General features: G+C 35.6%; 2 protein-coding genes across 2 annotated transcripts; one reads left to right on the forward strand and one right to left on the reverse strand.

The window, feature by feature from the left end:
• Positions 1-4,354: 4,354 nt before the first annotated feature.
• Positions 4,355-37,015, forward strand: LOC145685089 (PITH domain-containing protein GA19395). Its single transcript, XM_081757434.1, has 5 exons — positions 4,355-4,636; positions 21,721-21,764; positions 24,506-24,583; positions 32,504-32,608; positions 36,473-37,015. Exons 1-5 carry the CDS (start codon positions 4,454-4,456, stop codon positions 36,681-36,683), a joined length of 621 nt encoding a protein of 206 aa, XP_081613560.1. The 5' UTR covers positions 4,355-4,453; the 3' UTR covers positions 36,684-37,015.
• A 3,228-nt stretch (positions 37,016-40,243) lies between these two features.
• On the reverse strand, positions 40,244-118,691 carry LOC145685084 (uncharacterized). Its single transcript, XM_081757429.1, has 7 exons — positions 118,482-118,691; positions 67,996-68,187; positions 52,074-52,532; positions 50,145-50,354; positions 48,318-48,596; positions 43,920-44,123; positions 40,244-41,476 (listed from the first exon to the last, which is right to left on the reverse strand). The coding sequence occupies exons 1-7, from the start codon at positions 118,642-118,644 to the stop codon at positions 41,043-41,045; spliced, it is 1,941 nt and encodes a 646-aa protein (XP_081613555.1). The 5' UTR covers positions 118,645-118,691; the 3' UTR covers positions 40,244-41,042.
• Between the last annotated feature and the right edge of the window lie 25,488 nt (positions 118,692-144,179).

The following is a 144,179-nucleotide window of genomic DNA, read 5'->3' on the forward strand; positions in this document are numbered from 1 at the left end:
TAGTGCAATATGAAAACGAGTATCATGCAGAGGATGATTAGGGAAAATCCCGTTCTGAACGGGTAACTGGTGAATCCTGCATTCTTCTCTTCGTAACATAGGGTTTTTAAATTGTTAACTATTCCAACGGGCAAACCACAATCACCATATTTAAGACAAAAATTCTTTTGTGTTAAAGTCTATTTGTTTGCTACCAGATAATAGAGGTGTATTTAGAGGGATCTGATCCCTTCTCCGAAACAAACAAGAAAAGAAATCAGATTTTAAAACTTTAGGCGAAATTTATGTACTAAATACATAGAAGTTTGTCGGGAATCGTAATACGGCAAATTTTAGATGCTTTAAAATATCGAATAATACTTTTGATAAAGTGAATATTTTCAAATACCTAGGATCAATATTAACAGACGAAAACGATATTTGCGAAGAAATTAAATGTTGATTAAAAGCAGGGAATTCGTGTTATTATTCAGTTCAAAATCTCTTGTCGTCGCGAATTCTGTCGAGGAATTTGAACCTTAAAATATAAAACGATAATCATGCCTGTTGTTCTGTATGCTTGCGAAACATGGTCGCTTACTATGAGGGAAGAGTATAGACTGAAAGTATTTGAGAACAAGATCCTGAGACGAATATTCGGACCCAAGAGGAACGGGAATGGCGAAAACTTCATAACGAGGAACTACATAATTTATACGGTTTACCATTGTTAGGGTCATCAACTCTAGGAGGCTTAGGTGGGCAGGTTATGTAGCCAGGATGGAAGAAAGTAGGAACACTCTCAAAGTCTTAACTAGAAGAAAGGATTGGCAAAAACCATGGTTTTTATTTAAAAAAACAAAACTTGGTTTAAACCAGTTTTCTTTGGTTTAAATAATTATCTCTGTATTTATATCACATATGGACAGAAATAAGTTTGTTTCGCCTTGGTGTTATTATGCAATAACCGGGTTATGCAGGTATGGTTCACATAAGCTTAAAGCGAAATCCAAACCGCTTCTCGGTTTACATTCGAGAGAAATTGTCCTCCATTTGAACTCGAAGCCGGAACTAATAAACCACAAATGCGATACGTCTGCCGATTCACTCACGAAGGACTCATGATAAAAATGCGTTGTACTGATCTTTACATACTTGTTAATATAATTGCCAAGAGTCATTTCAGAATGACAAAAAGATAAAGAGTTGCAGAAATGATACTATTATACAGAAATACATATGGACAATCTCAAAATTGTGCAAAGTACAGAAGAACTAATTTAGTTCAAGTTAGTTCACTAAGTCTTTTATTAGTCCAAGTTAAAGAAATACAACTTAATTTGCATATCAGTAAGAAAATTGAATGAAGATACGAATTATTTGAGTCCACTTTGGCTCGGACCCATTTATACATAAATAGATACAAAAGATATTTCTGATTTCAATAAATGCCTCTAGTGGGGTTTGTATGATCCCCTCCTCCCAAAGAAAAGTACGGCATTTCGATGTATTTTATCAATACTAACATTATTAAAACGAAACAATATTTAGAATTTTTCTTCGATTGCAATTGCATAATAATAATAAAAACGAGGGATGCAAATAACCAGTCGCCCACTTACCCGGGACGAGTAGTTCTTCGGTGCGGGCGAGTATTTAATATCATACTGAAGGTAAGTAAATGATTTCTATTGTGGGATGTGGGCTAGTAGCTTTTTTCTTGGGCGAGTAAAATTATGTTGCTTATTGCATTCCTGTAATAAACTATGAAAAATCACAAAAGAAACATTCATAAAATGAAAAAAGTTGCTTTTGTAGTATAATCTCTTTGAGTAATGAATATGGGTGATCATCTCCTAGGAATTTTGTAGTCGTAGAAGAAACTGCATTGTCCTGTATGTTGTTCTCTCTATTTGGTTGAAAAGGTTCCTCGTTGCCTATTATAAAGGATTCTTTTATTTTTGGGATGTCCAATTTTTCAGTTTTATTTTTCTTATGTCTATTTTTTAGTCTATTTTCTAAGAGGGTAGAAAATTCGTTATTACCTTGATTGTCCTCCACTTGAGGTTCTGTTTGTACTATTTTATCTTTAGTACTTGTTGTTCCTTTCCTTTTCCTTTCTAAGAATTGTTCCAGTCTTCTTTTACCCCTTTCTTTCTTACTTGGTGATTTATTCTTCCTGATTGTTTGTTTATGAATTTTGTTTCTATCCATAATTGATTTTACTAATAATCCTCTCCCTGGCTACCCTGTAAGATAAACATTCTTCACTATTGGGAGTCTGGCAAATCTTGTGCCGCAGTTTGCACGGAACATACTTTTTTATCTTCTTCATCACATTCATCTCCTTTGTGGCGTAGACTACCACAATACCGGCATCGCTGTTTTTCCTTATTATCGCAGTATTTTGCAACATGCCCGAACTCTTGGCAGATGTATCATTTTGGTACTACCAAAAAGTCCTTAACCTTATGCGACTCGTAGTCGATATATACCTTATCGTTGTTTATTAGGTGTTTCTTTATTAACCCTTTGGGGATCCTGGCTTTTTGGGCTATTTTTTAGACTTTCAGTCAAGCAACTACTGTATCGTCACTATTTATCCTAGGATCATAGTTCATACCTCATTCTCTTCAGAATAGAGCTGGCTTTCAAATGATACCACTTGCGTGCTCATACCATATACCAGAAGCGGGGGAAAAATGTCAAAGTGAAAATTTCGGAGGGAAAATTTTTTTCTCGAACTTTGGCCCCCCTGGACCCCCCTGTGTGATCGTAGCCATCTAAAAAAAATCTGAGAAATAGTACTTAGTATACTGAATGCGTGGACCAAATTTCAAGTTTCTACCTTGAATAGTAAGGGCGGGAGAATTTTTATCAAAAATTCCCACAGTGCCCCAAAGTACCATAAAACACTATGATCTCATGGAAAAAAATTCCTGAGACATCCCTAATTACCCTAGGACTATAATCCGCCAATCATTCTCTTCAGAATAGAACTGTCTTTCAGGCGGTACCATTCATATGTCTCTATCATGTATCTAAGGCGGGAAATTCCTGAAACAAGGGATTTTGGGGGGCAAAATTTCCCTTTTTTCAACTTTTGCCCCTCTGGACCCCCCTGTTTTTACGCAGAAATCGCAAAAAAACTTCTGGTAAATACTACTCGGTGGACTGAATGTTTGTGCAAAATTTCAATCTTCTACGAGAAAAAATAGGCCTGCCAGAGAAAATTTCCCTACTTTGCCCCACTTTTACCCTATACAGAAGTATATTTGGGTAAAAATTCACTGAGACGGCCCTAATTACCCTAGAATAATAATTCGACCGTCGTTCTTTTCAGAATGGAACGGCCTTTCAGACGGCATGACTCACGTGGTCCTATCATGTTTTTTTGGCGGGGAAATGACGAAAAACGGGATTTTTGGGGTAAAAATCCCTATTTTTACCCCTTTGCCCGTCTGGTCCCCCCCCCCCTGTTTTAGCACTGACATCGGAACAAAAAATCTGGTAAATAGTACTCTGTGGACTGAATGTTTGTGCAAAATTTCAATCTTCTACGTTCAAAAATAAGCTCGCCAAAAAATATATATACCGACAATGCCGCAAATTTTTCCCTATATAGAAGTAAATTTTTCAAAAAATCCCTGAGACGTCCCTAATTACCCTATAATAATAATTCGACGGTCATTCTCTTCAGAATAGAACGGCCTTTCAGACGGTATGACTCACGTGGTCCTATCTTGTATGTGAGGCGGAAAAATGACGAGAAACGGGATTTTGGGAGTAAAAAAATCCCTATTTTTACCCCTTTTCCCCTCTGGGTCTCCCCTGTTTTGGCACTGACATCGGAACAAAAAATCTGGTAAATACTACTCGGTGGACTGAATGTTTTTGCAAAATTTCAATCTTCTACGTAGAAAAATAAGCCCGCCAAAAAATATTGAACATAGGTTTAGAAAATGAGAAAATAAATTTTTGTTTTATGACGTCATCACCTCCTATGTCTGGACGCAGGACGGTCTGAAACCATACGTAATGTCTTCTACAAGGCCTCTGGACTTGGAAAACAAAAAAAAAACCCCGGACGTAAAAGCTCAAATAGAAGAGAAATAGCGCAATGTACCATGAAAAGTGCATATGGTACAAATTGTACCATAGGGTCCCCAAAGGGTTAAGGGAGATACTTCTATACTCTACTTCTCACTTGGGTCATTTCTTAATTACTTATCTTACTTTCTGCACTGCACACTTTTGATTATTTGTGTAAATTATCACGAAGTCTTGAACACAACATTTTGCAACGCTGTTTCGTATTTGCAGTTTTGACAGGAAAAAAAAGAAGTAAGTTTGTGAAGAAAGAAGAAACTTAAAAATAAATGCCTATCAAACAGCGTTTGTTGTGTTTTCACTGCTCCTAGCCGCACTTGTAACTTGTTAGTTCTATATTTCCAGATTTTTACATTGTCAGGAAATGTCAGATAGAGGACATAGTTGTGCAGGAGATCATAAACATGATGAAACGCCGGAAATGGGAGTACAGTATAGTTTATTTCAAAAAATTGATAAAGAGAACCTCGAATGCCTTAATGAACGAGTTGAAGGATCTGGAAGGGAGGTATTTAAACCCTGGGAAGAAAGATTAGATTCTTCAAAGGTATATTTATTGAAAATTATAATTTGTAGGTTAGCTTTGCCTCCGATCAAATGTATAATTTAATGATATAAGTTTACAACAATGATCAATCACATTATGGACTTATTTGCTTCGGCTCTTCCGAGCTTAAAATGGGCATTTGTGCCGTATCGCCGGACCACTTTGAAAACTCAAAAAATCACCAAAGGGTATTGCATTCGGTTATATTTTGTTGGATTACATTAAGTTAGGTTAGATTATGTTACATTAGGCGTGCAGTATTTCTTTAATACGGATCCATAGTATAAGTATTAGTAGTAGGAGGAGCTGGAGTAAGAATAGTAATAGTAGTAGTAGGAACGGGTTGGGTTGTGTTCTCGACATGAAATGTGAAAATTAAAGACTTGCCATTTTTTTCTGTACATTTTACAAATTCTGGATCCGTATAGTAAAACAAGTGTACCCCTCCGCGAAATAGCCCGTCCACCTCTACATACAGTGCTGCTAACATCAAAAACAATCAACAAATACAACCACTTTCTTAACTTTTACTCTTCCCTTTACCTCCCTTGTACTCTTTCTTTCTCACAAACTTAAATTCTCAATTGACCCGGTAAATTTCCTAAAATTGGTCCGGCGATACGACACTTAACCCTTAAAATGTAAGTAAAAACACATTCAGAACAAATAATAAACTATGTCTACCTGATGGATAACAATAAGAAATAATACAAAATGCAATATTCTGATCAGTACGGTACTGTATACCTACTTTTGGTGGGCCACCATATATATATATATAAATTTGGTCAATATTTAGCACAAGGGGTCCAGCAATTTCTTTCTTTAAAAAAAGTTCTAAGTTCGATAGATTCTGTCACATTGGGTTAGTTTATGATAGACTTCATTAGTGTAGAGTTCGAAAATTATGCAGGACCTCAACACTAATAAAGTCTAACATAAACTAACCGAGTTGAGTTGAGTTGAGTTGATTTTAACATCCCGTTCAGCAGCGAGGCTATATGAGACGTGGACCTACTGATTAACGTGGAATCGGAACCACATGAGCTCCCGCCGGGAATCGAACCCGGGATTCCCGCGCCAAAGGCGCGTACGCTAACCGCTTAGCCACGGAGGAGCTCCATAAACTAACCGAAACTACCCAGACCTAAGGTAACTAACCCAATGTGAACATAATCTACCGAAGGTGTAACTTTAAAAAAAAAAAAAAAAAATAGCTGGACCCCTTGTGCTAAACACTGTCCCAATTAAGAATCTTTCATGCTCTGAAATTTATAGAAATGTGCGCCTAACAATGAAAACCTCTTTCTTTCTTGGAGTAGTTTCTTTTTCTCCCTTGTGGTCAGTCTTCAACGTGAATAACAATCCCATTTTTTAAATCATTTTGTTTGAACTTCGGGTTAACTTTACAATGCCGCTCCAGCTGGTATACTCACTCAGAAACGATAAGTTATTTTCTATTAATTTTATAAAAATGGGTCAAAACTTCCCTAACCTTCAGCTAACCTGTTCCTACCCCAATCCTACTTATCCCTGTATTCCTCTACTCTATTCTATCCTACTTTACTATACCATTGTAAAGCGGTCGTGCTTATCGATGCGCAACTGGAGCATGTATTGTAAGGTTTACCCTTAAGTTTTAGCAGAAAAACCCGTACTGGTTTACTTTTGGAGCACCACCAGAAAAAAACTGTTGAAAAACTATAATTCTTTCACTAATTTCCTTTTAATTGTCCCCTAAAAGGTTTCCGCTTGGTGATATGAAACTATCTCATTGACATAAATAAAATACAAACGGGTCACCAGAAGTAATTGTTAAAAATTTTCATTTCTTTTAGATTTGCGTATGGGTTCCGGATGTGTAGCATAAAAAGTACAAATCCCAGCGCAAAAAACAAACCAACCTATGCTAGGTGGCTACTATAAGCACCCATGCTATCTAACCGAGTCAGGATACAATATACAGGCGAATCTGGTAGGCCCGTGTGTCAGCGGAGTTGCGTCCTAGGTGAGCAGGGGCGTCACCGACGGTTGGTATACACTTATGCAAAAATAATAACATATGAGTTCCAATGGCACTTGTCATGTTTTCATACTATTAGGCTCCACTTTTATACATAAAATACAGGTTTTACACACTGAACAGAAGTACACCTCGGAGGAAAATAGTATCTAATATGATCGTCTTTCAAGTGCACTCATTTATTTTATCCGTCGTGAAATACTTGTAATGAATTTACACTAGTAATCCTACACATGTAAACCTATCCATCGCCTGCAGAAATTTGTTCCTTATAAATATGTATTTGCTTGGAAAGTATTGAATTTTAGCTGTAAATCTTGCAAAATGTGGTGCGCCAACAGTAAACCAGCGCTGAAAATCCCAACCATGAATGGCCACTATTATTGTGTAGAGTTTGTTGATTGAGAATATGGTCGATATTTATAAATTAAAAACCTAAATTTAAGGGATTGCTGTTCAAGTTTTGGCACGCCACAATTTGCAAAATTTATAGGTAACATTGAATACTCTGCATGGAAAGACATGTTAATGAACTAATTCCTGTAGCCAGCAGAATTAAATAGTAAGTAATATAGCTTTATTTTCTGTTTACAAGCATAGAATTAATATTGTAAAATTCTTACAAATGCTTTACGATGGTGAAAATAAGTGAGTGTATATATATGAAAGATTACTGTACCGGTATGAGATATAACTTTCCGCCGCCAAAATGTTGCTGCACAGTGTACAAGAGCTGTAAAGGAACTCACATTACTGTGAAAGCCCACGTGTCGCAAGTTTACACGTACCCACTATCGATAACGCGCCTGTTCCCTTTAAATGCACCCTGCGCTGCCATATGACTGTTTGTTAGCATTTATGCTTTTCAGTGGCAACCTAGCACAGGTTAATTCGTGTCTTTTTGCGCTGTATTTTTTATGCACATGTCTGCATGTTATATTTATACGCAAATCGTGAAAGTATTGTAATTTTTCACAATTCAATGCCCTCTTTATATTGCATCTATGCTAATTGGAATATATTCATGTCGCCCAGTGTAAATATTTTGAGGTATAATAAGTACAGTGAGAAGGGAATTAATAAAAGGATTATAATTTTTCAACAATTATCTGGAGCAGTGGGAATATTGTAATTATTTGTTGCAAGTTAAACTGTATTGTTTCAATTTAATATTTGAGAATGGATGATTATGATAGTGAATATTATCAGCTGTTTATTGTTAGAACAAATAAAGAATCAGATCTTTTAATTAAGCTTGATTTTAACTTATAATGTACAGAAGATTCATGGCTTGAGTGCAATAACTTGTAGAATAGTTAATTAGTAAGGGAATTGTGTAGTTATGGGGAACATTTTTCTCAAGAATGCTGCCTATTCTGTTAAATAGTATGTAAGCTAGTTTATATATATATATATATGTAACCTGCAGTTATTTGCTCCTTACAAATGTGTGTTTCGATGCCGAGTACTCAATTTTAACTGTAAATTTTCCAAAGTGTGTTGTCTTTAAACTGAACTTGCAATGAAATAATAATAATAATAAAAGCAATATACTTGATAAATTGCTTATTTGTGTTAAGCAAGCGTAGCGAAGCTTTTACCATCCGACTTCATCGGCATTTGTGCATTTAGCCAGTTCCACGATGATTCACATTGAACGTATCCGATTTTAATGAAAAATTGTATATACTTTCTTTTAACTTGCACAAATAATCCTATTGTTTAGAATTGGTATCGATCAAAAATAAAGGAATAAAAATCGATTTCAGTGTTGTATGTTTGGCCATATACATGCAAGATAATTTTCCAATACAAAGTATATAAAATATTTTCGATTACGACAATATACATAGCGTATAATTTCTTTATGGCATTTGTGAATATAACCACAGATTGGAATATATATAGTTCCATGATAATTTCCGTACAGTTTATTCGGTTTTGATTGGAGAGCTTCTGATACAATCACTCAAGAATGAGCGTTGATTTTAGCTCTTTAATGTGAAAATGATGGGCTGGGTTTCTTTCCTCCTCCTCCTTCCCCGAATAAGATATGATCCAGGATATCTTTCGGAAAAGCTGCCAAAGATCAAACCTGTGACACTATTTCTCACAAGCACTTTTCGATAAAATATTAAAATGCTCTTTTTCTTTCTAAAATGATATCATCCGTTTTTAAATATGCGTGTAAGTCTTGTGCTGTAGCTTTTTTTCTTTCTTTCTTTTTTAATGCCAATCCCAGAAATGTTGAATTTGTGACTGTTAATCAGTCCCATGTTCTGAAAAGATTACTAAACAATTGAAAATTTTGCAATACATAAACCAGTTTCTGTTACCACATTCTCACATATTTGTCTCATGAAATCGAAATCTAGTCTTATTTGACATGGTATTTTAAAGAAAGTAACAGAAACAGCTTTCAAAACATATGTGCAAGTTCCAAAACCATATTACTGGTTTCCAAGCATACCACTTCTGTGCGCTCTGGGTAAAACTGAAATTAGCAATTGATTGAACTAAAATTGTGATCAACTGGATCAATAATTTCATTTGATATTGAATGATACCTTGTTGAACCAATAGGAACTGCTACCCACAATCTTTAAAACATCGCGAATCGGAAGTAAACACTGGTGATGATGTTGCTGTTTTGCAGGTGGATATCTATATCCAGCAGCCGGTACATGTACTAGCATAAAGTTCATTCACTGAACTCACAACTGACATCAATAACCTCTGCAAACCACAAGCAGTGAATATCTTTCTTTGTAAGTTTCACATTCTGCAATATAAGTTCGCCCATCACTGTGAGTCCAAACAAGTGTCTTCTGAACTCCTTTCACAGGGGTACTTTGGCTGGACCATTCTTCTATTTTTTGCTGACGAAATTCCTAAACTTCCTTTTTGGCCAGCAGGATGAGAGCTGTTAATCTTCGTCATTTTGAATTGCAGCTGATTTCCGATGGGGTTTTCCTGAATGAGGTTTTCCTTGGTTTTCCCCATTCACACCAGGCAAATGCCAGGGTGGTACCTAACTTATAGGTCCCAGACCGCTTCCTTCCTTCCCTTTCCCCGGATTGTGTACTCGCCGAGGGACATCGTTCCTCAAAACGTGAAGGGCTAAATGGCCTTAGATGCCGAAAGCCCAGAAATCTAAATCCGCCTTGAATTGCAGCTTTATACTTGGGCTGGAAAGATTATGTTTTGTAGCATGATGCTTCAGCAGATCCGCTACACCATCGCAAGGCTTTTCTCGTGACCAACAGCATGTATACTCACTTTATTTGCACAAGCGACTTTCAATGTAAACAGTTTATAACTATATTTAAAGTTCAAAAAAATGCATGGAGTCGTTGCTTTCCTTTTCAATTGTAAATTATAAGATAATTCAATAAATTTAAATCCGAAGTATACAGGAATCCTTTAGCAAGTAGTGTACTCGTAAAAAGAACTTCAAGACACAAGATTCAGAATCGTCTAAACATCTTCAAAAAACAAAAACATTCAGTTTAAAAAACAGAAGTGTCACCAGTATTGTAAGAAATGTATTTGAAACTTATTATGTTAGGGCAAAAAACCTGCTTTTGATTACCGAAAAAGGAAACTGTGACAAGAACTGGGATATGATCAGTACCAACTACAATAATAAAATAAAATTTTAAAACTGTAAATACAACGTACTTTATTTTACATTCTTTAGATCATTACAGATTAAGCGTTGAATATATGTTAATTGGCAATATAAATAATTTGATAACATTGTACATACAGGGGTTTACATCATGTTTGAAGGCATATGTAACGTAAATTGCAGTACTAGATTCCAGAAAATATAGAATTAGGTTTGATATATGTGTTAGTGGACTAGTAAAATTATACTATTGCGGCAATTTGAAATAGAGTCTGATTTTTTCTCAACATGTGGCGTAGCTGTGCAAGTGAGCTGTAGTGCAAACAAAAGAGGAGTTTTCACAAGTAACTGATGCCAAGTGCATTGATCTTGACGGACAGGACGTGTGTGGAAGTAGTGAGTGCAAACATGTGTTGCTAAGCTGCGTCTTGAGTTCAACATGGAAGAAGCAGCGAATATCAAGTTTTGTGCGAGTCTGAGTAAGACTGCTGCGAATGTTGCAACAAGTGTATGGGACCACTTGTTTATCTCGTGCACGTATATTTGCATGGCGGAGAATTCAGGGAGGGACGGAGTCAATTGAAGACGAGGAACATCCGGGTGCACCAAGAACAGTGAGAACACAGAAGTTAATGGAGGAAATGAGGACAATGATCACGGAAGATCGAAATGGAACGCTGCGAATACTTGCTGAGGAGTTGCACGTGTATAAAGAAACTGTGCGGCAAATAATTACCCACGATCTCGACAACAGAAAGGTCTCTGCCCGTTTCGTGCCTCATTCCTCAACAAACGGATAGGGTTGCAAAGAACTAATTGCTACCGCCAGTAGGGACCCTAACTTTCTCTTGAATATCATTACTGCGGATAAGGCATGGGATTTTCAATATGACCCTTCGACAAAATGTCAGAGTGCAGAGTGGAAATCTCCTAACTCTCCACAAGCCAAGAAACTAATTCAATCAAAATCAAGTTTTCGCTCATTGTTTTTTACGATAGGAAAGTCATTGAGCATAAGGAATTTGTGTGTACAAGACAATCAGTTAATGCTTCATTTTACCTTGAGGTATTGAAACGGTTACTACAACGTATCACACGTATAAGGCCCGTGTATAGGAGTGATATTCAGTGTCTTCTGCTCCATAACAATGCCTCAAGTTACATGGCAGTGATTGTGCACGACTTGTTCCAAAAAAGGATCTGTGTGTTGTCTTACCCTCCGTGTTCATCAGATCTAGCCCCATGGAATTATTTTCTATTTCATAAACTCAAATCTGCACTCGAAGAGCAACGACAAGGGTTTTCAATAGAATTCCTCAAAAGAACGTCCAACAATCCTTTTATGTACTAACGGCTAGGGCGCAGAAGGGACGTACTTTGAATGATCCAAGGTAAGAAACTTTCTGTGTTTACACGCACCATTGTTGTTACAAAAATATATATATATATATATATATATATATATATATATATATATATATATATATATACCATGTGAAGACTTACATAGAAGATAGTCTTAAGCCTAATCCCCAACAAAGAGTACGCGCAGGAAGTACTTGAAACATTGGCTAAAAATAAAAACCATATAACAGTCCCTCCAAAACAGTGTTTCTAGTGTTTCATAAGCCTTCATTTAAAACACGGATCCCTGGCAAGCTACAGGTAGATGAATTGACTATACTCAGAGCAAATACTGTAAAATACTTAGGTCTGGTACTGGATGAAAATATGAAATGGGATAAACATATATTAATGTTAACACAGAAGATATCACCAGTTATGGGAGTTCTCAGTCGTTTACGTAATATCGTACCAAATTCAAGTGTTAGAGCAGTATACTATTCACTCATACAATCCCACCTATCTTACTTATCGGTAATCTGGCAGAATGGTAGGCAATCAGATATAAAGAGATTAGCAATTCTCCAAAAGAAAGCAATAAAGTCAATGTATGGATTACCTCCCAGATATTCCAGCAATAGTTTGCACATGACCTCAGGAATATTACCACTAAATTTAATTACAAAAGTTCAAACAAGTATTTTAATCTACAAAATTATAAATTTCCAGACACATATTAATCTCAAGCTTCAAAAAAATAAACGATATTCATGAACACAATACTAGACATAGGAATGCACTACATATAAGAAGAATGAACTCAACTAACTATGGCACAAAGAGTGTCAAATACAGTCTACTCAAAACGTATAATGACCTTCCAGATAAACTTAAAAATTGTTGTAGTGAGTATATATTTAAGAAACAGGGATCAGTTATTACTGGGATCAGTTTATAGCTCATTGTAAATAACTGTCAGCTATATGATATTTCCCTAAATTTGTTGTTAATGTAAATTACATAAATAATCCATAACTATAAAAGTTTCTGTTCATGTATTTCATATATTGTTATTCAAGTTAACATCTTATGCAATATTGTGAATTTCTATTATTGTTCCGTGTTTTTAGTAGTTACCATGTATTTCCTTTTCATATATATATATATATATATATATATATTAGGGATGGCCAATTCCGGAATTTTTACTTTCCGGAATCCGGAAAGTAAAATCGGAAAATTCCGGATTTCGGAAAAATTCCGGAATTCAGAAAAATTCCGGATTTTAGAAAAATCCGGAATTCGGAAAAAATCCGGATTTCGGAAAAATTCCGGAATTCGGAAAAAATCCGGATTTCGGAAAAATTCCGGAATTCAGAAAAATTCCGGAATTCGGAAAAATTATTTTTTCTTTTTGTAATCCTAAGAATTTTGTTCAAATGCAAACGAACAAATTTCCTTTTTGTAATCCTAAGAATGTATGATGCAAGTTAAGCTGAAATTTACATCCTAAAGTATACACTACTCAATCTTCCCATGGTTAATGAGATGTAGTCCAAAAGTACGATGCACTCCTAATATTTAATTTTTGTTTTACTGTGATATTGTCCAGAGGTAATACTTATATCACACTGAGATAAACAACTTGACAGAATGAAGATATCATACGTAGTTTTCCAGAAAATCGTGAGAAACGAATTTTTATGAAGTTAAAATATGCGTCGCTTGTTGCCAGTGTGATGCAATTGATAACTTTTATGCTGAATAGTCTTATTATTATTATTATTATTATTATTATTAATCGTTTGTGTACTGTAAAAGAAAAATATGAACCGTTAAGTAGTAGATTTTATCTGTTGTTTTTTGATATCTTCTAACAGTAATAACAAACTGCTTGTAAATACGCAATGATTATCAAGGACAATGGCATATTAATGTAAGGACTACTCTGCAGACTAGCAATAAACAATAAACAATAACAGATAAACAATAGTTCGAAAAAAAAAGTAACTAACTTGGGCACGTCAGAATGTTCGCGAGAATATAGGGACCCATTGAGACTATACGTGGTGTAATTATTACTCAAAGGGCCGTACAATGGAGGCATTAACGTTAATGTTAATGGTACTAATGAGCACTTACTTGCTCTAACGGTTAACCTCATTTTTGAGATGATTCTTAGAAGTGGGCGTGTTGGCATGCAGTTAGAAGACATATCCATTATTTAAAAAGCACACGTTATCTGTGGAGTGCTAACGATTTGCGTCACTATCGAACACTAACATAGCACTAGCGACGTTTAAAGTCGAAATTCGAGTCTGACATAAGTGGCTTGTCAACTTCACGGACATTATATTTCCCTTGAATGCGAGAATTTTGCGCCCTACCACAAAAATAGGAAAAAATGCGCTCGCAATATATTTGCACTGGGATGTTTGCGCCCTACCGCAAAAAGAGGGGAAAATGCGCCGGCTATATATTTACACTGGGATGTTAGCGCCCTACAATTCAACTTATTTTTGTATTGTGTAAAGTAACTTCCACTCACACTTGAACTAGGCTTGCCTCTCATCGTCTCAGTGAGTTACTCCAGCCGTTATAATATTCCGAACAAATGAAAAAAAATACAATTTTAGTTCACTAAAGGGCAATCCATACAAATACAATTTTTCATTATACTACAAAATTTACAATAAAAGTATAAATGACTGATATATAATTATTTATTAATATAATCAAAGAGTATAATTTAATCTACAAAAGGCTGTTTGGCTCTACCCAGATATCTCTGTTCACAATCCTTGCGAGTTGTTTGGCTTTTTAGGACACAAAATATAGAAAAGAAAATGTAAAGTGAATGTAAAATCAGTCCAGTAATATTATCAAGAAAACTATGTACAGTGTGTTTACTTGCTGGAATTACACTTTAAACACACAATTGCGTTCAGTCGTTCTTTCAGAAAAAATGTTCCGGGGGGCACACTTAGTATTCCGGAGGGGGTCACTGCTGGTACTATTCTATTTATTATTATATTATAGACGTATTATTTTGGTCTCCTCCGAGGGGGCACTTTGAGAGCTCTGGGGAGGCCAGTGTTCCCCCAAAATCATCTCTGGAAGAAGCAGTGATTGCGTTGATCCGTTGTGTTCTTTTGGCTTATATTGAAGTTTATTCTCCCCTTATATAGCCACAATGAAATAAATCACAAATGGCATGGTTGTGGGGGGGGGGGGATTGTTTATGCTGTAATGTCAGCCCTTCCGAGCAAATGCGTAAGCTCGAATAGGTTCTTTTATTTCGCAGGGCTCAAACTTCCCGGTGGAGGTACATTGCAGGCGCAATTTTCCTTGTTCTTGAGGTAGGGCGCAAATTTCCCAGACGCAAAATTCTCGACACCGTTCGAATGACCTCGGAAGACTATATCTTTTTCAATACTTTTTTATAATTTTTTACTCGAGATATCTTCATAGCTTCGTATTAAAATACTTACTAATATATCCTCATTTTATTGTCCTAACCAATCAATATGGGTATGTTGTCAGTAAAATATTTAGATTGATCGAGCCTCTGGTGTGTAACCACAGTATTTCATATCATCCCTCCATTAGAAATATTGGCTAAACGAACCAATATATGTTGCCAATAAAATAGTTTAGAATGTTTGAGCCCCTGGTAAATAACCACAGTATTTCGTGACAGACGCCCCCTTCCTATTACCATATTCTAGCTACGTGCCTGACTCAGCTAATTCTCTACATTCTTTACCAAGCACACATTTTCTAAAGCGGAAAATGCTCTCTAAATACCTAAGCTCATTATTTTCAGCAGATGCACAAATTGGGTAACATTCTATCTACATGAATGTTATATATGTCGATTACTGGAAACCGTTTCTCGCTATCTATTACCATATTTACTATATAATGATTAACGTTAAAACCGGAAATGGTTGATTTGTACCGCTTCCGGTTTGAATATTACATTCATCAGGGAACTCGATTCTTAACTATTGACTCTGTACATCGTGGCCAAAATTGATGGTAATCCATCAGATAGTACTTGAGACTGTTTGTTTCACTGACGGACAGAATGAATATATGGCTATACAGTTTTGATAAACTAAATTCGTTAATGAGTGATGATGAAACAAATATAAGAAAGGGAACCAAGAGTAGGCCTACCACCGGAAAAATTTTCGAACACAAAATTAGCCATCGAAAACCCACATGTCCTGGGTTAGAATACCATAGATGAAAACTCTACCACTGAGTCATCAATCACCCGCTTATTAGTTTTATTAATTATTATATTAATATAAATTAATGAATGCCTGCTTATGTTAATTATTGAACAATTACATTGTATACTTCGTAAAGTCAAAAATTATAAATTTGTATTTACTGTACATACAGTGAGCGCAGAAAGTGTTCGTACACCTATGCTATTGAAACGAGAATGCCTGCGAAAAAGAAACAGAAAATTTAAGAAGTGTAATAACACACACAATATGAATAATGAAAACTAAGCTTTATGAATATATCAATAAAGAACCACGAAGACAAGTTTAATGGTCAGAAAGTAAATAAATTCCGTAGAAAGTGTATAGAGTAGACGCAAAAAGAGATCGTACACCTGACGTACGAATACGAAACAAAGATACCACAACTGGGGTTCACTAGTATTCACCTGATTATACACCTCTGTTTATAGCATGACGAATAACAGAATGAGTTTAGTTGTGAATAGGAGTGAAAAAACTGCACGGTGGGCTGTAAAAATGGGAAGCAACCGAACATAAACAAATGAGGAGACAAGAAAAGTAATTATTAAATTGCATAAGAAGGGTAAATCTTTGAGAAAGATAGCAAACCTTGCAGACAGACCTCGTTCAACAGTACAAACAATAATTGCGATGTATAATGTTTCTATCACTGTGCGAAAAAAAAAAAAAAAAAAAAAAAAATGGAAGACCAAGAGTGTTGAGTGAACAAGATAAACGTTACATTATTAGGGAAAGAAAAAAGGTTCCGAAAAGTAGTGCTGTGCAATTGGCAACGGATCTGGAAACACGCGGTGTTAAAGTATCAGCCAGTACAGTGCGGAATATTTGCAGGGTATCATGGTCGGATAGCCAGGAAAATGTTATGGGTGAACAAGACAAATCGTATAAAGAGACTAAAGTTTGAAAAAGAGTATAAAGATAAGGGATCAGGCTTCTTTCTGGAATAGGGTCATATTTTCGGACGAAAGTAAATTTAATCTTATCGAATCCAATGGGAGGCGTATGGTATGACGCAAGGTGAATACAGAGATGAATCCTCAAAATCTCGTCCCTAAAGTAAGACACGGAGGAGGGTCCGTGCTCGTCTGGGGTTGTATGAGTGCCTCAGGAGTGGGTCGTCTCCACTTTATCGATGGAGTGATGATCCACAAAGTGTATATTAACATATTAAAGGAAAATCTCCATACTAGTGCGCAGAAGATGGTTCTTGAAAACAATTTATTGTTCAGCAAGACAACGACTCCAAACATACAGCGGAAAATACTCGATTGTGGCTACTCTATAATACCTTGAAACAGCTTCGCACACCTCCCCAATCCCCAGACATGAACCCCATAGAACATCTATGGTCTGTTCTGGTGACAAGAATCAGAAGGCACAGCTTCTCTACTAAAGAAGGCCTGAGAAAAGCTATTCAAGAAGAATGGGACATAATCAGTCCCGAAGCTACTAAATAACTAACTAACTCTATGGCCTATGGAACCCGGAGGTTCAATGCCGCGTTCACAAAAGCTCTCCACTGACTTCTATAGTCCCGAAGCTACAGAACTACGAACTACTACAGGTGAAATCAATGCCACGAAGACTACAGACAATCATTAACGCACAGGGTAATCCCACAAAATATTAAATAACGTAATATACTTTATAAGCATTAATTCAATCATAAGTGTACGGTGACTTTTTGCGTTTACAAAAAAGGAATTCTCTCTTTTCTTCTGAGCAAAACAGTGATTGTCTTTGTTTGGCCTTTCTCTTGTATATGGAAATAAAATGTATGAATGTGTAGTCTTAATTCTGGTTATATATATATATTTTCCTCCCGTTCTCATGCTAGCTGTTTTCAATATAAAGTATGCATGGTGTACGAGCACTTTCTGCGCTCACTGAGGTATGTTGACAATAAGCGAATGTTATTAGAATATTTGTTGAGATTTCTTTTGCTTCACTGCCTTTCGCCTGGTTAAAAAGTAGTTTGCAGTGCTTTGGAGCAGCTGCAGATCGGAACGCGATAATGTTTGAGACATACCGGCGACTTTTTTGTGTGTGAAAATAAGACCTTCTCATAAAGCAGTAAATAACTGCAGTAGCAATTGTCTACGTAAGTGATAAAGACATATCCAACTACAAGAAACTAATACAGTATATATATTCATTATTGTGTTTCTCTTTTAACAGCTACTAGCTAGGGATGGCCAATTCCAGAATTTTTACTTTCCGGAATCCGGAGAGTAAAATCGGAAAAATTCCGAATTTTTTCTAAATTCCGGATTTTTTTCCGAATGTCGGAATTTATCTGAATTCCGGAATTTTTCCGAATTCCGGAATTTTTCTGAAATCCGGAATTTTCCTAAAATCCAGATTTTTTCCGAATTCCGGAATTTTTCCGAATTCCGGATTTTTCTGAATTTCGGAATTTTTCCGAAATCCGGAATTTTTCCGAATTCCGGATTTTTTCTGAATTCCGGATTTTTTCCGAATTCCGGATTTTTTCTGAAATCCGGAATTTTACTGAATTCCGGAATTTTTCCGAATTCCGGAAAGTAAATTTTCCGATTCCGGATAACAAAATTTCCGGAATCCGGATTCCGGAAAATTTTGGCCATCCCTAATATATATATATATATATATAATTGTACTTTATTTCCATTATTGTTTCTTTATTTTTTTTCTTTCTTTTGTCTCTTTTAGTCTATGATAAACATATCTTGTCATGTTATATTATTATTGAAGTATGTACGTAGTAGATTGTACTGCCCCTTAATGTGAGCATTAGCTCGTTGGGGCCAAAGGAAAGTGAATAAATAAATAAAATAAAATAAATAAAAAATAAAAGACGAACATTATTCGAGTTAGCTTTAATTATTATTATTATAATGTGTTCTATACATCTCAATAGCCAATTCCGATTTTTTTATAATATATATACTTACTTTAACATCCGTAGCTAGAGAGACGGATGAATAATGAAACTGAATGATCGTAAAGTTAAAATTTTGTACTCTCCCACCGGGAATAAAAGCATTACCTTGCAGAGTAATGTAAATAGTGGTTTGCAAGGTTCACCGTATAACAAGAAACCAAACTTCCGAACGCAGGACAGGGTTTCCCCAAGTGGGTCCAGCCCGAAAAAACCCACGGGGTTTTTTCGGGTTGGACCTACCTGAAAAAAAAAACATCTTAAAACCCACCTGGGTTTTTGACTTTTTTGTTAGTGTATTATTGGTACAACTAAGGTGATCACATTGAAAGTTATTTTTGTCAGATTTTAAACTTTCTTTGGGCGAATTATATGCTTTCATATTAAGATAGACAACAATATTCAACATAAGACCTTTATAAAGCTCTAAATGCACTGAATGAATAAATAAATAAATAAATAAATTAAAAACCTCACCTTGGCTTGAGATAATAGTAGAGCAAATTAATGTGCGGATTATGCTTATAGAAAATACTTTCCGTGAATAGTGTGTTTCCTGACTCGGCGCCGCCGAGGAACGTTATCCCTCATATGTTGACGGGTTTAAGGTCATAGGTGCCGGTACTAACAGTAAATATGTAAATACATTAGTAAAACTATTAATATTATTTCTTACCTTTGATGGTAACAAAAGTATTCAGTAAAATTTGGTTTTCCAACAACAGTTAAGTTCAGTCATTTGTTGCTAGCCTTCAAATAAGCATTCTGTAGAATCAACACTAGCAATAACGTAAAAATTCTTGTCAAAATTAAGAAGCTTAATGCTCGGAGCTCCCAAGACTACGTAACGCTTACTATTTCAAGTGCTGCATTCAAACTTCAGTATTAATGGAAGTTTCGATGTACAGTAAAGCAAGCTGCATTTTCAGGGAAAACTCGTCGTGAAAGAAGTGTTTGGGAAATTCCCGCAATTGAACCCACAAAGCATCGAAAGTGAATACTTCAACAATAAATCTATTTATTTTACGCTGGAGGATATTTTATTTCATTTTAGACGTTTTGAAACATTTACTTTATAAAATATGAATTATACGCCTATCTTTGTTAGTTTTAAATTAATTTTCGGAAAAGAACAGTTTTGCAACAAGTGCTCGGGTAATTCCCGTAATTGAATACACAAAGCATCGAAAGTGAATTTCAACAATAAGACAATTTATTTTACGTTGAAAAATATTTAAGACATTTTGATGAATTATGTCTTTGTTTTAAATTAATATAGCTATTTGGTATTCATATTTGGCGAACGTCACTGAGGCTCCTAGGATGACTCGATCTACATTTGTTAGTTTGTCTGCCTTTACCACACAGTGTTCAACTTTCGGTCTTTTACATTTTCAGGATACAAACCCGAGACATTCTAAATTTTCTGTTTAGATTTTGGCAGCATACCAACGTAAATTTAAAAAATGGCGCGCTTTTTTTAAAAAAAAAATAGCTGATATCCACTGGCGAAAATCCCGGGGGGGAGGATGGGGACATATCCCCTACAATCTTGGAACTGTCCCCCTCAATAATCCGATTGGAAATGTGTCTTTTAGGAAGAAATGTGATGATTTGTGTCCAACTGTCACAAAGGAAAGTGAGATGAAATTGATACCTCCCAGAATAAGCCTCAAATCTGACCGCCTCCCAATGTTGAAGACAACTCTGCTCCCCTACCCATGTTGTCCCGGAGTCCCACACAGGGGATATAAAATATGACGATATTATTATTGCTTTACAACTTTAAAATCAGACTGTGAACATTGAAAACTGTTTACAGGGAATAATCATATTTGGATCATCCCTTGTGAACAGTTTTCAATGTTGCAGGTCGGATTTTAAAGTTATAAAGCAATAATAATGTCGTCATATTTTATGTCCCTTGTGGAGGACGCCGGGACCGACATGGGTAATCCTCCTTAGCATTGTTTTTCGCCTTCATAAATATTTTGTACATCGCATATATATATATATATATATATATATATATACACCGTCTTACCCGTCCCCCCAATGTTGAAGACAAATTTGCGCCGCTGCTGATATCCACGCTACAAAGCGCAATTTTAGGTCTTTCAAGTTGAAATTTGCAAAGTAAAAGCACGAGAGACTAAATTAGCTGTATATATTTTGGCGGCATAAACTTTCAAAATGGCGTCCATTTTTCAAAATAGCGGGTATCCATACTACAAGGTGCAATTTTCGGACTTTTTAAGTTGATATTTTGAGGGTAGAAGCACAGGACATTCTAAATTTGCTGTATAGATTTTTTCGGCGATCCAATATAAAATTTCAAAATGGCGGCAATTTTTTCAAAACAGCAGTGAATAGAAAGTTGCTGCAAGTTGTGACAATGACACTCACGAAATGTAGATTATATTTTAACATTTTTACCCCAAAGAGAGTGAAATATTTCGAAAAAACCCAATTAAACCCGAAAAAACTAATAAAACCTGAAAATACCCGAAAAAACCCACATGGGCCCAGGTGGGCTGGGTTTTTTCAAAAATACCCGGGTTTTTTCAAACCTGACGCAGGAGCTATTTTATTTATTTATTTTTAATTTTTAAAATTATATTGATTGACTGATATGCGTATCTGAATAATCTTCGGAACAACAAATAGCAAGAAACCACTTTGTCATATTTTTAAGATTAGAAATTGTTTTCAAAAGAAATCAAACATATACCTATGTTCGTTCTGTTCCTGTCATAAAATAGAAAGGTTTTACGTGTGTTGCAGCAGTAAGAATATTAATATTTTTTAAGAAAACTTAAATGTACACACTTTTCAGTACATGAAATAAATAATAGTTTGAAAACTGTATTCTTTTCGTTTCAGTTTGTAGAAAGCGATGTGGATGATGAGTTGCTATTTAATATTCCGTGAGTATGATACATATTTTTTTTTCTTTACTCAACATGCTAAATTGACTCTTAAATGAAGAATATTGTGCATGTGTACTTTTTTACTGATTTAATCTATTTATGTTTCCTTTTGTGCTGCTATTATGAAAAATAACTTAATTAACAATACTATCAAAAATAGGTACAATGACGATGGCAGAAGGGACAAGGAGCACTTCATCCTCCAGTGGCTAAGCATGCAACCTCTCCGTTCCAGACATATTGTATTCTGATGTAGGTGAAGAGATATATAACTATGCTTTTCATTAAATAAAAAAGAAAAAAAATTACAGTCCTACCCATTTTATTGACAATAGCCCATTTATAATACTACAATAACAATAAGAGTAACAGTACATTACTCCAAATTTTTAATAATTATGGATAACAATATTCCTTCTTGCTGATGTTCTGTAGAAAATAAAAAGTAGACAAAGGATATTAAAAGTCTTTCAGAGACTTTCTGTCTGATGTTAGTATCTCTGATTACAATATTTACGAAAATAAAGACATATTTTGTTTTATTTCTTTCTTCCCCCCTTTACCCCCTCAATTCCGAAAGCAAAATATACCTTTGAGATCATAAGGAATTAAACCTAGAAAGCCTTTTAATGTTGTTTGACATTACGTTTTATCTACACCAGTCTCTTGTCTGCTTGATGTGACTACTTTACGGTATAAGTATGTATATAAGATAAATCCATTATAATTTCTAAAGTATCTTCACATTTTACTGTAGCGTAGATACAATTTGCTATATTTTGTTAAGATTAATCCTAGGACACTTTAAAGCTAAATTTTAGTTAATCAGCGTAACTAAAGTAAGAAAATTTTATCTTCCACCAGTGATTCAGAGATTAATTTACTGTTTTGGTATTCGCTGATGTCATTTTCAATTACTTTTGTTGCTGCTATATTGGTGGCATGAGTGTGGATTTCTGTCTCCTAGTACAAGCCTTCAGAGAGAAAAGTAAATGAAATATTCATTCTCAAAATTATGTTGACTTGGCCTCTTAAAAATAAATCGGTAAGTGTGAAAATACAGAATCTGTCTCTGTAACGAATTAATTGAACACGTCAAGTCCAACAGTTTTGACAACTGAAGGTATCATTTACTTTTTTCTTTGAAAGCTTCTACTAGAAGGCAGAAACCCACATCCACGCCACCAATTTAGCAGCAAATAGGAGTCATTGAAAAAAGAGATATCAGCGAATATCGGAACAGTTTAAATTAATCTCTAATTCACTGCATGCAAGATAAGATTTCCTTTATTCTGATTATTCAGTATACAGGGTGTCCGAGAAGTCCTTCCCTGATTACAGAAATTGATAACTCAGGCTAGAAATAAGATAGAAATATGGAACTGGTGTTGAATTGTTTACAAACTATAAAAGTTTTGGTCACATCAGTACACTTCCACATGAGCACCCTTTGTAGCACGTAGCACATCTAGGCGATATTCAATTTCCATCCACACATTAACCAACATCACTGGAGGGATCGATGCAACGACTGTGGTTATTCGTTGCTGCAGGGTTTCAAGATCTGGTACACGTGTTCGGTAGACCTCATCCTTGACATAACCCCATAAAAAGATGTCTAATGGGGTTATGTCAGGAGAGCGTGGAGGCCAAGCTGTTGGTCCATCACGACCAATCCATCGCCCAGGAAATGTCCTATCGAGATAGGCACGGACGTCCAAACCCCAATGAGGTGGTGCACCGTCTTGCTGAAAAACGACATCGGGGCGATACTGAAGCAGCTGAGGAACAGCATACAGCTGCAACATATCCAGGTACACTGCAGATGTGATGGTATCCTCAGCGAAGAAGAATGGCCCGATAATTCGATCGTGCAATAACGCGCACCAAACATTCACCTTTGGACTGCCTCTGGTGAACTTCCTGACCTCCCTGGGGGGTTCTGAACCCCAAATGCGTACATTATGGCGATTCATTACTCCACTGACAAAGAATGTCGCTTCGTCGGAAAAGGCAATTCGTCTGAGATAACCATTATCGTTCTCAATACGTGATAGCATTTCGACCGCAAAGTCATATCGACGTGTACCGTCGTCGGGCAACAAGGCCTGAACGAGTTGCACTTTGTAAGCACGAAACAATAAACGTTTGTGTAAAATGTCATGGATAGAGCTTTTTGGCATCTGTAATTCACGTGAGGCCCTGCGCACCGATTTCTTAGGACTTCTCAGAAAAGACTGCCGCACAGCCTCCACCGTGTCTGCTGAGGTTCTTGGTCGACCAGACCTCGGAAGGTCAGCAACCGACCCTGTGTTCTTGAACTTCTCATACCAGGCTTTAATGCTCTTGACATCAGGTGGAGTCCTCCCAAATGTTGTCTGGAACTGTCTCTGCACCGTGGTTGGTGATCGTGTCTCATGGTACCACAGGACACACTGTGCCTTCTCCTGGTTGGTTGGCATGGCTTCTTGGGCTTCTTACTTACGTACTACAAACCTAAAACAAAAAAAAAAAATTGAGACTTGGTAAAACAGAACAAACCTAACACAGAAAAAAACTTTTATAGTTTGTAAACAATTCAACACCAGTTTCATATTTCTATCTTATTTCTAGCCTGAGTTATCAATTTCTGTATTCAGGGAAGGACTTCTCGGACACCCTGTACATCCTATAGCATCTATGAGCAATTGAACAACTTTACAATATTTATTTAATTATTATTTTTCTGTTTTTTCTAGATTCACAGGAAATGTAAAACTGAAAGGCATAATTTTGATAGGCGGAGAAGACGAATCTCATCCTAATAAAATTAGGTTGTAAGTAGGGTTTCTTTTCGATTTAATTAATTTGCTTTCTCATGATTTAATTATTTATGTATATTTTCATGACTGACTTTGTACAACCGAAACTACAACCTACAAAAATTTAAGCGAAAATAGAAATATTCACAACAGCAATTACACATGTAACATTGATGTAGAAAACATAAAATCTATATGACATAGGAAGATATAATTTATAAAAGTGTATGTCAAAAATCAATTATAAAAACGAAAAGTGAAATCTTTTAGTTTTATGCTGTGTAGGCTGAAGCAGACAGATAATTATTGAAAGTGAATGAGTATGATAGAATTGGTAAAGTTAGAATTTTATAGGAAACGGAAGAACCTCAAGGAAAAAGCATAGACACTAAATTGTTCACCACAAATTCACATGGTCCGGGACCTTTCGTACCAGAGGTGAGCTCTCTATCACTGAACTACCGCCCCTTTCCCTCCCCCCCCCAAAAAATAAACTTTTCTCTTTCTCTCCATATAATAATAAACTTTTCTCTTTCCTTATTAGAGCAATTATATACACAGGGTGGATCATTTATCTTGATACGCCCTTATAACTTTTAACCTAATTGACAAAAACTCTCAAATTTTGTGCCACGCAAATATCAGTAGGGGGCCATAGTTTGGCATACTCTGTGATACTACAAAATTAACAATGTTGCCAACCCAACGTAAAGTTGTATTTTTTCAAATAACACTACACCACTTTATCAGATATTTCAAATCTACATTTTAAATGAAAACTTTTAACGTTTCATTTACTATTCAGTGTTGCAAACTAAGGACAATACAGTATCACAAACATCCAAATTTTAGTGACCTCTACAGCAGTAATAATGCAAATGAGACAGACGGGGCAACGTGCATCCAAAGTGCTTTAGTATCTAATACAGCGTCGCCAAACTTACGAAGCTTCTGAGCTACCTGAGTGAGATGATGCTGATAATGGCAGTTGCGCGGGAGGAACAAGCAGTTGTTGTCGTCAGCGCCCCCTGGCGTTAACGTCAGCTCAGTGGAGGAATTAAGGTTAGCCAACCGGAGAGTTAACGCGATCTACCGAAAATGTTCCGGCGAGCTACTAGCAGCTCGCGATCGATAGTTTGGCAATCACTGGTCTAAAACTATGATCATGATATGACGTATTTGAAACGAAGTTATAAGAGAATTAAAATGTTATTTTTTTTTTCGAAAGTCTTTATTTCGAAAAAAACTGCCTAGATAAGTACCTCGTATAATTGCGTAGGTGGTTTTCAATATTTGGGAAGATCACAATGCCGTTTACAGTAATTTGATACCCCAAACCGTTCTGGAGATATAGTAAAAACTATTAAAGTTTGCAACACTGCTTAAAATTATGTAATTGCGAGAACTCGATGTAATTACAGCTATCATAAAGTAATGTTGTAATGTCAAGAAGCAAAGTAAATCAAAAATGTTTTAACAAGTTCCCACAAATACGCCATTTTAAGCAATTTTATTATTTTTCCATATCTCCGGAATAGTTTGGGATATCAAATTGCTGTAAATAATAATTTAATCGTTATGTCTATTGAAAAAGACATTTGATCTGCATGTCTGTGATTCGATGTGATACTTACCTAAATACTTTTTCAAAATAAAGTCCTTTGAAATAAGTCAAATTTTAAATTCATTGTAACTTTAAATTTACAAGGGCGTATCGAGATAAATGGTCCATCTTATATATATATATATATATATATATATATATATATATATATATATATATATATATATATATATATATATATATATATATATATATATATATATATTTAAATGATTATTACTCTATTCAACACTGCTGTTTAAAAGTATAAGGCAGCGTTTCCCAACCGGTGTGCCGTGAATGGGCTGCTGGTGTGCCGCGAGGAAAGCGAAACAAAATTATTAATTCTATGGCAATAAAATTGCAAGACATAAGGAAAAATGTACATTTGTGTTTTACATTACTGTGAACCTCTACTATTAGACCACAATTTTAAGTTTCATACCATGTTACCGTGTACATTTTTAATGTTCAAAAAAGTATTTGTTATCATTGTTATGATCATTATTGCTTGTTTATTGTTGCAGACTATTTCGTCACTTGAAATTTTAAAATATCATTCAATTCTTTCTACAAAGCGAACATGCATACAAATTACCTATATTTGTGTTTTAAAAGTAAAAGAGATTTGTTTCTTCGTTCGTTATTTAGTGACTTCCTTAATGAAACCTTGAATACAGTTTTCGAAAAAGAAAGAGTATTTTTAAAAACCTAAGTCCAATAGTTCATTGCAATTATTTTCTATTTTTAAATTAAAATGAAAAATGAGCATAATGATTTACACGGGGGGGAAACCAGTTATTGACCTTTTTCTCTGTGAGAAGGAGATCAGTTATCACAGAAAAATATACCACGATATTTTATATTCACAAATAATAATATATATGAGTGTGCCGCGACAATTCAAGTTACACACATAGTGTGCCGCAAGTTCAGAAAGGTTGGGAAACGCTGGTATAAGGATTCCAATTTGACATAACTCTAAAGTTAATATTTAAAACTAAATAATTTTAAGAGTTTTTAATATTCTAATAAATAATATTTGACAGTAAAATTAAACTAAATGTTTTAAAAGTATATGTGATAAACGAAGGAAATAACCAAGTTTACACCACGCAAATTCCTCAGTAAGTGCGAATTTTACTGAAATTAAAAGATAAAAGGAAGTTACAACTGGACCGAGAATTGAACTCGTAGTTCCAGCTGATTGTATCGATGTATTATCCACTATGGTATCCAGTCCGCTTTCTGAACAGCCATATTAAAAGTTGAAGGCTGTAAAACCTGATATATTCCTAACCCATGAAATAGGATAGAGTTCTATAATATTAGTTTTATTCAGGTAACCAGTTCTCTAGTTGCGGTACAGATAGTTACCATAATAATGGAAACATCTTAATGAAATGAAAATTAACTGATTAATACAGAGATTGATCATTTTGGCTTGAAGTCTTGCATATATTCGTCCCTGAATTGAGGCATACGTGAACTCGTGATCATGTTCAACGAAATACTGAATCATTCTTCATGCAGTATACCACTGAGTCGCGATGATGAAAGAGGAAGGCTGTGCTGGACTTGCTGCTCTAATATTGACCATATATGTTTAAGTTGGAGGGTTTAGAAGGACAGGTATAAAGTTTTATGTTCCTCAAACAACGCCTGAACAAACCTGTGTTGGCGAAGACTGTATCGTTGTTAAGAAACAACATCTGTACGGGTCATGTTATTAATTCATCCTTTAAGAGCAATGAAATACCATGAAATTTCTCGGAAGGACAGAGCCTACACCATGCTTAACGAAAAAAAAAACTGTGTGTGTTCGCCATACGAGGTGTATTCAACTTATAACACCTTCAGTTTTGTTTCTCAGATAGAAATTTGCTTTTTTTTTTTTTTTTTAATATGCGAGCACTCGTTGTCAATGCGTGACAGATGGCAGCACCGTACGGCACACACAATTGTAGCAGCAGCGGTGAGAGTGATGACTGTTTTTGATACTTATGACATTCGTAAAATGGCGACGTTTCCATTACAAGAACGCCATATAAACATTCATTTTCTCCGTTTGCCTGGTGTGACACCGCTTGAAATTTATCGTCAGTTGAATGAGACATGTGATGATTGTGTCATGGATGTGTCTTATGTGCGTTCGTGGGTACGACAATTCAAAGAAAGCAGAACGTTGTGTGACAACAAACCAAGACAATTGCGGCCTTGCACAAGCTAGTCTGACGACAGTGGTCACGGATCCCACGGAAATGCAACTTTGGAGGCGATGTACTCGACACTTATTCGGTGATCCTCCAAAACAACTTTCTCCACTCGTTCGATCATGTCGTCAGACCGGCTTACGCGAGGCCGAGTTTGTCTTGGTATGTTGTGAGACCGTCATATTGGAGGCTCAGAAAAAAAAAAAAAAAGTTCAAAAGTTTTATTCAGTTCATATTCTTTGGACACTACATTTTTGGTCGACTGTACTTAGACTCTTTCGCCGCGGACTTGCTGACGCCAAACGATAAGATAATTTCTTAAACTACGCAGTTAGAGCAATAGACAGACTGTTTCTATCTGTGAGAACATTTCTCTTCCGACGAAATAAGCGGATTTTTACCTTAAATTACGAACAAATTTGGACTATCCCTAACATCACATCCGCCAATCCGCCAATTAGAAGCGAGCAGCCATCGTAGATTCATCATAGTTAGGGACAGGGGTTTTTCGCAAGTTGCGAAATCGCGAAAGTTTTCCGATAAAACCGAGAGTTGGTTTTTCAACGAACTACATCAAATTGAGTAAGGAAATAGGTATTTTGAAGTCGCGACAAAATGCGATAACTGACATTTTGAGCGAAATATGAAGCAAAACGCGACAAATTGCGAAACTATTAAAATGTCAATTTCAGTTGTTAAAATACAAAAATAAAAAGTACAATTTTACAAGCAACGTTTTCCTTTTGCAATTAGCAACGCTGATTACTATTAACTTCCGTTACAGGTTCATAGCTGGTAGTTGTGGAATGTGGAACCAGGCCCGTAGTCAGCCCAAAAATGTAGAAGGTGGGGCGAAGGTGGTGGTAGAAGTTAGGGGGCCCGATTCAACCATATTATAGTTCATTTGCAAGCCTACCATGAAAGTTTTAAGGGGCGCAGTAAAAATTTAGGAGGGCCGGTCCCGTAGAACCCCGTGGATACGGGCTTGTGTGGAACATTCAGCGTCGTGATAACAAATCAGAAATCCTCTCTTCAATGTTTTCGTGGAATACGTACGCTAAAAGAAAGTTTATAATTTAAAAAAGAGGAGGAAATTTGAAATTTCAGTAACTTGTGCCTGTCTGCAATATGGCTTCCGATAACGAATACTAATTGTGAATTATTATTATTATTATTATTATTATTATTATTATTATTATTATTATTATTATTATCGAAATACAGTTTGGTAATCAATGATAGAAGCGTACAAATTAAAGAAAATGTGGAAACTTGCATCATGCTGCAATTTTCATCAGTTGCAGGCGAGTAAGATACTGCGCTAATGTATTGTATGTATGTTTTTCCCATTTTTGCATTGTTTTTGGTGTATAGCTGATACAATGTTTTGTGATGGCAATCGTGATAATACTGTGCAAGTGTATTTTAAGTTTTTGGACTTGTAAAAGAAGAAAGAAGTAATTTGTTGTTAGTAACTGTATAAAGAATAACTTCATTGTTCTAAGTAATATTATTGTTTATTACTTATATTGGGCCTATATTAGAGCTTTAATTAACTTAGCGACAAAATGAGAAATGTTATATCTCAAAATGCAACAAAATACGAATTTTTTAACTTAAAATGCGAAATGTTTAACTTCAAATTGCGAAAAACTCCTGCCCCTAATCATGGCCGCAACTGGCTCAATTAGTCGCTTCCTGATTCTAGATGTGTATTACACGTCAATCTCTTAGATCATGACTCGCGCATATAACAGCATATTGCCCCGTAGCAGGCTGTGGCAGTAATATGCTGCGTAAGTAGTTACTATTAAAGTGCAATAGTACAGTCTACAGTTATTCTCTGTATAGCCCCGAAATGGCTCTTAAATCAGAAAGTCATTCGTGTCAGTATTGTAGTGCAATGATACAGCGGGAAGTGAATTTAAATCTTGTCTGCAAAATGCAACGCAAAACATGCGATCATTGGAGTACACACTGAAATTAAACATTGGCAACGACGGACTTAATAGTGAGGATTTTGCCGTAAGCAGTGAGCCACGATCAGTGGACATTCCTACATAATAGCGCCGTGGACTTGAGTTTCCCGCAAGAAGAGGATCGGAAGCAGCTACCACAATCCATTTTCTCCCCCAACCAGTGGATAGCAGGGCCAGATTAAAGGAGGAGCTTAGGAGGGCCTTAGCCCCGGGCCTCTCCTCTGATTAAAATCTCAACTGGCTATCTAAAAAGAATCATAAAGATACAATCATTATCATAAAATAAAATATGACCAAAAATATGAAACCTATTTCCTTAACTTTCCTACTGAATTTCATAGAAAAGTATTAGGCGAAGTCAGCAGGGGCCATATATTGTTTCTAGCCCTGGGCCTCCAGATGGGTTAATCCGGTCCTGATGGATAGTGCGATTGTAGCTGCACGAGTGCATACTGTCATTATCCGATATTCGATATAAACCTGTACATTCACATCAGATTATAAATATTTTCCTTGATCAATTTAGAAAGGCCACTATTTGCTAGAAAAAGATAAGTATAGCGCACTAAAGAACAATATCTAATGTCTGAGCTCAGTTCATGAATAAGGAAGGTCGTTTATTATTATATTCTATCATTTTGATGTTATCTGCTTTGTATGTTAATATGAGATATCAATGTGTTCATTTCTAATTTCGAAAGCTCCAATACAGTAATACTCAATTTTATTCATTGTACATGATTTCCATTACAATAGTATATACATGTCCTTGCGTGGTAATTAAGTAACTTATTTTACATATTGTAGTGCGTCTTATAATCAGTTCTTTACATTGGATGTTCACACTTGTCTTGATATACTAGCCGTCAAGGGGGAATATTCAGGGGACTGCTCCTTCATTTGAGGTTGGCTGGAATATTGAGACAGTAAGATAGATAGATAGATAGAGAGATTAATATCGTTTCTTATTCATGCCGTGTTTACTACCCTAAATACATGAAGAATCACAAGTGAGCGGTAGCAGTTGTCACACGACGTTCTCCCTTCTTTGAACTGTCGCACCTATGAACGCACATTAGACACATTCATGACACAATCATCTCATGTCTCACTCAAGTGACGATGAATTTCAAGCGGTGTTACACCATGCAAATGGATAAAACGACGAGTATCGTAAGTATCAAAAACAGTCATCATTCTCACTGCTGCAGCTAGAGTTCTGTGTGCCATTCGGTGTTGCCATCTCTATCACGCATTGACAACAAATGTTAAAATAAACAGCACGTTTCTATCTGCTGTCAGTCCTAAGAAAAAATGGAGGTGTTATAATTTGAATGCACCTCGTACATATTGAAAACAAGGAGAGAAAACAAAAGAAATCTACCGTGGATGTTGAGATTATGCAGATCTAGTCTGGCAACATTATAGCAGATCGTCCCGCATTGTGTGATTGAGTTCTGCACTCAGTTGTGCCACATTAATTGTACTGCATGTTCAATATTGCTAACTCACAAAAATTACATGTTGCAATACGAAGGTGTTTTCTTTATTTTAATAGCTTTCTGTAAATCAGTTTCGTGAAAGAATTTACACTTTCTTTCTGATAAGATATTAGAAAACAAACTACAAAAGTTGATTTTCATAAGTTTACAGTTAGATTAGAAGAAATTGGGCGTGCATTAGGTAATTCTATATTGTACATAATGTTAGTGTCTAATATGTTATGGGGAAAATTTATGAAAGTGGAAAAAAAGAAAGAATGAACTTCTCAGCAAATATATAAAAAATAAATGGTGATTTATTCTAGATTTAAATCTTGAAATCTGAAAATACACAATTCTGTATTTCGATTAATCAATTTTTCAGTAAAATATCTTCATTGTTTACGTAAAGTCTCAAATGCCTAAATAATTAGCAATTTCGTGTTTGATGGGGATTCTGGTCCGGTGCCCGGAGGTTAAAAGAAACTCAAAAGAACAAAAAATTAGTCTTTGTTGGCGTGAAATAAAACTGAAAGGTAAAGAGGTAAAGCTGGAAGAAAGCCTACATTTCCATCGGTCTTTTTTGTTTTCTTTTGTTTAGATTAATCACGAAATCTCTACGTTGATTTTACATTGTGAGCTTAATTTATTTGTTTCAGGTTCAAAAATAGGCCTCATATGACATTTGACGATGCTAGAACGAAAGCTGACCAGGAATTTGAGTTACATCCAGATCCACAGGGATTGTTAGAATATTCAACAAAGTAAGAAAACAATTATTGATGTTCTTTTTTGGGGGAAAGCCACGATTTTACTTTTTAGTCTTTCACAAGGGCATCCAGTAAATATCCGAACTGATTTAATTTCTAAACATCTATGAAAGATGAACTGAAGTTATCTGTACTTTTTATTTTTTTTCAATGTAGTCTCCCACTACAGTAACAAACTGTACTTTCATTTTTACTATAAGGTTTACCTATGCTTTGCAGTGTTTGCAGTTCATTTTACTCTTCTATTTTTTAAATACGCGACATATGAAATAGCACCCGACTCTTTAGCATAAATAAATCTAGGTACTTAATCGCTCAACGCCCTCAATACTGGAGACTTTCTAAGCTGTTTAATATGATGCACTCAGTTCTAAGATAGCTTATTAATCCAAAAATTCTGTACATCTTTTTTCGTTTTATATAGGGTGTCCGAGAAGTCCCGAAACCCTTAGGTTTGATCATCGCAAAGAACAATGCAACTAGGTTTAGTTGTGGTATTGGTAACACTATTTTCATGGCCACAGACAGCACTGTTTGATATTCGTGCGTTCTAGATCACATGGAACATTTCAGTTGTGAGTCATGTTTTTTGTTGAGAGGTTGCAGTTACACAGTTAAGGAACGGTTAGTTGCATGTGTGTGTGGGTGCACGAACGACCACACATAGTGCAAACAAAGACACAGGTACAATGACTGCGTTTAGAGATCGCGTTGGCAAAGACCCACCTCCTAAAACAGCTTTACTTGATTGGGAGAAAAGTGCGTTTGCTTCAGAATGTGTCGCAGATAGGTCACGTAGGGAACGTAAGAAGACGTATGAGGAAGCATGTACTGCTGTCGCTCTGTCAGTTGTAATGTCTCCAACTAAATAGCTTCGCAAAAGAGCAGCTGAACTGAATATACCGTATTCAACAATGCATGAGCATACTAGAAAAAGATTTTCGTATGAAAGCATTAGAACTCCCTCATGAGTATATGGATAGCGTACGCGCCTTTGATGCGGCAGACCCAGGTTCAATTACCGCGGGAGCTTATGTAGTTTGGATTTTACGTTAAACTATAGGTCCACATTTTATATAGTCTCGTTGCTGAAAGAGACGTTAAACTTCAGTTCAACCAACTAACGTAAGCATTCAGACCGATGTGTGTGAATGAATTATCTAATAACGACATGGAACAGCTGTGTCTCACTCACGAGTGTTATTTTTCAGATGAATGTGCGATATATCGAGTTCAAATAGAAGAAATGTGGTTTTCCAATTTAAGAAAAATCCTCATTGTGTAAGAGTTTGAATGAAACCCGCCTCATGTTAACGATATGAGCCGGGATAAAATTACAATACTTTTTAAACTTTTTTTTTTAACGAATGCCGGTATATGAGCATTCTTATTTACACGTATTGCAAACGTGGTTAATACTTAGCTGCAAGAGAAGGAAATAATGAGTCGTGTGTGAGTAATAGCAGGACAGGGCTTCCCCGCAATTTGCTCTTCGGGTCATGACTTCCTTCATGAACAATTCCCAGGCTGTTGAATTGGGCGTGGTTCCCCAACATCTCCATCCCCATTGAAATGGCCCCACGAAACCCAGACCTTACAACACCAAACAACTCACTGTGGGAAATAATGAAGTCATGTCTCTCATCGTCGGTACAAGACAGATGACGAATTCTGCGAAAGTGTGGAGGAAGCCTTTCCAACGATAACTCCTTAGATACTCCGCAACATGTCAAGGACATGGAGACGCATACATCGTGTGTACAGCACGATAGAGCACTTGCAGGTCCACTGGATACATAGTTGGTACAGATGGTGATCAGAAAAATGGAAACACCTGAACGAAATTGCAACTTACCAGATTAATATGGTGTCGGGCCACCTTTCGCCTTCAGAACAGCCTTGATGCAACGTGGGATGGAGGCATAGAGGTCGTAAATGATAGCAAGTGGAATTTTACACCATTCCTCGTGCAGGGCATCGGCCAGTTCTGTGAGAGAGGATGGAGGTAGAAATCGTCGCCGGAGTCGTGTTTCCAAGACGGACCACAGATGTTCAATTATGTTGAGATCTGGGGATTGGGCGGGCCAGAGGAGGTGTTGAACTTCATCCCGATGTTCCTCAAACTACGCTGAAACAACGACAGCTGTGTGAATGGGTGCATTATCATCCTGGAAGATGGCGTTATTATCCGGGAACAACATCCGGACCATAGGATGCAAGTGGTCTCCTAAAATTGCGACATAATCGTTGGCAGTGATTCGACCGCTAAGTGTGACCACAGGACCCAATGAAAACCATGATATGGCGGCCCACAGCATCACCGAGCCGCCTCCGTGTTTCACAGTTGGGCGGAGACACTGCAAATCATAAGCTTCTTTGGGCGTTCTCTACACATAAACACGGCCCGTGGTTGGGAATAGGGTGAAGGATGACTCATCCGACCATATCACACGTTTCTAGTCCTCAACGGTCCAAGTTGCATGGTCGCGGCACCATTTGCGGCGTGCGAAAGCGTTATGGTCCCTGATGAGCGGTTTGGCCCGTGCAACACGACCCCGTAAGTTCATGTTATGTAATTCGCGGCGGACTGTGATTGTCGAAACAGGGTGGGGCAGGTGCTGATTGAGTTCCTCCGTCACTTGCTCCGCAGTGGCACGACGGTTCTGCGTGACAATGCGCTTTAATACCCGGCGTGACCTGTCACTCATGATTTTCTTCCGCCCACTGTTCCGCTTCCCCGATGTGATTTTCCCGTGTGTTGTGTAGGCCGTCATCACCTTCGACACTGTCCCACGCGACACACCTAACACAGTAGCCACTGCCGTCACACTCACTCCACATAACCGCGCACCAACAATTTGCTCTCTTTGAAAATCTGAGAGGTCTCCCATTTTACACTACCTCCGTCTGCTACAGCCACTGGACACTGCTGTTCCACTGGGCCTGACGTAGTATGGAGACCGACCTAACACACCACCACCAACGGTCCGGCGCTGCGAGCACCACGACACCACTGCCAACCTATACATCTGACGTGTTGCCAACTACAGGTGTTTCCATTTTTCTTATCACCATCTGTATATGTAGGTACTCGACTATAATATGTACTAAATAAACAAACTAAAACTATAATGTCATTACTCTCTGTGATATGCAAACTTATGGTATGGGACTTCTCGGACACACTATATTATTGTTTAATTTTTGTTACATACGAGGAGCGTCCAATAAGTTATCTACGTAGACAGGAAAGGAGAGGCGGAACGTAATGACGTCTGACACGTGCGCCAAGGCTACTGTGGGGAACCCCGCTGCGCAATTTGAGGTCAGTGGGAGCAACGCAGTGGCTGTGAGCAGAGTGTTTGTGTTATTCCGCATAGCTGTCCCAAGACTTGTTGGACTTCTTTGAGGAGGAACAGGACAAATTACTTTCTCAACTGGTGGCAGGGGACAAAACATGGATCCACGATTGGGATTCTGAGAACAAGAAAGAGTCCATGCAGTGGAAACACAACGATTTTCCACCCCGAAGAAGTTCCGTACACAGTCTTCCAGTGTTTCTCAGTGGTTTGCAGGCCATGTCAAAGACTATTTCTTATCTGGGATTTATTCGCTGCCCATTAAGTGGCGACGGTGCAAACCTCCATGGTGACTACATCGAAAAACAGTGATGAGCAGGTGAGCTTATCTGCATTCCTTCCTGTCTAAGTAGATAACTTATTGGACTCCCCTCATATTACAGTGAAGGTTAACCTTAAGCTGTATTTGGAATTTTACTAAGTTCCATAAAATGTATTTTAATAGTGATATGCGCACATTTATTTGATAATTTTGGTATCTTTCATATATATTTTTCAGAGTTGTCACTTTTTCATCCGTGTATCATCTTAGTATCCATTTTCCAGCGAGCAGAGGAGGAGACACGACAAAAGTCTACTATATTGGTTTACGAGGTGAATATTCAGAAGGGCATAGGCATGGCGTAACAATATGCACTTACGAAGCTCGACCAAATATATCGGATCACAAAACAAACCTTATGGACAATGTATCTCATGAGATACAATAATGTATTGCAAAAGAACAAAGGGGGAAAAATAACTTATATCCAGTGCAGTGAATGTTCGGGTGTACCAAATGAGGTAAAGGATAATTTGTATAAAATGGTTGAATACTTTTATAAATGGATTATGTGTATATTTATTTTATACATAAAAATGCATTTAATTTCTACTTTCAAAGAGTTGTTATCTAAATGCATTGAATGTAAATCGTGAGATGGTAATAGACTGATATTTACAGCAACAAAAGAGCAATTATTGGTTTTTAAGACTGAAGGAGTATTGGATACGACTGTTGTTGATGGAAACAAGTTGAAACAATAAACATATGACTTATGGATTTTACTTCTTTTATTATAATTACTACTGCTTTTAAATAGCCTCCGTGTTAACAGACTCCTATTTCAACGTATATGTAAACATGACTTAAAAGTTCCATTTGTCTTTTCTTCTCATTCACCAAGTTTTCGGTTTCTTACCCTACTTTCCACCATCCGAAAGTTCAAGGTCGAAATTATGAAAGGTGATGATATCTGTTTTTGAGATCCCAAAGAAATCATTTTGGAACAAGGAAGAAAGAAAGAAATCACGACACATTATTTTGAAAACTTAATTGAAAATAATGCAATATAATAATAATAATAAAAACACGACGTGGAATGTCGGCCAGTGTGGTGCTTTTCCATTGCGATAATGCTCCTACCCACACCTTATAAAGTTAAATGGCTATGAAGCAGATTTTGAATGTGTCCCATATCCACTCTGTTCTCCCAGTAATTACCATTTGTTCCGAATCATAAAGACCTTTGTGGAAGATATTTTGAGAATGACTTGAAAATAATTGATGCTGTACATATTTTGTCAGAGAATCAACTACAATCAATATTTTTCTGAGTTTGAAGCATTTGAAGCCCGTTTAGAAGACTTCAGTATTGCGTAAGACAAGTTAAAACGTGATACGGGTTTCGTATTGCTTACTGGTTCATCTTACGTTAGGGCTGAAGTGACAATCCAATGAGGAGCCTTTTCCAAATATTCCTTACACTCAGAAAAGTGCATACCTTCAAACGGCGTTTCTTGCTCGTCGGTGTCAACTCATGTGGCACCCATGAGTCCAACGTTTTCACCTTATTGATTGCACGGAGCTGCCGAATGACAGTATTCTGGTGCATGCTAGCTCATCTGGAGTGGAACGAACAGTTTTCCGAAGGTCTGCTTCGACCATATTCCTGAGGAGCTCACCCGAACATGATTAGTCGGTGTCCACAGGGATTATTTTCCAGTATTGTGTTACCACATAGAAATTTAACAAACCAACAGCGAATGGTGCGTTCGTTCACCATTTCTGGCCTAAATGCACTGTTAATGTTTCTTGCAGCGTGCTGTGCAGAATGTCAAGGTTTGAATTTGCGAAGAAAAATCACTCGTAATTGTGTATTCTCCATCTTATACTGTCATACGACCCTATTCAACAACACACTGCTTCCTGATTGTCGGCGTACCCTAACCTGTTTGCTGGACGTACAGCTTGTGATGCTAGGCATAAGTGATCTTAGTCCATTCTTGTGTTGTGTTGTTGAGGTGAGCTTCTTACCAGACATCAAAAAAGATATTTCATTCGTACCAACCCAATATCTTTTGTTTTAAAGGAACTTAACCTTGATATTTAACGACTTTCGGATATAATAATAATAACTAACTAACTCTATGATCTATGGAACCCGGAGGTTCAATGCCGCGTTCAAAAAGCTCTCCATTGACATCTATCATTAGCCAACTGGATCCAGTTTCTACTTTGTATCCTATTTGTGCGAGACCCATCTTAATATTGTCCTCTCATCTGTGCCTAGGTCTTCCGAATGGTCGTTTTCCGATTGGTCTTCCAGTTAAGACTGAAAGCGTTCCTACTTTCTTCCATCACGGCTACATGACTTGCCCAACTGAGCCTTCTAGATTTCATGACCCTAACAATGTTTGGTAAACGGTATAAATTATGTAATGCCTTGTTATAAAGTTCCCACCATTTTCTATTCCCGTTCCTCTTGGCTCCGGATATTCGTCTCAGGATCTTGTTCTCAAATACTTTCAGTCTACGTTCTTCCCTTAGAGTAAGCGACCATGTTTCGCAACCATACAGAACAGCAGACATGATTATTGTTTTATATATTTTATAATAACAACTAAGGTATTCAAATACATGAATACGTATTTTCAGATATAGCAACATATACATATATATATATACATACTGATGCGTTTTAAAAATATTTATTTCTGAAAACGCAATTACAAAATTAACCACAATAAATAAATGATACAATTACATTGCAAACATTCAACACACAGAGAAAAAAAAAAACTACGTAATATATATACAGACACTAACAAAACACAAAAGAATACATTAATGTATTGTATTTACTGTAAACACTTCGAGAAAACAGTAAAGTATAACTAAGTTATACGCGTATACTGTGTGTCTTTCATAGAATATTGCTTTCGGGTCTTTATATTTGTTATGCGACTTATGTCCAAAAGTAAAATTTCCATTTTCTTTTAAATGGAATTTTTTTGGTAAACTCATCCATCCATATATAAAATGCCATTTATATTTGTTTTTAACAATGGAGGCACTTCTAGAGAAATAAATTCACAAAATAGTTGACTATATTATCTTTCTTTCTAAAAAAATGTCGCCGTTTCCAGTCTTGTTCTAGATACTAAAAGAAAATGGATCCAATTACTTAATGTAATTACGATTAATAAAAAGATAATACTTGCACATTCTTCCAACGATCTGGATTTTCTTTGGACTGTATTGTTACATATTACCTATAGGAAGAATCAATCATGTTGATTTTACTTCCTGTAACAACATAGGATTGAAATATTCGAACTTGTGTTGAGCATGAACTGATAAAAGCAATCTTGATGTAAAGAAAGAAGATTCGGTTTTGAAGTCCTAACGTTTAAAACAGCAATCTTTGAATTGCTTTGTGACGTAATTGAATCTATCATAACTTATTTTAGGAAGTACAACATCGAGATGTTGCGACTAACATTTTGAAATATTTCAACGAACTTTTGTCTTTTTCCAATCGTATAATAGTTCTTGGCATAATACATTTTACTATATTTAAACTCTGGTGAGGGTCTGTCCCCGTTCAGTTTGTCATATACTCAGCACATCGCCCCTTCCTATTCAAGGTTTGCTCATTTGAGTGACTTCATTATTCTAGTGAGCAAAGATTATTATACAACAATATAGGTATATGCAAAAATATATGTTATTTTAAAGCACGTATATATATAGAAAGAATTATATAAAATGTAGCTTGCCCCAAGCTATATCACATAATGGTACTAAGACCAGCCCACTACAAATTTAGAATCGCACTTAGCATTTTGTCTTATCAAATAGGAAAAGAATTGGTGTACCAGTTTGCTTCAGTTGTTATACATTGAGAGTTACGATGTTTAAGGTATGGTGCAAAGACCAAATTGAAACAAATGTATGATAATAAACTTGTGAGAAAGGTATGGTTTTGTACTGTGTGCAAAATTCTGGTTTTGTATTTTTTTTTCTAATTTTGTAAGATCTAATGGTTAGTCTTAGATAATTGATACACAATAACTCTCTAAACATTTTCCCAGACAACTAAAATAACAGATTGACTGAATTCACATCAACTTTAGTACTCCATTTTTATCTAATAGAACAAAAGAATATTGTGCCATAACAACAAAGTTGGAGTCAAGTTGTGTATATTAACGCAGGTTAAGGTATACATGATTGAAAGAAGGAATTACTATTTTACTTAGATGTTAAAGACACTTCGAACGGTACATAAAGAAAAAAAAATATAATATAAAAGTTTGAATTGGCTGCAAAACTTATCTTTTGAACTTCAGCGACGATCCCAGAAACATCTCTGGAATCACGTAGCGTAATTTCACTGGAAATGATTGAAATGTGATTTTTTTTACAATATGTACAAATTGTACATTAATTTTGGAGACCATACATCGTCTTTATACGTAAGTTCAAAATTCAAGTTTAAGTTTTACTATAAATGTTATTTTTAAAAAAATAATGTTGAGCGTAATTATAGTGAAAGTAGATTTTGTCCTTAATGTAGGGCAATGTAATTTTTTTTTTTTTTCTATTCCAGTATTATCTATAGAGTTTCCAAACTTTACACGTGCTTGTCCTATTATGAAAAGAAATATCAAAATTCACGCATCTTCGACACCGCTTTTATAGTTCGTTTTACACTTTCAGATCTTATTGTCTTATTTGTAAGTCCGCAACTGAATGTCTTTTTAATAATCACAAATTTGTACTTATATAAGCTACATGCAAGTGCTTAGATAGCTTCCGTTGTTTCTTCGCTTACTGTTGTCGCAGATGATGATTGTTCTTCGGTACTCGCCGCGGGCACTTCGGACTCCGAGTCGACACTTGCTACCTCTTCACCAGTTGCCAATTCTTCTGCCGTGACTTCAGGCGATGATTCCGTACTATTTGTACTTTCACCGTCTTCACTAAGCAAGAGATCCGGATCACTACCTTCGCTCTCCACTATCTCGCTGGGAACTCTTTCAATGCTTTCTCCCGTTTCATCATATACATTATCCTGTGGAGTGGTGTTCTCTTCTGGAGCTGCTTCTGTCATCGAGTTCAGAGTATTTGTTAGGTTGTCTGGGACGAAGAGAATCTCGTCAACGAAGTGCAGAATACCCAAATTGTAAATAAAGTGATTACTTTTCAGCACTAGTGCATCATTAACTCGTATTTTGTCTGGAAAATAGAAAATACATAATTATGACTGGAAGTTAAATAATAATAATAATATATTTTTCATGCATCATAAATCATAAATTTGATATGAACACACATTAGGAACTTCAAATTATGTACCAGTTCGCGGTCAAGTGGATAAACACATCTGGTTCGTGTATGCATGATCCAGATTTCGACCCCGCTAGGACCTAAACTTTGAAATATATTCTGAGTAGTTGAAGAAGGACGTTAAAACTCAAAAGAAAAACAAATTAACTAATGTTCCTATTCTTAATCTTTTCAAGTCTTTGTGTTATTAAAAGCTACCACAATGGGACCCAACCGTAAGGCCTAATGCCTTGCGTTTCAGGACAACGTACTAATCGTTATATAGGCATTGTACAAAATAAAATACAAAAATAAGAATTGAGTCACTATTAGTTTCGTAGCTTTTTGAAGTATCAGTGTCTTCGAAGTGTTACGTCTTCCTAAGCAATTCGTTAGATAGGGGAAGCTACAGAGCAGGATGACATACTATTTCTCTATAAGTGCTTCGAAAGCATGATTATTAGTGCTTCGAAAACGATGATTATTTTATACTGTTCTTCAAATTTTCATAGTGTTTGTGTTTCTGTTATTCTAGGATTGTAAATATAATATTAAACTAGATCCTTCTCGATGTTAAGGGGATAGTGTTCCCGCTTTTGGTACAAGATATTTTGATTCAATTTCCAATAGCAGTCATGTGGGTAAATGTCTAGATCTGTCTCGTATAACTTTGAGGTTCAAAAGAGCAAAATTTATGCAAAATAGATCTGTCTTGTATAACTTAGAAGTTCAAAAAAGCAAAATTTCTACAAAATAACACAAAATTGTACCCTGTGTCTTCCTTTAAAAAAAAAATCTGCAAATTTTTCATTTAAAAAAACTTTCAAAAGAAGATTTAAATGCAAGAAATTCATATTATTAAGTTTATATATTATTATTATTATATTAAGTGTGCACGGAATAATGCAACATGGAATTTTAAAAAGTGAAATGTTTTGTCCAGGCATGCTGGGGAAGGTGTAAGAGAACACTGAAATAGTACAGTAATAGTACATTAAATATTAGATGCAGTAAATAATAGAGTAGATTTATAAGTCATGCTGAATTGAAGCGTTCACTTGCAAGTTGCACTCGAAATCAGACCTTTGTCTTTGCTCTGCCTTTCCCTTTGACAATATTTCCCGCTTGGTAATGAAATATTGGGGATTGGTAATGAAATTGCAATATTGTATGTAGCATTACTGTTCTTACAAGTTGTTCCCCCTCCTACCCATTTCGTCTCATTCTACCTTTGAATAACTAAATGCTACTTTTTTTAAGTTTATGCTACGAGGTTAAGAGAGAGCGTGATGATGATAATGAACGAAATAGCGGAATGAAAAAAGTCGAAAGAAAGGGAGAACTCCGAGGAAACCCACGTACACGGCGTCTGTCCACCACTAAACCTACTTGAAGCAAGCTCGGATCGAGCCCAGGATTCCACGCACCAGAGGTGAGCGCTCTACTACTTATCCATCATGGCCCCAAAATTTGACTCATGCAACTAATTTAAGAGTTTGAGTTCCATACCTAAAACTAAGACGATTGACAGCGTATAACAGTGTCTTTTTTTTATTATGATTATTTTATAGAAAACTGGAATATTATATATATTACTTCTGATATATTCATATTGAAATTAATTTCTTGAAAAAATTAGGTTATATATGAAAAGGAAATAATTTCCTTGACTCAAATGTTGATTGTTGATAGAAGACTAGTTTTCAGGTTTTATTGTTATTATTATTTAATCTTTCGCAATAGCTTTTCTTTGGTCTTCAAAAATGCATAGAAAAAAAGTTACTCTGTTATTCATAAATCCGTAAGTACACGAAAAATTTAAGCTTATCACAAACAAAAAGATGCTTGTGACATTTAAAAATACAAATCTAGCCACACAATCTTGGACTAGCAAAAAGGATTAATAAATTTAAAGGAAATCAATGTAATATCAGCAATAGGTATTCCCGAACATTCACATCCTACTCACAGCCGCAGATGTATTTCATTCATGATCTATACCAGCATTTGACATTAATGCAAACGAGTGACTCAATTAATCTCTAATAAAATGATCGAAGGTTCGATTCTATGCTGTCGTTTTATGCTACTTCAATATTATTTCCCCAATTTTTCATTATCATTCACTTATGCTTATCGTCAATTCCATTTAACCGTGAAAAGTTAAACTACAGCATAAGTTATATTTCTTTTATTATTAAAGCATATTGTTCATGAGAAGTATCATAGCAATCACTATTATTATTTGCGCTTAGTGAGATCCTGAGAAGTCAAAAAAAGGAATTTATGCACCCACCATAAAGGTATTTTAGTTAATACATATTTTATTTTTATATTTCATTTAGATACTCACCATCTTCTCGTCTAATGGTAATAGTTTTGTTTCCAAGTGTTTCTAACTGCGTTCCATGTACCAAGTCCTTGTCATAGTATCTTCCTTTGACGAAATGGTTTAATAAGATATCTAAAGATTTTCCGCTTTTTACAAGTTCTTTCAATGATTTGTCCAACGAAATACGTTCAAAAGCTTCATTCATAGGAACAAAAAAGGTGTAACCTGCAAGCAGAAAATATAAAATGTTATTTTTATATTTAGTGACACTATTTTTTCTTTTATTTATGTTTTAACACTTTCGATCCTAAAGCCCGAGTCAGACTCATTTTGTTTGTTTATTTCAAAACGCCGGAGCCCGAGTCCAATTCGTTTTCTTACGAATTGTAAGAAACTTATTATGGGTTATGTAATAATTTCCTGTGTAACTTATTATGGGTTCTGGTCGGTCGTCGGCCGTATGAAATACTTGCTGAGACTCAGTTCTTGAAGAAATACTATTCACCTGACATACAGCGAAGAGTAAACGAACTCTTGTTGCAGGTTGATTGTTGTGATCAACTTTCTGGCACAAGGTCCATCTAGAAAGTAATTTTCCCACGCGTCCCATAGCTAGGAAACCGTATGTGGCGCGCAGCGACTGCATTGACGTGAAAGAGTAACGTCCTAGCTTGCCGCATGCTCCAGCAGAACTTTCCTAGTGCTCTCAGAAGCGTCGTGGCAATGGTTGAAGATGGAAGTGGTTTCCTATTCCAGCTCTCGCCGCGTGTGAAGTGCGAGCAGTTGTAAAGTTTTTGAATGCACAGGGCATAGCGCCGATTCAAAACCATCGTCAGTTGTGCCAGGTCTGTAGACCCAACGTCATGAGCAAGCAGATGGTGTGTTTCTGGTGTAGACAATTTGCAGCAGGACACTAAAATGTGTATGATGAAGAGCGCAGTGGGAGGTCAATTGTTCGGGAAAGCATCATGCAGAATCGTCGCTTCTCAATGACTGAACTCAGCGGTCAGTTCCCGCAGATTTCCCGCTCCTTATTACACATCATTGTCACTGCTCGCATTTCACACGCAGTGATAGTATTATTTTTCTATTGTAAATTTTTTTTCGTTTGTTCAAAAAGTACATATTTCAAACAGCAGTGTAGCGAACTACTACTTCTTACATCACCAAATTTATATTCATAATAAAATCTAAAGTCCAAAATCTTGTTTGCAAGGGTTTTAGTGCGTTCATTATTATTCAGCAATGTGTAATATTTTTTTCAAAAATGCCTAAAAACCCTAGGACACTGGAATAAACAAGGTCAGATCAGCCCAGGATCGAAAATGTTAATACATTGTTAAATACAGAAGAAAGAAGTGAAGCGAGTAAATGATAGTTTACAATATATTTTCAATAGAATTCTAATCAAGGTGATGGGATACGTGTAAAAACAGTACCAACGTGGCTTTTACATCAGTAATGCTGATAATGAACTATGATTTAAACCAGTTGTTCCCAACTGGTGTGTCGCGATATATTGGTATGTCATGTAGTTTCATAGGGTATGCCATGAAATCTTAAAATTTAAAAATCCTGAAACATTTAATAACTAATTCAAATCACATTTGAAACAGACTACTAGTCAGTGCCTCTAGCGGCAGCAACAATGGTCAACAATATATAAAATTACTACTTTATTGTCTTACATAACTATAATTTGTATTATTATTGATAAAAAAAATCAGTATGTGTGTGTGTGTCGCTCAGTAAAGTGGGGACTCAGTAAAGTGTGTCGTTACCCAGAAGAGGCTGGAACTACTAGTTTAAAGAACCTTGTAAGTTAAAATGGAATATAAATGTACTAGAATATCAGAACTTAAAGAGCTACTATTTACAAGATATATGCTGTAACGTTAATTGAAGTTACGGACGATTGTTGAAGGGATCTGAAACTTAAGAACAAGAAATATTTAGTAATAGATATTTGAAGTCAAGATTCACACAAGATAGGGGATAAATTCTTTCATTTGGATAATTTTTCATATGTAAAAGCTTATAAAGATGTTTCACATTGTTGTTGTAAAACGTATGGATGGTGCCTCTAATTAAATACAGAATTATCCTTGAATTTATCTTTCGTATATTTCTGCAGAAGACATTTATATACCTTATATACCTAATATACAATGTATATCTTATATATGCCTTTGTACATCTTTAAAAAAATATATCGAACCTACCCGAGATTTGTTTTTATTTTTGTGAAGGAATAAGGGGGAAAAGAGAAACTTAAAGGAAAACCTATATGAATTCGCGTGGGATGAATTCAAGCAGGTTTTCCGTTTAATTTTGGTTTGATTTCTTTTTATTCCTTATACCTTTAGATACCCGAAGGTGAATCCTGTATTTTTCTTTGTTTCTTCCAGAAATACTAGTGGTAATTGGGGAGTTATTCTATATTTTTTGTTTCACACTGTTTATTTTGATGTAAGGAGTTTACTTTAAGGAAAAAATATGGAATATCATCAGCAATAGAAAAGGTAAGTGTAGTAAATGTGTTGCGAAAAATTTAAATTTATTGCACAGTCGCCAGCAAATGTAGATATCCACGAAGTTACCCCTCATCTCATAAACTTTCATAGAGGACAACTAGAACATATTTCTATAATTTAAGTGGGCATGGTTTTCGTGAAGTTAACCCTTAAAATATCAAGGGTAGTCAACTTCTTTTCTTTTCTTTCCTTTTCTTTTTAAGTTTCCAGAAATCTTCAGATATTTTATATTGTTCGTTCCAATGTAGTGTTCACTTTGATTATTTTTCTATTATAATATCATCAACTATATTTTTTTTTAACATAGGATGCAGTATGATTTGATCCCCTTTGGTAACGGATATAACCCATCTTTGTTTTTGACAAAATTTCTTCTATTTTTTCTTGTGTATCAAAACAACCACATTTTTTTCTAAAAAAAAAATGCATTTTTCTTTTATACAATCACAAAAGTTTACACATACATTTTGTAGTGTTAGTTATATTATTGGTTTCCTACTATCTTGAATGATGTATTATAGTAGTGGGAATTTCACAGCTTTTGAACTCGGATGTGTTCACAATTTGGCTAAACTTTTGAGTAGTGGACTGTGTTAGCGTCTCGTGCTTATGTGGTAGTATATCTGCAATGTCCAGAAATAGTAGCAAAGAAGTGCAGAATATCCTCTTGGAAAGCGATATTGATGATACGAGTAACGTTGAGAAAGATGTCAAAACTATTTCATATCAGCAAATCGAAGATGTTAATTAAGATGATGATAGTCTCATAAATATTAAATCCAGTAATGAATTTCATTGTAATAGTGAACGTAAATGTGTACCTACACCGCCGTGACAACACTAAGATCACTTTATAACATTACACATGTCCCTGTTTTAATAATATAAGCTTTGTCACATATGTAATTATTTACGATAAATTTAAAGTAGAACTATTTCAAAGGTTTCTGTTACTTTAGTCAGGCCAATAAATATAGAATAAAAATACTTGAAAACAGCGTGAGCAAACTTTATTCTCTCCCCATGGTAATTCACGTAGCAGATACGGGTCTAGTAATTCTAGGGGTAAAGCAAACCGCCTTACGCAAAAAAATGTTAAAAAAAAAAAAAAAACTACTTTTGGCGACGACTGCGCTTGTGTGACAGAAACACTGTTCATTATACTTTTAGATATATCAAGTATCATTTACATAATACATCTAGAAACTATACACGGATTAGGCTACTTTCTACTTTAAAAATTTGTCTTTAACTATTCCTAAAGCAAATGTGCCTTGTAAATATTTGGTACAAGTAATTATATGATATTAACTTTCTAAGTAAAGTTTACTGGAACGCGTCAACAGTTGCCGATCTACCTTAGTGCATATTATTTTATTACTATATAATTATCATTATATAGTATGATTAATACGGAAACATTGCATCATATCCAGGATACGCACATGTTTGGATATGATTGCAAAAATGTTACTTCGAAAAAATGAAATGAAATGAAATCTTTAAGTTTTACGTCCCACGGTTATGCCGGTTAGGCTAAAGGAGACAGTGATAATGAGAGATGATTGAAATGGTGGAATGAAGAAAGTGGGAGGAAACGGGAGAACCCCGAGAAAACCCACGAGCACGGTGTTTGTCCACCACAAGGTCCACACGGCGCGAGCTGGGATCGAACCAGGGACCCCAAGCACCGGAGGTGAACGCTCTACCACTGAGCCACCGCGCCCCCATGTTACTTCGAAAACTGTTATCGAAGAGGAACTAAGCTGATTGTTGTCATCAAATAGATGAGTTGTTGTCATTATAATCAATAGTCTTCCCTATTTGTTTAACTGTCAGAATCACATCTGTTTTGATATCAGTATCTTAAAATTCTATTACATACCTCCCCAATTAATGTATGGAGCTAAATCCGTTGCATTCATGAGATGAGCAATATATGAGAATTCTGGTTTTCCTTCTAAGTCCCAGTAGGTATGGGATAAGAATTGCGACTGGAACCATGGGTATGATAACAAAGGCGCTGTTTCTTTATCCTTGTGTAATTGATTCAGGCGATGCACAATCTTGTGTGTTACGAACAACACTTGGTTGACGAACATAATGTTTCCATGCACTACAGATGTGTCACCTTTGATTATGGAAACTCCATTAATAGTCAATGCTGCAAGAGAATTCATACAATTAAGTAATGTAATTTAAAAAGTGGTAATATCTACGAGGAATAGTTGATAATATATTGTTTAGTTATTAGTAGCAAAAGTTAGAAATTGGTTCAAGATGTTAACACTTTCAAATGATATTGATATGACAGCAGTAACTATCAAGAATATTTAATACTCAGAAAACTCAGATAGTTGATATTGGCATCATCGGTTTTATTTAAATTTTACGTCTTATTTTTTACTTTAGTTATTTCAATGTTTCGTCAATTATTTAATGCTAGATTACGTAACATGATCAAAATGAGTAAAAATATTAAAATTAAAATATATATATATATATAGAGGAAAGTAAATCAAGTATATCTACTCACATATGTCTTCTTATTTTCTAGACATTTATCTGCTGTTTTTACCGAATTAATCCTGCACAGAAATGTATGTTCAACTATATAAATATTATACTATATAACAAACAGATTTTGTACATACATACATATATTCGTATATACAAGGTGTCTCAAAAGTCCCCTGACATAGGTTAACTCTGTTATTAGAGTTACAAGAAATTGTAAAAGGAGAAATTGTCTCCAAATATGATGTTTTCAATCTAAAGTGAAGGAATTTTTTTAAACCGGAGGAGTCGTTTGGTTTGTACACTCTTTATGCGCCCAATGTTAAATGAAAATGCAACTTCTCATTTACCGGACCCACAGCATAAGTGAATGAAGTTACTGTTTGAAATGGGGGCTGGCCATCGACACATTAGCATAAAAGACAATTACTTCATTCACTTATGTTGTGGGTCCAGGTAAATGGCAACGTTGCATTTTCATTTAATATTGGATACATAAAGAGTGTACAGCCCAAATGGCTCGTCCGATTTACTAAATTCGTTCACTTTAGATTGAAAACATCATATCTGGAAGCGGTTTCTCCTCTTACATTTTGTTGTACCTCTGATAATAACACCTATGTCAGAGGATTTTTGAGACACCCTGTGTAACAGGCTGATATAGTGAAATCAAAACTATCTGATATCAACTTAATTTTGCGCTATTAAGTTCAGGAACTGCGTGAGCTTTATAAGGTGCTGTATTACAGCAGCTGATTACCACGCGCTTATCTGTACGAAACACTTCCACAATGGCCATACAACAGACGACAAACCTTCCTTCCTACGGGAAAGATAACCATAAAGGTCCCTAATCTCGCACCATATGACTTCTATTTATCAAGATTTTCCTTTTCTTCACTTTCTGATGAATTATATGACATGAAACAACCCATCACAAGAGCTGTGGTAAGCGTAGATGTAAGTAAGTTACACCAGCTTGAGGACAAATTAGACTTTGGTCTTGACGTATGTCATGTGACAGAGAAAAAAAACTGAATGTTTATAATTTCTCAAAACTAAATTTGAAGATTTATTTTGTAATGCAGTGTAAAGTGATCCCTGATAACATAAATAGTTTTTGATTGTAAGAAGTTCAACCTGTCTATTAAATAATAACCTATGTTCTTACACACAAATAAAACATTTTACTTACGTTTCAATCCAAAAATAACTTCCCTGCCACCAACTGTCTTTGCTCGTTGACCATTTTTAATTGCGTCTTGTTTGATGTTTCCACGCACGAAATGATTGATTACTACGCTGTTTGCAAACTCCTCAACATCAAAAGGATAGAAACCCCAATCTATTGGATGCCACCTTTGAAATGCGTCGTCAGTGGGCACGAAGACGGTATACTCTTCACCTAAAAGATCAGAGTAAAGCAGAATAATTTTTGCTTTATATTACAGCACAATTAAATATATACTTTATGCAAATCTAGCAAGTTAAGAAAAATAGATTTCAAAAGATAATTTATTACATCCAATAGGACAATAAAGTTTTGATAAAAAATATCGAAAAACGTGTTCTTAAATTATACAGAAAGTTGCTGACTATGCGAGAAAATGAATGTTTAAAGCAACCTAACTCGAAGGCAATGCGAAATGGAAAATGATGTTCGAAAAATTATATCCACACTATCTTATGTTTATGCCTCTGAGCTATGCGAAAACTGAACAACAAATTTTAGAAACGAAAGCTGCATCACTCTTCAAAAATCTTTCAGATACTCTGCCTTACCTTTTAATATTTGTTGAGCGTAAAGCATGACTATACCAGACTGATAATTAGATACCAAGTTGTTCATAATTTTTCAGGCATCTTTATCTAGGTTCCATAGTTGTCAAGCTAGGATGCCTTAAACATTTACGAGTATTTTCCCACACTTTGTTTAGCTTAGAGTTCTAAAAGGACGGATTTTTAGAATCCTTGTTATTAGAATCTTTTATTCAATTGGTACAATAAATTTCCTTCAGAGTTTACCCTTATAATTTGGAACTATTCGTATGTGTCTCAAATGGACATTCTGAACTGCATTAATGTCAAAATGTGCAATTTTGAGATTTTCGATTTGCAATGGCTTAGAAGTTTGCTATAATGAAATTTAAAAATGTGTGCAGTGAACGTATCCTATTAGTCATTAGTATTATATGTAACTCTATCTACTCTTATGACAAGTAATTACGTAAATTTAATTAAGTTAGTGAGAAGGGAGTCTTAATTCATGAAGATGTAAGACGATGTTAACACTTTAAAAGTCTAATCTGATACCTTTTGAAGAAGATCGCTGATCAGTGATTGAGATTATTGGATGAAAGAATCTGTATGAACACGTCAAAATGGTATGTGGTAAGTAGTATGTAATACACTAGTCAAAGTAGTTTGTAATACACTATATCTTAAACATAAATTTATTTATAGAATGAATACCACATTTTTGGACATTTTGTAGATTGCCGAGAGGATGGCACATTAAATGTTTAGGGTAATGTATTATACTGTATGGACTAGAATCGTTAACGTTACCAAAAAGCTATGACAAATGCTTAGAGGCCTTCGGAATGTAGATGTGGAGAAGAATTGAGACTGGGCTGGGAGGACTGACGATAATGAAGAGATGTTGAAAATAACAGGGTAGAAAACATATTTAAGGATAAGTAAAAAAGAAAACCAAATAGGGCATTGTTTGAGAAGGAACTGTATTCTGAGGGACAAAGTAGAAGGTAGGGTGGAAGAAAACAAGAGAAGGGAAGAAAGAAAGCATCCTTAATGTACGGTACAAAAAAAAAAAAAAAAAAAAAAAACTTATGTCAAAACGAAGTTAACTCAGGACCATGGTACATGAAAACTTTTCAATTAGCGATAAGTCACCTCGAGTTAAAACAGAATATACATGATGAATTATAATGATGGAGATAGACAGTGGGGCTTGCTATTTATTAGTTCAAGGTAGTTCTGAATTGCCTCTAAATTAGATGTACCCCTTGACTTCTGCCCTAGTGGCATCTAGCTACATATGTAGTCTGGAATCAGCAAGAAAACTCAGACAAGACAATAAAGTAAAGTAATAAACTTAACCTACCTTCTTTTAAATATTCCGACACATTGGATTTAGATAGATATCTGTTAAAGTTATTGACACCGCTACGCAGCAAATTAAGAACATCGCGCACATTTTCTAAGAAGGTGGAATTTTCATTATGTCCCAGAACACCTGACTCGTTGGTTTCGTTATGAGGAATATGCGCTAATGGTAGTACAGGATCTGCTCCGGTAATGATAGTAAGATTTTCTACATCGTCTGATAAGTGGAGGTCTTCATCTTCGCTGTCCTCCTCGTTCTCAGCTACTGAAAGTTCTGCAGGTGCATTCTGAAGTCGCGAACTCTCTTCTGGTAGTGAGAGTATCAGCGGAGGTGCGGGTGCGGGTGACTCTTCCAAGACGTCAGGGAATAAGTAGTTGTCTAACACAGCAAGAACACCATGTTCTGTGACATTCACTCCAGGCGTGAGAACCTTGGCCTCATTAGCAAAAATGGTATCTGAAAAGTTAAAATGAAAAGAAAATATTTTTTATTTATTGCGAGAAACAATCAGACTCATCTTTAGAACTATACTATATTCTAACCTCTGGGTAAATTCTAGAGCTGCCCTCTTAGATTAAAGCTAACAAGAATAGCAATTCTGAGTTTCTTTCTTCTTAGGCTGGATCTGGTTTCTTTCTAACGCTATAAACTTTCAGGGCAATTTAACTTTATAATATAGAACTTGTATAACTAGGCAGAAATTGAAGTGATACAGTAAATAATCATATCACTCCGGCTTTGATTTCTTAGGTTGAAAACACTCTGTCAATGAAAAATGTAAGATTCAAGGACTCACACACTACCACTGTTATATTTTGATCATTGTTAAAACATGAACGAAATTCTAGACGACATACCGTCTCTACTATTTTCTCGCAATAGATTCGCCTTGGTTTTAATTTTAGAAACTATAATAATAATAATAATAATAATAATAATAATCAGGGTTGGCAAAAACCATGGTTTTTATTTAAAAAAACCAAAAAAACCGGTTTTTATGGTTTAAACCAGGTTTTTTTTTTGGTTTAAACCAGGTTTATTTGGTTTAAATAATTTGCTCTTTGTATTCATATCATATATGGACAGAAATAAGTTTGTTTCGCCTTGATGTTATTATGTAACAGCCGGGTTATGCTGGAAGGGGTCACATAAAAACTGCTTCTCGAGTTACATCCGAGAGAAATTGTCCTCCATTTGAACTCGGAACCAGGACTAATTGGCCACAAATGCGATACGTCTGCCGACTCACTCACGAAGAAATCCTGATAAAAATACGTTGTACTGACCTTACATGCTTCTTAATATAACTGTCAAGAGTTATTTCAGGACAAAAAGATGAACAGTTGCACAAGTGAAACCATTATACAGAATTACATATGGACAATTTCAAAGTACTACAGAAGAACTAATTTAGTTCAAGTTAGTTAACAACGACTTTTATTGGTCCAAATTAAAGAAATACAACGACTTAATTTGCATATCAGTTAGAAAAGTGACTAAAGATACGAATTATTTGAGTCCACTTTGGCTCAGACTCATTTATACATAAATAGATACCAAAGATACTTCTCATTTCACTAAATGCCTCTCGTGGGGTCTGTACGACCCCCCACACACACACACACAAAGTACGATGTATTTTATCAATAGTAAACATTGAAACAAAACAATATTTAGAATTTTTCTTTGATTGCAATTACACAACAATAATAATAGCTACAAAAAATCACAAAACGAACATTTATAAACTTATATAAAAAAGTTGCTTTTGTAGTATAATCTTTTTGAGTAATGAATGGGGAATTTAGGTCTGAATATAATACGAATAATGTACGGGAGTGAAAACTGATAACTCACAAATGTGTGTTCATCAAGATTTTACAAACACTTACACTTTTACGAACATTTTTCGTTTTTTGGTTTAAACCAGTTGGTTTTTTTGAAAAAACCAGCTGGTTGAAACCTTGGTTTGAACCATGGTTTAAACCAGCCAACCCTGATAATAATAATAATAATAATAATAATAATAATAATAATAATAATAATAATAATAATAATAATAATAATAATAATAATAATAATAATAATAACTGTCTTTAGTGTTCGAAGTGGTGAAACATAAAGAAACACTTTCAGTAAAATAGCTGCACAAACCATGATTGTGCTTCCCTACGATAATTTTTTAACCATTTTTCCCTCACTCAATTTAAACATTAAGCGTATTAAAATGATCTTATTTCACTATAAGTGTGAGTAAATTTAGTTTCTTCAATATTTCAGCTCGAAATTTGATGATGAATCTTCTAGGGAAAAAGTAGGCAATAAAGATTTTGAAACTCCACTGAAATAAATGTTGAAATTCAGACGAAACACTGTTCGATGAAATTGGTGATTTGACATTCACTTAAATATTGTAAACGAATTACGTGTATTGTGGTCAAGTGTTGTATAAATTAAGTTTTAGACCTACGTATAAGCTGTAATTTGCCTGTCTTTGGATAAAATGAAGTGCCAATTCAAATTTTTGAGGATTTTGGATGGTGATAATTGTGTATTGTTGGTTGTTTATTATGTATTGTATTTCACAATATCATCTTCCAGTAAGTTTTTCTTATATCCGCGCTCTTTTGGCCTAAATATCTGTACGATTAATAATCTGATAACAAACCATTCTGAAAATGTTTGATATACCTACGTTTTGTTTTTCTTTTTACTTTTACACACTGGTCTTTCTTATCGAAGAATACGCCGAGACAGTATGGATGTGCAAGGCAGTCCTACAGTGACGTGGCGTGACACTTTGACGATTGTTACCGGTTGCTGATACTACAAGTAACTCTTGTTTCTCAATAACAGAAAATCTAGTACTCACTTTTTCTTTCAGAGTATCAACCATTTCAAACTATAGGCATTGGCAAAGTGGTCAAATCCCACTTCATTTACTCTTGACCTTTTTGAACAATGTGACTCTTCAGGTTCTTTCATTTTTTTTTACTAAATATTATTGAAACTGTCTCTCAATGATCTTAGGTATTATTCAAACTCATTTGTTTTCTTTCTGCAGTAACCTACACCATGAACTTTCTTTTATAAGATATTGAACAAGATTTCTTATCTTGATGCTATAACAGAAAACAGTTAAAGTAAAAAGTAAAAAATTGAATCAAAACTTTGAAATGTTTGATAGAATTTTGCTACACAAACTCTGGTTTGAGAATCCTTTTCGTCGGTTTTATCCGTCATGGATTTAGACTCCTAACAGTTCATCTTTAAAGACATACAGCACATCATTTACCCTACTTCTATAGTTACATACCTTGTGTTTGAGACTGTTGGGATACTTTTGTTGACTAAATAATCCAGAGCATTTGTTCTTTTTGAAGACTTCCAGGAAGAAGAAGCAAGTCCCAACACAATTAAAAAAAAAAAAAAAAACTTATACCCTTTTTCAGTAGAGTAACTTGAAGCTTCAGTGCCCCCGCAACCTAGTTATGCGCCCCTAGTTTCGATATATTTTGCGACCCTGGAGCTCGTGCGCCCCCTCCGCCACAAGGGTTGCGGGGGTGCTATTTACGCCTGTGCCCTTTTGTATAATCAACGAACTTTTCTAAAGCTAAATTAAGTCTATGGGCATAAGAATGAAAATATAATTAACAAGAGGTTGCAGTTCCCTGCCTCACCAACCATAACTGGAGTTTCATCGTATGTTTGAGCAACAAGTTTTCCGTATTGAAAATTAGTCAGACAGTCAAACTGCGGCACGATGAAGACGATTGCACAGTTCTTTTTCAACACATCAAACTGCATCAAAGTGCAAATTCAACTAGTAGGCTAGCGGCTACAGTTGGAAATTTGTTGCATCGAAAGTTTTCTATACTAAATTAAAAACAAAAAAAAAAAAAAATAAATAAATAAAATAAAATAAAAAAAATAAATTCAACTTAATTAGCATAAATCCTAAATAATAATAATTACTCGAATTGGAAGGAGCGCGGGCAACATCTCTGCTTCGCTTTATTATTACTATTCCCCCTTGCTCTTGAAACAGTTCCCATATAGCACAATGTGTTTCATCCATAGGCATTTCTATATATTTAATGACACTTCAGGGACTGACAATATCTTTGCTCCTTCAGGCATGAGATAACCATCTAAATTTATATATATCGTTTAAACAGAAATAAAATCTCATTAAAAAAAAAATAATGCCCATAAGCTCAAATTAACATTCAATGAGAAACTTTATTTTGAACCAAAGTAAACCTATATTAAATTTTTGTTAGAATATCCTATGGAATATATTCTTCTTGTTCACTGTTGCTGTATTATTCAAATTTAAACATAACGTATTAACATACAAAAGTCGTGTAATAATGATAGATTAACATATAAATAATGCACTGGAACACCAGTCTCACAGTAGCACGTGTTAAATGCTATTAGTATGAAAAATCTGCTACTTATATTTGTCCGAAATCGTATGCTGTTAAGACAGTGAAATAACCTTATGAATACTGAAATTACAGCCAAGTTTCTATCCTTAGAATGGGGAAGCAAACGAAACAGTATAGTAGAGTTACCGCCCGCTCGATCCTCTACAGCGAGAGGAGAACGAATAGACTCCTAAGCGGGCGGTGAGTAGAATATACATGTTGATGATATTCTAGATTCTCCTTGTTTTGACAGGGAACGTTCCTATTTTTTCCTGTTCCACGCAGCCGAACGGTAACATAAGGGCTATTCCGAAAGTCCAAACACGAGCTTCTGGCTGGCACGCTAAAAGGTGCTTCTGGAGTGAACGAACGCTATCGGGGTTCGCGTTACCTCTGAAATCTGCGGTATCAACAACAGTATGCTCCTATTTGGTGTTGGCATGTTGCATTCGTTCACAATGTAAATGAAGCATAGGCAATCCAAACTAAAAAAAAAAAAAAAAAAAAAAAAAAAAAAGAAAAAAAAAGAAAAATGTAAACATCTTCCCATGTCGATAATGAAATTTGAAGACATATGAAAACAACGAAAAACTGTAATATTTTTACCGTTACCGCCGGTAACAGCGGTAATATGCACTACACGTCCCTGCAGTCCTATGAATTTCTGTATCGAATTGGTTATTTATTCTGTGGACACAAAAATGGTTCTATTATTAACTTTCCTAAGGTCATACCAATCATAAAAGCTACTATACCGATGTATCCCCTTCATCAGAATGTACAGTGGTGTCATTAAGGCTTGTTAAAAGTGTCTCTTCACCTCTAGATTCAGTACTTGCGAAAAAATAATAATAATAATAATAATAATAATAATAATAATAATTCTCTAGTACTATTTTTGAAACTCAATATACAAAAATATCAATATAAAGAAGGTACCTGGCTTAATGCTAGTCAACTTGCTAATGCGGATCATATGATAGAAACGGTTGTTAAATGATTTGAATGACACAAAAGTGAATACAGGAAACAATTTGTAAATGATATAATGAGCTTTATATCGGAGTAACAAAACGCAATTTAAAATAACCTGGAACAATGAACACATTAGGGAATAATAACACGGCCACACATACACACACAAAATGAAAGTTCTATGCCCTGGAGAATACGCGACAAAACGTACTAGCGACAAAACGTACCACCGACAAAACGTACCACTTACCCTGAGGGATGCTTGGGAAGGATTTTCTAAAAACACTTTAAATAATGACAAGCGACAAAACGTACCACTTGCCTGGAGGGCTACTTGCGAAGAGTCTTCCAATCAGCCATCAAATAATGACAGGCGACAAAACGTACCACTTGATAGGACAGCATATAAGTATATATATATTGGCCAAAATAAGGTTAAAAGTTGAACAGATTGGTGGTGAGAAAAGTACCGATGCAAGACCAAGACTACGACTAAGGCTAAGACTAAGACCATACCTGCAAGATTCTCGCCAGACCAAGACCAGCAAGAATCTTGCATATGCAATATTTGAATATTTGCTGATTTCCATCACACTTTATCCAGGCTTTGGACCAGGGACGGATAGGTATTATTAGAGGGGCGCGGGCGCCTTCTCCCACAAGGCATCTCAATGTCACAAATCAAGTTGCACAGTTTTCTTTCTACAGTAAGTCAATAGTATTAACAATTGACAATTAAAACCTGATATTCTTTCATCAGTATATTACTCTGAATTGTTCAAAATATTATATGAAGTTCAAGGAGAACGTATACTATATTACAAAATTAGCAGATGTTTTAGTGTACTAGTTTTTGATGCTACTGTATCTATCACTTTTGCATTCGAAATATTTTTTAATAAATCTTTTTCAATAGACATCAACATAAATGTTTTCAAATGTTTCTGAGACATGGTACTCGTTATTAGCCTATTTTTAATGTATTTCAGTTTATTTCAGTTTTGAAAAATTTCTTTCACATGTTACCTGAGTTACGGGCAAAGTCAATAAAAATTTGTATGCTGGAAACCTGGATAAATATTACTGGAAAATTTACAATTCTGCAAAATTAAAAAACAGCACATTGGACAATTTTGCAACACGTTTTGCATTCGCTTTCCTTGTAAAGAAATGTATTTTCTCCTAATTCTGAATCACTTGCACCATCAGCACAGTCATTTTTTCTCGGTTGTGCTCGTCATCAAGACTGACTTTCAAGAATATCCACGTCCTTCAAAAGTCCAAGAGAATACCTTTATAGTATCCTTGGAAACTTCTTTACTGAAGTTTTTCAGAAAATATGTAAGTTTATCGAAAGGCACGTCTGGAAGTTCTGTTATTTGGTTGAAGTGTCTAGGGTCCAAATAATCCATAAAGTACATTGCTTCTTGAATCTTGAAGAAATACTCGAAACTACCATGTCCAATATTGTGTTGAATGCGTCGATGCAGTACCTGGTCATTGGATAGAAGCAGCTTCATCTTCATATTCACAGGAAAATCTTTGTCCATCTCTGAAGGCGAATTGTCGACAGGTCAATAGAAAAAAAATGTCACGTTCTAAGTCTTCAAATTTGTTATTGGCCCATTCTGCAAAGCTTAATGAGTTCTTAACGGATTCAAAATCATCTCTCTACTCTTTCACTTGGAACAGAGTAGTCTGCACCATCCGATAGGACTACACTAGCAGCACCCTCTATTTGGAGATAATTTGACAGAGAGGTCGTCACTTGAAATATCTTAAGGAACATTTGTGCTGTCCGAATTGTTTTGAACTTGAGAAGATCTTTTATATATCCTTTCGCTTTACACCTAGCTTTAGGTTTGATATTTTCTGTAGAAGCAATTTTCTTAATTATTATGGTCAACTCTATATATAAAGCACTTTCTGGGTTCGAAAAATGACCAAACTTTTTCTGATAAACAGTGTGTTTTCTACCATCTTGTTTCCGCAATAACTGTAAGACGCCTTTGTTAACATTTGATCTTCCAAATGTCCATTCGCTGATAAGACTCACGCATAAAGATCGCACAGTCATTCAGCAGAACAATGACACAGAATCAATGCATTTTTTTTTTTTTTGTCAGATCACATATGACATGATTGAGTATATGAGCGTAACACCACACGTGTAACTGAGTTTCTTAGTGGTTTAGCGGTTAGCGTATGCGCCTTTGTCGTGGGAGACCTGGGTTCGATTCCTGGCGGGAGCTCATGTGCTTCGGATTTCCCGTAAATCAGTATGTCCTGTCTCATATAGCCAGGCTGCTAAAAGGGGCCGTTAAACTCAAAATCAACTAAATCACACGTGTAACTGATCATAGGTGAATTGAAAAAATCCGAATATTGTCCTTGCATGTTACTTGAGCCATCGGTTGAATTTCCAATACACTTCTTAATATCAAGGTTCAACTTCTGCAGAATTTCCAGCAGTAAACCGCAAGGACACTGGCCTGTGGTAGATATGCATTTTACAATGACAACAATACTTTAACAACCATTTTAACAACATACCGTAAAACAACAGAACACTGGCCTGAAACTACTATATCTTGAGCAGTGTCTAATAGAACAGAAAATATTGAAGCTTGAGAGACTTCTTTCGAAATATATTCTCTGATAAGTGTGTTGATAGCATTCAAAACATAATTCACCGTGTTTAGTAAAAGTTATGCGACCACTATCCTGCTTACTTCCTCGTATGTGACTCTTCTCGGTGATCTCATCTAAATTACTTTTAAGCGGAAGATCAAATTTGCTTAAGAAAGGAATAATATCCAAAAAGTTTCCAAGATCTATAGCTGTGTCTTTCAGTTTATAGGCGGTTACATTTCCTCTGTAAATGAGCCCTCTTTTACCAATGAATTTCTGCACTTTGACAACTCGATACATTACCTGTCTGTTCTTCTCAACCTTATACTGCCGTTGTTTTACCTGTTCATGAGGAAGTAGTTTCTGAACATTATGTTCTCTTTTGTTAGATATGTAAGCACCCACATTAGTCTAATGTATTTTGGAAGACTCGTGTTCTCTTACTCGATGATAAACGTGTATAATGTTACGTTTAAGAGAAGTTTGTTCGATCTGGAGAATAATCTGTGAACACACTGGAAAAAAAAATGCTTGAAGTGGTACGTTTTGTCGCGGATTAAATATCCGAAATGTTTTAATTAGTCCAAGACAGGTTGTAATTTATGTAAGTGGTACGTTTTGTCGTGGAATAAATATCAGAAATGCTTTAATTAATCCATGACAGGTTGTCATTTGTGACAGGTCGTCAAAAGTGGTACGTTTTGTCGCGAAAATTCAAGTGGTACGTTTTGTCGCTGGTACGTTTTGTCGCTGGTACGTTTTGTCGGGACACCTGCCCTGGACTCCAGTGTATGAATTCGATGACACACAGAATCCAAACTTCGAAACCCCAGGACTATAAAGCATTTGAGGGTCACAAATCTGGACAGATCACGATTCTAACTCTTCAGAAATTAATCGGAACGGGAACTTTTTAAAATAAAATTTCGTTGAAACAAAAGAAAATCCAAATTAAGTTCTGACCAAGTTGAACATAATAAAGAACCATTGTTGAATAACTAGAATTTGTACCATTAAAATTAGTTGTTTTTCCCGGGCTGCAATTATTCAAGGACTTAGCTATATGCTACGTTACGTTGATTTAAAGCGATGGCGCAGGTACCGATATTATTAACATTGTAACGCGCGATAACAGGTAGCGACATCTATTAGCGTGACGCACTGAGACGTTTGTCATTCATAAATAGGATAAACACAGTGATTGGAAGCGCTGAATATCTAATGGCAATTTCTTGAACAGAGCTTAATGGGATTTTAACAATTTTTTAGTGCAATATTATAAACTGATTGTATACGAGAGCACTTCCAATTTTATTTGAGTCAGCATATATAGATTTATAAAAGTATTTTTTTTTTTGAAAGAATTATGTTTTACTATTTTTTAGTACGACTTGCTTTATTTTTAAAGGAAAACATCTTTATTTTCTTTTATTTTCTACTTTTTAGTCATATTTAAACACATCTTGTATTGCTGAACAATTTTGTTTTCTTTCCATCATACTTGTCGAGACTCGGTGTCTTTTGACATTATAGTCCAGTGGTTCTCAAACCCCCCTCCCCCGAAGGTGTGTCGCGAAATTAAGAATTCTAAAACCATGAAGAATTTGATAATAATTCGTTAAAATCGAGACAGACTATATCAGCCAACACTTCCAGCGGCAACAATAATGCTCAGTGCTACATAGAGTCATTATAAAAACTAATTGGTTTCAATCTTATAATAGATATTATTATTATTATTTATAATAAAAATAACAAACAAATTTGTCGCGATGTCCTGGACATACAGTAAAGTGTGGCAGTTAAAAAAGGTTGAGAACCACTGTTATAGTCTACCTGAGAAAGATATTTAAAAATTACACAAAAAGTTTGTGTGTATGGGGGGGGGGGATAAAATGAATAGATGGAACTAAGACTAAAAAAGCATTAGGCACTCTAAGTGGTTTGCTGTAATCCATTATAATCAATTGTCCCAATGCTCTTATAATCTTAGACCGTTTCTTCATTTTACCCGCAAAACAATCTCGTTTTTCGTTTTCACATTCAATCAGTTCTTGAACTTTATCGTACATCCACAACCCGAAACGTAATTTACAGATATCCTGAATGTTATACTGTACATACCTACTTCATAGGATTTCTGGTTGCATAACAAAATAGGATGTATTGTTAATAAGAGCAATAGTAATAACTTCAAAATATAGAAATACAAACGGTAAAAGTAACAGTGAAGCATTATACATTCTGTCAAGAAAGTACAGGAAATTGGTCAATAAAACACAAAATATGCATTATTCATCCGAATTTATTGTATCACCTTTGAAAGTAGGCCCCTTCCGAAATAATACATTTACGCCAATGAATAATCCAATCATCAAAGCATTTTTGAAACGCATTTTTCGAAATCGACTTCAGTATTCGCCGCGAATTCTCTTTGATGTCTTCTATCGACTGAAAACGAGTGGTACCTCGAAGTAGTAATTTGAGTTTTGAAAAAAAAAAAAAAAAAGGAAAAGCCAGGTCAGGGGAATACGGTGCTTGTTCGATAAGATTTGTTGAGTTTTTGGCCAGAAATTCGTTCACAATGATAGCCTTGTAAGATAGTGCATTATCGTGGTTCAAAATACATGAGTTTCCTTTCCACAAATCTGGTCATTTTCGACGAATTTGCGCTCTCAAACGCCGAATTACGCTTAGATAATATTCTTTATTTATTGTCCCACATTCTGGCAAGAATTCCGAGTGCACAACACTGCGATAATCGTAAAAAACTGTAAACATTACCTTTACTTTTGATCAACTTTGGCGTGCTTTTTTTCGGTTTTGGCTCAGTTGGAAGGCGCCATTCCGAAGCTTGTTGAATAGTTTGTATATCAAACTCGTACACCCATGTCTCATCACCAATTACAATACGTTTTATGAATGTGGGGTCGGAATGGACTCGTTCTAGCACGTCTTCAACAACCCTTACGCGAATGAGTTTTTGCAGAAAATTCAGATCTTTCGGCACTAGTCGAGCGACAATACCCAAACAAAGGGTTGTTATATGCCCAAACAAATGTGTAAAATGGTACGAATTGATTAGTGAGACACACGCACATTTCAGCGGCTATCTCTCTTAGACTTAAACGACGTCACCATTTCCTTTACTTTAGCGATGTTAAGTTCAGTTGAAGACGTTGATGGTCGACCAGAGCGAGGAAAATCTTCCACCACCTCTCGACCGCTTTTGAATGTACTGTACCACACATACGCACGTGTTTTTTTGATAAAGTTGATTCACCGTAAGCCTTATGTAACATTTTCAGCGCTTCGGTACACGTAATTCCATTTTCAATGCAAAATTTCAGACGGATTTTTTGTTCAGTAGTTTTATCCATTGTAAAAATCGCCCACACACATACTTGCGATGAACTGACAAATGAAGCACTGTAAACAAACTGACTGACGGATGGTGCTCAAACTCCGCGTGAGCATAGAGGGCATTTGCGCTAAAGTTGCGACAAGAATTTCGACGCTTCCTTTAATTGGGCTTTGTATATATACAATTCTCGGCACTTTCTTGACAGAATGTATTGTCACCGGACTTATTGTCGCTGTGCAAAATTTCATCATTGTATGACGTCGTGAAATGAGTTCAACTAAGGTTGCAAGATTTGAGAACAAAGTTGAATCATTGTGAGTCAAAGAAAAGCATGTAAAAAATATAAAGATTTACTTGTAAAGACAGTACAAATTTCGGAACGGGCTTATCAAGCATCAAAAGCACGCAACAAGGTACATTTTGGCATTCCTGCAATATCAATTTAACTGCTCGAACGAATGGAATATTTTGTTTCTCAATAACAGTGATCAATAGAGACCGGATGTTAGGCAAAATGCCTATTCTTTAATATTAAAGATATGATCAAAAATGACATTTTAAAGCTTATATGGGGGGTTATAGTTTCGATTTAAGCCAATTTTATTTTGCCTATTTTGCCTATTTCGACCTTTACTGCCTAAATAATTGTTTTAGTGCCTAATATTGCCTATTCAATGCATTTTCTTCAAAATAAGCCTTCATTGGGAAAATATATAATTTATGTAACATAATACACACATATTTACTTATATTATGTGTTTGTAAACACAAGCTAGTGGTACGTTACAATATATATACAGGATGAACTTCAAAGATGTTCACATACTTCGGGAGGTGATTCGTGACATGAAAAGAAGATTAAAGTCCTCTTGAATTCCACAAATCATCATCTGAAGTATGTGCGCACCTTTATGTCCCGTTCCAATTGTCGGGATTCGATTTCGATTCCAATTTGGCACCCCTGTCACTCGAACACGACGCAGAATTCGACAACATGCAACAGCACTTTTTGTCTTCTTTTCATGTCACGAATCACCTCCCGAAGTATGTGCACATCTTTCAGATTCACCCAGTATGTGAAATGCATAACATACCTCGTTTTTGCATATACAGTAAAAGAAGATATTATTTAACAAACAAGTATGTTTCTATATTCTTTGAACATTATCCATGACTTGGTATTTTAATGGTATTGAGTATTTATCTTCATTATTTCGAGTTACATTTTAGTGCCTATTTTACTGCCTATTTTTTAAATTTTAAGTGCCTATTTGCCTGCCTATTTTCCAGGTTTTTAGTGCCTAAACATCCGGTCTCTAGTGATCAATTTTAGAATATATATATATATATATAAAGAGAGAGAGAGGAAAGTAATGAGACTGGCCACCACACGGTGCTCCAGTCGTCAACAGCGCGTGCGCCACGAGCGAAATTGGTGGTAAGGGTCTTAGCTAACTGCTAACCGACGCCACCCGGAACAGTCGCTTGCGAGCTCTAGACAGTAAGGGTCACTTATCATGCAAACCGTGTTTAGAAAAGACGTCGACATTTTTGGAAGTTCAAAATGCAGCGTTCGCTTGAACAACGATACGCCACTAAATTTTGCTTTAAGCTTGGAAAACCCGTTTCAAAGATGTTCACCATGATTAAGGAGACCTACTAGGACAAGCTTTGTCAAGGGCGAAGATTTTCTGTTGGCATGGAGACTTCAAGAACAGACGGAGTCAACGTGGAGGACGACGAACGCTCTGGACGCCCTTCGACGAGTCGTGTGGACGAAAATGTAGTCAAAATGAAATAACTCTTGGACCAAGACCGTTGTTCGAGTGTGAGATTGATAGCCGAAGATACCCAAACCAGTGACATACGAAATTGTTAGTGAAATTTAAACTGCGCTAGATTTGTGTGAAGTTGGTGCCAAAAGTGCTGATGACTGACAAAAGAAAAAAACGTGTTGACATTTCCCGTCAAATATTGGAGGAAGTGGAGAGTGAACCGGACTTTTTATACAATACAACAGGCGAAGAAATATGGGTGTTCCCATACGATCCTGAAAGCAAGCGTTAAAATTCGGAATGACATACCAAGAAGTTTCCGCGCTCTAAAACTTCAAGGATGCAAATCCATGATCAAGATCAAGATGATCATGATCTCATTGTCTTCTTTCAGAGGAAAGGGGCGGTACACAGAATTTCTACCTCAAGGGGACACTGTGAAGTCGGCTTACTACGTGAAACTCCTCAAACGTCTTCAAGACAGAGTCAATCGGGTCCAATCGGAGATTGCCAAACACTGGAAGCTCCATCATAATAATGCGCCAAGTCACATCGCATTCGTTGTGACGTCATTACTGGATAGAATCGGCTTTGCCACGTTGCTGCAGTTACCGTACAGTGCCAACATAAGCTCAGTGGACCGTTTTCTATTCTCTAAGCTCAAAAGAAGTTTAAATAGGAGCCATCCAAACAGGTGTTCTGAGGGGGTGTCGGAAGTTGACTTCCAGGAGTCGTACGCTGCGTGGGAATAGCGCTGACAGATAGCTAAGGACAGTACTTCGAAGAATTTTAACAAGTTATACCAATCGTACCAATAAATTTTATTACAGGACCGTGTCATTACTTTTCGGACAAATCATATATATATCACATGTATATATATATCATAATATTGAGTGCTATGAAAATAAAACACGTATGAGGATCTTTTGTCTCTTATATAGAAAGAATTCCCTGAGCGAAGCCAAATCAGTGTCACCTTTCATCGTAGTCTCTTGTAACTTTTCCAAATGGACCTCAAGTACTTCAATCTCAGCAAAAAAGAAAAAAAAAACTTTCGAGTGGTCCTTCAACTATAGCACTCACAAGTTCTATCACTATCAAGATATTTTCCACGCAAGCCTTTCTTCATGATCAGAACAAATGGTAATCAGTAGGGGCTAGATTCAGAGAATAAAGTGGCTGTGAGGAAGTTCAAAATCATGTTGAATTGGGTCCAACGCAACTTTGGAGATGTAACCGAGAACATTATTGCAATGGAAGAATACTTTGCTAACCAACTTTTTCCGTTTTTCTCTTCGATAATGTACATACTTCTTTCAGTGAGTTTCCAAAATAATTTGTCTTTTCTTGTTGGAGAAATCAATGAAAATGGTTCTTCAACATCCCCCAAAACAGATGTCATTATCTTGCCATTTAATGATTCGGTCTTGAACATTCTTGGTAGTAAAGAGTGAAAATTTTCTGCTGTCCTTTGAAGTTACTAATCCGGTTCAGAATGGCACACCTATGTCTCATCATAGTCACGAATCTACTTAAACCAAGTTCTTCTTGCCATCCGTTATCACAAGAGGATATTCTGACTAGTACACAGTGTTTCCGCCCATATCAAGTACCATATTTTAGACTTAAGAGGTTTTTCTTTTTGTAGCTATGAATTACGAGATGAACATTGCCTGTTCACTCGACATGTCTCTACTGTATAATGTACACTTACGTAATAATTTCTGTAATAATCATAGTTGCAGCTAAGTTCATCACCATATTATCTTTAATACATAGGAATAGAAACGTGGTTCTCATTTAAATTAACTGAGTCATAAGAGGGACAAGTATCTGCATTACATTAGCGTGAGTGTCTTTTGATGTTAAGAATTTTTGAAGCCAATATTTTATCCTTTCACAGATTTTTAAAAAATCCGTCTAATTGATGACACTTCTTACCGATCATCCAACATAAGTGAAACAGAAATAATTCAAATTATGTGACGACTCATGCGCGCCGACTACGTGGGTGCCCCGGGGCTCCGGCACCCACACAAATAATATTGTGGGTGCGGCGCACTCACAAGATTTTTAGTGTGGACCCGGGTTTGAACCCGTTTCTCTTGCGTTTAAGTCATCCGTGTTACCGACTGAGCTCGGGCAGTCCTAATTTATCCTTATAGTACTGGTATATTTTACTCTAACACAGCACAGCCCTTTCATAAAAGTCCCGACAGTGTTCATAAAAGATTTTAGCTAAAAATAATCAAATATCGAGACTTCTCTAAAAATGTATAGGCTGACACTTCCGTCATTGATATGCACCCACATAAATTTTGGAAAGTCGGCGCCGTTGTGACAACTAACATAGGCCTATGTTCTTCTAATACTCGCCATGAAAAATTACAGATATCTACGCCAACTAGAAGCATCTAGAAGTAGGGAGGGAGGGAGAAGGCTGATCTATCTTCGTAAATTTACGACTGAATACATGAAATAACGTTTATGAATCCACCTAGATTTCAGCCAAAGATTTTTTTTAGAAATAAGGACACGTTATTTTTTAACCATATTGTACCTTGCAACACCATTACATTTTGACCAAAATAACTCCAAGACATTGTAAAAGTACTTTTTTTTTTTTTTTTTTTTTTTTAAAGATATGATTTTATTCATGGGAGGAGTCAAAAAGTACATAGGATATTGTGTAAGGTCTGAGTAGGAGTAACACTGTATTTCATACGAACAAAACTTACCGTTATCTTTATAAATGGTGACAGTTTTCCCACCCATTGTGGTAAAGTTGTATCCGTCGGGAACTTCATTAAGATTCACCTTTTGTCCTAACACAATGTGGTCTAATACCAGGTTCCTAACCACAGATGGCTGCACCAACACTCGTGATGGAAGTGTGTTGTTCCTTGGCGCCAGGATTGTATAATCTTCACCTGTGTTAGAAGAAGAAGCCAGAGTTGTCATATTCGTCCATATAACAAGTAATTTCTGCTAACTAATATATGTATATTGCCTACAATAGACTCAGGTAACTTAAAAAGAATGGTTGATTTGGAATTTTCACCGAGGCTATACGAGACGTGGGATTACAACCATGTGAGTTCATACCAGGAATTGAACCAGGTGCATACATTAATCATATAACGATGAGAGGGCTCTACTTACAAAAAGGAACTCAGAATAATTCATGTCAACAAATCTGGGCTACTCTTGACACAAACTCAAAATCAAAAGGAGCTAAGGTAAATCGAAATTCAGCTTCATTAGAATTTAACTCATAGCTGCAAAATAAATGTTCTGCAATCAGAAATACAGTTTATTTATTTGGTAGGAATAAAATGATTTCGAGAATATAAACAAACACTGCATGCAAATAAAACATATAAAGGGAAGAGACTTTTCCCTGGAACTTAATCATTATTAAGGGATAGCAATTCACAAATTTACTATTATCTTAAAAGGAAGAAAAAATCAGTTAAGGCATCCCAAACAACATTTCTAATACCCAATCTTTCATGTAACTAATATTTCCCAGGTTGAAAATAAATAAAATGTTGCTGATACATTCAAGTTTTCGCAAACCAGCAACTCAACGTCAGAAGTGTGACTTCCTTCGTTCTTATTATTGTTGGTCCAGTAGTTTATAAAAAATAAATTCTGGCTGCTGTTTCTCTCCACTTTAAATAGAAATTGTGATTCAACAGGAAGGTTACAAGTCACAGGAAAGGTATAAGTCATCAAATCAATCAAACGAAGTAGAATTGGAGATGAGTGGAGGAAACATTCGAACCCATATGCAAACTATACAAAAAAAAAAAAAAAAAAAAAAACTAAAGAAATTGATCTTCAGATTTTCCTTACTAATCATTTAATGATAACTACAGTAAAGTATAATGCTAAATTTTAAACACAGAAGTAAAACGGAGCTAAGTTACTTTTACTATTAACGTAGTGACAAATAATGCGCTGGATAGATAGGACCTAATCATAAGGAAAGTAATTTTTATCATTAGAGCAAAGAATTCACCCTATTTGCATTACTCAATGTCTCATTGGTATCAAGTCATAATATTCTCCATTTGCGCCTACAGTAAAAGGTACTTACAGAGAACGACAATAGAACGAAATATAATTCTTTCTTGCGAAACACTTCAAACAATTGATAATGTTTCATTTTATATTGGGACAAAGTATTGAAAGTAGCTTGGACTAATTGGAAACAACACATACTTTAGCGAAATAGCTAGGGATGCGCACGAGACGAGTCGAGACAGGATTTTCCTAACAAAATTCGAGTCGAGACACGGCTCTTCCAATAGAAAAATATACATTTTTCGAGTCGAGACATCACTTTTACATCACATTTTCGAGACGAGACAGCCACAAATCTTGTCTCGTGCGCATCCCTAGAAGTAGCTGTACTAGATGCGTTTACCAAGGCCGTGGAATTGACACTGAACTCTGTGCCCCGCATGTTACTTTACTTCCGTGAGTAGATTGCAGATCTAGATGGAAGTTTTGTATCTTAATATTGTGTTAAAGGTTAAAACAATATTCTGTGTTAATTGTTTCTTTTGGTAGTTAAACCACCAACATTATGACTAATTTATGGAGCTCTTACTTCAATATTACGAGTGCTTTCATTCACTTATGCAACCCTTTAAGTAAAGTAGAAATATTATGTTACTTTGAAATACATTTTCATGTATTCTAAATTTAATGTTTATATTGTTATGATTAAATAAAATATTTCAAGGACAGTTATGAGAAGCGGGTAACAAGACAGTTAACTTTTTTTCTATTAAAATATCATTACTTATTATTTTTAAACTAAAAAAAATGTTTTCCAATACGCATAGAATGAATAATATATCATTCTTGAAATTACGAGGGATATCCCCAAACTTTAATTCTGCTTTAATTTTCTTAAATTCAATTACATACATTCGTCTGTATTATATCGTTGTTTGCTGTTTAACCGAATGCACTTTTTCTCGTGTAAAACACGATTTTTCAGGCCATCTGCAAAGAACTTTATTATTATTATTACTATTACTATTACTATTATTATTATTATTATTATTATTATTATTATTATTATTATTATTATTATTATTATTATTATTATTATTATTATTATTATTATTATATTCTGAAAACGCACACAACGCAGAGCTTCTTTCAGTTTTGGAAAGAGTTTATAGGCATTGCGACTTAGATCAGGCGAATAACGTGGATATGGAATGTTGGTAAGGCAAAATTATTTGTTCAAATACGTTTATGATTCTATAGTCTTGTTCATATTGGGCAATGAATGTTACCAATTGAAAAGATGACTAAAAAAAAAAAAGATGAAAATGTTGTGATTTACTAATGAATTATTATTGTTTGTCGTATTACAATGTTTTGTAGTAAAATTCGTGTGTTACGGTTGATCTTTAATTGCATTTATGTAGAATCAGAATAGATTATGACAACTAGTGTGCATTTATCGAGATTATCTATTGCATGCGTAGCAATAACTTAGTATTTCATAAGAGTACAAATGTTCACCTTGACTAACTGGATTATAGCATGTGGATAATTTGTTTTGACTTGGAACCCTTTATAGTTTACACAAAACATATTGACATTCTAGTGGAACACTTACACTTTAGCTCTTCAGCATAAGAGTAATTTCCAGCGCGGTTCTTTTAACACTTCTTTCTTTCGAAGAGTTGTATGTCCTTTCTTGCTCTTTTACTGTGCAGAAATTGTCAGTTATGAAGCTTTTCAGGTTGCTCTTTGACAAGTATTTATCCTAATACAGTGGATCGGACAACAAGTTAGAAGTAATTTTGCGTTGATTGTGGTTTCCTTGGATAGTTAATTCACCGAGATTATCTCATCATAATCCCAGAATACCATCATTGCGTTACTAACAGAAGAAATAGAACGTGATTTTCGCGAAATGGAGTTTCTTCTTCCGTCATATATGTTGCTGACTCCCAAATAATCGTGAAGAAGCTCATGAATCTGCCGCGTACTAATGTTCATACTCGGACTAACACCGCAAACACTTTGTCGTCTGTTTTTCTGCAATAGATTTTCCGCAGGAAATGTTAATATCCTTGAAAACTGTGTCGGGTGTCCACTATGAGATCATCTTCTAGTGATGTTCTTCCACCTTCAAACATGACAAACTAACTAACTCTATGGCCTATGCAACCCAGAGGTTCAATGCCGCGTTCACAAAAGCTCTCCACTGACTTCTATCCGTAGCCAAGTGGATCCAGTTTCTACTTTGTACTACTATTTCTGCGAGATTCATTTTAATAGTATCCACCCGTCTGCGAATAGATCTTCCTAATGGACGTTTTGCGATTGGATGTCCAGTAAAAACTTTGAAAGTGTTTTTACTTTCTTCCATTTCAGCTACATCAGTGTGCGAAGTGAAAAAAAAAAAAAACAACAACAGAGGCGGTATGTTTTATTACGATTTTGACTCAACATACCGGCTATCTAAATGTTGAAATACAATGAGAGTATGTTGCCTAAAACGTTACATTTTTATTTACATAATGACTGAAAATCACTGAAAAGCTCTTTAATTACGGGGAAGGGGGCATGGAAAGACTTTGATCCCTCGCCAATAACTTTCTGAAAAAAATTTAAAATAATCCCTTATGTTGTATTATAGAGAATTATACACGAAAATGCTCAAAAACAAATGTTTATATTAACAATTTCCTGCGGGAAATTTGCCGGATGCCCCACTCGACTGAAGGTAATGCAAACTCCCGGAAGAATCGTCCCCACAGAAGGCAACCTCTAAATCCGCTCATGCTAAAAACGACATTTATATGAATTAAGATAAGAAGACACACACACATATTAAATATACGAAAGAAACAATTCAATATGGCACATCAAAATATAAACTAGATGAACTTCTTTGAAGACACCCCATTTTAAAAACAAAAGGTAGGAAAAAGATAACAAAAATGTCGGTGTTGTCAACTAAGAAATTATTTCTACATAAGAAATAAAATATTTTACATGAAGCTATTCGTCAAATACTGTATATAAAAATGGATTTATTAAAAGAATTTAGCATCTACTCTCCAGTGACGGTATGTGTTGATCACTAAAAAAACCAGAGGCGGTATGCCTTCATCACTGAAAAACCAGAGGCGGTATGGCATACCACCACATACTGTCTCACTTCGACCAGTGAGCTACATGACCTACCTAACTGAGCCTCCTAGACTTGACGATCCTAACAATGTTTGATAAACGGTATAAATTATGCAGTTCCTCGTTGAACATCACAGAAGCCTTGGAACAGGACTGATAACTTGGCTCGACTTCAAACATGACAATGCAACGATAAATCGTGCTCTTCGATTTCAGATACTCATAATCGTTATCAATTTCAGATGTTAAAACAACCTCTTTTCTCAAAAGGAAATAATAGATTTTTGAGAATAAACCGTGTACTTCATATTTTCAAAATTAGCACTTAAAACATATCCGGCTTTACTTTTTCGGCCAATTCCTCAATTGATCTCAGGAAGACAGTGTATCTGTTTTCTATATTGCAGCTTACTTGCAACATGTGTAAGATTATGATGGTTTCCGGATGAAGGTTTGAAGTATACAGTATGCTTCTAAAACCCGAAAGCAATGGGAGTTCACAGACTTTCTTATACATTCTAACGTCAAATTCTCTTCAACATGAGGTCCTGACTAGCCCTGCAATGATTGCATTTCCACAGGTGATATGGATCTCGAATTTTCTCAGCATACTTGCTCTTAAAAATCCTCTATATAACATAAGTTTATGAGGTTGAAGTCAGGAGACCGTGGTGACCATATCAGGCATCAAGGTCTTCTTTCAACTTAGCGTTTGGGAATATTGTTATCATCCAGTGAGGTTCGATTTCTGTATATAATGACGTCCCACCATTGTTTCCAATTTTAGTGTCACTCTATGATACGTTCGTTAGCGGTTAGATTGCATTAAAAAAAAAAAAAAAAGAACAAAAATTATGTGTCTTGGCAATGCACTGGTAGAATCAATCACAGGAAAATAGGAGGAGAGCCCAAAAGGACAATCTATTTTAGTAGAAACTAAACAAAAGGTAGACAAAAATGCTACTAAAGATGACTCCTCAGATACGTACTATACCTGTGAAGCCCATAATTTTTACTTCCTTACGCGCCATGAGATTGAATAGGTTGCTACTAAGATAGCATAGAGCAACTACGCTAACACAAAAATTAACTGTAGTAGAATTCCTTCACAAATTTCTAAAGTTATACATTATTAAGTCTTTTTTTCTTCAGCAGTAAACTAATATCGTTAGGCAATACATAAAAGTATCTAATTAGAAATATGGTTAAAGAGAAACACTGTCATTTCATTTATTTATTTTTTTATTAAGTTTCCTTGTGGAAGTCAATGAACCATGGCGGTGAGTGAGCAATTCCTACTCATAATCTTTCCACGAAGCTAGCGAACACAGCTACCGTTAGACAGACTGGAGGCTAACACACTTCCGCAGTAAGAGAACAAATATTAGGCTAAGAAAAAGACAATCCTTTTACCTTTAATTATTACCGTAATCAATTTGTGCATAATATTCTTGTGATATTATTTAACAAGGGAAAAAAGATAATATTACTCCACATCATGTGTTCACTTTCTAAGTGTATCAAATAACTAAAGCCCGTTAGTGATAATTAAATATTACATCTAGTTTCACGCCAAACATCATGGTTATACCTAAGGTAAAAGTAAAGGAAAATTAATACAAGTAAACAATGATGGAATAATTCGTGAAATGAGAAAATGGAAAAAATCTGATCACGTACCTTAACACTTTCATGACTTAGGATCGAACCAGGAAGCTTTCGACATCGAGGCGAACGCTCTACTCTGAACCACCATGACCATCTCTCTAATGAAAGTCTAATTTTGTTCGTTTGCTTACAGTTTAAAGTTCTTTTGCCCACCGAAGCTATACAAGATATGGATTTCCGGTTGAATGTGAAATAAAAACATGTAGTCTCCCAGCAACAAGGGCGTCGATCCTAGGGGCCCCCAAAGCTCATGTGGACCCACCTATTGTATATATGAATATACAACATTTGGCATAATTTGAATGCAATTTGTCTTCCCTTGCCCAGCAAGCATCAAAATTAGCATCACATTCGAATTTGGTAAAGTATACTGGCATAAGTAACGATTCGATTTTTTTTTTTTTAACTGGGAACCTACACACAAAATTTTCCCTTCTAAACAAATATTTTCTCCAAATAGGGAAGATTTTGCATGCAGAAAATTTATTGAAGAATGAATTTTTTCACTCGATGTTTTCTGTGGCTGTTTTGCAGAGAAAGAGAGAGACTTTCAAAAGAACGCCGTGGCTGTCACAAAGTATTAACAGAAAATTGTAAGCAGGTATAATACCTACATTTAAATTTGAATTTTGTTAAATGAATCATACATGAACCGCTTACTGCAGAAAGCAAACATGTCCAACAGTTTACTTTTTTTTTTTTTTTTTTTTTTTTTTTTTTTACGATAATGGTTTGTAATAGGTCACTGCATCGTTTAGCACCGAAATGACACTTGTCCGCTCAATAACAATGGGTATCGCGACGCCTTCAATTTTCATGTTATGGTGGACATATCGTAAAGATAGTTTTCTTAAGTTTTTTTGCGTCTTCTGCAAACATTACGAAATGTGGACACGTTTGCTTTCTGCAGTAAGTGGTTCACATACACAAAGAAATAAATGTCAGAAAAAGCCTGAAGAAGTCATTAATTCTTATAATTATTTTATTTTTATCAATTTAATGTCACTTTTTTTTATCAAATTAAGAATACAAAATGTTTTGATAATTGCAAATATATAATGCTGTGACATAATTCAATCACATATGGAGTAATTAATATAAATGGAAACGTGTTGGAAGTACGTGTTACTCGAATTTCCCTTAAATTGTAAGTCTGCGTCTTTAACAATATTCGTCCTGAAAACAGACATTACATTGCAAATGAAAGGGAAAAAATTAAATTATTATTATTATAACTATGAGGTTTAAGCAGAAGTGAAACTGATACGAATGTTAAGAATTACTAAGGGATACAAATAAATGGAGATCGCCCTGCTGTAAGATAGTTAGTTAGCCGTTGTTGATTACGGGAAATATCCTCCCAGCATCTCACAGTGGGGAACTTTTTAAGAAAATTGTTTACCAAATTTCGCAAGCATTATTTATAAAGAAAAAGAAATTTTACATTTCACATGACCTCAATTGTAGGTAGAATAGGTAGAATCAGCAGCCGGCTTCGTTTCGTCGTTTTTGAAGAAAATTAACAAAGCATCAAAGTGTATGAGAATGTAACACAAACATACAAAAAAAATTGGGAGACCACAAGTCTATAATTGTTGTACCACTTAACGTAAATGAAGTTTTAATCTGAGATTCACTAGTTAAGTAGTTTATGATTATACCCTGTTTATTACTAGTTGATGTATGAAATACTATGGTTACAGTTCTGAAATGGAGAAAACATATATAAATTTGTGTGTAACAATTTACTATTAGAAATCCTTTTACTTTTCCTGTATGTGAAGATTATTATTTCCATAAATTTTGTTCTATCTTTTTTAAAATTTTGTCATATTTGAACTTGAAATTAGCATAGTTACAATGTTAACTATTTTTGCAAAACTTTCAAAGAGAAGTTATTTATGATTTTGTTGAGTATTTTATGTACACGAGTAATAAAAGTGACTAAGTTGGGTTCGACGCTGTTTTTATGAAACATCATGTTTTGCATACCGATTGAAATGTATATGTGACATAAAGGACGAATGTGAAGCAACTTGCTTTACATTTGGATACTCCTAATTCGGTGGATCAATATAGGCATATATATATATATATCGTTTATTATTTGCGCACTATATCACACGCATTGCAACGGATATGCAAAAGAAAAATAATTTTTTAAGCAAATATAGCATAAGCGGAAGTAATCAAGAATGACCTTTATGCTGTTTGATTTTTTTCTCACATCTGTGATTTTCTTCCAAATATACATACAATACTGAATGAAGTATAAGACCGTATTTTATAAACACATTTACTAAACAAAGAAAAACACATTTGGGCATAAAAATAGAAACAAAACTACTTTAAGATGAATAAAGCCGGAAGGTACTGAATTCATTAAAAAAAAAAAAAACTCTCGTTACCTATTACTGGTTTTCACTATAGCGATCAGTGCTAAAAATCTTAAACAGTAAATTTCCGCCACTTCCGGTTTGAAACAAAGGTGAAAGTTATTCTTGGGACGCCGAATCTATATAATAATAATAATAATAATAATAATAATAATAATAATAATAATAATAATAATAATAATAATAATAATAATAATAATAGTAATAATAATAATAATAATAATAATTCTCACTAACTCTTACAGCTTTTGCCCTATGAAGATAAACAATGACACCTGAAGTAGTAGTAGTAGTAGTAGTAGTAGTAGTAAATTTCTACCACTTTCGGTTTTAGTAACGAAATACGGGTGGTGATGGTATCTTTTCGTGAAACGCGGAATCAATTTCACGAAATCGATTGTCACTATCTATCACTGTTTTTGTTCTTTGGCGATCAACGTTTAAACCGGATTTACTACTTCTGATTTCAATAACAGCTAAGGAAGGAGATGGAACCTATTATTGGAACGATGAATCGATATCCCAAAGATCCGATTCTCGTTATCTTACCAGCTTTGCTCTGATAACCTGTCGAAAGACAGCCGTAGCCGCTCTATAAGATTACTCAAGATTACTGATACTCATGCATAGTTTAGAAGTCTAAAACTAATCTAATAAATGATAATACTGACTTTTTGTGCTCTGTAACCATTAACTTTGTATTTTTTTTAAAAAAAAATCATGAATACAAATACCATTGTATAATATATATATATATATATATATATATATATATATATATATATATATATATATATATATATATATATATATATATATATATATATATATATATATATATATATATATATATATATATATATATATATATAAAATTGACATAAAGGGAAAGAAATTCAACTTGTGATTCATATAGTTTTCTCTGACTTGACACTTGTGGTTTCCTGTTCATTATTTGCGGAAGTTCAAAATAATCTTGGGTTTAAAAATGCTGGAATACCTATAAGGAAAAATCCTGAAGCAAATGCGTCATTGACATTTTGGGAGGATGCGATAAGCAAATCAGTAACATTTAAAAAAAATGTATGAAAAGCGTTGAATTTATTTGCTAATTTCTAAGGAGTTCGGTTTACCAAAACTCCTTTATATTACCCTGTTTGTCCGTCTGTCCGTGGGACAAAAAAATCTCAAGAACTTCTTGATGGATCACCATCAATTTTGGCCAGGACGTACAGGGTCAAAATTCAGGAATCGAGTTCGTTGTTGGAGGTGATACTCAAACCGGAAGTGGCTGAAATGAACCATTTCCCGTTTTAACGTTGATGACTATGAAACAAAAACTGTAATAGCAAGAAGCGGTTTTCTGCAGTCGGTTGACCATCCCATGAACACAATTCATCTTCATTCTTAACCCTCTACTAAAACCAGAAATGATAGAAATCTGCTTCTACTTCCGGTTTCAATATTAATTGAGAAAATATCACGCTATACAAACCAAACTACTTTACGTGATATACACGTGACCTGTTATTTGTTTTAAAGCACTTTTAAGGATGAAACATGGCGAGGGCTTATCGGAGTCCAAAACTATTGAGAAAGTTGGAAAGTAGTAGACAATGTTTTTGTGGAACACATTTTAGAAAAACTTACTGGCTGATTCATCGTCTTTGGGCAAATAGATTCCTTGCAAGTTGTATTATGTGTGTAACATATGCTTTGCTGTAGACTAGTGATGGGCAAATGGCGACTCCTGGGCCGGGACTGGCCTTGTGGATTTTCTAATAGAGTTTTCGATTGTTATTGTTATTATTATTATTATTATTATTATTATTATTAAGTTGCAACTTGAATCTGCGCAAGAAGCTTCCATCGGTACAGTTGAATAACGTGTCTGTTGTTTACATTGAACTATTGATCCATTTGTTTCTCCTCTCCACCCCCATCCAAAAAAAACTTAACAGATTTGAGAAATATTTGTGTGTATGCAGTGTCGAGCCGCAGAAAATCATCGCTCGGGGCGAGAGTATATGACGGCGCCTCCGTACATATGAGTAAGGTCCACAGACCAGCCGCGAAGCGTAATAAGATTCTCCTTGATTTTGAGCACTTTTAATACTTTTTTCTTTTCATTTTATATATATGCGCACATGAATTTTGTGCCCCCTTACTTCGGCACCCGGGACCGTCGCCCCGCGTTGTCCCTTCCCCCTACACGGCACAGCAGTATGTATATGGGACATGTTAAGTTGAAACTTATTCCATACTCCTTCTCCCTTTTAAGATGATTGCAGCCGGCGATGCCTGAGCCCTTATAAAGTATGATGGATGATCATTCATCCATTAGAAATAATTATCGATGTTTAAAAAATCCATTAGAAAGAATTACCGTATTAGAGAAGGAACGTCTATTTTTTCTTTTGTTCTTTTTTTTCTGTTTGTTAATCAACGGTTAATCTCATAATATGTCTACTGCTTTACTAATTGGCCGTGAAAGCAGGGGAGGAGAGAACGAGCTTCTTATTTTGTACAAAATCGTTAGTTGGAAGAAAAATTACTCGCAGAAATGAACTTGACACCAAGATTCTGCTTTTATACGCAACCGTTTCTTTGTGAATCACAGCTTAATCCAATGTCTTTATACGTATGAGCTAAAGTGTAATGCTGTCGTTAAAACGCATGAAAAAGATACAATGCTGTGATTTTTGAAAAGAAATAAAAGACGTGTCATTTATTACAGTGCCATAAATCTGCTCTGTACCGTATCTGCGCAATAGTATCAGCAGAAGCGGTAATCCACATGCTGTATCATTTGTTGAATTATCACTAGCTTCACTTTACTGATGCCTTTACAGCCTTCATTTTGATTTCTATCTGAATGATATAGTCTCACGCACCAGCAGGCACGCAACCAAGGGGGCTAGGGGGCCATCCCCTCCTAAATTTTCATTGCCCCCTCCCAGACCAGAATGCGTCATTATGTGTTATACAAAAATAAAATTTAGATATAAGTATGTAAAAGTCGTTTATTTTAAAATCACTTTAATCTCTTTAAGGAAATATGACACGAAAAATGTAAACAGGTAGAAACGAATGATAAACGTCTTTTCAGCATTTTTTTAAAATACAAATTTCTTAGTAATCACTCAATGATACCGTACCACAAAAATTTTATAATATCTTTTAAAAAAATATGTTTTTTGTTGAAGTTTGATAGTCAACAAAAAATAATGCTGACACTATCTGGACACATCGATGTTTAAGAAGTGCCCATCTGTGAACAATCTGATTTATATCAAGTCTATTTACAACATACTTTTGGGTTCATAGTATCATAAGGGAGTTTAGTCAATTGTCCATCATTGTAGTACTTTGCAATTTTTAATTTGCTTTAATTTTGATGAACGCTCTTTCATTAGATATAACTGATACTGAGGCTATAAAAGCACGGTGACAAATGCTGTTTGCCACTTTTAGTACACTTATAATATTTTGAGATTTACTCATTACGGGTACATTTTATGATACTTCAGTCACGCACTGATCGTTGAGTATTTCCAACTCAGAGAGAGCTGCAAAAGTATCACACTTCCCTTCGTGGGTGTACTGAAAATTGAGGAAAAAAAGTTTGAGAATTTCTATATACTTCCTCAAATTTTTCTTGCATAAGGTAAGTAGCGTATGTAACACTCCTATATTCCTTTAGACAAAAACATTCCAGCGTATGATGAAGTTTCTATTGTCATTCAGAGATTTAGGCGCACACGACGATGATGATGATTGAAGACGATTTCAACATCAACACCCGAAGAGTACATGTACTTAATAAATTTTAGTATTTCTTTCTCTGGTGCAAAAGAAAAGCTTGCACCAGACAATGTTTTTCAGTACTTTTATGTTACGATAAACGTATTCTACGCCACAAATTAATAAGCGTTTATATATCTTGTGAAAAGTAATTTTTAATAGTGAAGAAGAAAACATTCACTTGCCGAATCGGCTCTATAATAGTGATTCCGCAGTCTTAGTTTTAATTGCTATGCTAGAGATGCATTCTACATATATGACGAACACAAACAAATTTTCTGATTCGGGTTTAACTATCAAATATAATTTATTTTATGGTCCTCTGGTTTAATATTAAATCCCGACAAACATGTGGACTTGCCAAACTGTTTCATACTGTATATTAATAAAATGAAGTGGTTCATAAAATATTATGCAACTCCTAACAAACTTTATGCAATACATAACACCTCTATACGGTTGTGCCGAAACGATAACTTAAATTATTCTTTGATTAATACTAACTTGATTCTGATTAAATGTAGAAACCAAGGTTCAATTGCATCCATTTTCCAAAATTTTTTCAATGTGAAATCCTTCAGAAACCTGAATTTGCTAAATGAATTTTGAGTGGGGATTTTACACCAACCCACACACACACGCCTTGAGGTTCACCCCTGTATATGTCTGCATTTGTTATCTTTATAAATGTAAGAGATATGCATACTCGATTATGCTCGATCTGCCATGACTCAACGCTCTTTTCAATGGAAACAAGCAAAAAAAAAAAAAAAAAAAAATCCATGGGAGATGAATCTGAGGTTGTACTCGAGTAATAATTAAGCAAACGATGCAAGTGTTGCTTTTTAAAACGGAAAGTAGGTTAGAAATATATTGTTTAGTCTCCTATTTCTTCTAAGCCTTTTTCCCAGTTAGCTGGGGTCGGCTTTTCAGATGTTCCACCTGTTTCTATCTTGTGTCATATCTCCTGTGACGCCACAAAGAACAATTTTAAAGAGTTTTCTTAGGCCTGTAGCTTTATTATAACAGAAATACTTGATGTATTACAACTTACTCTGCTGAAGTCACAACCTACTCCACTATAGGGTAAGTTGTGACAAAACACGTTTGTATTGTTTCTGTATTCTGTAATGTAAATTAATTTTAAAATAATCATATAGATAACTAAATGTGTAAAGATGTTGTTAAGATTTAAAAAAAAATTAATGAAAACATAAGTTTACAAAAAAAAAAATATTTTATTGATTCTATCACAACCAATCCCAGTCTCATCTACGCCGCCGAACATTCCTCCGTGGCCGTAACTTGCATGACTGCACAAGATAGCCCTACATACAGTAATATAGTAAAGAACCATAAGGATTGAATTCTTATCTTCTTCTCTCATGCATCATGGAGAGGAAAACAAACAGTCAAAAGTTTACGAACATCATTTTTCAGAGGACAGGTAGAAATCTGTAGTAACTCTAACCGAGACCTTTGCCTGACAAAAAGGGCCATCTTCTATCGTTCCCGTGATTCCAGAGGTCTTTCTGACTGGCTACATGAATGTGAGGAAATTTTCCATGTTGCTTTGTGGTTGTTACTAGTTACTGCTATGATAGCAAACGTACTCTACGCAGAGTGAAATAAAGGCTGAAACCGATGCAACTTATCAGACGACCATTTTGGAGCAACTATACTGCCATGATATTTCATTCTGTATGACTGCGAGAAATCTTACGCTTGCAATACACTATACGTTAGATCCTAAGAAATCTCTTACGGTTTTTCCTAGAATCAAAATCTCAACATGTATGGCATCAGATCTCATTTCATTTCTTATATTCTGAACGATACTGAGATTGCTTTTGTTTTAAAGCATGATCTATTTCGGAAAGAAAATTCGTAAGATTTCGATTTAAGCGACATCAGGTGAGAGAAAGTGAAAACAAATTTGTGGATATGAAAGAGAAGTTTAATCATCTTCGGCGATCGTATGTGGGTGAAAGAGCAAAAATACTCGACATAAAGAGTAGTGCAGGGACTGATGAGAGGTATCTTATGTCATCTATCTATCTATCTATCTATCTATCTATCTATCTATATATATATATATATATATATATATATATATATATATATATATATATATAATTACCGCAATGCATTATGGATCAACATCTTGCAACGTCATTCGGTCAAACAGGAAAAATCTTCATGTGTATGGCACAAAAGCGTAGGATTTCCTACGAGATATTTTGTAACATTTTTCGTAAGATAAATCCTGAGACATTTCCTAGGATTTATCTCCTAGTGTATAGCCAGCCCTACTTTCATCACCCAGGACAAAGCGTCCAGTCATACGCTGAAGTCAACGGTAACGTACATGGAGCGAACGACAATTCATATGGTCCTTTTTATAGACAACCCTCTGAAATTCCTTGATTCATCTCCTGTATGAGCTTTTGTATGTTCCCGCTGAAACGAGCTTTGAGTCGTCGATAGCTCTGCACCCTCGACAGTCTTTGGAGGAATGTAACAGGGTTGGTTATACTGTGCTATGCTTCAACATGATCTCCTTCAGTGGACACAGAAATGCAGGGCAAATGTTTCGTTACTTTACAGAACCTCTCCAATATTCAGCTGTACCCTGAACATCACACTACAAGGTAGTAATTTTTGTTATAAATTAGGAATTACAATTAAATAATAAACAAATATAGCAAATTGCGTATTATATTGGCAGTATATTTTTCTTCTAATTAAAAAAAAAACTAGGAAAATCCCACCTAACCTTGAGAAGAAGAATCATTCCCACCTCCAATGTCATTAGCAACCATTATGACGTTTAAGGATTCATCCAACACGCAACAGGAAAAATGAATAACTGAATTAAAAGGAGGTGGAGTGGGAGATAGCGGAACCTGTTTACCGAATATTTCTCTCACTAATAAATTCCCAAGAAACAATAGTGGGAGGATTTTATGATTTATATCTTCTTATTTCCGGTGGTCTGAAGAGGGAATATTTGATATTTTGAGTAGATTTCCAAAAGTTGAGTTGTGTAATACTAAAATGTCTGGAGTGTATTCCTGATGGGAGTAGTCTTAAATATGTTTGCGAGCCACGTGTAGAAGTGTAAGAGAATTCTGAGAAAGGCTTATTTTTGGTGTGCAGAGTCCTTAGTTCGATCCCAATTCTCGCCAAGTAGGTTTAATAATGGACAAACACGGCGTGCATTTTTTTCTCGGGGTTCTCCCATTTCCTCCCATTCTCTTCATTCCATCATTTCGTTTATTGTCATCAATACGGTACTGTCTCTCTGATCATTAAGGTGAGACATTAAACCAAACAAAAAAATCATTAAAATATTTTCCATTTTCTTAGTTTGTTGATAGCCTATTCGTTCTTGAAATTTCACATTTTGGGATGCAAGGTGAGTGCCCAAGTGCCAACCTCACTTCTTCGCAGTGCACTCTGAATGCTTCGTTCATTGTAATGCAGGGTAATGAGGCTCTGGCGACTGGTAACACCAGGATAAACATGTTATAATGAGGAGGGGTGGGATGAAATTTCTTTGGTGGGTTCGTTTTGTTTATTTCAGTCTATGTTAGTGCAATTGTGTTGATCGTGACGGGGACAATGGCTTCGATGCTCACGTCCCCATTAAATAATAATAATAATAATAATAATAATAATAATAATAATAATAATAATAATAATAATAATAATAATAATAATAATAATAATAATAAATTTAATATCTTGTAGATCTGAACATTAGTCAGAGAAATTTTGCGTTTCCGCATACATCTATATTTAATCTTTTCAACGGTATACAAAACACTCCATTCCGAAGATAATCCTCAGTGATGACTTGATCTCCTGCTCGTGACTCAGAAATGAAGCTCGTCCCATTACGATTTTTTCTTCGCATAGCATGTTCTGTTTATTTCCTTAATATTGTAGCCTAAAACAGAACTGAACATGATTGATTGTGGTACTTTTGTTATCCTTTCATAACTGGGTAAGCTTTCAAGTAAAAATCAGCTATTGAGCGATGCCGGCAAACATACTATATTAAACCTACATATAAATGCCCGTCTATATGGAGCGTGATTAGATAACAATAACAATAATAAAAAAAACACGGGGCCACAGCAGATATGATGCCCTACGGAAACGGAAGTTTGTAAGCTAGATTGACGATATAATAGTCCTTCTCTTTTGCTTTGTTTCCACCGAAAACATTGGCATGAAATTTTGAATATATGTATCCTATAGCTTCAATGGATCTTACGCGTATATCTACCTAATGTAGTATATATCTTATCAAAACAGATTAAAAAAAAAAAATAGCTTCTATATTGCAAAGCAAAACTGGATTAGTCATAATGTTAGTCACACTATTCCCATTTTTCGATTGAAGGGGAGACATTGGTTCACACAGCGCTCTCGTATGGTGTGAAGGGTCTTTGGTTCGATCTCAGGCCAAACGAGTTTATAGTACATAATGTCGTGTCCGTAGGTTTTGTTGATGTTCTTCCGTTTCCCCCCATAACCTCACTCCACTATTTTTTTTTCATAATCATCTCTTTCATTAATCATCCGTATCCTTTAGCCTAAACGATATAAGCGAGCAATGTTAAAGATTTAATTTTCTATTCAAAAATTGAATTGTGAAATCGAGCATTCATTTTGATAGAACGACGAGTAAATTAGTGTTTTATGTTATCTTTTTCTTTCGATTTACCTTTTTATTTAACATTCCATTTTTTTTTTACAGCAAATTTGAAAATAATTTAATGAAGTTTTGCATCATCGAATCGGCCTTCACCAGGCGAGCACCCAGAATATTTTGTTGGGAGGAGTTCAGTACTAAATTTATGTAGTATTGAACCGTTGTTATTCTTCACTCGAGTAAACAATAACTAATTGTTAAGTACTGCTACCTATATTTATTAAGAAAGTGTAAAAATTATCGAAATTTGAGGAAGATCCAGACCCAGTAAACCCATGCTATAGGTACGCCCCTGGTTATTACAGTGCGAACGCCCGCAAAGCATGCCATGTGATTGTTTTCTGTGGTTGATGTATAAGATATTTTCACTACCTATGAGCTTATTTGATTCGAAGCATAGAATTGTTGCTCCTCATGCCATACATCATGCTAGAGACGCTGAGCAGTATAAGAATAATTCAATTGTATCAGTGACGTAACTAGGGGGGAAAGCGGGGCTTGGTGCCCCGTGCGCCGGGTTGAGGAATCGCAAAACTGGGCAAATATTTATTTTCACTATAAAGCAAGGAAAGCAGTTCTAGCAAACTAAAGATCATAAAAAAAAAAAAAAAAAAAACCTCAGAAACTTGACAAGACAACAACGACTCACCAATCTTAGGATCATATCCATAGATCATAAGTTAGCTTCAAAGCTATCTTTTGAGGACATTATAAAAGCCTTTACACCCAAAAGAACCGGCAAATTTTAATTCCAGCTTTTTGTGTTTTCAGTTAACTTACATCGATTTAAGAATTTGCAAAATGTCCGAGTATAATACTCGAGACAACAACTTTACAGTTTGTCATAATTAAATATTCTATTCTAAAGCAACAGACTGTTGATTCATTATACACATATGCACATCCCGATATAATTCCAAAAACATTGTGATTTGCAGTTATTATATTAAGACTATAAGAATACGTTGCACGCTACTCTCAGATTATTTGGTAATCAAATACTAATTAGTTTAGTGTTTTATCTTGTATTATAAATTAAATTGTGTACTGCAATTTTGAAATCAAGCTTTACCACTTGAAGAAAAAATGGAATAGGAGAATTACTGTGTGATGCCAATAGTACCGTAAGTGAAGTCAAGGAGTATTTTGGATTGGTTGGTCAGGGGGGAGGGGAGATAAGGCGACAGCTAGCCTAGTTGCGTCGCTGCATTGTATATATATTAAATAAAAGCTCTGTAGCATGTGCATCAAGTGTTATAAAAGAATTTACTCTTCAATCTCATATGTTGATAACTGAGGTAAGAGAAATTACATAATTATAAAGCCCTGATATGTATAATCATAATTCCTGTGGACGGTGAAGAGTAGTACTGTACGCAAAAGAGGGTTTCTGGGTTTTAAATCCACCTTCTTCAACAAGATATTGTGTAAAAATAAACATATACCATATTACAAAAGTGTTGTTTACAAGAATACCGCGTGTGATTAATCGGGTGGATGTTATTTTGACAGAGCATGTTAACTAATACCTGAATGCAAATCTTATTTTATCATTTTGGTTCTACGTTTACCTTTACTTACATATTGAAAGAATCTTAAAAGATCATTTGCAAACACTGAATACTGAAAGAAAGTTTTGATCAATTGTTTGTTCTGTGCAAATAATACAATTGTCAGACCACAAATACTTTGAGAAATCATGCAAATCAATGACGTCATTAAGCAAAGGCATTTTCCGATTTTTTGGGGCCATCATGAATTGGTTCTGGTACTACTTCCAATAAAAGAGAAACCTGCCATACATTTGGTGTGTGATGGGCAGAGAAAGATGATAAGTAAGTAAAAGTAAGAGAAGAACTAGTACTGTGGTAGCAAAAGTGTCCGAAGGCGAGCATTGTGTGGCTAGCGTGGAAGTGGGGCAGCAGCACGAAACAGGTGGTGGGTTGAGTTTGTGTGCCGCTTTCTGTGGTGTTTAAGCGTTTGAAGAAGTAGTCAAGGACGCTCGGGAAAAAGTGCGTCACTCGCTTCGAAAGTGAGCAACACTTTCGTCCGACCTCAAACACTCTTTTCTCTTTCTTTTGTTTAGAGACTTTTGTTTTCTTTCTGCAATTTGTGTGAGAAAGATTATTTGATGCTGATAAAACATAGCAAAGCCCAGAGTTCATTATTAAAAACGAAAGAGGAAAAAAACACCCTCATATTAGGGTTGCCAACTATGGAAAATAAAATTACCGTCACCCCTTCAAAATTCCCTATGATACAGAACTATTAAGTGTGAAGTATCTCTGTCTGGACCCATCCATGGAAAGCAAATGTACTATAGTGGACAAAAGTGCAATAGCACATGTATTCTGCATATCCTTAATGCATTCACTAATAAGCTTAATAGATACATTGTGCTAAAAATTAGAAACTGGGGTGGTATAGATCATTTTATTGTATTTACCAGTAACTGCCACGTCTTTAAAATTATCGAAACAGATAAACAAAAGTATATTAATTTGTGACCATTTTGGATTTTAAAAAATGAAATTTACTCTTTAAACTTATATTTCAACTACAGGAAATAGCTTTCAAGAATTCAATTTTCACTCTCAATAAATGTATAGGCCTAAAATTCCTTAAAGTAAATTCCAAATTTTCCCCTGACATAGTTCCTCTCATCTGTTTTAAACTATCTAAACAGTTTATCAGTGTCTCACGAAGTTAATATGTTCAGTTAATTGGCGAAACTGTCACATATTTATTATTTTATAATAAACGATACTTTTAACAAAAGAGACACTGACCAAAGCTTAAAACCCACTTTATTTTAAATTATAATTTGTAACTGTTTCGGATATCTAGCATATCCTTCTTCAGACACTATCGAAAATAATAATACAAGAATTTAAACTTTTTCATAATAATAACTAGATATATATGACGGTTAAATAATTTAAACTTTGTCATAACAATATATATATATATATATATATGTATGTCTGTATTTTCATTTATTTTCGATAGTGTCTGAAGAAGGATATGCTAGATATCCGAAACAGTTACAAATTATAATTTAAAATAAAGTGGGTTTTAAGCTTTGGTCAGTGTCTCTTTTGTTAAAATAATCAATCCAAAGCTATGAATAGTCTTACAAACGATACTTTACTCAGCAATTTGTATTTTAGTGTAAGTTATTCATTATAGCAAAGCTAGTATGAATCAGTTAGTTATCTAAACAGATGAACAAAGTATATTAATTGTTGATAGATGGTGAAAGGTGATAGTTTTGGGTTAACAGAATGAAAATTACTTTTTAAATTTATACTTCGAACTAGATACAGATTTCAAAATACCGGTTATAAAAGGCTGGTAAAAGAGTTTGTACTGGTCATCGGCTTTAATCAAAATAACAGCAATATTTCCGACAAGGACGGTGAAATACCGGTCAGTTGGCAACCCTACCTTGTATAACCATCCTATGTTCTGTGAGACACTAAGGAAATCTTGAGTTTCAACCTTTCAAGCGTTTGACTTGAAAAGATATTCAATTGAATTATCTGCGAATTCAAACGAAAAATGTTATGAAAGCTCCTCGTACCTAAATAGTATACAGGGACAGCCCTAGGCAATTTGCTGCCCCGTGCAACAGCATCATTTGTCGCCGCCCCTATGCTACCCCATCATGAACAACGAAGAGGAGGGAAACAACACTCGCTCTTAGAAAGGCCTAAATACTACAAATATAATTTCATTGTATCTTTTTTAAATAATAATCTATTATGTTAGTGAAAGATAAAACAAGCACACTTGCAGAGGAACGATTGTAATCCTTTTTATAGAATTCAATATCGAGCTTCAATCTCAATATATCAATTTGCAATTCTAGTGCAACTAGCTTTGTTATCTTGATTTCTTAATTTTCCTTCTACACCTGTTTAATTAAAAAAAAAATAAAAAAAAACTGCTTCGACCTTCAATGATAAGGAACGTTTTGTGACTGACAAAGACAAGACCAGTTTTCATATCAAAACTGTGAAACTAACAAAATGGAATGGTATTCGTTACTTTTCGAGAATTGAGTTCTTGTATTTAAGAACAATCAAGCAATTCATTTAGGATTTATTTGAACATTTGCTTTAGCAGTGTCCAAATTTGCTTTAGCAGTGGTACTTAAACTAATGCGACCTAAACATGATTTATGAATATAGTATCCAAATAGAAGGTCAGCTTAAAATGAAATGAAATCTTTGAGTTTTTCGTCCCACGGTTAGGCTAAAGGAGACGGTGATGATGAGTAATGAATGAAATGGTGGAATGAAGAAAGTGGGAGGAAACAGGAGAACCCCGAGAAAACCCACGTAAACGGTGTTTGTCCACCAGAAGGTCAGCTTAGTAAATGTAACTACCATCATCATGAAGTCTGTTTCCAACTACTAATATTTATTTTAAATTATATAGTTGTGACAGATTTTGTCGCCCCGTGCAAATGCACGTGTTGCACATATGGTAGAGCCGGCTCTGATGGTATAGCACTGTCAGTAAACTCAAGTTTAGTTTTAATTCCAATCACAGAAACAAGTAAGTCTGGAATTACACTGTAAAGTAGATCTTCTGAATGACCCTTCCTTAATAGAATTTCTGCAAGATAATTTATTTATCTTCGGAGTCTAAAAAAAACACACGTGGATTTTTTTAAAGGCTCTTCGCTAAGCCCACCCTTCTTTTTTAATTTTAGTGAATACCTTAATACAGATCATCTAAAATTTAGTGAATAACTTAGTGCAGATCATCTAAAATTTAGTGAATAACTTAGTGCAGATTATCTAAAATTTAGAAAATAGCCAGATAGTATCAACAGAATGCTATTACACGAATTAAAAATTATTTCAAGACTTTTCTTCAATTTATACAAATTTTGGTACTTAAAAATTATGGTGTGCACCCAAATTTTTGGTCTATAAGAAAAGGTTTGGGAATCGTTATTTAATAGCATTTTGCAAATACTGTCTGGCTCACTTTCATATTATTATTATTATTATTATTATTATTATTATTATTATTATTATTATTATTATTATTATTATTACTATTATTATTATTATTATTATTATTATTATTATTATTATTATTATTATTATTATTATTATTATTATTATTATTGCTGTTCTTCTTGAAGTTATTCACTAAAATTTAAAAAAAAAAGTTGAGGTGAGCTGAGGTTTCACATGGAATCCGAACCCACTCTACCTATTTCTATTCCCATGGCATTTGAAATACGAAATTTAGTTGAGGATAAAGCCAAATTCATGATATTTTGGCTACGAATATATTGATACAGGATAAATGTGCTTCATAATGCAGAATTGTAAGGTTACTCTGTGAATACCGTCTAAAAGCATCTGAAAAGTGAATGCGTGTTATGCAATCCAACAGTACACGGAAGAAATGCGTGATTACCTACATGTAAGTAGCAATTCAAATTTGAATTTTAATGAAACTAAATTAGTTTTTGAATCACCATTCCTCAACAAACAATCAGACCATCATTATCTATAAGTTTTGTCATTAACATTCATAATTAATAAGATTAATTGTTCGATTGAGTTTAACGTCCCGCTTTGCACCGAGGCTATAAGACGTGGACCTACTGATTAACGTGGAATCCGAACCACATGAGCTTCCGTCGTGAATCGAACCCGGGTCTCCCACTTAACGGTGCGCATTATTATTAATAAGAGGCATTATTCGTTGTTTTTCAGTTCTCGAGTTATAAGCAATAAAAAACGCAAACCGAATGCATATGAAGTTTGTTTCTCTGAGGTAACTTTCAAAGGTTGACTTAATTATAAATAAGTACCAAAATCAGTGTTATAGCGTTACAAGAGACAATTCCCCTTTCCTATGCGTCTTCTTTTCAAAGTGTGTCAAGCACATTCTGCGATTCGAGCTGGATCTCCGCATGGTCTCCAGACGGAGACCTTTAGTTGGATCTTCAGCTTCGAGAGATGATGAAGTCTGAGGAGCCAAATCTAGCGAGTAGGGTAGGTGTGGAAGTGAGATCATCTTGTTTCTGGTGAGAAACTCACGTGTGAGGAGAGCACGGTGATAAGGTGCATCGTCGTCGTGTAACAGTCAGTTTTTCGCGCGCCACAAATCCGGTTGCAGTTGCCGAATGCCCTCCCTCAGACACCTTAAAACCTGGCAACAGAACTCGCCATTGAAGGTCTGGACCAATTCGTGATGCGAAATACCACGAATGTCGAAAAAGACTATGAGCATGCACTTGGTCGAGCTGTGGATCTGCCTCGTTTTTTTTTTTTTTTTTTTTTTTTTTTTAAATCATGGAGATGATGGGCTCTTTCACTGTGAAGACCGATGCTTTGTCTCAGGGTCGCACACATACACCCAAGTTTCGTCACCAGTAATGATCTTGACATGAAGGATGGATCATCAAAAGGCTAAGGGAGTTGTTGGCAGATTTCGACGCGATGTTCCTTCTGCTCCTAGGTCAGCAACCTGGAAACCAACTTGACAACAACACGGCGCATGTTTAAATCACACGTGAGGATTTAGCTGCACTGTTCTGTATGACACACCGACAATGGCAGCAATGTTGTGGATTGCTCTCCGACGATCCTCATTCACAAGCTGTCGAATAGTTTCAACATTTTCGGATGTTGTGCTCATTGAAGGTTATGTTGATCTCTCGTCTCGAAGAGTGCCACTCAAAACATCTCAAACAACTCATTACAGCATCGCCGTACACTTGCCGAATCATGTCAAGCGTCTTTATGGCGGATTTGCTTAGTTTCGCACAGAATTTCACGTTCACGAACATGAGACGAGGATCGAGACAACACGACAAATTTCCCGTCTCGTGGGAAACACTACCCAGAATGATGTGAGTCAGTTGGAAAATTAATTAAATTGATAGAGATTTCTGAAATGCAATTAGGATACGCTGTAAAATGTTTTGTACAAAGACGAGACATATAAATCAATTGTTTCTTGATGAGCTAAACAAAATGACTTGCTTGACGCTAAATCCTCATGCGTAATTCTCGAGAATATTGTCAAAAAAATGAGCTTCTATGCACTTAAAATCTATCGCTTGCGACCAACAATACATAGGCTTCAAAGCTCTCCACGGTGATACTGGTAGGTGAAACACACCTCTCCAAACTTTTCTTTGTGATACCAGCAAGAAGAAAATATGCACTACGGTTAAAGAGATGTAATTATCTAAAATATTCTCATTACCTCTTAAAATTTAATGATAAAATATCTTTCAACTAATCTTTTGATAGTCAATCGTGTGAATTTCTTGTAAATTCAGGTTTTGGAAATTAGAAATAAAGGCAATGGAAACTGATTACACATGAAAAAGTTAAATAAAAGTCATTTGGCCGGTAATAGCTCGCGTCGGTTCTAAAAGCACACGATCGAGAGTAATATTTTGTTTAAAAGAACGAAGCATTACATTTAATTGACTAATTCATATTCCAAAGATATTTATTGAAAAAGAAACAGAGAAAGAGAAACTGAATTACATTATTAGATTATTAATCAGTATTGCACTTGGTAGTGCAACTTGAATGCTATCTTGAAACTTTTTCTTACTACGGACAAACTCACATCAATAACCTTTCACTTTTATGATGTATATCATGTAAGTACCGCAACGTTCTTATCACATAAGATACATATTACAGCATTAAATTCCTGTGTCATTAACATTCTCTGCTTGAATTGTTTAAATAATAAGTTTCTTCGTTTTTCTATATTCTGTTAGCAATTTCAATATTTTTAATACTGTATACAGTGATTAATTTAATGGGTACCTGGCAACAGTAAAATTACTATGTATTCAAATAATTAACATTAGAAAGACAATATTATGTAAGGGTTTGGATACTTTATAACAGTACCATACTTTTTAATTATTCTCCAATTATTACCACATCTATTTTACATTAAATACCGTGTGAAATAATCTATTGCAAGAACAACATGTACTATAAAAGTTTCATATTGTTAATTGATGAATTTATTGTCTCAATGTGAATGAACTATCTTCTCTGCTTTGGAATTCTACTGTTACACTAAGAGGGATAAATACGTATTTATATATTGAGGGGACGGGTGCTTTCGATCATATTTTTATTGTGTAATTAATTTTCAAATGCCCAAGCATAATTTATTCATGGGGAAAATGTTTCTTTTCTGCTAATGGTTTCAGAATGCTAATGCTAATGCTAATGGAACATGCTTGAAGATAGTGTTGGAGAACTTGATCTATAGTAATTGTAGAAAGAAAAATAAACTGCAGCACAAACGAGAGAAAAAAAAATCGATCATTCTTCTTTAGAAAATAAACAAAGGGTAATAGTATATATGAGAACCCACTGATCTGCATTTCTTCTGTGTTCTATTACAACTTCTACATGAAATATAAATTTTCTACGTAGTGCAATAGTAAGAAGTATCCATGTGCACAAGACATGCGATATGCGTTAAATTCCCCCCCCCCCCACACACACATAGTCATAGATAAAGTACAAGGGCACTACACATGCAGATATAAAGTACAAGTACGTTCTTTTTTATTTTCGTATCAGTCGATAAGTAAATAAAAGTCGCTTTGTTACCCCCTTTGTAAGTTCGTACATACTCAATGAATAATCCCTAAAAGTATGAACGTCCTGCTCCTTCGGGAACTGATGCAGCTTCATGTATACTATATCCAAACAAATTTCCTATTTCATTTCAATTTAACAGAAAATAAAATAAGTGCTACAAGTCTTTATTCCCACAAAATTGAATAAATTCCAGATAACGTATATTCTCTCATTATTAGAACAAGGGTGTATGTATGAACCTAAAGCATGTAAATCCATCTAAATTTTGAATTCTATTTCGTTCCATTAAAAAAAAAATGTATTATCCTCGCAAGTTAAACCTACTTCAATTAAAATTTGGCTGGCCTCAGTGAATAACCAAATACGAGTGTCACCATCAAAGATATTCTTCCATTATTGGCAGGTCATGTGTCACGAACTAAAAACTTCCATGCACCACAATTTTCAGCTAACTTCTTAATCTAAATATAATGTTCATTAAATATGGTCTTTTTGCCTATTCGCTCTTTTCCTGCCACTATACCTTCTAGGATATCCTCATGACACAGTTCCTTTTCAAGGTCGATGGCTCAGTGGTAGACCTCTCACCTCTAGTACGTGGGATTTCTGTGGTTCGATCCTGCCCCGCGCCAAATGGGCTTTGTGTTGGACAAACACCGTGTGCGTGAGTTTTCTCGGGGTACTACCGTTTCCTCCCACTTTCTTCATTCTGCCATTATCATCGTCTCCGTCGGTGCATAATCATGGGACGTTAAACTTAAAAAATTCTTATCAGCGAATGTCCCAACCAGTTTTTTTTCGTTTTAATTGCATTGTTTTTCCTTCCCCTACTATCGTAATTCATTTCTTTTTAGTTTGATCAAAGAATTTTGTCCATTCTTCTCCACACCCACATTTCGAAAGATTCCATTATTCTTTAATCACTATCTGTACAATAACCAGTTATACTGTAAAAAAAATCTGGAAAATTAATGAAGATTACTGAAAACATGCTTTCTTCCTATTGTTATATTACACTAGCATCCCGCTTCGCTGGGTTAAATTAAAAATAGTAGGGTCTAATATGTTTCGTTAGTCAGCCACTTTTTTTTATTATTACTAATGTGCTCTCTGATATCGGTCATTTTTATATTTCTTCCCCTCCTCTTCCCCATGTTGCGTGGCTGAATTTGGATTTAAACGGCATCAGAAGTGTCACTGTTCTTCTCAGCGACCCCGAAAACTATGGATTCGACACTAATATCGGTCATTTTCGATCATTTTATATATCTCCTTCCTCCCCTTTCCCAAATTGCGGGACTGAATTTCGATTTAAACTGGATCGAAAATGTAACTTTCATCTCAGTGACCCCGAAAACTATGGATTCGATAATCTACTAATATTGGTCATTTTTGATCATTTTTATGAATCTCCCGCCTCCCCCTCCCCCAAGTTGCGGGGTTTAATTTAAACAGCATCGGAAGTGTCACTGTTCATCTCAGCGACCCCGAAAAGTTGAGATTCGACACTAATATCGATCATTTTCGATCATTTTATGTATCTCTCCCTTCATCAAGTTCTGAGGCTGAATTTGGATTTAAATGGCATCGGATGTGTCACTGTTCACCTTAGCGACCCCGAAAACTATGGATTCGATACTAAAATGGGTAATTTTCGATCATTATTATATATCTCTTTCCTCTCCCTTCCCCAAATTGCACCGTCAAAGTGATATGATGAAAAAAACCATCCCAGGTTCGAACATCATCTATGCTGAACATTTGATCGAGATCGATCAGGTGGTTCAAGAGTAATGAAGTTACAAAGAGGGTCAGTTTCATTTAAAATATACCCCCACTGTTCCAGTAATTGTGGTTTTGGCTCTCAAAAAAAAAAAAAAAAAAAAAAGGTTGTGAAAGTACGAATTCATATAACATAAAGTACTGTATATACATATATATATATATATATATATATATATATATATATATATATATATATATATATATATATATATATATATATATATATATATATATATATATATATTTACAGTATCCATATTTTACCAGTATCTCTTCTTTTGGTTATTACCTTAATCTAGGTAACCAATAATTACTGTAGGTTTGTAATAGCAATAATTAGTGCCAGTTTGCAAAAGGTAATAACTTTTTTGTCTTAAGATATTTTATAATAACAATGAAACAATTTGTAATTTTGATTATTCAGAATTTGTTAACAATATAAGAAAATTCTCAAGTAACTTCTTCAAAATAGTTTTACATTTAGGATTGTCTTGTAATCGGCTAAATACGGTAAAATTAATTTTGTGAAAAATTTCGCTTTGAACGCTTACATAATTTCAGCATATATCTACTTTATTCGAACATTTGCGCCGATCTTGGTAAGACAAGGGGCTTGGACCCCTTAAAGTTATATAGAAATCGGTGCTGCTGTATTCGAATAATAATAATAATAATATAAAAAAAAAACAGTGAGAGTTATCGAATTTTAACATTACGAGAAATGAATGTATGTATACAAGGATACACTTTATCTATTATCTAAGAATTAATTCCGACAATAAATTTCTTTGGATGCAACGAAACGTAAATAACATTGTTCATAATTTCATGAAAAACGTACATAGCATATAGATTTTACTTTAAAACTTCCTGTTTATTTTTTTATTTTGTTTTGTTTTTTTCTAAGTAAAAATGACTCTCACATTTTTTCTTTCTCTTACTATACCATCAATTGGTCAGAGAATATATATAGTGGTCCGTACTATACGATACTCACAGGAACACGAAGATGTTCTTTTGTTAGAAAAAAAAATCATGGGAAGTTCTCACAATATATTATTTACAAGTGCCCGCCGGACACAAGTTAAAAAACCTGTTTCCCTTTTATGTCTTCACGCGAACATACATGCAAGGAAGAAGAAAAAGAAAAGTAATTTTTTAAGCACAAAAAAAAAAAAAAAAACAAGACAACATCTTCCATTTCCCTGTCATCTCAAGGTATTTATTCCTGCCAACTCATGTTTCCAAGTTGTATTGTCTATTTTTACACATATTTTGACAGAGCACACAACTCAAGTCTACGTTTCAAAGAGGTATATATGTTTCGTTGTTGGGTAAGTCATTTCAAGAAGTTATACTTTGTGTGAGTTTCGTGGAAGCTATGTATAAGCTTACAGCAATCATGTGGTTTTCTGAATAAAATGTCACACGACCGGATGTAGCAAAACAGGAAAAAAAAAAAAAATGCCAAGAAAGCTTACGTCAAAACAAAACAATGCTGTATTGAAAAATATTTTTGACTCTACTTGATGTCTAATGTTTAATGAAGGAAGCATTAATGTGAAATGGAGATTTCAAGATTGACGGCAGATCATTAACAAAATTAAGTGTGCAGATGATACGGTTATTATATCTAGAACCGAAGAAGGACTACAGGAGGTGATTGACAAAATAGTTGACATTGGGAAGCTATATGGAATGGAAATAAACATCGAAAAATCGAAAGTCATGAGAATATCCCATGGAAACGCTCCCTTACTATACGGGTCAGAGTACAACAAAGAAAACTTGAAGAGGTCAATCATTTGCAGTATCTGGAAGTATCTTGACTAAAGACGTTTACTGTATCAAAGAGATCAGGTCAATAGCCAGATAAAGGATAACCAGAAAAAGCATTCAACAACAGAAGATTACTATTAACTAACAGACTTAATATTGGACTATGGAAGTTGGTCAAGTGCTATATATGGAATATTGGACTATACGGTTCAGAGACTTGGATATTACGGAAGTTAGAGAAGAAATATTTAGAAAGCTTCTAAATGTGGAATTGGCAGAAGATAGAGAAGATAAAATGGACAGAGAGAAAGCGTAATAAACGAAGATGTTTTGAAATGGAAAGGAGAGAAGAGGACACTTTTCGCAGCATCCTTCGTAGGAAGCCCAATTGGATAGGACACATCTTACGAATACAGCCATAGAAGGAAAGATGGAAGGAAAACGAGGAATAGGAAAAGTACAACCGATCGATGACTTGAAAAATAGAAAATATTGGAAGATAAAAGAGGAAAGTGGAGATCGAGAAACGGGAGAAACATTTCAAAGCCTAAAGCTTAAAATAAAAAATAATAATAATTAAAAAAAAAAAAAAAACATTAGTTCCAGGACCTGCCCAAAGGCAAGATAGTTAATAATAATAATAATTCAATTGTTTTTTCGAGGAAACATGTCAAGTGGCCCTTTACATTTGAGTTCGAGACTATTATTATTCGCTTTGATTTTTGAGTTTAGCATCCCTTCTACCAGCAAGGCTATATGAGACATGGATCCACAGCTTAACGTGAAATCCGAAATATATGAGCTCCCGCCGGGAATCGAATCCGAGTCTCCCACGCCAAAGGCGCGTACGATAACAGCTTAGCCAGGAGAGAAGTCACTATTATTATTATTATTATTATTATTATTATTATTATTATTATTATTATTATTATTATTATTATTATTATTATTATTACTATTACTATTACTGAGTGAAATTAAATTGCTAGCTTTACGTGCTACAGTTATTCCTTTAGGCTTAAAGATCATAAGTGTCATTATAAGAATAGAGAAAACGAATGACAAAAGTTATTTTCGTTTGACAAAATGCATTTTGAGAATAACGATAGTGTGGCTGAACGTACAACAGTGGTATGGCTGAAACGTACAGAAAAGTACATTCTTTTCTAATTTACTGAAAACTTTACTCAAATTGTCCTTCCATTCTGAAGTTCTTTACGAAACTAAGCTCATCAAACGGAAAGAACTTTTTTCGCTGACTGTACATAAATGCATGCTAGGAATGAATGGCGGCGTATACCAGAGTATATGGCGTATGCCACCTAAGATTTTTATAGACCAGCGTACATTCGCCTTGAATTTAAAGAGAAAAGAACATACGATATATTATTGTAAATGTTCTAGTGTATACTTACCAAAAAGTCTAGCATTACATGACTGATGCATACATATAAGTTACCAGTCACGTATGCACCAAATTCCAGTTCCATTACACAGAATTGTAGTTTAACAATGTTATGATTGACAATTAACAATATAATTTTACAGTATTGAAGCGCATTATTGTCGTGTGCGGTAAAAACTCTCATAAACTGCAGCTGCTAATGGCAACCAGACTTGTTATGTTTTAACACTAAACTTGAAAGAAATCTACACTTAATATAACAGTGTATATTTCTTCTTATATCTTCCGCTAAATAATATTCATTACAATCTCGCTTTAATTTTAATCTGTCGCGGAATTTCTGAAAGAGTTATGGTGTGAACGAGGTAGTCATTGAGGCTGTTTAATAATTAAAAAGAAAGAAGGAAAAGAAGGGAACGATTACTTTCGATTTCATTATCCTTTCGCAAATAAACTAAGAATTCCATGTTTATTCCTTCCCATACCTTTCAGAACCCGTAAATGTCTATTTATTTATTACACTATTTAACCTTGGTTTTTAAGGCTAATTCAGTGAAAATCGAGTCCTAGGTCGACTTTTACACGTCTTGTAATAAGAGGATTCCCATCAACGTTATTCCCGCCTTCTTTTTTGTCATTTAATTGCTGTTTACGAAGGTTCACAGAAATCTATCTCAAGGACTTTGTAAGTAATTTCATAAACCACTTTCTTATATTATTCACATTATGACGCTCATTGCTGTCATGTACAGGTATACGCATGTGTGAATCATTTACTTAGTACACGAAATACCTTCAGTGGAAAGTTTCTTCTCTGAAATTATTCCGAACAAGGTGGCTCAGTGGTAGAGCGTTCACCTTTAAGGCGAAAGGGTTCGTTTGATTTCAGACAATGTAGTTTCATAGTAACCATAATTGATTTGTGTTTGTGATACTTCTTGCTTAGGGTACAGAGCGCTGAACTAAAGATTTAATTTGATTTATATTTTAGCCGCGGCTATATAGGACGAGACCTACAATTTAAAGTGGAGTATAATGAATCATTGTTGTGCATTCGATGCTCTCCCATTGGGGATTCAACTCGATACCTCGTGCACCAAAGCAGTAACGTAACTAAGGGGGCAAACCGGGCTATGCCCAGGACGCTGGATTGGTGGGCGTAAAACTGGACACGTAATTATTTTCACTATAAGGCAAGGAAAAGAGTTTTAGCAAGCTAAAGATCATAAAAGTTAACTCAGAAACTTAACACGACAATGACTCACCAACCTTAGGATCATATCCATAGAGCATAAGTTAGCTTCAAAGCTCTCTTTTGACGACACTGTATAAACATTTGTAGTCAAACCAGCCCGCAAAGTTAAATTTTAGTTCCAGATTTTTGTGTTTTCATTTAACTTACATCAATTTAATAGACTTGCAAAATATCCGAATATAATACTTGAGTCAACAGCTCGACTGTTTGTCATAGTTAAATATTCTATTCTAAAGCAACAGACTGTTGTTTAATTCTACACATATGCATATCCTGATATAATTCCAAAAACATTGTGATTTGCAGTCATTATGATAAGAATATGTCAAGCATCCTACTCTCAGATTATTTGGCAATCAAAAATAATTAGTTTGGCGTTTTATCTTGTACTAAAAATTAAATTATGTACTGCAATTTTGAAATCAAGCTTTACTACCTGAAGAAAAAAATGGAATAGGAGAATTACTATATGATGCCAATATCAGGTGTAGTCGAAGAGCGTTTTGGTTTAGTTGGTCGGGGGGGGCGCTAAGGCGAGTTCTTGCCCCGGGCGCCAAGCCTAGTTGTGTCGCTGCACCAAAGTTAGATTACGAAGGAAAGACTTCATTTCATATTCTAGAAAAACAGGCACAGAACTCGATTTCGGCAAATGATTACTGATTACTTTGTACCTCTTGAGCAAAATATTATGTAACAAGAATTTTAGGAATGATCAAAATATGGATCAAAAGATTGCGATCTCGGCCAAGAATTCTATGAATTATCAAAAAAAAAAATGCATCTAAAGATTGCGATCTCGGCCAAGAATTAGTTTTTGGATCCGGGGCCACAAAATTTTTGAACAAGTTTGGGTTTGGCTACACCATATGTAGTTCTCCAGATTTCCCAGGCCTACAAGAAAATGTTTGATTGAAATATATTGGATCTTTCGATGGATTTTTGGATCAGGGCCACAAAATTTTTGAATGGCCTCTAAATCGACTTTTCGTATTTTCTACGCAAAAAGCACATCATACTGAGTTAAGTGATACTTTGGGTTTGACTACAGTGTATGTAGTTCTCCAGATATGAGGCTCACAAAAAATTTTAATTGAGATATATTGGATCTTGGATCAGGGACCAAACAATTTTTGAACAGCCCCTAAATCGAGTATTCGTTTTAAAAAAATAATAAGCACATCACACTAATATAAGTGATAGTTTCGGTTTGGTTACACTGTATATACAGAGTGACTGAAAAGTAGGTATACAGTCCCGTGCTGATCAACTCATTGCTTTTTATATCATTTCTTATTGTTAGCCATCAGATACACTTAGTTACTTTATTATTTGTTCTTACATATATTTTAAGCTTAGAACAGCCGAAGCAAATAAACCAATAAACTAGAATTTTATACTTCATCAATGGAGGGGTGTATACTTACTTTAGGGCCACCCTGTAGTTCTCCATATAAGGTGTACAAGAAACTTTTTGATTGAAATATATTGGATCTTTCGATCCAAAAATAAACATTGACGAACTTCTGCGTAGGCTACTGCTTTAGTAAAAGTTTTGAGAGTGTGTATCGCACTAAATTATTTGGCATTAGTATACATACTGCTGTCCATAGTATTGAAGGTTTCAAACTTTCCTTTTTCGCTGTGCCAAAGACGAAAGTACGAAAGGAAGGAAGGAAAACCCCAATTGCTGTTTAAGAAGGCAGAACATGTATTCTAACGGGTCGGCCAACAACTGGCAATGAATTTGTAAGTAGACTGCTGTTAAAGAGTACCAGAAAGAGAAAGTGAATAAGAATAGGAAAAAGGAAAAACTAACAGCGCCGTGTTGCACTTGAACTATTTTATTGTGGAATAAGTGCAGCAAAACGGAACAATATTGCTCCCACAGACAATAAAAATGACTATTAAATATTCAGGGAATTTGAGTTCGACGCCCTTGTAACTCTCGTCTATAAAAAATTGACGGAAAAGAAATTATGACAAGTGTACATACTTCGCTTCGGACCTTTTAATAATTGTTTGTAATCTAAGTTTGGTAGCGATATTTTGAAACCACTATATCACTATTAGAAAAAAGATACTAAAACTAGAAACCTTTTCACACTTACATTTACTTACATAGTAATCACATTCGCATTTCAAGTATAGACAAACGGTTAAAAAAAAAAAAAAAAAAAAAAGGCGAATGGAAGATCACAGAACAAAAGAAGCATGGGATACAACAATGCATACAACTCTATAATAAGCTACCCTTATCTGATTTGTGTTTGTGACGACACGATGGCTTAGTGGTAGAGCGCTCCTCTCTGGTGAAAGGGGTCCCAGGTTCAATCCCAGACCATGTAAGTTTGTGGACAACACCGCGTCCATGGGTTTTCTCGGGCTCTATCGCTTTCTCCAACATTCTCATTCTACCAAATCTTTCATTAATCATCCGCCTCCTTTAGCCTAATTGTGGAAAGTTACACTACAAATTTGATTTGATTTGTGTTTGTGTCTAAATGGGCTATGGGAAGCACAGCAGGTGAACGGGATATGAAGTGTAAAATTGTTGCAAAATGAAATGAAATCTTTGAGTTTTACGTCCCACGGTTATGCCGGTTAGGATAAAGGAGATGGTGATTATGAATAATGAATGAAATGGTGGAATGTAGAAAGTGGGAGAACCCCGAGAAAACCCACGCACACGGTGTTTGTCCACCACAAGGTTCACTGGGCGGGGGCTGGGATCGAACCCGGGACCCCAAGCACCAGAGGTGAACGCTCTACCACTGAGCCACCGCACCCCCTACCGTCGCTATTAAGTTCGACATCCAAATTAAATTAAGCTAAAACCTGTATGGATTTAGAAAAGACGCAGATTGAATGAAGTCCGAATAAGACTATTGTGATCGTTTGTATTTTGATATTCGTAGGTTAGAACCAAGTTATATGAAACGTGAAACACCAGGTACTCCCACAAGGCATTGAGCTTGGGTCTCCTGTACCCAAGCCTACACTTAGCTAAGAAGATATGGCTATTATATGAGTAGTCTTTGCTTATTCGTAAATTAGATTGCTCACTAAAGGAAATTCAAGAGAAGATTAACTCCGAGTTTCAGAAGCTTACACTTCGTGATGCCAACTTCCAAATTGCACCGATGTGTTAAATAAATAAAGCTATTTGCATCTACTTGTCAATGTGTTAGTTTGCATTCATATTGCTTACGGATATATTTCTGTTGTCAAATGACTGATTCGTCCGTCCTTTAGTTCGAGGTAATGCGCATGCTCAAAGCAATAATTAACTTCTGTTTAAAACACGTATTGAATTCTTAAACAAAGTTCGTTGAATAAGCAGTGCTCTTAACATTCGCATATTACATTTAGCAGTGAAAATACGTTACATAAGCACTTGGTATTTTTTTCTTATTGTTGACTCACAAGTTTATTATTATTATTTACTGTTTCATGCTATATATTTCATCAGCAACATTTGTTTAACTTACTTTTTTGTTTTGTTTTTATAACAAGATGTTGCATATTAGGCTGAATGGCTTATATTTAAGCTATAAACTATTTAAGTAGTTTGTTAGTATGTTGTTTTCAACTACTTAATATGGCCTTAAGCTGCGTGCATTCCTTTTTTTTTAATTTGTTGCTTACGAGATAATATACTCCCCCTTGTAAACACACCGAGACGTGAATTTTCATAATTGAGATTGACACTTTGTGCACATGGCAACCATATTTCAAGATCCAAAAGCAGGAGAGAGAGGGAGCGATATAGAGACCTGCATGGGCCAGACTCGGCCCGCGGGCCGGGTTTTAGGCGGGCCGACTGTTATTTCTTTGGACCGGGTCGGGCTTGGGCGGGCCGACACTAATTTCTCTTCAGGTCGGGCCGGGCTGGTGCCGATTAATTGCAATTCTTTAATAATTATTGACTTTCGTTAAACGATAATTAGAATAAAGACAAACGTTGAAGACGTGTGTCCGTGAAAAATGTTACAAAATAAAACTTTTAAAATTTATCGGGACCGGGCCGGGCTTAGGCCAAAAATTAAAAAAAAAAACTTATCTGGCCGGGCCGGGCTCGGGCCGCAAATCTAAAAAAAAATTTCGGCCCGGGCTCATTCGGGCTGGATTGGGCTCGGGCCGAAGAATTCGGCCCGTGCAGGTCTCTAGACACTCACAGTCAGCAGAAAAGAGGAATTAAATGCTATTTTGAACGTTTTTCAAAGAAATATATGAGAACTATTGTCTCCTGTCTTGTGTTCCATGATGGACACGTACGTACACTGAATGCTGTGTGAATTAAAATTCGAACGTATGAAAGACAGGGAGGCGACAAAGACGTTTACTACGCGTAGTGTTAGTGAGTATCACTAATGATAGTAAAATAATTTTCTACAATCGATGGGAGAATTTCATTTTTATCTTTTGCCAACAAAAGTTTGAAATAAATTATAAGATAGTCTTCTCGATTCTTTTTCCTTTCTTTTTTCTTCTTTTGGTGGAGAATGTCTTTTGAAGATAGAGACCTAAAATTAGTAGAAATTGAACTCAATGTCTCGAATTCAACGGAAAAGGAAATTGTGAAATGAAACTACACGGAGAACAATTGAATGAAGTGAAAGACTTTAAATGTTTAAGCTTATCTGTTGTCAAGAATGGTGATTTGGACGTTGAAATAACACACAGAATGCAAGAAGGATGGCGAAATTGAAAGAACGTGCGGAGTTCTGTGTGACCACAAAATCACGATAGAGAATAAATGAATGATTTATGAAACAGTGGCAAGGCCAGGATTGAAAAGGGCAGATAAAAAAAAAATGAATGTTACCGAAATGAAAATGGTATAACAAGAGGAGACAGAGTGGGGAATGAGACAGCAAGGAGAATAACCAAGGTTAAAAATATCTAAGAAGATCCAAGAAAGAAGACTATAATAGTATGGATATCTAATGAGAAGAATAAACGAAAAAAATGAAATGAAATCTTTAAGTTTAACGTTAACGAGTTATGCCAGTTAGGCTAAAGGAGACGGTGACGATGAGAAATGAGTGAAATGAAGAAAGTGGGAGAACCCCGAGAAAACCCACGAGCACGGTGTTTGTCTAACACAAAGTCCACATGGCGCGAGTTGGGATCGAACCAGGGACCCCAAGTACCGGAGGTGAACACTCTACCACTGAGCCACTGCAGCCCTAAGAACAAACGAATTTGTGGTCATAAGAATGATGGCATTGGAAGTGAATGGGAAGAGAGGTTGAAGAAGACCAAAGAAGAAAACGGATAGATATACGAGGAAGGATCAGAAACTAAGGTTACAAGGTTATATTCCTGGAGTTTCGTATGTTATAAAGGAACGAAGAGTGTGCGGTAATTGTAATACATGAAGTTAGCAACTTCGTAGAGTTTCAGCCACCCGCCACCTACAGCGCTAGTTGTAGGTAAACATAAACGACAACTCGTTTGGAAAACTGGTCTCGCAAAGAACTCCGCTCAGTTATTCGATTTCTGTGGGCGAAACCTGTAGACCTAACTTCGGCTGAAATTCACCGGTAGCTGGTAGAGGTTTACGAAGAGACTGTAATGTCTCGTGAGCATATCGCAGAATGGTGTCGAAAGTTTGCAGCTGGTAGAGAAAACCATGGACGAAGAGCGTAGTTGAACTAGTTTCACTGGGATATCATCGACCACCTTCCCTACATCCCAGACCTCACTCTACGTGACTTTCACCTGTTCCCGCAGTTGAAGGAGCACCTAGGAGGCCCTCGCTTCGCTCAGACTAGGAGGTGAAAAACTTCGTGACAACGTGGCTGTACACGCAAGGACAGAATTTTTTACCAGGAGGGAATCTTCAAATTCATCTCACGATGCGTCAAGTGCCTCGAAAGATATGGAGACCATGTTAAACAAAATAACCTAATGTATGTACTATCTGTTGGCTGTATTGGTTGCATGAAATATTAGATTACAGATTAGTAGCCTTACTTTTTGATCATCCCTAGTAGTTAAGAATGGTTTCAGAAAGAAATGTCTAACAGGAGAGAATTCCAGAACAGTGCTTTATAGAGGAAGCTAATCAGAAACGCCAACTCCACATAAGTGGGAAAAGACGAAAAGTAAGAAGAAAGTGGAAGAGTCCTGGATCTTCTTCTTTGTTAAGGTGTTTGGTTTATCAAAAACTCTTTTATGCCACTGTATTTATGTATCTCTCCACGTGTCCGTCCGACACAAAATCTCAAGAACTAATTGAATCGCAATCAATTTTCGTTAAGGTATACAGAGACACAAGTTAGAAACCGCGTCCGTTAATGGAAGTGATCCATCCACCTCAAGTGGTAGAAATCGAGCAATGCCAGTTTTAATGTTAATCAATATAAAACAAAAAACGATCATAAGTAACGAAAAGCGGTGTCCTCCAATCGATTGAGCGTTCCAAGAATAAATTTTATGTCCATCCTTCACTTTCTACTAAGACCGGAAAGGACAGAAATCTACTACAATTTGCGGTTTCAATATTGAACTACATAGAGCACAAACGATAAGAGATAGTGAGAAGCGGCTTTTTTGGAATCGATTTTGCGTTCTAAGAATAGGCATCATTTTCTCTCCTATCTTCTTATTCAAACATGAAATGGCAAAAATCAATCAGTTCCGGTTTTCACGTTGATCGTTTTAGAGTTAAAACGTTAAAAAGACAACGAGAAAAGATCTTCTGGAATCAATGAAATTTTTCAAAAATATATTCCATATCCGCTCTAATCATTCTACTAAAACCAGAAGTAGTAGAAACCGACTTCCGGTTTCAATATTATATGAGAAAATATCATGGCAGTAGTAAATCTTAGACATAATAAAAGTCGATTGCATGACAACACTTAAGTTTTTGAGTGAGGAATAAAGGGTGAGGACAGGAACGTACCCAGAAACTGGGTCCTGGGGGGTCTAGACTCCCCCCATGGAAATCCTGGCTTTTCTGTAAATTTAGTGTAATTTTAGTGGTGATTTTATAAATTTTAATATAGTTTATCCTCATATTGAATTTTGACTATTTCTAAATAGCTTCGGATTCCTTCGTACGTGTCTGGGTGAGGGTAAAGGCATTGTTGAGAAGAGACGGACGGCAGTGTGCAATTTGAATTTGTACTGTCTCGCCCCTCATCTCCCCTAGAATACATCAGTTTTTGCGTAGGGAGTGATAAGCAGGGCGAAATGCAGAGAATTGTTGATGGGCAGATGGCGGCCGGGGAACTTGCATTCATGAGCCGTTAAAAATATTCAATCTTCACGTTGTGTACATTCTAATGAATCAAACTTTTTCACGTAGTGTACACTGTGAAACTGCTAATTTTTAAAATGTGCTCTTACTATATTGTAACCAATATAGGATGTAGGATTGCTTAGCGGTAGAAATCTAATCTCTGATGCGAAAGGTTCCTGGTTCAATATGGTTCAAGCTATATGTGATGGACAATATGTGGTATTTCAAGAGTATTCATTAATCATCAGCTTCGTTATACAGTACAGATTCTTTCATCACCGTTCACCTGCATATCATTTATTCCTTTAGCTACCCGGAGTAAAACAAATAAATATTGAACTAAAGATTCTCTTTTTTTAAGTGGTACTGAAATAAATTATTGAACATTATTTCTTTTTATTAATAATAAGCTTTTTTTTTAAAAGGAAAAATATTACTTTTATAGACAACACTTAGAGCAAAAACTTAGAAAAAAAATAACAAACCGTTTATAGATTGTCAATGTGAAATGGTGATTTCAGGCCAGTATATCCCAGAGAGCAGAGAATGAAACACGAGAAACAAAGAATATGGAACATATGAAGAATGTATTTTTAAAAAAGCCGGAAAAATCAATTTTGAACATAGGAAGGAATTTTTCTTGGACCATTCATAAAACCATCTTGGCCGTATGTCTATTGAACAACACTGAAAATGCCCCTCGATAGTCCTTAGTGTAAATATGTTAAAGGCAATTCAAAATTCACTCTATGTTATCATTTCAGCATTCATGAACGCCCATTTTCTTTCAACTTATGATCCTACTAATGATTGCTAAGGACATGTTACGTTGATATGAGATTAAGATTTGAACTTTTATATTCTTGAACTTGACGATGTTTACAACTTTTGTGTACAAAAAAAAGCCATATTTCGATGGCAGATTAGAGCTCTATTCATTTAGCTACAAGCTACAGAAGTGAATAATACATTGGGAAATGAAATTGTTAAAATCTCGATATTTTCTTCTCTTTCCTTCTTTTTAAAATCAGTCCTTTTCTTATATAAAGCAAGAACACATTAACCTGTGAATAACGTTAATATGCAACCTTCTAAACATTTATGAGTTACGTGATGCATAAGCATCTAGGCGACTGCAGTCAAGCTAATTCGCAACAGTTCACAGGCTAATAGATGTCACTAGCTGCACTGTCTTCTACCTGGCACCAAGAGATGTCGCTAGTTTGAAGGCAATTTGCAGATAAGAAAAAGACTTGAGGGAACAAATAGTATCTTTAATATGTACTTAGGTCACTACTGTCAGCTATAAATTTTCCAATTATAAATTCAATTCTTCTAACGTCATTATTCAATTTCATTATTGTATCCAAGACACTTTTGGCACTATAGTGTGTCCCGCGTAGTGTAGTGCTAACGTTTTCTCTTTTGATGCGAGCAGCCCCGGGTTTGATTCCTGCTGGAGACACTCAGTCGGAGAAGTGTAAAAGCTATTTCAGACAAACCATCATGAATGTCATTCGCACTAGGCAAATGCAGTGATGGTAGCTCACAAAATGGTCCCAGATCGCTACCTTCCCTCAATATTCCTTTCTTCCTTTCAAATTCCCGGGTAGTGTGATCACCAAAGGACGTCATGCCTCATATATGACGGGCTAAGTTCTCATAGATGCGAAAGCCCACGAATCTAACCCCTAACATAACGTTTGGCACTACAAAATCTCCAAACATTTGCTTTTTATTTGTTGAATGTAACGCCTGTGTCTACTTGCAGTTTAACATGAAACCCAAAAACTACGTAAATATAGTACACCATACTAAAATCCATGTCTCCCACAACAAAAGTTTAGTGTTATCCATTTATACACTCTCAAGATAATTTATATAAAGAGAGAGAGAGTTGCCAACTAAGCGGTATTTTACCGGCTGACCGGTATTTTTGTCAGGCTCAACTATATATTTCAACAATACAATTATTCTTAACCTCTTTTGAGGATTATGAACAGGTGCCAGTAATTTTATTTTCTAGAGTTGGCAACCCTAAAGACATATCTTCCTAACAATACACAACTGCAAACTATATCACCATCTCTCTGTCACTTGTTATTTATCTAGATGGAAGACACAGTGACTCAGTGGTAGAGAGCTTACCTCTGGTGCGTGGGGTCCTGGTTCAATCCCCGACCAAGTAAGTTTGTGGTGAACAACATTGTGTCCGTGGATTTTTCTCGGGTACTTCATGTTTCCTCCCACTTTCTCATTCCACCAATTTTTCCATCATCATTCACTTGCCTTAATCATCGTTCCTCTTAGCCTAACGGGAGTAATCATGGGACGTTAAACTGAAAGATTTCACTTTGTTTATTTAGATATATTGTCAAAGAGGAAGTGAGAGAGAGAAAGGAAGAAAGAAAGAGAAAAATAAAATATATTTTGTTAAGATTTAAATTCCACGCTTTCCAACCGTAATATAATTAACTACAGATATAATAATCTCCAACACATTTTATTTAAGAGTATAACTTTACAATGATAATGTCCAAAAACAATTCTCCCAAGCAATTCTCCATCTTGTAACTAATAAACAATAATATCAATTCAAGATGATCACAGACTCGAACTCTATTATCACCTTTTTCAATATTATTATCAGCTGGTACAGATCCATATCCAAGTTAACCATATTCTTTATATTTACTTTCCAGCACTTTTGAAGATTCAAGTGAACAAATTATTATCTTGATTACAAGATTTTATGTTTCAACACATACATATACCAATGCATTTCCAATTTGTGACACTTCACCAAGAGCTTACGTAAAGCTCTTCGCTAAACTTATCCCCTTTTAAAGACAATGAAGATCATAAAAATCTAGGAAGTGAGCCGAATATTATCTGCAAAATACAGCAACATGAACAAATAATTAAATTTTTACCCTTTCTTATAGTGCAAAAATGTGGGTGCACAATTATGGCGTCATAAACTGCGTACCCAATGATCTATAAGAAGAGATTTCGAAGTAATTATTAGATTTTTTAAATATAATTTTCTAGATACTACCTGTCTCACTTTGTAAATTTCTGATATTCTCCATCGTCTTTTAAGTTAGTCGCTAGAATTCAGAAAAGTGTAGGTGAGCTTAGGGAAGAACTTAACGGAATTGATAAGCCTAACCTATAAAGTAATCGCGAGGACTCGTGAAGCTTGACCTAAATTAACCAACTTCACCACCCAATAGAACACGAGGGTGTGTCCCGGTAGTCAACCCCATCCATGAAATTTTGCCACTCATGCAAAATTTTGCCGTTTCTCATGCTATACGGAAAATATCTTCTGAGGGAACAGTGTTGTCGGACTGCCGCTAAGTTTCGTTTTGTTGTTATTGTTATGGTTCTTATTTTATATTTTACTATTATTATTGTTGTTACCATTTAATTCGAATATAAATCTAAAAATCAAATTGAGCAAATATTGCGAATATTGATGTACTTGCATGAGGAACTTAACATTTCCTTGAATATATTATCTTCCTGCTGAAACCAACAGATATTCTAGACCAGTGGTGTCCAATTATAATGAGCCCGGGGGCCATAACGGTCTTTACTCGCAGCGTTTACAAGGGCTGGGATAGTCATTCCTGTTGTTGTGAGCCGCATGAGATGTAAAAGAGAAGAATCTCCAAGGCAGGTTCTGAAGCGATTCTTCCCAATTTTCATGGTGGAAAATGCACTTTCACACAAATAAGTATTAGCAAACACTGACACTCTTTTCCGACCAAACCCCAAGATTTAGGGAAAGATGTTGCCGTGGTTTCCCGCGCCTTTTTTTAATATATAGAATCGCTAAATAGATGCCTTATTTCGAAAGAAGAGTGAAAACATTAAAAGAATGAATAAATATAAATGCAAATAGTATCAGTAATAACAATAGTAAATCGTGAGAGTTTGTGGGCCATAGAAAAAGTTTTGGCGGGCCGCCATTTGGACATAACTGTTCTAGACAGTGAAATCGATTTTTAAAAAAGAAAAATCATTAAAAATCTGTTTTTGAAATACGAAATTTCTAAAAAAGAATGAAAAGGATAATTTGATGTAAACAAACAAACAAAACTAAATATTTTTGACACAATCAAAGCTTTGTTGGTACACTTTCATTTTTATCCACAGTGAATATGGCACACACACAGAGACAAAGTGTGAATGTAAAACATTGTGCTCAGAATTATTGGTGCAAAGTGTACTGGTTGTTCTCCTGGAAATGTAAACTGAAGACTGCACTGGGTTAGTAAACATTTTAATGAAGTTCGCTTTCAAATTGAATCACATGGTCACGAATTGTATGCGTTTCCAGACTTCTTTCACTTGCTCATATCTCATCATGTAATTACACTCCTACTCTTAATATCCGTGCTAGGAGAGAGGTACAAGTGCCTATGGGTAATCTGGAAACCTCTTGATGTTAAGTTGTTTATTATGTACTTATATTAACGAAGGGAAAAAATCTTTTTCCCGACTTATGGCCTTACATTTTTTTAAAAGAAAAACTTTGATGAATACAATACCCAAACGGAATATGGCGTTGTTGCAAAAATTAGAGTGTGACTCCCATATACAGTATGTATACAATATTTCCTTCCACAAATTATTTGAGTTCGTGGAACATCCCACATCTATATCGATGCCAAGCACACAACACCTACCTACCTACATAATGAGATTACTCATTCGCAACCAAAAAGGAATGCGTTACTTATTTGCATTTAGACTGGAAACAAAAGGTAAAGAGACACTGTTGTGTTGGGAAATTTCATTTCTCCTTGTATCGCCATTAAACGCATGGCAAAGCATTCAACCGGAAAAGTGTTCGAGTACTCAGGTAATGTCAGACGTGCCAAAAATGTTATTGACCTTTTACCATTACGTAATATTCTTTTTCAGTATTGCCACCGCTATCACTGCTTGTTCTATCTCATATTGTTTATAATGTGTTCACATAAATAAAATATTTTGCATGAATGACATAACGAATGTTATCTGTGAAAGTATTAATAATCTTCAACATCTATAATGAAAAAAGTGTAAATAATGTTGCGATGTGTATTTTTTATTTAGTTGCATACACATTTATTCCATTGAAAGGAAAAGTACGAAGAAAGCTCACCAGGAAAATGATCGTCTACAAACTGAGTAGTCGTGGAATCGAAGACCATGTCCAGTTATAGTAGTTTTCTAATAAGCACATTGAGCAAACATTTAGGCAGGCCCGTATTCACGGGGGGCTAGAGTGGGCCGCCCATCCCCCCTAAATTTTCACTGGCCCCCTAAAATTTTCACGGTAGGCTTACAAAGGAACTATAATAGGATGATGAACTATAATATGGTTGGGTCGGGCCCTCCCTAACTTCTACCGCCCCCCTACATTTTTGGCCTTCATTTAGGTAGCTTCAATATATATGAACGAAGTAAACATTAGGAACAGCAAATACGTTGGTCATAAGAGATTCGGAAGAAGCATACACCTATTGTTTCCCACTGTTCTATTAGATTTTGTTCAATTTATTGTTCTACTAATTTTGTTCAACGCATTTCGAATATTTTGACAGAATGACGAATAGTACCTCGCTGAATTTCGTTATCTTTTCCGTCATCCTAAATTTGACTTCCCTTCTCTGTTATACTATGTTTGTATATTGGTTAGCACCGAAGCAAAACGCCTGAAATGCAGTGGCGATTCTAGCGCGGGGCCAGGGGGCCTAGGCCCCCAGTTTTTTGATTGACAAAAATAATTTAAGCTATTATTTATATATTTTTGAAAGTGTATAATAAATCATAATATAACTATTATAGTTTGGGATTTGGCTGCCCGCAGATTTTACCTCCTAGAACTGCCACTGCTGAAATGACAGCTAGATGAGGAAATAATATAATTTTTGTCTTGCTTTCCGAAACTGTTTTGCTGTATTTTAGTTATGTTTACCAGGATTTATCTTATTTACACTGAGGGGAAAAATGTGGGTGGCATACTAAAAAGGTACATTATATGCGTAATTCCTGTAGTTTTTGGACAACGTACAACAGACGTATAACTGAAAACGCATGTTTTATAATACTTTCCGTATAAGTGTTCCATCTATACGTACCTTCCCTATGAAACAATATAGGCGGTCAAGATCACACATACAAATGGATGTATATAACATATAGCTGACGAAGGTAACATGCATATATGTATGCAATATAAGGAAGACTGTTAGATATCAGACATCCTGCAACGGCATGATGTAACATCTAAGGACAGCGCCTATGTAGAATATGGATAACGCATGCTCCTTACTGATTTCTGTAGTAAGCAAGAGGATTCCGTATATTTGTACAATATACCACTGTCCAGAGAATGGATTTTTCTCAGTGTACTTATTTAGCAATCGTCCAACTACAGATTGTGGGTAATTAGTCTGCAGAAATTAACAACAATGGAAAAGAATGTGGAAGAAAATCGACCAAGGTCTATGTTTAAAGGTACCGTCTCATTATTCGCCTGCTAGAATAAGGAAAAAAAACCTGGAAAACTTGTCAGGATGGACGACCACTGGATTCAAACCCGGAACCTCCCGATTGCAAAGCAAGAGCGTTAACCAGTATCTTACGCCCGCTTAGTAATCTTATTTAAACTCACTGTTATTGTCCCAACAAAAAATATGTACAATTTCTTAATACAGCTTGGAAATGTAGAACTCAACCCTGAATCCATAATGGTACGAACTTGTATTTTGAAACATTTCCACTTCCTTTTAAAGGAATGCCTCCCTATCAATGCGTTCTTGGAAAGTTCACCCACACTATTTCTTTCCTACCACCATCAATTCCTTCCTTCTTCACAGTTACCGGACAATAAATTGAATGTTAGTAATTGGTGACATATGTAGTAGTGATCACGCCCTCTCAATTTTTCTATCAATTATTATCAGATTTGAGCGTGGCTACTATACATAGTCCATGTCTTATAAATTGATTAAAAATTACACAGCAAGCTGAAGGTGACAATACAGTATATTTAAACCTGTTATCAATCTCGTTTTTAAATGTCTCTTTCCATTGGTGATCTTTGTAATTGCTACAGAATCCCAAAATAGCGCGGTTCGGAATATCACGGATTTGGATGTAAAGCGGGTGAAAGAATGTCCCCCAATAAAAAATAATCGTAGTTTTTATTTATTATTATTATTTTTTTTTTTTTACCTTAGAAAATTGTGTAATAATAGTAAAATCTGCAAAGATCGCGGTTCCGTGATGCAATTTTAATGTTAGACAATATTTTATATTACTGTATATTGTAATTTACTAGTGCAGATGTTTATCCTCCTCCATTCCCCAGGCTCGATTTTTACTACGGTCATATTTCTATATATCGCAGTAAGGTTACAACGCGGGGATAAAGCATGTTCCCAGCAACAGGGGTGGATTAAACCATCTGTAGGCCCGGGGCTAGAAAAAAAATATGTGGCCCCTGCTGAGTTCACCCAATACATTTCTGTGAAAGTACAGTAGGAAAGCCAAGGGAATATGTTTCATATTTTTGGTCATATTTTATTTTATGATGATGATTGTATCTTCATGATTCTTTTTCGATAGCCAGTTAAGATTTTGATCAGAATGGAGAACCCTGTCCATCTGGAGACCTGGGGCTATAGCCCACCTAAGCCCCTCCCTTAATCCGGCCCTGGCCAGCAACAGAGTTACGATGGGCTTCTACTGTAGTTCAGATTATATCTCCCTTGTGCACCAACGATGTTTAAACGAGCGTTCACTCAAACACGTTCAACGTCAAACTTTCAAGTTTAAACGTGGTTCCAGGACTTTTGTTGCACCATTGAAAGTCGAAGTTCAGTACATCTCGTGTACGTAGAATTTTCCCGTGGTTCTCCCGTTTCCTCCCACATTATCGTTCCACCAATTATTTCATATTCATTCCCCTTCATTACTCATCCGTCTCCTTTAGTCTAAAGGGTACAACCATGGGAGGTAACATTAGAAATTTCACTTCACAACGAAACATAATCTGTATTCACTCTCTGATGGTAATAAGTTGAAAAATAGTGTAGCTATTGTTTCCTTTGATCCTAACTTTCTCCGACAGCAATTTTTGCGAACGGAAAGATAAAATTCATGTTGACTAACGGGGAGATAAGGGTCTCATTGCCGAAAACAAGAGGGCAAACTTGCTTATCTGTTTGGAAAAGCAAATCTCCCTTCGCGTTAGGCTTTTTCTGTTGTCTTATGTCATTCACTGAAACAGTTATACTGTACAATTCAGTACTTGTGCATTTAGAAGAGCCAATCACAAAACTAGATTTAAGTGCATATGAACTATAGAGAAGAAACATTGGTTAAAATTCAATTTGGGAGCAATGAATGGTAAGTCAATGACTTTTCCACATGTTCTACCCTATTATACTTAATACGGTTTAAGTGACAGAACAGACCAAGATTGAACTTCGCCCCTTCTAAATACAGACCAATTGAATGTCTTAGCCAGTTGGTTAGAAGAAAGAAAGTTAACGAGAAATGAACAGTGATCTGGAAACATTTCATATTTTGTTTCACAGCACTCGTAGGATTTAATAAGCTTAAGTTTGAGAAGTTCTTAACTTTTATCCTACAAGTTAATAATAATAATAATAATAATAATAATAATAATAATAATAATAATAATAATAATAATAATAATAATAATAATAATAATAATAATAATAATAATAGAAAATGTAGCGACGTAACTAATAATTGATTATTTAAATCAGATGTTACAAATATTTGGAAACAAGATCCTGAGACGAATATTCGGCCCAAGAGGAACGGGAACGGGAATGGCGGAAACATCATAATTAGGAACTGCATAATTTATACCGTTTACCAAACATTGTTAGGGTCATCAAGTCTAGAAGGCTCAAGTGGGCAGGTCATGTAGATAGAATGGAAGATAGTAGGAACGCTTTCAAAGTTTTAACTGGAAATTCAATCGGAAAACGACTATTAGGAAGACCTAAGCGCAGATGGGAGGATAATACTAAGATGGATCTCGCAGAAATAGGAATACAAAATAGAAACTGGGTCCAGTTGGCTAAGGATAGAAGTTAATGGAAAACTTTTTGTGAACGCGGCATTGAACCTTCGGGTTCCACAGGCCATAGAGTTAGTTAGTTAATTAGTTGCAAGTATATCGCTATACTTAGCAAAATCATAAATAATAATGTTGATAACTTAAATGTTTTTCATACATACTTAAATAATTAAAATTCTTTGCATGGTTTGTTTATTTTATTTTGTTTATTTAGAAACAGGATATGCAATTTTGTTACGACTATGTCTGATTCCTTAGGACAAGACAAACAACAATAAATACCATCTGATACCTTTTTACATATACGGTAAATAAATAACCTTTTTCAGTAGATAAAAAACTACCAAATCTTATTGGCAGCGACGGACATACTTTTCAGCGCCATAAAACTTCGTTTTTTTTATTGTTTTTCTCGAAAACTACGCATGAGGATACATTCGTCAATATCAATCCATTCAGCTCAACGAGATCTATAGATTGATACAAGTCTTACCTTTCGAGATTTCTGTTTATCTTCGAATTTATTGAGCTTTCTAAGCTGTAATTATCATTTGCGTATAACAGCCACATACAATTGCAACAAGAAAGCACGAATTTCCAAATACTGTCCTTGTACGTAAATTGTAGTTAAGCAATCATTATATGACAGGTATGTCATGAGTTTACTATAAAGTTTCAAAAATATATAGCTAAGTAAATAGCTTCAATTATTTTTGTCACTCAAACAACTGGGGGAGGAGGGAGCTAAGTCCCTCGGCCCCGAGCTAGATCCACCTCTAGGTATTTTTTTTAAGCTCGTGATAAACCTACGATGCAAATGTTATTACACATAATAAAATATATTAAAACATGATCGAATACATAACAACTGCTTAACTGCAACTTACGTACAAGAACAATATTTGGAAATTCGTGCTTCTTGTTGCAATTGTACGTGGCTGTTGTACGCAAATGGTAATTACAGCTTAGAAAACTCAATAAATTCAACGATAAAAAGAAGTGTCCAAAGATTGAGACCTGTACCAATCGGTAAATCGGATCAAGCTAAATAAATTGGTATCCTCATGTGTAGTTTCGAGAAAATCAACAAAAAATCGTTTTTTTTTTTTTTTGTATAATTGAATGTAATTTTTATGGTTCTGAAAAATATGTCCTTCGTTACCAATAAGAATTGGTAGTTTTTATTCTGCTAAAAAAGATTATCTATGTAAAAAAAAAAAAAAAAGTTTCAATCGTATTTACTGTCGTTTGTCTTGTCATAACAGCCTCAGACATAGTCCTAACAAAATGACACATTCTGTTTGTAAATAAACAATATGGAATAAACAAAACATGGAAAGAATTTTAATAATTTAAGTATGCATAAAAACACACTAACATTTAAGTTAAGATTTTTATTTGTGACTGTTAAATATAGCGATATACTTGTAACTAATTAACTAACTAATTCTGTGGCCTGTGGAACCTGGAGGCTCAATGCCGCGTTCATAAAAGCTCTCCATTGACTTCTGGTTTTAGCTAATTGGGTTATCATCTTAATATTATCCTCCCATCTGCGCCTAGGTCTTCCTAATGGTCTTTTTCCGGTTGGATTTCCAGTTAAAACTTTGAAAGCGTTCTTCCATGACCTGCCCACCTAAGCCTCCTAGATTTGATGACCCTAACAATGTTTGGTGAACGGTATAAATTATGTAGTTCCTCGTTATGAAGTTTCCGCCATTCCCCATTCCCGTTCCTCTTGAGTCCTATCATAGTCTGGGTTCTGGTTGTACCCCAGTTTTTACCTTCTGATAATTGGGAGAGTACAGTGGAAGAAGAAAATCAATTTAAACGATGATCGTAACTTTTGCTTTGAAAACTTCTTAATTTCTGTCATGATCGAAATAGACAGTGACACCCAATCCTAAAGACATACCAAGAAGTTAACAAGATCTTCTGACTTCCCTTACATTATCCACACCGACTGCTACTATAAAAGTCCAATAAAATCAAAAGTATATATTCTGAAAAAAAAAAAAAAAAAAAAAAAACATGTATAGTATCCCTTTCTTTTCTCCGGCGTTTTTGCAAACGTCTACCATATTCCTTATCATTTAGCATTAATTACAGAACTCGTATAAAATTTGGCAACTTTATGAACCTTGCTTATATGAAGAATAATTTGCAGAGACTTTCTTCTAATAGTACTTGATGCCAACGTTCAATCTAAATCACTATTATTAATGTGTAATCTTATTCTTACCTGACGTTTTAACTTCGTCATTATGAAAAACAAGCCACAACGAAAAAAACTGGTCGACGCCAAGTTTTTCCGTAAGCTCTCCTCGAATGCCTGTGGTATCCGGAAATTGTCTGTCCTGCACAGAGGACGCAATGATTGCCGCAAACACTAGCACTAACAACATCTTTTGTCTGCTTCTCCTCACAGCGGTTCACGACGCACTGAAGAAAACTCTCCTGTTCAACGGGAGGACTGAAGAACTTGTCGCCAGTGTTGCAAGCTATCATACTAATAAAGTACACTTGTAATCATAATAGCTTAAGCGAAAACATTTCTGCCACAACAACGCCGTTAAATCCTTTAGCATTTCGGGAGATCAAATCTATCTGCTAAGTCTATGGAAGGGGCGTACCCACGGGGGGTCCACGGGTCCGGAGCCGAATGTAACAAAAAAACTTTCTAAGTCAACATTCATTTGTACACTTTATCAATAAAATTACACTTGTTTAACAGGGAAATGATTGATGTAGCATGAAAATTTGATCTTACACTTCATCTATACTCTTTCTCTTATAGAAACAATCTAGTTCTATCATTTTTCTTTCTCAAAATATAGATGGAAGTATTTTACAATTATTTATCGTCTTTTCGGGTGCAGAATAATATCTGTTCAATACTACATAGACAAAGTGGCTTGTAGTAATGGACCTCCCCCTCCCCAGGTCAAAGTTTGGACCCGTCTCAACAAAAATTTCTGCGGTGGGCGCCTGGTCTATGGATTAAAAGTAGCTGGAAGCTTCAATACTGAAGATTTAAAAAAGTTTTTTTTTTAAAAAAAAACATCTTGAATCGCATCTTGTGTCAAGCCATTCAAAATATTGAGTTTCTTTGGAATGAAAGCCATTTTAACAGCATTTTTTCTTTAATAACTAATTATAACTTTTAAATACTTTTAAGTTTAACTCTTTTATCAGTATTAAAGTTTGATGAAACATAGCAGGTCTAATGTTTATCATAGAATCCGAATCTTTTAACCTACTCCCGCTCTGAATCGAATCCGGTCTTACGTATTAACAAAAGACAACGGTAGCCATTTAGTCGCAAAGAATTCCTTAAGAAGCAATTCGATTCATTCATTCATTGACTGAGATTGCTTCAAGTTTCATACAAGTCAGAGGTGTGATCCAGTATTTACGTAGGTTCCAATCACGCTGAAACTTGAATCTAGTGCTGACTACACAGATCATCAGATCATCACTTCTCATAAAAAAAAAAGATATTCCCCACCAAACTAACTTGCCTTCAGGAGAGTTGGATTACAGGATGACGCCACAAGTTCAGATTTAATAAGGAAGTATGTTTGATATTAATCTGTTGATAGTACAAATATAATGATTATTTTTAGCTGCAATTGATATCGTGAACGGGATATTTCTCAGTAACCAAGCAGAAGGACATTTGCAGTCAAGTTACCCTGAGTATTATGAAATTCATCTTTCAAGATATGGCTGCTGCCTGCTGTAACGTTGCTAAGTTCGCTGCGCTTCATTAATCACATTAAAGCATCAGAATTTGTAAAACTACATCCTTCCTCTTTTATACAGGGTATTTCAAAACAACACCGACAACGTTTGGGAGCTGATTCCTGTCACCAAGATAAGACAAAAAGTATAGACCAACCTGGGTGCACAAATGCTTCCTTTCGGAGTTATAGGCTGCCGAAAACATGAAAAAGTGAACTTTAAAAGCCCATAGCTCCAAAAGTATGGGACCTACCCCGTAGTTCGGTCAACACTTCACTTAGGAACTAGTATGTGCCCTATCCAAATATCCAAGTTTCAGAATCCTGCGGTACTTCCGCAACAGTTTTTATAAAGGTAGTTGGTGAGTTTTTCCAATTAAATGCCCGTAACCAAACTCCCTCTATAAAAATTGTTACGTGAGTACTTTAGGATTCTGAAACATTTATTTTCGGGAAGGGCACATATTAGTTCCTAAGTTAAATCTTGACCCGACTACGGTACGTCTCATAATTTTGGCACTATGGACCTTTAAAGTTCATTTTTTCATGTTTTCGGCAGCCCATAACTCCGAAAGGAAGCATTTGTGCGTCCATGTTGGTTTATACTTTTTGTCTTATCTTGGTGTCAAGAATCACCTCCCAAACGTTGTCGGTGTTGTTTTTAAATACGTTGTATTTAGCCTCCTTTAGCAACAAAGGTTTCAGTGTTCAAGGCCAGTTTTGGTTTGATCTTTCGGTTTATAAAAGGATTCGGATTTTAAATATTTGCATATGTCTGATAAAACTAGGATTTTCTGCCTGGAGTACGCTTTTCGATACAACCGGGTATACAGAGCTTTACTGTGTATAAGGAAAACCCTTGGTTTTGTATCTGAGCTGAATAATATAGCTAAATCTTAATATAAAGAAATTTTATTATTATTATCATCATTATTGATTGGTGGCTGGACTAGAGTTTACAGCATGGTGCCGTGGCTATAGAAGTAGGCTTGCCATACGTCCCGATTTTGAGGAGTCGTCCCGGCCGGTTTCGTGTTTAGTCCCGGTCAGACAGAGAAATTCTTTTAGTTTCTAGTCTCATAATTATTTAACAACTTCTAACGCTTTTTCCATTGAGAAGTTAAATGGAAGAGTGAACAGTGAGAGGACTAATGTTCTGTAAAATGAACTTGGCAATAACTTGCAATGAATTCTTTGATAAAATAAAGAACACTAAGTGTTTTTGAGAAAGGTCTACTCAAGTGAAAAGTATAAACCTAAATAATGTGTAATAGTGCTTTCTTTCTTCCTCGTTTTGCGAATGTTAAACTAGTTAGTTGTAAATTTTTTTCTTGCTAAAAATGGTTTATATATACAGGATGGTAGGAAACTCCACCGACAAAATTCGGGAGGTGATTCCCGACACCGAAACAAGAAAAAAGTCCTTTTGCACTTTTCTCTAGGACACATAGTTTCGGAGCTACATGATGCCGAAAACGGGGCAAAATACACTTTGGAGCGCTATATCACCTCTATTTCGAAGGATAGAGGCAAGGCGGCATGGTCACCTCAAAGGAACGAAACCTGCTCTATTCAAAGATTGGTATGTCGCAATCGTGAAATCAGTGCACAAGGGATTCCCCAAAGGAGCGTAGGGACTCCCGGATATACTGTCAAGTAAAGATACGTCAAAATAAACGTGAATGGATAGGTTTCCCACCTGGTAACCATAATTAGTTGTACCATGCTGAGATTTCAAACAGAGACGAAATGGTGGACACATCATAAACGCTATGTGTGGTTGCATAAGTTTCTTCACCACAGCGAAAATTAAACTACCGCCAATTTTATAGTTTTTCTGTAATATGTTCAAAATAAATACAAATATTGAGAAAGCAAAAACATAGTGCGCTAGATATTATGATTCTGCATGTGATGCCGTCATCACAACTCACTTATCTGCTTTCCATTTGCAACTGCCGAAAGATTTAGCATTTTTTGCGGGTTGTGTAAATAGCGGCACACCCAAAGAAGATAGGTGAGTTGTGATAACCTTATCACATGCAGAATATTATCTAGTGCAGTATGTTTTTGTTTTTCCAATAATGTTATTTGTTTTCAAGATATTATAAAAAAATTAGCGGGAGTTTCATTTCGCTGTGGTGAAGATCCATAACCACCAGGTACTGATGGTAACTAACAATGCAGTAGTATTAATTATTCCAGCCAGGGATACTATGTTATTTTCATGATATAAGCCGGGGATAAGCTTTTACATGAGGGTGATTTCGAGCACCCTCGTTTATTCGAACACTGCTGACAGCAAAACATTGACTATTTTCGGGAACATTGCACGGTCACAGAGGACCATAGCTACCATAAACGGCTAAACCACACTACATACGTACTTCGTTGATTTGCCTCGAGAGGACCCCCAAGTTGCCAGTCCAGGTCATTCCGATGCACAAGGAGTTAGCACTGAAGAAACACTGAGTGCACAACCAACAAACAAGACATCACCATTGAGCGGACCTACCTTGTCTGTCAAAGTCATCCGTGAAGTTGAAGTGGGCAACTACTACGTTGAGTGTTGTGAATCACGTTCATAGTGTAGTGTGTTGTGACAATGGCCCATTACACCAATCAGGAACAGACCGAGATGATTTTTGTGTATGGAGAAGCACATGGAAATGGTAGGCAGGCAGCCTGATTATACAACGATCGATATCCCAACAGACGCTAACCGCATCATACAACATTTGCAACGCTGTTTCGTCGTTTGTGTGAGACCGGAACGTTTCACCCTGCCATGTATGACACGGGAAGACCACGTGAGGAACGCACTGTGCATGCTGAAGAACGTATTTTACGACATGTGCTAGATGACCCGAGTGTAAGTTCCAGGGAGCTTGTCCGTCAGCATAATGTCAGTCATGAGAGGATGTTGTCGATCCTTCATGCCAACAATTTTTACCCCTATCATTTGCAACGGGTACAGGTTCTATCGCCAGGGGATTTTCCTCCCAGGCTGGACTTTTGTAATCAGGTTCTCCATTTGGTGGCAACAACTGTCGGTTTTCTCTTCTCCATTTTGTTCACAGATGAAGCCCAATTTGGAAGGGATGGTATCCAGAATTTTCATAATAGTCATCTGTGGTCTGTGGATAATCCACATGAAATGGTACAGGCCCGCCACCAGCACCAGTTTCGTATCAACGTTTGATCAGGGATTCTGGGTGACCATCTCATTGGACCAGTTGTTCTTCCACAACGACTCACTGGGCCTATCTATTTGAACTTCTTGCGCGAGATACTTCCTACACTTCTGGAGGATGTGCCGTTGGTCTTACGACAACGTATGTGGTATATGCACGATGGTGCCCCGGCGCATTTCTGTCGCCCCGTGCGTGATTATTTGAACACTGTTTTCCCGGGCAAGTGGATCGACCGTGGCGGTCCTATGTCATGGCCTGCCCGGTCGCTGGATTTAAACCCTCTGGATTTCTTCTCAAAACTGTTGTTTATGCTACTCCGGTACCTGATATCCAAACGTTGGAAAAATGCGTCCGAGCCGCTTGTAACGCTTTGCGGGAAGAACCAGACACGTTTCGACGTGTACGCCGGTCTGTGCGACGAGTCTGAATGCCTGTGTTCAGAGTGGTGGACGTAATTTCGAGCATCTTCTTTAGTGTTGCCACAGGTAAGACTTCTGAAACCTTTAGTGTCATTCTTTGTGATACTTATTCATCACGGACACCAGTACGAGCTGTAGTGTATCATCCTTGAAAATACAGTCCATGTTTGCCTGCACGCATGCTTACTTTTGTCCATGTCTTCCATGCCTCAGTTGCCTACTCGGTAGGGCCTACAGCGATTCTCGGCCCTTCAATGTCTGCGTACTCTGCTTGTTGTGGAACCGCTGCACCAACACCCATGTGCGGCGGTGTTCCTTTGAATTGGTCCCCGACGCTGCAATGGGGAATCCCCACCTTTCCAGCTCTCACCCCACAGTTCGTACGTAAGCCATACGTAACACGTCTTAGTACATACGTCTGTTTCACTTTTCACTGCCCCTACCATGTCTGCTTTGCAGAATCCCCTTTTTCCTGTATGGACTCCCATTCCGCAGTTCCATCTGTTCCATTCAGTTTGCACTATTAGTTCCCTTGAGTATGATTTTCTTTCTCATTTTGTGGACCGACGACACTATCTCAATTCGTTCGGGAGATATTCTACTTTACCCACGGTGTGTGGGCGATTTTTTGCTCGGTTCCTGCTGGAACACGCCGCCTCTTTCGACTTCTGTTCATGACTTGTTTCCTTGTTTCCAGTTGTGGAGTCACCTCCCGAAGTGTATTCACCCACACTTTATAACCACAACTTCATTGTTGGTCACCATCAGTACCTGGTGGTTATTCAACCACACATACCTAATATGACGCGTCCATCAATTTGTCTCTGAGATCTCGACATGGTTACAACTAATTGTGGTTACTAGGTGGGAAACCTATCTATTCACGCCTATTTTGACGTATCTTTATCTGACAGTTTATCCGGGAGTCCCTACGCTCCTTTGGGAAATCCCTTGTGCACTGATTTCACGATTGCGACATACCAATCTTTGAATAGAGCAGGTTTCGTTCCTTTGAGGTGACCATGTCGCCTTGCCTCTATCATTCAAAATAGAGGAAATATATGTCGCCCTAAACTGTATTTCGCCCCATTTACGGCATCATGTAGCTCCAAAACTATGTGTCCTAGAGAAAAGTGCAAAAGGACTTTTTTTTCTTGTTTCGGTGTCTTATAGAGAGACATCGAACTGCTTGAGAAATTTGATTACTAAACAGCAAATTTTGAGATTAAAACACCTCAAAATTATTTTTGTATTATTATTATTATTATTATTATTATTATTATTATTATTATTATTATTATTATTATTATTATTATTATTATTATTATTATTACAGGAAAGGTAATTGACAACTGCTGAAACTCAGCCTAAGTTTTAGAAAGCATGAAATTACAAGTTTTAATAAACAATTATATCATGTAAGGGTTACATTTTATTTCAACCGAGAGAAAGGTAACATATTAATCGACGTTAGAACTGAATTTAGTTTCAGAATCTATAAAGTGACTTCTATAAGAGCTCATGTTTGTATTTACTTTCTCTTAACCTAACTAGTTTGATATCTTATTTCTTGTTCTTATTTCTTCTACTGTAGGGTATTTCAATAGTAACATTGAATTGAATAGTAACATTGTACGGCTTAATGTTGTACTTTTTGCTTTTAACTGTTCTCAGTACATTTATTATTATCCCATTTTCTACAGCACTTTCTGCATGTATGATACAAAAAAGGAAAATAACACGTTTGAAGCATTTTTTTTTTCTAGAACGCTACTTACAGTATACGATTTCATAACTGCTGTACTGTAGTACCATTTGATGTGCTTCCGCATATTCCCATAGAAATTATAAATAAATCGTTGTTCATAGTTCAAGGAATCATGCGTTTTTTCCTCCACTTTGGAGGAAAACGCTTCTAGACGAGAAAAAAGTCATTAGAACTATAATAATAATAATAATAAATATGTACGTCAGTCACTATGCCATTTACTACGGAGAATGTGAGATTGGTTGGCGTGTTCCAACTACATGTTATTTATGTTTTCAGTAACGAATAAAATTCTTAGACAATAATATCGTACACATATAAATAAGAGAAACTAAAATTAACTAAATTTAATATATGGTTTCTTGTACTTCGACTTCTTTTATTCATACTTTCTGATATTTTGTAAAGGTTTTACTTGATTCAAGTTGAGAGTTTCCGAAGTACATGAAAAATTCAGGGTCATTACTAGTGGTACGAGTAGTGGGTCTTACTCGGCGCGGAGGGGCTCCAATCAGTGACATTAAAAAATTCGAACAATAAATTCTATTAATATGAGAATCTCTGAACAACATAATTATTCAAATAAATGTTCGAAGAATGAATTTAAATAAATACAGAATTACTCACGTAACGAACGTAATCTAATATATAAGACTGAAAGTGACTATGTTTGTGGCTCCATAACTCTTGAATCCACCATACCGATCTCGATCAAATTTTCAGCAGAAATGAGGTTCGGGCCTAGGAACTTTTTCATCATTTCACTTTTACGGTAGAACTTAGAGGAGGGGATGGGGAGGGGCAGATATATAAAAATTCATAAAACTTAATAACTCTTGAACCACTCGACCGATCTCGATCAAATTTTTAACATAGAATTGGTTCGGCCCTGGAATGGATTTTAGCATTTCACTTTGACGGTGCAACTCAGAGGAGGGGAATATTTAAAAATGATCGAAAATGACCGATATTAGTGTCGAATCCATAGTTTTCTGGTCCCTGAGATGGACAGTAACACTTCTGATGCCGTTTAGATCCAAATTCAGCCCCCATTGCCCTTTATGTCCAAAATGAAACCTATTCTTCCCGTGCGAAGAACGGGCAATCTGCTAATTACAAATAATATACTGTTAGGATTAAGTGTGTAGAGACACGTACGCAGTATGTATGTCTCTATGAGAAGTAAATATGTTTGTCACTAAAGAAGAAATTGTATCCATTGTCAAAACAATAGATACAATCTGCTATTTATTAGTAGATATTTTTTTACATACGCTTACAGTATATAAGTAAACAATTAAAGAATTCCAGGAGATTCAAAAGTATGAAGTGCTGAAGTTGGCAACGAATGACATACTTATTATAGTTATTAACGCCATAAACATTACCTTTTATCTCGACTTTCTCGAAAACTACGCATCAAAATTTACTCTCAAAGCAGGAGCACATCCATGTGGAGGTTCATCGGGTCCCGTCCCCCCTCCAAAAAAAAAACTTCGTAAGTCGACATAAAGTTGTACAATTCTTAATAAAACTATATTTGTTTAGCAGAGAAATGATTGATGTAGAATAAAGATTTTGATTTTGTATCTACTCTTTGTTTCCTTGTAAAAAAAAATCTAGTTCTATATTTTTTCTAAGAATATTGATGGTACAGTATTTAATACTTACTTATCGTTTTTTTGGGGGGGGTGTACAATATCTCCAGTTCAATATTGCATTACGTAGTGTCTTGTAGTATGGACACTCTCCAAAATTTTGAACCCTCCCAAGAAAAAATTCTGGGTGCGCGCCTGTCTGAAAGCAAGCCAGTTAGTTCAGCTGTTAAACTACAACTGAAGTTTAAGAGCTAATCATAATTTTGGGCTATATCTCATTAACATAATGTGTACTGTTCTATTGCTTTGATGAGGGTATACTTCATTATCAATTTCATCTTAATAGGTAGCATGGTTATCGTACAACATAAATTTTTAGGCTTCCAAAAAAGTTTTTCTTGATTTGCTCAAAAACTACGCATGAGGAATTACACATACCCATATCACTATGTTCACCTCAATTAGATCTATCGATTTGTATAGATCCTATGCCTGATTTTTATTTTTTTTTCCTTTTGAAACACTAACAATATTGAAGGTTTTAAATGCGAGCAATTTTTCAATCTGGATCCCATGTTAAGCTGTAGGTCCTCTCGTATACCTTTGCTGCTGAAAATGAAGCTAAACTCGAATCCATCCATTCATCCCTTAGTTGTTATCCAATTTACTTCCCAATTTAAAGATGCTTGCTTCGAGGAATTACCATTTAGGTGTTTCGAGACCCAATTTTTATGAAATAAAAGATGTTATCCTAAGGGTATACCACACATTTATCTTCAGAGCTGCATGCGTAGCCCCGTACGTCATTTGATTTATCTACCAAACTATTCAAGACGCCAAATGCCAGATAACTAGGCTTTTTTTTTTGTCTATTGCAAAAATATGCAACCAAATTGCAACATCTGTATTGTGGGTTGCATATATCTGTGGGATAATGTTAAAATATTGCATCCATTAGTGCAAAGTCAGGGCATTTTTTTTTTTTTTTTTTTAACGGCATCCGCATCTTTAATCTTTCTGTACTCCAGTTGCTATTCATTGTTCTACCTACGTACACATTTGAAACTTTAGATGTCCGTAGAGTGACGTTCTTTCTGTACATACGTGCAGATAAAAACGAATAAACCATCAAGCTCAAAATTTCTCAGATGACTTAGAGCAGGGCCTGGATTTTGATAACCTAAAAACCTTTGAAAAATGACACTAAAAATTCTGAAAAATGATCTAAAATTTGTACACAACTCAGTATGCTTATTGAAAATATTATATATACAGTATTTTCATTACATACACTTACTTCATGGATCACAATATGTTTGGGAGGAATTCACAAATATCAGAGTATTATACAAAAAATAATTCTTACCCCTTATTCTGCATTACAGTAGATGACAGTGATTATTCACAGGTTCTCAAAGAAACAGGAATTTCCATCGTCGGCAAACATATTTCTGTACACAGAAAAAAAAAACCCTTTCCACATCTACGGATACGATAGGGGTTGTACTTGAAACGCACTACATCACGGTTTAAGTTTCCCCTCGATGCCTGGCATGCTAAAGTCTTCCCTTCTAAATACCCGATTAATGAAATACAACACTTCACACACTGAGTTCTTTTTTAATCAAAAAGACGTTTCATTTTGTCTGATATAAATATGCCAATATCACTAGAATATTCTTTAAAACACCTTCAGTTGTTCTAACCATATCGATTATCGTATTGAAAGGCACAGCTTTCTTTTGAAAATCCCACCTCGTGCCAAGTGAGCTTTGTAATGGACAAACACCGTGTGCTTGGGTTTTCTCAGGGTTCTCCCGTTTCCTCCCACTTTATTCATTCTAACATTTTACTCATTTCTCATCATGAGCTTCTCCTTTAGCCTAGCAAGCATAACTTAAAACTTAAAGATTTCATTCCATTTTTCATTTTCTTTTGAAAAAGTGTAATAGTTGCCAATAAGCATTCGAAATGTGCCTTGATGTATGCTAGTCTTCCCGCCATTTTGCTATCGGAAATCAGTTCTCGGATGCTTTGTATTGCCGTTTTCTGCTTCAAAGGAGTCTATTATTTATTTCACCGCACGAAAGTTGTTACAGTAGTACACACAGGCATTGATCCACATACTCCAGCGCATAATGGTAGGCTGTAATGGAAGAGGTATGTCTGGAGCCTGAAATTTGAAAAGTTGGCTGTATGACGGAGCCACAACAAGTACTACCTTCTTTGTGACCGGCAGAAATTTAGAATTTGGCGTCGTAGAATTTGGTTCTAACTTCTTACGCCACTCTATGGAAACCGTGAGTTAGACAAGTGGCAGGTACGAGTATCATCTACTAGTAAAATGCTTTAACTGCACTGGGAGTTTTGACAATGTCAGGCGTTGTATCAGTCACAAAGAGTAGTACATCATCATACTTTACCCCTTCAGGCCACAGGAGTGTTATCGATCTACCGAAGAGAAGACATATTCCTGAATAGTTCCACTTACATATATGTCGCGTTTAAAACTTCAGTTGTGAGCAAGAGTATTTCATCAGGGTTAGCTACTTCAAACGTACCCACTATTACATTAACAACGTCACGACCTTCCATATCACTGGTATCATCAATGGAGACAAAAATCTTATTTCCGGAAACTCGTTCTCTTATTCCTTTTATTGTGTTCTCATAACGAGGTAAGTATTTCTTTCTTAGTGTAGACTCATCTGAATAATTTCCCAGAAACTCTCTTAATTTCAAATTGTTCACTTTCCAGCTAGAGATGTTCGCGAAAAAGAAAGCTTCAGACAAATCTCCACAAAATATTGAGTTTTTGTCAGTGAATGTGGATGTTTTTTGTATAAGTAAAAGCTGGAAGTTTTTCTTTCACTAATGTTCTCGATAACATTCACATATATGTCGCGTCCAATACGTTGTTGAACAGTAAATCTTTTAATGGTTTCTGGTAGATGTATGATTATGAGAGTATATTGTCATGTAGAGCCATTCATGACAAGTCAGAAACTCAAAATTTATCTTTGACTTCTGACTATTTGCGAGGGCCAAAACGTATACGGCGTAACGTTGGTTGCCTATCTTGCAGGCAACCGTTCAGAGTTCCTTCTTTGGTTTTCCTCATTTCTTGCACATCAGTAGGCATAATTATTATTTTTTCAATGGTATTCATAAAGTGGGTCACTCTCTACTCCCTTGTGCTGGCTTAGTGTCCCCTTGTTCAGATTATTCGCCTTTAATATATTCACTTCTACTTTATTTGTGCTTTGACAAGGGCAACGAGGCAGCTTCTAGTGTTGTACGGCTTTCTATTCAAGCGAAGTAAATTCATTTGCTTCAGAAACAATAAATTAAAATAATTTGTGAGTAATAGCATTTCGCACCACTTCGGTCCTTGTACTTAAGAAATACTGGGATTTGTAATGTTACACGTACAGTGGACCAGTTATCTACATTACATCTTGCCCTCTTGTCACTTTTCACTTGTCACAAAATAAAATAAAATTTTAATGCGTTAAGTCGAGAAGCGGCTGTTTTTTTTTTTCAGTAATTACAGAATGCATAATATTTTCCGAGTTCATTTGTTAACTTAAAATTAAGGTCTCCAAACATTTCGTTTACTTTTCGTGACATGTTTAATTATAAATTTCAATTTTCAAGTCACAAGTCATAGCTTAGGCAACCATTATAGTTTACGTTGTTGTCTACATGTCTAAGCCGAAAATAGTCTACCTATTGTGTACATGTAAACATATACTATCTATTTTTACGCGTAGAAAGTAGATTTGCTCTCTAAGTTGTTACACTACCAAATATACGAAGGGGAGGGAAAGAGTTCTTTTTGAGGATCAGACATTTGTATTTCTGTAACCTCCTACGTTAACGTTTGCCCTCCACTTAAGTTGGTCTGGGTACACCACTGTAAAGGGGAAAGTATGTAACCCTGCGTTTCCTTTTTAGACACAATCTCAGCATTTGTTTCACAAACCAAGAAAAACCTGACTAAAGATGTCAGTCCCGTGTTCAGGATATAAACACTGGACCTTTCGGATATCAAGCTAATGATTTAATATCAATAAACTGCAGTTCGATTACTTTGATATGACCAGGTTTGATTTTGTCTTTGACATCACTCAACACGCAACCTACCCATCTCCATGGTCCAATGGCTCGAGTACCTAACTTCGGATTTGCAATGAGGACTGCGGCGGAACGTGGGTTCGAACTCGACAACCTACCTAACTGAAATTTTCCAGGGTTTCTCAGGTTTACCAGGCAAATGCCCTGGATGGTACCATAGCAAAGGCCCTGGACGACTGCTTCTATATCCCGGCCTGAGCAATAGATCCCTAAAGGCCATATTTTTTTTTTCTACCAAAGGTATCCATTGTTTGCCTATCTTTTTCATTATCTACTTGATAAAATCGAAATAATGTGCTTGAATTAGCAGTTAAAAATCTAATAGAAATCTAAATTTTATATCCCCTATTTTAAAAATACATATTTTTTTTACTTCATATATGAAATGGGTGTTAGATATATAAACATACTTTCTCTTTCTTCTTGAAAAAATAGTTTTCCAGTGCATTTCCTGTTCTCTTCATAATCTCGAAAACTATGGCAAACAGTCCTAAAGAATCGCACTCGAAAGTATATTCACTCTCTGATAACCAGAGTAGAGATGTGTTACACCGGAATAATTTATTTTTCATCACTCGTTGAAAAGGAGAGAAACCGAGGGTTACAGCTTGTCTTGTTCAACATTCCAGTGATTACCTTCTGTTTATTTTCAGGAATCAAGAAGACGCACATTTAAAAAAAAAAAAAATCTATCTTTAGCTGACTCTTCGAAGACAAACTGAACGAAGAAAAATCCAGGTGATGGGAGCGGCAGATGTCAAATCTTCAATTATATATACTATGTTTGTGACTTAATAACTCTTCGATCACCCGACCAATCGACTCGATCAAACTTGCCACAAAGATGACGTTCGGAACTGGAAGTGATGTTATTTCAGTTTGACGGTACAACATAGGAGAGAGGGAGGAGGGTAGATATAAATATAAACAAAACTTATAACTCTTGAATCACGAGACCGATCTCAATCAAATTTGCCACTTAAATGAGGGTGCAGGCCTGGAATAGATTTTATTTTACTTCGACAGTGCAACTTAGGGGAGGAAGAGGAGGAGAGGGAACGAAAATGACCGATATTAGTGTAGAATCCATAGTTTTCGCGATCGCTGAGATGAACAGTGATACTTCCTATGCCCTTTACATCCAAATTGAGCCCCGCAACTTAGGGAAGGAGGAATGTGTAAAATGGTCCAAAATGACAGATATTACTGTCGAATTCGTAGATATCGGGGTCGCTAAGACGAATAGTGACACTTCCGATGCCGTTTAAATAAAAATTCAGCCCTTTATGTCCAAAATGAAACGTATTCTCCTCGTGCGAAGAACGGACATTCTGCTAGTAAATAAATAAATTAAAAGGATTTAGGATTTAGATGTCTGGGCTTTCAGCATCTAAGGCCATTTAGCCCGTCACTATTTGAGGGACGACGTCGCTCGGCGAGCACACAATCCGGAGAAAGGGAAGGAAGAAAGAATTTTGAAAGAAAGGAAGCGGCCTGGGACCTATAAGTTAGGTACCACCCCGGCATTTGCCTGGTGTGAATGAGGAAAACCCAGGAAAACCTCATTAGTGTGGCTGGCCTGAAAAAGTGTGTTACACTTTTTCGACCGAGTGACAAAATAAATTAAAATTGGAAGTGGTAATGAACAAACAGATCCTTTCTGAAAACTGCAATTGCTACGAATCTGCAGTCCTTCGAAGAAGTAAGGAAGTTTGACAAAATTTTACTGAGTATGCTAATTAATGATTGTAATCTCAAGTTTGGTAGGTGTTAGGTGGGTGTGTAGCGAATTTCCTAAGTGGTGTTCCTCGAAGTTCTGGGGAGTGTTTGGGAGATATAGGGAAATCCCTGCCCATTACCATAAAAACTCAATGTATGTTCCATGTAATTTTAAGATTTTTATTTTTTTCTTTTCTTTCTTTTCTTTTTTTCTTTTTTTCTTTTTTTTACATATATTCGTCTTATATTTTATGCTAGTTTATGCTAAAATATCGTTGATTTTTTCCCCTTCTTTCTTTCTTTAATTTTAAGGTTCAAATGCTGCGTTGATTTTCAATTCAGATTTAGATTTCACAGTGATAGTTATATCGTCTGCAAAACAAATACAAAAAAGCTGTTCTGCAACACAAGAGAAACTCGTAGGATCAAAAAAGTACTTTCTTTCGATAGCTGAATAGCCTTGATCAGCAAAACATTGAAAAGTAAAATAAAATTTTAAAAATGAATACGCGTATGAGGTATATCTATGAAACTAGCTGTCAAAAGTGCTATTTCATTACTAGATTTTGTCTTTTGAACAAATTAATACGGTTTTCGGTACGTAAACAGAACTATGTTCTTTCTACGTCAAGAAAAAAGAAATAATAATAATAATAAAACTGTTGATTTAATAGTTCCCACATTGTTCTCAAAAGAACATGTAAATAACGAATGTGCATTTCTTTTAAGTCGACTAGAATGCGTATATCTATAATCTTAGATAATCGACATTATGATTTCTTCCTTTCAAAAAAATAAAAAATACACTCCTTCATCTTGGGCTATGAAATAAACTTTTGGTTTCTATTTAGGAAATATATTCGTGAGTTTGCTACCTTGACCTGACACTCGGAGTGGTAGCGGCATCTTCCAAGTCATTTTGTAGAACGTAGTCAAGTCTTGGTGTATTGTGTCATCTTTTTTCCATTAGTCATTCATTTGCAACTGAAGGAAACGGTAGATGGTTAGCAATAGCAACAAACACTTTGATCAAAAGCCAAATCAATTTAAAGTGTAAGAACTCTCAATGAAAACCAAGGTCAAAACAAAATGAATCACAAACGCTCAGCAACGGTAACAGAAAGGGTAAGAAATCCGTTTTGTTTGCTACAATTAAGTGAGAGATTCTTACCTGAACTTCCCGCACTCAGAACAACCTTCATTCAAGGCCGTGTTTTAGGGTTTCCCCAGCTTTCGTGTCTACCTGCACTGGCTGAATGGGGGATGATTTCATGAGCACACGATCTCATAACACATGCCGGATAAGAGGGGAGGAAGCATGCTCTGTGACGGCATTTCAAGCGTTCATTCTAGGAAGGCATATATGACATAATTTTACTGTCAAATTTAATTAAATTATGGCCTCAGTAACTTCGAAGAACAGGTACAATCCCGGATACAGAATCATACGTGAATGCATAAATCAGTTGTGGTGATTACAGAGCACTGAATGCGATATTTTCGCACAATTATAGTTTGTGTGCGAAAAATAAACAAGAATCCTGATTAGAAACACTCAAACGTATATATATATATATATATATATATATATATATATATATATATATATATATATATATATATATATATATATATATATATGCATATATGCAGCATAGCGGTAGGATAGAGTGTAAATTAGAAATAGAGTGCCTATAAGATGAGTAACTGTGGTTTCCCTTCATAGACATTTATTTGCAATCTTGCGATATAAAGTTTATACCAGATTTCCGGTGTCTTATGTAGAACAATAGAGTGTGCCGCATAATTTTAGAATTTAAAAATATATTTTATAAAATCCAGAAGACCTTTATACGATATATATATATATATATATATATATATTACCATGAAGTCTTATACTGTAGTAATAAGTTGAATCAATTTTGAAACAGAGTGTACCAGTCAAACACTGCAATAGAAACAACACTTCTCAATTGTAATCTAACCCATTTATGTTATTATTCAAAAGAGGCTGGAGAGCACGGCTTAAAGTCTCCCTGACAAAAACCATAACCATAATAACTGAATGTCAAGTGTTTTACCTCTTTGTAACGAAAAACTTTATTTACTCTCATTTATTTATTTATTAAGAATGCTCGAGTTGCAGCCTGACAATATAGTTGTAAGGAACCTATGAGTAATGTATTTTCTCGAAAACGGCTGTAAAAATTTTGTTTCAGTAACAACCAAATAATATGAGAAAAGTTATTTTCTAACAAGATTCCAGCAAAGATAGTTTATTCCAGATGAGAGTGATTTGTATTTTCTAGGATTATTTTTACGAAAGCGGATACAACGATTTTTATTTTTCATATTTCATAAATGAGTATAAACAAAATTTGATGAAAAAACGAACTACAGTTTACGCCATGGACAGTGTTTATTTCAGAAAAAAAAATGTTCCGGGGAGACATTCATTAGTATTCGGAGGAACACACACTATTTTTACACGGTACTATTCTATTTATTATTATCTTATAGACTTATTGTTTGTTCTCCTCCGGGGAGGCACTCTCACAGCTTCAGATGGCAGTGTTCTCCAAGAACCTGTCTGGAAGAAAGGCTGGCCACGAATAAGTGGCGCGGCTGCACTTTAGGACGTTGGCCTATCTTGGAAATTGCTTTATACTCATTGCTGAGATCGTACACATTCATTATTACTGTCGTGAGTTAGAACTATTTTGTACGCTCAGAAGCTACGTTCTACATAACATGAAGTGATATAACAATATGTGTCGTTTGCTATATGCAAGACACATCAGAAAGGTAATTCTCTGTGCAGCAACGAAAAGTGATTGTGGGAAATTATATACGCAAAGTGGATCAATTACGGAAACGTAAGTGGTCTTCGCTGAGAAGTTAGGGACTAAACCACTACTCCACGACACCCGAATATTGCGTATGGCGTCAGCCAATGCAGTGCGTTGTTACCAAACCTTCAGTGACGAATCTAACCATTCATAACTGTCTACAAATACGAACAAAATCAATTATGAATGATTAGGTTCCTCGCTCAAGATTTAGTAACAGCGCACTGCGAGCTTATTGGCTGATGCCATACACCAATTTGGGTGACGCGGAGTATAGTTTAACATTGTATTCTACTACGGGAATGACGTGAAACCGAATCTGATACCAATCCCAAGAAACTGAGGCTTCCAATAGTTTGCACGTCTGAAGTCATCTGTAACAATCAGCAACTCAAAGACTATCTATCACAAGGACTCACAAGTGGGCATATCACGAATTGAAATCTCTGCCTACCAAAATTACACATATTCACAAACTGAAAAAAATGTTCGACACTATTGTACATGATTGCTGTTGACGGGAAAGATTTTGAACATATTGCTATAATTTATGATGGACAAATTCTGGCTCCAGTGTCCGGTTATATGAATGCGCAACATACGAGATACTGGCCTTCTGAAAAGCATAATGTTACTGATAAAGAGCCACTGCCACTATTAGAAAAGTGGGATTTTGTGCGTGCTATCAGGAACATGGACTGTGTAAATTTTTAATCAACTGTAAATACCGAATTATACATATGCAAACTAAATAGTTTTATCATGGGCAACCATGGGCGTCCGAACATGGGACAAGGGGGCAATTATTCGTGTAGAAACATGCATGCATGTCACCGACACGGATTCATGAAATGATTTGAGAAGAGGAACTGTTAGCAAATGATTGTGGCCACTGCGGTCTCCTAACTTGTCCATGTGTGATTTGTAACTTTGCACATTTAAAGAGAAAAAGCTGCCAATAATACTCTGCATGATCTTAAAGCATCACCGCACTATCGTGGAGGAACTGCATTCAGTATTAATCAACATGTATATATACAGGCGCGGATCCAAGGGGGGCTATAGCCCCTCCCTTGATCATATCCTGGATTCGCCACTGTATATATATCGATAGAAAAGAAAAATTATGTTTTGTGCTCCATAGTTTGTAAGCTATTCTAACTAAACAAACTGAAAATGAACGACAGAACATCCATACGTATGAGTTGAGTCAATTTACGTATTTTGCAAAAAAAAAAAAAAAAAAAAAAAAAAAAAAAGATTTACACAATCTGTTACATCTGGCAACACTATGTGGTCCCTAGTGCACTTCAATCGTTGCTTCCTAATTTAAAAATATGTGCATGAACAAAGCTTCATTTTGATATAACTATTATTTGTGTATCGCTTCAGGTTCAAAAGTTTTACTATCCCAAACTCCGGGTTGCGTTGTATATTAAACACCCTGTATATATTATATGGCAAAAGTGTGGAATAGACTCTTGTAACTTTGAAACTGCTGGAGGGAAAGGGATCGTATTTTGGATAGAGGTAGTGGAAATAGATCCACACCTGAAACTGAGTAGTACCATGATGGTGGCCATCTTGAAGTACGCCATTTTGGATTCAGACCCATAACTTTAAATAGAAATGGGGCCGTGTGACATATCGTTTTGGGGTAGCTTTCTACCACAAACACACATCCGTCTTTATTTTCAACTTATCTCTGATCCTGTAATAATTATTGCCTTTATAATAACTGTTTAATATAATTCAATGTGGTCTTTTTTCATAGTTTACATAAGTATTTAAAAATAGGCACATAAAAGTAACCAGAAAGCCTATGTTATTATATAATAGCACATTCAGTCCTAACGCATACTAACCGATGTTGAAATTATTTACACTAAGTACGTAAATATACATAATATAAGGAAGGTTTAAAACAGTAATAATAAAGATGAAGGCTGTGAATAACTAGCCAAATTTTACTGCCTGATTAAACCCATTTTTGTAGCACCTGGATTATTTTTTCTGTGTTCATTGACGATCTGCAATATGTAGCCTATTGTATTTCTTTCTCGTACTTGATTCAGCTTGTATCAGCTTCTTGGTTCTTGTATCAGCTTCACCCATCTCTCTGTCACATCGTTCACCAACATAACGTCTTTCAATATCTCGAATCCACTTTGAAAGTTGACATCTTGTTTCCAAGTAGATGGACATTTTCTTAGAAAATCAATATCTATAGAAAATCTTGAGAAATATGTCTTTGAATCTGCGGAAACGAAGTCTAAGAATTCTTTTTCTTTGAAACTTAGCGACTTCTTTTTCATCACAATTACTAATTTCTGGATCTACTTCCTTGCACTCTATTAATTTATGTAAAAACTTGTAATCGTGATACGGAGCTTTCACAGCCATTGGTGCAAGGAACCAAGCTTATGAATAGATTAGAACAAAGAAAATGCAGTCTCTTGACTAAATTCTTCTTTTTTCTTGTCAGTTCAAATTGATCTAGGAACAAATATATTTTGAACGCATATATAGCCTTTGCCATCCACCGAGCATGATTCACAGCTCCAAAAGTGTGAAATGAAACTCCTTGTGGAAGGGTGCCACCTAGGAAGATCATAGCCATCTCAACAGATACACCAGATACACCAGGTATCAATAACAGATACACCAGAAACACCATAGAGAAACATCATAGCTATCTCTTTGGTGTTTCTGATGTAGCTGTTGCATAAATTCCAGGATATTAACACGGATATCTTCCGTATCATCATCCATCAGGACTATGAGATGAAGGATGGTCAAGAAATTCTCAGTTGAAACTCATGATGTGTGTATGACTCCATCGGGCTGCATGAGGTCTACGTTATTGTGCGATAATTTCTTTCGTCGATGGACAACGAGGATTGTCTAAATCTCTCAAACAAAAGCCATCAGGTCCGGAACTTGTACTAGCAGCAATAATACCATCCATTACTGCGTGAAAACTACTTTGAAGAACTAATTCGAATATGTGATGTCGGCACGGTAGGTATAGTAAATCACGATCAAACTTTTTCTCAAAATTTGTACAAGCGCCATTTATTCTTCCGACGTTCTTTGTAGTTGTACTGAAGCATGCACAACGCCTGTATTTTGTGCTCTATACTCCAATTCTCCACTGCTTCATAAATAGCTGTAGCTTGTGTTTCTCCTGTAGATGATGGTATTTCAGGAATGCCTAATAATTGTTCATTGCCGTTAAAAGTTGCCAATATCACCAGTCTGTCAACCTTCTCTATGCTACTTGCAGCTGGGGTACCAAAACCTTAGACACTAGCGTATTTTGGTATCGTTACAGAAAATGATCCACATGTATATTTATATTCCAAACATGTTAATTATTACATGATCAGATATGTGGGAAATAAAGGCGGATATGTGTGTTTGTGGTGGAAAGCTACCCCAAAACGATATGTCACAAGACCCCATTTCTATTTTAAATTTTGGTTCTGAATCCAAGATGGCGGACTTCAAGATGGTCGCCATCATGGTACTACCCAGTTTCAGGTGTGTGGATCTACCTCCATTACCTCTATCCAAAATATGATCCCTTTCCTATCTGTCGTTTCAAAGTTACAAGGATCTATACGAAACTTTTGCCATATACTATATATTGTAAATGTAATCAGAAGTTTAGGTCGCTTGGGGGTCGGTTTAATTTGGTCCGACATGGAACCAATTTAGGGGTTGGGAGCAAAGAAATTCGGAAATCGAAAATTAAAGACCACTCTAATATATATATATATATATATATATATATATATATAGAGAGAGAGAGAGAGAGAGAGAGAGGTAAACATAATTAAATCCCTTTTGGAGAAATCATCCAAACAGATAATTCTGTCCCCATAAATAAACTGTTTTCTGGAATTTTGTTAGAAAAATAAATTCTCTCATGCTCTTTCATTATTATTTAAACAAAATATGAACAATATTACTGGATTCGTTTTCGGCAAAATAGTGCAAATAAAATTTACCCTAGTGAACTCTTTTTTTTTTTTTTTTTTTTTGGTAAATTTTGTGAGAGATCTGAATTATATGATACTGTTGGTTGTATTCCCCATGAGACGAGTCGAGAAGGAATTATCGTGACGAAATACGAGACAAGAAAGCACTTTCACTACACCTTTTGGAGAAGAGACGAGACAGTCCAAAATCTAGTCTCGTAGGGAGGAACACTGATTGATGGATTATTAATGGAATGTGTATTTATGAAACGTGAAACAATTGCCTGCGGATAGGAGGAAAATTCGGTCTCCACCCTCATTTCTTAAAGTCTCTTAAATTTTAAAATTTGATGTTTGATGTCAATATGCTGAATAGAGGACTCTAGGGTCTGTGTATGTACATACCGACGAACGAAGAATAAACAGACTGATTTTTGCGGATTCCTGAAATATTAAAATATTGATTTTTTCTTCACCTCTATTGTCTTTTGATTTTTTTTAAAGGGCACGCTTCACCTTCTGATTATTATTAACATTTTCGAAATATATGTGAACTTTTGTCTCTCAGATTTCATTTAAAAATTGGGAATATTTTGTTTCTTACAAACTACAGTATATTAAAAAAGGATAGATGAAATTTGCTGTCATGCGTTGTGGATCGTTAGTTTTACACCCACCTTAATATGGATTACCTAATGCTAGAACGTTATCATTTCAGATTTAGGAGAGAGCTGTAATAGATTTCATATTTTTGGTCGTAAGTAGCACTTTGAACAGCACAGTGATCAGCACAGTGATCGGCGTAAGTAGCACAGTGATCAGTGACTAAAGCCAACACATGTGACTAAAGGTGTACCAAAAAGTAAGGCGAATTTTCGATTTACTGAAAAACGTGCATAAATAATTATCTTAAACTGTATCATGGTTGACACATGATATCACACTAATACTCAACAAGGGAACCGTTGCGGTCCAAGAATGCATTCGAATGTGGCATCAAATTATCTATGCTCTTTGCAAAGAAATGTTGCTTCAGGTTCCCTAACCAGGTAACCGTAACCTGTTGTGCCTCTTCCAGTGTACCGAAACACCACTCACGAAGGTGTTCGTTTAGACGTCTAAACAAATAGCAGTCAGGAGGAACTAAATCAGGACTATATTGAGGATGATCAAGAAATTTCCAGTTGAAACTCATGACGTTTGTTCGACTCCATTGGGCTGCATGTGGTTGTGCATTATCGTGCAATAACAACACCCTGTCGTAGTACCCCTTTCCGTTTCTGACATATGACTACTTTCAGCCTGTGTGTCCATGGTTTGACAGTACGTGCCCGCAGTAATATTTGTGCTCTTTGCTAGAAATTCACATGAATAACACCCTAATAGTCCCATTGTTTTCTTGGGAGATGTTTTTGTCTTGAATTTCTTGACCAGCAGTGACGACGGATGTTTCCAAGTCATGCTCTGGTGTTTTGAGTCAAGTGTCCATAGGGGTATTGGCGTTTCATCTCCGTTATGATGCGATGAAGAACGAGTTTCCTTCGTGGGTATATTGTGTGAGGTGGGTCTGGGAAATGCCCACTCGAAGCTGTTTTTGGTCATGGACCATACAGCTCACTGGACCATATGAGATTTGCAATGTGTCTACAATGTCATGCAACCTCACTCTCCTATCTTCACGAATCATCTCTCACGCATTCCTGTCGGACGTTGCTGGGCTGCTACTTGTGTCATTATCTGTCACAGTACTCGTACTACTTGCGAATGCGTTGCGTCACACATGCACTTGTTTCTGCGACACAACAATCTTTCCATAGACCTCTACCAATTCTCGATGAATGTCAGATGGTTTCTGTCCCTTGGCCCATAAGAAATTAAGAACACCACGCACCTCCTCCTTGGAGTAGTGTTCAAGTCGATGCACCATCTCTAAATTGCTCTAGGTACCAGACGGATTGACGTGGAAGGCTGTAATTGTCATTAGACTACCTTCACCTTGGTATCTGCAACATTATATATATATATATATATATATATATATATATATATATATATATATATATATATATATATATATATATATATATATATATAAAATGTTCGGTTTTATAAAGAGGTCAAGTCATTATTTTAAAAATACTAATATTATCACTATATGATGCATTTATACAATCAAAATTAGAATATGCATCTACAGTTTGGGATCCTTTTTATCAGTTTATCCTTCCTCGTCAATCAACTTAGGTGTCTCTTAATAGCAAAAGAACGATCCAGTAACCAAACAATTAACATAAACTTAATCATGAGCCGTTCAGATGTCAAACCGATTAACTCCATGAAACGAGATTTTTCAGTAGTGAGCATTTTAGTAACTTAGATACAATGTATTAAAATGTGAGTGATCAGAACATTTATGCATTCTGGCAAATTGTTAAATTATGGAGTTAATCGATTTTGCTTCTGCCAAGAATGTATCTTTTCCAAGTCAAAAATGTACAGAACTCAAAAAAAAAAAAAAAAAAAAAAAAAAAAAATGGAGTCAATCGGTTCGGCTTTTTGAACCCCTCATCTATGGTATTTCATGGAGCAGTAAATAAGTAAATAAAAAGAAAAACAATGTTTCAGAATTCACTGTGTCGAACGCTAGAAATAAATACGTACTTAAGATATTTCAGAATAATAAGACGAGTCATGTTATTTACAGAAATAAGCAGATTTTCATCTAATGCTAATACTGCAAATAAGAACATGAAATTGAAGTGTACTTTGCGCTGTAAAACTTAACTTTAAATATTATTTATACAAACAACTTTACTTCTGCAAATTTGTTTATAATACGCCCTTGAACTAAGTGTAATAAACATACAGAATAACGGAAGTAATTAAGTCAAGTAAGAAATACAAAAAGAAAAAAATCTTCCTAACAACCTGCAGAACAACTTTTTCCTGTAGCAAACTGCTGTTAAATATAGTCATGGAACCCGGATCTTAGTGTTATGATGCACGTAACGTTCATTACATATTATACTAACGATTTGACGAGATGAGAGTGCATGAAATTGCAAAATAAATACATTAAAAAGAATAAGATGAAAAAAGCATTATTATTATTATTATTACGGTTACATTCTTCGATGGAGGTATCATACTGTTACAGACAGACGTGGTTGGTTGAAATTAATTAATATCAGAACTTGCGTTTTGTTTATGTTTGAGGATAACAGAGATGTCAGTCATTTTTTAAAAAAACTGAACTAGGTAATTCTATCTGAACACCAATCATTTTATCTTTGGAACTTCTTGTGTAAAGTAAAAGACAAATTCTGACCAAAGCAAGGTAATGTGTCCGATGAAGGCAAAGATACTTTGCCGAAACTGTAACGATATTATTTATTAAATAGTATATGCTTTGTTCAGAATTTGTCTTTCACTTTATAGAACTAGGTATTATTTTATGGAGGGGAGGAGAAAATGGAACATATTATAATTTCAATGTCAATTTATTGTTTTATTAAAACACTGTTTAGTAATAACTACAAAATTGTTTATATAGTCAAGGATTCTAATTAAACAATCGGATAAATAGCTCTGTAAGACACAACGATTCGGAATTTACAATACAAAAATCATCATCATAGACTCTGCCATTATTGGCAAATCACTTGCTGAAACTAAGAAGCTTCTATGCTCCAGTCTTCCCCTAACCTCTTCGTCTTCACGTACGATTTTTCTGTTTTGATATCGTCCATTAAATATAGTCTTCTTCGTTCCCTCCCTCTCTTTCCTGCCACCATACCCTCTAGCACGTCCCTCATGATACAGTTCCTTCTTAGCCAATGCCCCAACCAATCTCTCTTCCTCTTCTTAATAATATTTAAAATTGTTATTTTTCTCTCTACTGTTTCTAACACCCTCGCATTCGTTTTCCGCTCAATTACAATACAAAAGAGTAAACTAAAAATAATGAATTTGTTCTGTTCGTACGAAGAGGAGCAGGATTGTAGATCACCGCTAACTTAGGAAGGGTTCAAAAAGTAAAGAAATTGTAGCAAAAATGAAATGTATAGGGTTTTAACCCCTGTTATATGTAGTGTTGTCTTTTGAGATATATCTACTTGCTTTAATTGGATTTGAAAAACATTTTGATCTGTAACCAACAACATGCACAATGCACGAGCATAAACTCTTATTATTAGGGTCCATGTCTTATAAAGCCTTCGTGTTGAAGGAGACGGTTAACTCGAATCCAACCAAGAACTAAAAGATATTTTGATTTTATTGATGTACTAGTGTATTTTATCTGGATATATTTCACTGCAGTTTTCTTTATTTAAATTCAAGTTAATAGTATACTATAACTCCTACATCTAGACGAACAATTGAGCTGAAGACAGTACATCAATATATATAGAACATCAGCTCGTACTGCGAGTAGCTTTCTCATTGAATCCCTCATGATGACGTAACATAGAGAAATTATGGGTAAAGATATTAGAATGTTGAGGATAAAACTAGTGACTGACACCT

This window comes from Thermobia domestica, chromosome 1, assembly GCF_964235325.1.
Source record: "Thermobia domestica chromosome 1, izTheDome1.hap1.1, whole genome shotgun sequence".
In the NCBI taxonomy this organism is placed as follows: Eukaryota; Metazoa; Arthropoda; class Insecta; order Zygentoma; family Lepismatidae; genus Thermobia; species Thermobia domestica.

Bases quoted from the DNA above. Each gene is read 5' to 3' on its own strand.
- LOC145685089 (XM_081757434.1), top strand. From the start codon at position 4,454: ATGTCAGATAGAGGACATAGTTGTGCAGGAGATCATAAACATGATGAA. The intron at 24,584-32,503 runs GTAAGTAGGGTT...TATTTGTTTCAG, and splicing joins CATCCTAATAAAATTAGGTT to GTTCAAAAATAGGCCTCATA. The intron at 32,609-36,472 runs GTAAGAAAACAA...TATATTTTTCAG, and splicing joins TTGTTAGAATATTCAACAAA to AGTTGTCACTTTTTCATCCG.
- LOC145685084 (XM_081757429.1), bottom strand. From the start codon at position 118,644: ATGTTGTTAGTGCTAGTGTTTGCGGCAATCATTGCGTCCTCTGTGCAG. The intron at 48,597-50,144 runs GTAAGTAAAATG...ATTCTCTTGCAG, and splicing joins AGTTATTTTTGGATTGAAAC to CATTGACTATTAATGGAGTT. The intron at 41,477-43,919 runs GTGAGTATCTAA...TCTATTTTCCAG, and splicing joins TACCATTAGACGAGAAGATG to ACAAAATACGAGTTAATGAT.